Genomic DNA, 134,982 nt, shown 5'->3' on the forward strand with positions numbered 1-134,982 from the left:
ATCGTAGGGTTCGTCATCTGTATCTCGTAGCCATTTGTTGTGTATGAATAAAGAGTCTGACCAGATACTGCGGGCTCAAAGCAAAGTATGTCCTTAGTCTTTTATTACAGGTCTCCAGAGTGCCTCTCCAGCCTGTGAGGCCTCCTGAAGTACAGGTGCTCCCAAGGGATTGTGGGATCTCTTGGGACACTCGGGGATGAGCCCTCTGGTGGTTACACAAGGTATTTACAGGTTTACAGATCTAACACCCATCATGACCTGTTCTACATCTTTTTAGCTCTCTCTCCCTTTCTCACCATCTTGCTTTCCCCGTCTCTCACTCATTCCCCTCTCTCACTCTCTCCCGTCTCCCTCGCCTCACCCTCTCACCTTCCCCCCTCTCCTTCTCTCTCCTACCCACTCTCTCCACCCTCTCTCCCCTTCTCTCTCTCCCCTCCCCCTTTCTCTCCCCATCCCCCTGTCTCTCTTTCCCCTTCCTCTCTCTCTTTCACTTCCCCCTCTCTTTCCCCTTCCCTCTCGCTCTCACTCCTTCCACTCTCTCTTTTCCCTTCCCCTCTCTTTCCTACTCCTTTCCCTGTTGTCGTTTGCAAATGCGGCTTAGCAGCTCAGGGGTTAAAGCACCAGACTTATAAACCATCGGTTGTAGGTTGAAATTTTACTGGGCCTCCTCAAAATTCACTGTCAATGAACAAGAGCTTTATTTTAAATATTAAAATATCCCATCAGACTCTCCCCCTCCCCCTCTGGCTCAATCTCCCCTTCCCCTCCCTCTCTTTTTCCTTCCTCTCTCTTTCCTGCTCCTTCCCCTGTATTTCCCAGAACAGCTGGCTCCATAGCTTAGGGGTTAGAGCACTGGTCTAATAAACCAGGGGTCGTGAGTTCAAGTCTCACTGGGGCCTACTCAAAATTAGCTCAGTATTTAAATTCACTGTTAGTTTACAAAAGTTATAAATATAAAACATCTCTGAGACGAACACTGAAAGAAAACTCTCCTTCTCCCTCTCTTCCTGCTTTCCCCATCACTGCACATTCTGCCTCTTTTTACGCTCTCTCGCTTTCCCCGTTTCTCTTTGTCACTCATTCCCCTCTCTCCCCTTCCCCACTCTCTCCCCTTCCCCACTCTCTCTCACCCATTCCCTTTCTCTCCTCTACCCAATTCCTCCTCTAACTACCCTTCCCCTCTCGCTCCTCTTCCCCCATCCCTCGCTCCTCTTCCCCCATCCCTCACTCTCTTCTCCCCTTCCCTCTCTCTCTCCCCTTCCCCCATCGCTCTTGCACCTTCCCCCTTCTCCCTCTCTCCTTCCCTGCTGTCTCCCCTTCCCCCATCTCTCTCCCCTTCCACTTTCGCTCACTCATTCCTCTCTCCCTTTTCATTTTCTCCACTTCCCTCTCTCTCTCACCTTCCCCCGTGGCCCTTGAATCTTCCCCCTTCTCCCTCTCCCCTTCCCTCACAATGTCTCTCCTTCCCCGCTGTCTCCCCTCCCCCCCTCTCTCTCCCCTTCCGCTTCCCCATTTCTCTCCCCTTCCCTCTCCCCCTCCCCTTCCCCCCTCTCTCTCTCCCTTTCCCACTCTTTCTCCCCTTCCACTGTCGTTCACTCCTTCCCCTCTCCCTTTTCATTTTCTCACCTACTCTCTCTCCCTTCCCCTGTCTCCACTCTTCTCGCCCCCTCCCTCCTCCCTTTATCTTCTTCCCTCGCTCTTGCTCTCCCCTTTCCCATCAGACTCTCCCCCTCCCCCTCTGGCCCATTCCCCCCTCTCAATCTCCCCTTCCCCTCTCTCTCTCCCCTTCCACCTCTCTCTCACTTCTTCCACTCACTCTTTTCCCTTCCCCTCTCTTTCCTGTTCCTTCCCCTGTTTTTCCCACCACAGGTGGCTCCATAGCTCAGGGGTTAGAGCACTGGTTTTGTAAACTACGGCTTGTGAGTTCAAATTTAACTGGGTCCTACTCAAAATTAGTTCAGTATTTAAATTCACCATCAATTAACAAGTGCTTTAATTATAAATATTAAACTGCTCTTAGACTGACCCTGGAACAGAAGACTCGCCTGTTCTCCTTTTGCCCCCTGAGCCGTCCTTTCCCCTTCTCCCTCTCTCCCTGCTTTACCCATCACGACACATTCTGCGTCTTTTTACTCTGTCTCGTTCTCTCGCTTTCCCTGTTTCTCTTTATCACTTATTCCCCTCTCTCTCCCCTTCCCCCTCTCTCACCCCTTCCCCACTCTCTCCCCTTCCCCTCCCTCTTTTTCCCCTTCCCCCTCTGTATCACATCTTCCTCTCTCTCATCCGTTCCCTCTCTCTTCTCTACACATTTCCTCCTCCCTCTCTCTCTCCTTCTCCTCCCTCTCTTTCCCCTTCCTCCGGTCTCTCTCTCCTTCCCCCTCTCTCTCCTCATCCTCTCTCTCTTTCCCGTTCCCCCTCTCTCTCTCACATCTTCCTCTCTCTCATCCGTTCCCTCTCTCTTCTCTACCCATTTCCTCCTCCCTCCCTCTCTTCTTCCCCCCCTCTCTTTCACCTTCCCCCTGTCTCCCCTTACCCCCTCTCTTTGCCCTTCCCCCGTCTCTCTCCCTTTCCCCCTTCTCACTCCCCTTCCCCCGTCTCTCTCCCCTTCCCCCCTCTCTCTCCCCTTCCCCATCTCTCAATCCCATTCCCCCCTTCTCCCTCTCCCCTTTCCTCGCTATCTCTCCTCTTCCCCCTCCCTCTCTCCGCTTCCCCCTCTCTCTCCCCTTCGCCTTCTCTATCCCCTTCCCCCTCTCTCTCCTCTTTGCCCCCCCTTCCCCTTCCCCTTCCCCCTCCCTCTCTCTGCTTCCCTCTCACATTCCACTTCCCCTCTCTCTCCCCTCCCCCCTCTCTCTCCCCTCCCCCCTCTCTCTCCCCTTACCCCCTCTCTCCGTCCACTGTTGGTCACTCAATGTTGGGTCTCTACAGACAAAAGTTTGTGAAGTATAGTTTCGTGGCCAATGCCAAGTACAAAGAAGTCCTTGAGCATGTGCTCCAAATGTCCTTCAAAATTTGCAATGTCCTGCAAGGCCCCTTAGCTCGGTGACATAGCTTGCCACTTCCTGGCCTTCAGACCTCTTGTACGTGTAGAACCGGTACCTCGCCATCAGAACACTTTCCTTCGGGTTCCCATGCTCCCGGACCAGTGTGCACAACTCATCGTACGATTTCTCTGTGGGTTTCGCTGGAGCAAGCAGGTTTTTCATGAGGCCATACGTTGGTGCCCTGCAAACGGTGAGGAGAATCGCCCTTCGTTTGGCAGCGTTCGTTTCTCCTTCCATCTCGTTGGCCACGAAGTATTGGTCGAGTCGCTCCACGAAGGTTTCCCAATCATCTCCCTCCGAAAATTTCTCCAGGATGCCCGCTGTTCTCTGCATCGTTGGGTTCGTCATCTGTATCTCGTCGCCAGTTGTTGTGTATGAATAAAGAGTCTGAGCAGATACTGCGGGCTCAAAGCAAAGTGTGACCTTAGTCTTTTATTACAGCTTTCCAGAGTGCCTCTCAGCTTGTGAGGCCTCCTTAAGTACAGGTGCTCCCAAGGGATTGTGGGAGCCCTTGGGACTTCAGGGGATGAGCCCTCTGGTGGTTACACAAAGTATTTACAGATTTACATACATAAAACCCATCATGACCCGCTCTACATCTTTTTACCCCTCTCTCACTATCCCACTATCTCGCTTTCCCCGTCTCTCACTCATTCCCCTCTCTCCTTCCCTCACTCACTCCTTCCCCTCACTCTCTCCATCCCCTCCCTCTCTTTCCCGACCTCCCTCTCTTCCTCGCTGTCTCCCCTCACCCCTCTCTCTCTCTCCCCCTCCCCTCTCTCTCACTCCTCCCCCTTTCTCTTTCCCCTTGCCCCTCTCTCTCACACCTTCTGCTCCCTCTTTTCCCTTCCCCTCTCTTTCCTGCTCATTCCCGTGTTTCCCAGAGCAGGTGGCTCCATCGCTCAGGGGTTACAGCAGTGGGTCGTGAGTTCAAATCTCACTGGGGCCTAATGTTAGTATTTAAATACCCGTCTCTCATTTCTCCCACTCGTTTTCCTCCCTCCTATCTCGCTCTTTGCCCTTTACTTTCAGGTTATCCTCCTCTCTCTCCCCCCCCTCTCTCTCTCACTCTTTCCCCCTCTCTCCCCTTAACCTCTCTTTTCCTGTCCTCCCTCTCTCTCCCCTGCCGCTCTCTCTTCCAACCAGTCTCCCCATCCCCTTCCCCATCCCCCTCTCTCTCACTCCTTCCGCTCTCTCCCCTCCCCCTCTCTCCCACTCCTTCCACTCTCTCTCCCTCCCTTCCACACTCTCTCTCTCCATCCCCTTCCTCTCTTTCCCCACCTCCTTCTCTTCCTCGCTGTCTCACCTTCCGTCTCTCACTCCTTCCCCTCTCTCTTTCCCCTTGTCCCCCCTCTCTCACTCCTTCCCTTCTCTCTCCCCTTCGCCTCTCTCTCTCACTCCTTCCCCTCTCTCTCACTCCTTCCCCTCTCTCCCCTTTCCCTCTCTCTCTCACTCCTTCCCCTCTCTCTTTCCCCTTGTCCCCTCTCTCTCACTCCTTCCCCTCAATCTCCCCTTCCCCTCTCTCTCTCACTCCTTCCCCTCTCTCTCACTCCTTCCCCTCACTCTCCCCTTCCCCTCTCTCTCACTCCTTCCCCTCTCTCTTTCCTCTTGTCCCCTTTCTCTCCCCTTTCGCTCTCTCTCCCACTCCTTCCATTCTCTCTCCCTCCCTTCCACACTCTCTCTCTCCATCCCCTTCCTCTCTTTCCCCACCTCCTTCTTTTCCTCGCTGTCTGCCCTTCCGTCTCTCTCACTCCTTCCCCTGCTCTCCTTCCGCTCTCTCTCCCGTTCCTCTCTCTCACTCCTTCCCCTCTCTCACTCCTTCCCCTCTCTCTCACTCCTTCCCCTCTCTCTTTCCTCTTGTCCCCTCTCTCTCACTCCTTCCCCTCTCTCTCGCCTTCCTCTCTCTCTCTCACCCCTTCCCCCTCTCTCACCTTCCCCCTCTCTCTCCGTCCACTGTCGCTCACTCCTTCCCCTCTCTCCACTCTTCTCACCCCCCCTCCCTCCTCCCTTTCTCTCCTTTCCCCACTCTCTCTCCCCATTCCCATCAGACTCTCCACTCTACTTCCAGCCCATCCCCCCTCTCTCCCCTTCTCCTCTCCCCTTCCCCCCTCTCCCTTCCCCCTCTCTCCCATCCCACTCTCTCTCACTCCTTCGCCACTCTCTCCCCCTCGCTCCCTCTTTCCCCTCCACGCCTCTCTATCTCCCCTTCCCCTCTTTCTTTCTCCCTCTCTCCAGGGATTGTGGGTTCAAATCTCACTGGGGCCTACTCAAAATTAGTTCAGTATTTAAATTCACCGTCAATTAACAAGGGGTTTAATTATAAATATTAAACAGCTCTGAGACTGACCCTGGAACAACAGGCTCCCCTCACACCCTTCCCCCTCTCCTCTTCTCGTCTCTCTTGCACTCTCTCTCCCCTTCCAAATCTCTCTCTCCCTTCCCCATCACGACCCGTTCTACATCTTTTTACCCCTCTCTCCCTTTCCCACTATCTCGCTTGCCCCGTCTCTCACTCATTCCCCTCTCCCCCATCCTCCTCCCTCACCACACCCTCTTTCTAATTCCCCCTCTCTTCCCTCACTCTCTATCCTTCCCCCTCTCTCTCCCTTCCCCTCACACTCCCCTTCCCCTCTCTCTACCCGGCTCCCTCTCTCTCCCCTTCCCTCTCTCACTCTCTCCGTCTTCCCCTCATTCCCCTCTCCCCGCCTTCTCCCTCCCTCCCCTCTCTCTTCCCTTCCCCACTCTCTCCCCTTCCCCTGCCTCTTGCTCCCCTTTCCCCCTCTCACTCACTCCTTCCACTCTCTCCCTTTCCCCTTTTCCCTCCCTCCTGTCTTTCTCTTTTCCCTTACCTTTCAGGTTTTCCCCCTCTCTCTCCCCTCCCCCTCTCTCTCACTCACTCCTTCCGCCTCTCTCCCCTGAACCTCTCTCTCCCCTTCCCCTCTCTCTTTCTCCCAGTCGCGCCTTCCTCCCTTCTCTCCCACTCCTTCCCTACCCTTCTCTCTCCCACCCTTCCACACACTCTCTCTCTCTCCATCCCCTCCCTCTCTTTCCCCACCTCACTCTCTTCCTCGCTGTCTCCCCTTCCCTCTCTCTCACTCTCTCCCCTTCCCCTCTCTGCCCTCCCCCTCTCTCTCTCACTCCTTCCCCCTCTCTCCTCTTAACCTCTCTCTCCTTTTCCCCTCTCTATTCTTCCCATCTCCCCTTCCTCCCCTCTCTCTCACTCCTTCCCATCTCACTCCGCACCCAATCTCTCCCCTCCCCCTCTCTCCCACTCCTTCCCCCCTCTCCCCCCACCCTTCCACATTCTCTCTCCCCTCCCTCTCTTTCCCCACATCCCTCTCTTCCTCGCTGTCTCCCTTCCCCTCCCTCTCTCTCCCCTTCCCCCTCACTCTCACTCCTTCCACTCTCTCTTTTACCTTCCCCTCTCTTTCCTGCTCCTTCCCCTGTCTTTCCGAAAACAGGTGGCTCCATAGCTCAGGGGTTGTGAGTTCAAATCTCACTGGGGCCTACTCAAAATTAGCTCAATATTTAAATTCACTGTCAATTAACAAGAGCTTTAATTATAAATATTAAACAGCTCCGAGACCGACCCTGGAACAACATCCCTCCCCTCTCCTCTTCTCATCTCTGTTACACTTTCTCTCCATCCAAATCTCTCTCCGCCTTTCCCCATTCTACATCTTTTTAGCCCTCTCTCCCTTTCTCGCTTTCCCTGTCTCTCACTCATTCCCCTCTCCCCCTTCCCGCTCCCTCCCCTTCCCCTCTCTTTTCCCCTTCCCCTCTCACTCCAGCCTTCCCGCTCGCACCTTCCCCCTCTCTTTTCCTCTCTCCTCTCTCTCACTCCTTCCCCTCTTGCTCACCTTCCCCTCCCTCTCTCTCCCATTCTCCTCTTTCTTCCTCCCTGTCTCACCTTCCCTCTCTCACTCCATCCAATCTCTCTCCCCACCCCCTCTCTCTCTCCCCTCCCACTCTCTCCCCCTCCCCACTCTCTCTCCTTCCTCACTCTCTCCCATTCCCCTCCCACTCTTTCCCCTTCCCCCTCGCTCACACATCTTCCTCTGTCTCACCTTTTCCCTCTCTCTCCTCTACCCATTTTCTTCTCTCCCTCTCTCCTTCCCCTATCTCAACCCTTCCCCCTGTCTCTCTCCCCTGGAGTATTGTGTACAGTTTTGGTCTCCAAATCTGAAGAAGGACATTCTTGCTATTGAGGGAGTGCAGCGAAGGTTCACCAGACTGATTCCCGGGATGGCAGGACTGACCTATCAAGAAAGACTGGATCAACTGGGCTTGTATTCACTGGAGTTCAGAAGAATGAGAGGAGATCTCATAGAAATGTTTAAAATTCTCATGGGACTGGACATGTTAGATGCAGGAAGAATGATCCCAATGTTAGGGAAGTCCAGAACTAGGGGTCACAGTCGAAGGATAAGGGGTAAGCCATTTAGGACCGAGATGAGGAGAAACTTCTTCACCCAGAGAGTGGTGAACCTGTGGAATTCTCTACCACAGAAAGTTGTTGAGGCCAATTCACTAAATATATTCAAAAAGGAGTTAGATGTAGTCCTTACTACTAGGGGGATTGAGGTGTATGGAGAGAAAGCAGGAATGGGGTCCTGAAGTTGTATGTTCAGCCATGAACTCATTGAATGGTGGTGCAGGCTAGAAGGGCCGAATGGCCTACTCCTGCACCTATTTTCTATGTTTCTATGTTTCTATGTTTCCCTCACTCTCTCTCCCCTTCCTCCTGTCTCTCTTCCCTTCGCTCACACTCTCTCCCCTCACCCTGTCTCTCTCCCCTTCCCTCGGTATCTCTCTCCTTCCGTTTCTCTCTCCCCTTCCCCTTCCTCACTCCTTCTATCTCTCTCTCTCCCCTTCCCCCTCTCTCTCTCTCTCCCTTTCCACTGTCGCACACGCCTTCCCCTCTCCATTTTAATTTTCTCCCCCATTCTCTCCCTCTCCTCCCCTCGACTCGTCCCCCTCCCACCTCCCTTTCTCTCCTTCCCTCGCTCTCGCTCTCCCCTTTACCATCAGGCTCTCCCCTTCCCCCTCTGGCCCATTCCCCCTCTCTCCCCTTCTCCCTCTCTACCCACTTTCCCCTTCTCCCTCTCTACCCACTTTCCCCGCTATCCCTGCTCTCTCGAACTCCTTCCACTCTCTCTTTTCCCTTCCCCTCTCTTTCCTGCTCCTTCCCCTGTCTTTCCCCGAGCAGGTGGCTCCATAGCTCAGGAGGTGGAACACTGGTCTCGTAAACCAGGGGTCGTGAGTCCAAGTCTCACTGGGGCCTACTCAAAATTAGCTCAGTATTTAAATTCACTGTTAGTTCACAAAAGTTATAAATATAAAACAGCTCTGAGACCGACCCTGAAAGAAAACTCCTTCTCCCTCTCTTCCTGCTTTCCCCATCACTGCACATTCTGCCTCTTTTTACGCTCGCTCGCTTTCCCCGTTTATCTTTATCACTCATTCCCCTCTCTCCCCTTCCCCACTCTCTCCCCTTCCCCACTCTCTCTCACCCATTCCCTTTCTCTCCTCGACCCAATTCCTCCTCTCTCTCCCCTTCCCCTCGCTCTCTCCTTCCCCTCTCTCTCCTTCCCACCGTCTCCCCTTCCCCTCTCCCTCCTATTCCCCCATCCCTCACTCTCTTCTCCCCTTCCCTCTTTCTCTCTTCTTCCCCCGTCGCTCTCGCACCTTCCCCCTTCTCCCTCTTCCCTTCCCTCGTTATCTCTCTCCTTCCCCGCTGTCTCCCCTTCCCCCCCTCTCTCTCCCTTTCCCTCTCTTTCTCCCCTTCCACTGTCGCTCACTCCTTCCCCTCTCCCTTTTCATTTTCTCCCCCACTCTCTCTCCCTTCCACTGTCTCCACTCTTCCTGCCTCCTCCCTCCTCCCTTTATCTTCTTCCCTCGCTCTCGCTCTCCCCTTTCCCATCAGACTCTCCCCCTCCCCCTCTGGCCCATTCCCCTCTCTCAATCTCCCCTTCCCCTCTCTCTCTCCCCTTCCCCCTCTCTCTCACTCCTTCCACTCACTCTTTTTCCTTCCCCTCTCTTTCCTGTTCCTTCCCCTATTTGCTTTTTTACAGGTGGCTCCATAGCTCAGGGGTTAGAGCACTGGTCTTATAAACCAGGGGTTGTGAATTCAAATCTCCCTGCAGCCCACTCAAAATTAGTTCAGTATTTAAGTTCACCATCAATTAACAAAGACTTCAATTATAAATATTAAACAGCTCTGAGTCCGACCCTGGAACAGAATATTTTCCTGTTCTCATTTTGCCATCCTTTCCCCTTCTCCCTCTCTCCTTGCTTTACCCATCACTACACATTCTGCCTCTTTTTACTCTTACCCGCTCTCTTACTTTCCCCATTTCTCTTTATCACTCATTCCCCTCTCTCTTCTCTTCCCCACTCTCTCTATCTGCTTCCCTCTCTCTCCCCTTTCCCCCCTTCCCCTTCCACCTCCCTCTCCTTCCCCCTCTCTCTCCCCTTGACCCCCCTTCCCCTTCCCCCTCCCTCTCTCTGCTTCCCTCTCTCTCTCCCCTCCCCCCTCCCCCTCTCTCTCCCCTTACCCCCTCTCTCCGTCCACTGTTGGTCACTCCTTCCCCTCTCCCTTTTCATTTTCTCCGCCACTCTCTCTCCTCCCCTGTCTCTCTCCCTCACTCCCTCCCTCCTCCCTTTCTCTCCTTCCCTCGCTCTCGCTCTCCCCATTCCCATCAGACTCCCCCCCTCCCCTTCTGGCCCATTCCCCACTCTCTCCCTTTCTCCCTCTCTCCCCACTTTCCCCGCTATCCCCGCTCTCTCGAACTCCTTTCACTCTCTCTTTTCCCTTCCCCTCTCTTTCCTGCTCCTTCCCCTGTCTTTTCCAAAGCAGGTGGCTCCATAGCTCAGGGGTTAGAGCAGTGGCCTTGTAAACCAGGGGTCGTGGACTCAAATCTCACTGGGGCCTTCACAAACTTAGCTCAGTATTTAAATTTATGTCAGTTAACTAGGGCTTTAATTACAAATATTGAACAGCTCCGAGATTGACCCGAAATCAAAAGGCTTTCCTGTTCTTGTCTCTCTCCCCTATCGTCCCCTTTCCCCATCACTACACATTCTGCCTCTTTTTACTCGTTCCCGCACTCTCGTTTTCCCCGCTACTTTTCTCACTCATTCCACTCTCTCCCCTTCCCCACTCTCTCCCCTTCCCCCTCTCTCACACATCATCCTCTATTTACTGTTCCCTCTCTCTCCTCTACCCATTTTCTCCCCCCTCTCTCTCTCTCTCCTTCCCCCTCTCTTTCCTTCCCCCCTCGCTCCCTTTCCCTCTCTACTTTCATTCTCTCCCCACTCCTTCCCCTCACTCTCCTTCCTCGTCTATCTTACTTCTCTCCCCAACCCCTCTGTCCACTAACCACTCCTTCCCCCTCTCTCCCCTTCCCCTCTCTCTTCTCCCCTGTCTCCTTTTCCCCCTTCCTCTCTCACTCCTTCCCCACTCTCTCCCCTTCCCCTCTCTCTCTCCCCTTCCCGCTCTCTCTCACTCCTTCCACTCTCTCTTTTCCCTTCTCCACTCTGTGCTGCTCCTTCCCCTGTTCTTCCTGAAGCAAGTGGCTCCATAACTCAGGGGTTAGAGCACTGGTCTAGTAAACCAGGGGGCGTGAGTTAAAATCTCAGAGAGCCCTACTCAAAATGAGCTCAGTATTTAAATTCACCGTCAATTAACAAAGGCTATAAATACAAAACAGCTCTGAGACCAACCCTGAAAGAAAAGTCTATCCTGTTCTCCTTTCGTCACTTTCCCCATCACTACACATTCTGCCTCTTTCCTGCTCTCTCGCTTTCCCCGTTTCTCTTTATCACTCATTCCCCTCTCTCTCCCCTTCCCCCTCTCTCTCACCCATTCCCTCTCTATCCTCTTCCCCATCCCTCACTCTCTTCTCCCCTTCCCCCTCGCTGTCGCACCTTCCTCCTTCTCCCTCTCCCCTTCCCCCTCTCTCTCCCCTCCCCTTTCCACTCCCTCTCTCTCCCCTTCTCTCTCCCCTTCCTCCTCCCTCTCTCCCCTTCCCTTTCTCTCTCCCCTTCCCCCCTTCTCCCTCTCTCCTCTCTCCCTTCCCCCTCTCTCCCATTCACCGCATTCTCACTCCTTCGCCACTTTCGCCCCCTCCCTCCCTCTCTTTCCCCTCCCCGCCTCTCTCACTCCCCTTCCCCTCTCTCTTCCTCCCTGTCCCCAGGGGTCGAGAGTTCAAATTTCACTGGGGCCTACTCAAAATTAGTTCAGTATTTAAATTCACTGTCAATTAACAAGGGCTTTAATTATAAATATTAAACAGCTCTGAGACTGACCCTGGAACAACAGGCTCCCCTCACACCCTTCCCCCTCTCCTCTTCTCGTCTCTCTTACACTCTCTCTCCCCTTCCAAATCTCTCTCTCCCTTCCCCCTCACGACCCGTTCTACATCTTTTTACCCCTCTCTCCCTTTCCCGCTATCTCGCTTTCCCCGTCTCTCACTCATTCTCCTCTGCCTCTTCCCCTTCCCTCGCCTCACCCTCTGTCCTTCCACCTCTCTCCCCTCACTCTCTATCCTTCCCCCTCTCTCTCCCTTCCCCTCACACTCCCGTTCCCCCCTCCCCCCATCTCTCCCATTCACTGCTCTCTCACGCCTTCACCCACTCTCTCCCCTCCTCCCTCTCACTCACTCCTTCCCCTCTCTCTCCCCACCCTTCCACACTCTCTCTCCATCCAATCCCTTTCTTTCCCCACCTCCCTCTCTTGCTCGCTGTCTCCCCTTCCCTCTCTCTCACTCCTTCGCCTCTCTCTCTCCCCTTTCCCCTCTCTCACTCCTACTACTCTCTCTTTTTATAGCTCAGGGGTTAGAGCACTGGTCTTGTAAACCAGGGGTCGTGAGTTCAAATCTCACTGGGGCCTACTCAAAATTAGTTTAGTATTTAAATATGCATCTCTCATTTCTGGCACTCTCTTTTGCCTCTGCCTTTTCACTTTCGCTCTCACTTTTCCCTTTCCTTTCAGACTCTCCGCTTCTCTCTCTCTCTCTCCCCTTCCCGTCTTTTTCCCTCTCCTTGCCCCCCTCCCCATCTCCCTCCTCTCTCTCCCCCCATCATAAAAGGTTTATAAAACAACATCACTTTGTTCACAGTACTTGTCGCAGATCTTGTGTGCTGAGAGATTTGCTTAGTATTGTCACTGGTGGCAATAAACACCTGGGCTATCGTTATGGCCTTACTCAAGGTTGGGGTCTCTACAATCAAAAGTTTGCAAAGTATAGTTTCGTGGCCAATGCCAAGCACAAAGAAGTCCTTGAGCATGTGCTCCAAATGTCCTTCAAAATTTGCAATGTCCTGCAAGGCCCCTTAGCTCGGTGACATAACTTGCCACTTCCTGGCCTTCAGACCTCTTGTACGTGTAGAACCGATACCTCGCCATCAGAACACTTTCCTTCGGGTTCCGATGCTCCCGGACCAGTGTGCACAACTCATCGTACGATTTCTCTGTGGGTTTCGCTGGAGCAAGCAGGTTTTTCATGAGGCCATACGTTGGTGCCCTGCAAACGGTGAGGAGAATCGCCCTTCGTTTGGCAGCGTTCGTTTCTCCTTCCATCTCGTTGGCCACGAAGTATTGGTCGAGTCGCTCCACGAAGGTTTCACAATCATCTCCCTCCGAAAATTTCTCCAGGATGCCCACTGTTCTCTGCATCGTTGGGTTCGTCATCTGTATCTCGTCGCCAGTTGTGGTTTATGAATAAAGAGTCTGACCAGATACTGCGGGCTCAAAGCAAAGTGTGACCTTAGTCTTTTATTACAGGTCTCCAGAGTGACTCTCCAGCCTGTGAGGCCTCCTTAAGTACAGGTGCTCCCAAGGGATTGTGGGAGCCCTTGGGACTTCAGGGGATGAGGCCTCTGGTGGTTACATAAGGTATTTACAGATTTACATATATAACACCCATCATGACCCGCTCTGCATCTTTTTACCCCTCTCTCCCTTTCCCACTATCTCGCTTTCCCCGTCTCTCACTCATTCCCCTCTCTCACTCTCTCCCGTCTCCTTCGCCTCACCCTCTCACCTTCCCCCCTCTCCCTCTCTCTCCTACCCACTCTCTCCACCCTCTCTCCCCTTCTCTCTCTCCGCTCCCCCTTTCTCTCCCCATCCCCCTGTCTCTCTTTCCCCTTCCTCTCTCTCTCTCACTCCTTCCCCCTCTCTTTCCCCTTCCCCCTCTCGCTTTCACTCCTTCCACTCACTCTTTTCCCTTCCCCTCTCTTTCCTACTCCTTTCCCTGTTGTCATCTGCAAATGCGGCTTAGTAGCTCAGGGGTTAGAACAGTAGACTTATAAACCATTGGTTGTATGTTCAAAAGTTACTGAGGCCTACTCAAAATTCACCGTCAATTAACAAGAGCTTTAATTCTAAATATTAAACAGCTCCCAGACTGACCATGCAATAACATCGACTCTCTCTCTCTCTCTTCCTCCATGTCTCCCCTTCCACTGTTGTTCAGTCCTTATTCTCTCCACTCTTCTCGCCCTTTCTCTCCTTCCCTCGCTCTTGCTCTCTCCTTTCCCATTCAACCCTTCCCCTCCCTCTCTTTTCCTTTCCTGCTCCTTCACCTGTATTTCCCACAGCAGGTGGCTCCATAGCTCAGGGGTTAGAGCACTTGTCGAGTAAAACAGGGGTCGTGAGTCCAAGTCTCACTGAGGCCTTCTCAAAATTAGCTCAGTATTTAAATTCACTGTTAGTTCACAAAAGTTATAAATATAAAACAGCTCTGAGACCGACCCTGAAAGAAAACTCTCCTTCTCCCTCTCTTCCTGCTTTCCCCATCACTACACATTCTGCCTCTTTTTACACTCTCTCGCTTTCCCCGTTTCTCTTTATCACTCATTCCCCTCTCTCCCCTTCCCCACTCTCTCCCCTTCCCCACACTCTCTCACCCATTCCCTTTCTCTCCTCTACCCAATTCCTCCTCTCTCTCCCCTTCCCCTCTCTCTCCCCTTCCCCACTCTCTCTCACCCATTCCCTTTCTCTCTTCTACCCAATTCCTCCTCTCTCTCCCCTTCCCCTCTCTCTCTCTCCTTCCCCCTCTCTCCCCTTCCGCTCTCGCTCCTCTTCCCCCATCCCTCACTCTCTTCTCCCCTTCCCTCTCTCTCTCTCCTTCCCCCGTCGCTCTCGTACCTTCCCCCTTCTCTCTCCCCTTCCCACTCTCTCTCTCCTTCCCTCTCTCCCTCCTCTTCCCCCCCACTCTCTCTCTCCCTTCCCCTGTCTTCACTCTTCTCGCCTTCTCCCTCCTCCCTTTATCTTCTTCCCTCGCACTCACTCTCCCCTTTCCCATCAGACTGTCCCCCCTCCCCCTCTGGCCCATTCCCCCCTCTCAATCTCCCCTTCCCCTCTCTCTCCCCTTCCCCCTCTCTCTCACTCCTTCCACTCTCTCTTCTCCCTTCCCCTCTCTTTCCTGCTCCTTCCCCTGTATTTTCCAAAACAGGTGGCTCCATAGCTCAGGGGTTAGAGCACTGGTCTAGTAAACCAGGGGTCGTGAGTTCAAATCTCACTGGGGCCTACTCAAAGTTAGCTCAGTATTTAAATTAGAAATATTAAACAGCTCTGAGACCAACCCTAGAACAGAAGACTCTCCTGTTCTCTTCTCCCTCTGTCACTGCACATTTTTACTCTTTCCCGCTCACTCGCTTTCCCCGTTTCTCTTTATCACTCATTCCGCTCTCTCTCCCTTTCCCCCTCTCTCTTCCCTTCCCCTCTCTCTTTCCCATTTCCCCCCTCTCTCACATCTTCCACTCTCTCATCCATTCCCTCTCTCTTCTCTACTCATTTCCTCCTCCCTCTCCGTCTCCTTCCCCTTCCTCTCGATCCCTCTCTCCCTCCCCCCGTCTCCTTCCCCTCCCTCTCTCTCCTCTTCCCCCTCTCTCTCTCCCCTTCCCCCTCTCTCTCCCCTTCTCCCTCTCTCTCCGTCCACTGTCACTCACTCCTTCCCCTGTCTCCCTTTTCATTTTCTCCCCCACACTCTCCCTCCCCTCCCCTGTCTCCACTTTTTACGCCCACTCCCTCCTCCCTTTCTCTCCTTCCCTCGCACTCGCTCTCCCCCATTCCCATCAGACTCTCCCCCTCCCCCTCTGGCCCATTCCCCCTCTCTTCCTTTCTCCCTCCCCACTCTCTACCCACTCTCTCCCCCCTCTCTCATCTTCCCACTCTCTCCCCTTCCCAACTGTATCTCCCGTCTTCCCCCTCTCTCCCTTCCCCCCTCTCTCCCCTTCCCCCTCTCTCCACCTCCCCTCCCCGCCTCTCTCTCTCCCCTTCCCCTCTCTCTTTCTCCCTATCTTCAGGGGTCGTGAGTTCAAATCTCACTGGGGCCTACTCAAAATTAGCTCAGTATTTAAATTCACTATCAGTTAACAAGGGCTTTAATTATAAATATTAAACAGCTCCGAGACCGACATTGGAACTACAGACTCCCCTCACATCCTTCCCCCTCTCCTCTTCTCGTCTCTCTTACACTCTCTCTCCACTTCCAAATATCTCTCTCCCTTCCCCATCACGACCCGTTTTACATCTTTTTACCCCCTCTCACTTTCCCGCTATCTCGCTTTCCTCGTCTCTCACTCATTCCCCCTCTGCCTCTTCCCCTTCCCTTGCCTCACCCTCTCTCCTTCCCTCTCTCTCTTCCCTTCCCCTCTCTTGCTCTCCCCTTCCCTCTCTACTTTTATTCTCTCCCCACTCCTTCCCCTCTCTCTCCTTCCTCGTGTATCTTACTTCTCTCCCCAACCCCTCTGTCCACTAACCACTCCTCCTCTCTCCTCGTCCTTCACTCACTCCATCCACTCTCTCCCTCCCTTCCACACACTCTCTCCCCTTCCCCCCTCTTTCCTTTCCCCCTCTGTCTCTCCCCTTCCCCTCTCTCTTCCTCCCTGTCTCCCCTTCCCCCTCTCTCTCCCCTTCCACTCTCTCTTTTCCCTTCCCCTCTCTTTCCTGCTCCTTCCCCTGTCTTGCCCAAAGTAGGTGACTCTGTAGGTCAGGGGTTAGAGCACTGGTTTAGTTAAACCTGGGGTTGTGTCTTCAGCTTTCAGAGGGGCCTCCTCAAAATTTACTCAGTATTTAAATTCACTGTCAATTAACAAGGGCTTTGATTATAAATAATAAACAGCACCAAGACCGACCCGAGAAGAAAAGGTTTCCTATTCTTGTCTCTCTCTCCTTTCCCTTTCTCCCTGCTTTCCCCATCACGACACATTCTGCCTCTTTTTACTCGTTCCTGCTCTCTCGCTTTCCTCGTCTCTGTTCATCACTCATTCCCCTCTCTCTCCCCTTCACCCTCTCTCCCACTCCTTCCACTCTCTCTTTACCCTTTCCCTCTCTTTCCTGCTCCTGCCCCTGTTTTTCCCAGAGTAGGTGGCTTCATAGCTCAGGGGTTCGATCACTGGTTTGGTGAAACCAAAGATCGTGAGTTCAAATCTCACTAAGGCCTAATTTAGTATTTAAATTCCTGTCTCTCTTTATCCCCTTTCCTTTCAGGTTCTCCCCCTCTCTCTGCCCTCCCCCTCCTCTCTCTCACCCCTTCCCCTATCTCCCCAAAACATCTCTTTCCCCTTCCTCTCTCTCCCTCCTCTCACTCTCCTTTCCCTTTCCTTTCAGATTCTTCCCTTCTCCCTCTCTTTCCCTTCCCCATCTCTCGCCCCTCCCCTCCCTCTCTTTCCCCTTCCCCCTTCTCTTCCCTCTTTCCTACTCCTTCCCTTCTCTCTCCCCACCTTCTACATTCTCCCCACCTCTCTCTCTCCCCTTCCCCTCCCTGTCTCCCCTTCCCTCTCTCTCTCACTCCTTCACCACTCTTTCCCGTTCCTCCCCCTCTCTCTCCCCTTCCCTCTCTCACTCCTTCCACTCTCGTTCTCCCCTTCTCCTCTCTCTGCCTCCCCTGTCTTCCTTAAAGCAGGTGGCTCCATAGCTCAGGGGTTAGCGCACTGGTCTTGTAAACCAGTGGTCGTGAGTTCAAATCTCACTGGGGCCTACTCAAAAATGATTTAAATATGCATCTCTCATTTCTGGCACTCACTTTTCCATTGCCTTTCAGACTCCCCACTTCTCACTCCCCTTCCCTTCTCTTGCCCTCCCCCCCCGCCACTCCACTCTCTCACCCCCCATCATAAAAGGTTTATAAAACAACATCACTTTGTTCACAGTACTTGTAGAGCAGCACTTGTGTGCTGAGAGATTTGCTTAGTATTGTCACTGGTGGCAATAAACGCCTGGGCTATCGCTATGGCCTTACTCAAGGTTGGGGTCTCTACAGTCAAAAGTTTGCGAAGTACAGTTTCGTGGCCAATGCCAAGTGCAAAGAAGTCCTTGAGCATGTGCTCCAAATGTCCTTCAAAATTTGCAATGTCCTGCAAGGCCCCTTAGCTCGGTGACATAGCTTGTCACTTCCTGGCCTTCAGACCTCTTGTACGTGTAGAACCGATACCTCGCCATCAGAACACTTTCCTTCGGGTTCCGATGCTCAGAGGTTAGAGCACTGGCCTTGTAAACCAGGCGTCGTGGGTTCAAATCTCACTGGGGCCTACTCAAAATTTGCTCAGTATTTCAATTAACAAGGGATTTAATAATAAATATTAACCAGATCTGAGACTGATCCTGGAACAAAAGGCTCCTGACCCTCCATTTCCCTCTCTCCTTACTTTCCCCATCACTACACATTCTGCCTCTTTTTACTCGTTCCCCCTCTCTCTCTCCCTCCCCTTCCACTGTCACTCACTACTTCCCCTCTCCCTTTTGATTTTCTCCCCCACTCTCTCCCTCCCCTCCCCTGTCTCCACTCTTCTCGCCCCCCTCCCACCTCCCACCTCCCTTTCTCTCCTGCTCTTCCCTTTCCCATCAGACACTTCCCCTCCCCCTCTGGCCCATTCCCCCCTCTCTCCCCTTCTCTCTCTCCCCTTCTCCACACTATCCCCTTCTCCCCTCTATCCACTCTCTCCCCTCTATCCACTCTCTCCCCTTCTCCCCTCTATCCACTCGCTCCCCTCTATCCACTCGCTCCCCTCTATCCACTCGCTCCCCTTCTCCCTCTGTCCCCTTCCCCTCCCTCTCTTTCTGCTCCCCATCTCTCTCACTCCTTCCGCTCTCTCTCCCCCTCTTCTACATTCTCTCTCTCCATCCCTTCCTCTCTTTCTCCACCTCCTTCTCTTCCTCGCTGTCTCCACTTTCCCCCCTCTCACTCCTTCCACTCTCTCTCTTTCCCCTCCCTCTCTCTCCCCTTCCCCTCTCTCTCTCACTCCTTCCCCCTCTCTCCCCTTCACCTCTCTTTCCCCTTCCTCCCTCTCACTCCTCCTCACTCTCTCCCCACTCTCTTCTCTCTCTCATTTCCCTTTCCTTTCAGATTTTTCCCTTCTCCCTCTCTCTCCCCTTCCCCTCTCTGTACCTTCCCCATCTCTCTCCCTTTCCCCTCCCTCTATTTCCCCCTTCCCTCGCATTCTTTGCTCACTTCTTCCACTCTCTCTCCTTCCTCCTCCATCTTCCCTCTCTATCCCATTCCCCTCTCTCTATCCCCTTCCCCTCTCTCTCTCCCCTTCCCCTCTCGCTCCCCCTTACTGCTCTCCCCCTCCCCCTCTCTTTACCTCACTCCTCTCTCTCAATCCTTCCCCTTCTACTCCCCTTCCCCTCGCTCTCTCTCCTTCCCCTCTCTCTCACTCCTTCCACTCTCTCTTTTCCCTTCCCCTCTCTTTCCTGCTCCTTCCCCTATCTTCCCCAGAGCAGGTGGCTCCATAGCTCAGGGGTTAGAGCACTGGTCTAGTAAAGCAGGGGCAGAGAGTTCAAACCTCACTGGGGCCTAATTTAGTATTTAAATACCCAACTCTCACTTTCTCTCTTTTCCCATTCCTTTCAGGTTCTCCCCCTCTCTCCCCTGAACATCTCTTTCCCCGTCTTCACTGCTCTCCACTCTTTCTCACTCCTTCCCCCTCTCTTTCCCCGTCCCTCTCTCTTTCTCCTAATCTACCCTTCCCAATCACTCTCTTCCGTTCTTCTCCCTCTCCCTCCGCTTCCCCCCTCTCTCGCTCTCCACTTCTCCACTCTCTTCCTCCCTGTCTCCCTTCCACTCGCTTTCCTGCTCCTTGCACTGTCTTCTCTAGAGAAGGTGGCTCCATAGCTCAGGGGTTAGAGCACTGGTCTTGTAAACCAGGGGTTGTGAGTTTAAATCTCACTGGGGCCTACTCAAAATTAGTTTCGTATTTAAATATGCATCTCTCTCTTCTGCCTCTGCATTTTTACTTTCAGACTCCCCCCTTCTCCCTCTCTTTCTCTCTCCCCTTTCCCTCTTTTTCCCTCTCAATGTCCTCCCTCCCCACCCTGCTCCACTCTCTCTCCCCCCATCATAAAAGGTTTATAAAATAACATCACTTTGTTCACAGTACTTGTCGCAGATCTTGTGTGCTGAGAGATTTGCTTAGTATTGTCACTGGTGGCAATGAACGCTTGGGCTATCGCTATGGCCTTACTCAAGGTTGGGGTCTCTACAGTCAAAAGTTTGCAAAGTACAGTTTCGTGGCCAATGCCAAGTACAAAGAAGTCCTTGAGCATGTGCTCCAAATGTCCTTCAAAACTTGCAATGTCCTGCAAGGCCCCTTAGCTCGGTGACATAGCTTGTCACTTCCTGACCTTCAGACCTCTTGTACGTGTAGAACCGATACCTCGCCATCAGAACACTTTCCTTCGGGTTCCGATGCTCCCGGACCAGTGTGCACAACTCATCGTACGATTTCTCTGTGGGTTTCGCTGGAGCAAGCAGGGTTTTCATGAGGTCATACGTTGGTGCCCTGCAAACGGTGAGGAGAATCTCCCTTCGTTTGGCAGCGTTCGTTTCTCCTTCCATCTCGTTGGCCACGAAGTATTGGTCGAGTCGCTCCACGAAGGTTTCCCAATCATCTCCCTCCGAAAATTTCTCCAGGATGCCCGCTGTTCTCTGCATCGTTGGGTTCGTCATCTGTATCTCGTCGCCAGTTGTTGTGTATGAATAAAGAGTCTGACCAGATACTGCGGCTCAAAGCAAAGTGTGACCTTAGTCTTTTATTACAGGTCTCCAGAGTGCCTCTCCAGCCTGTGAGGCCTCCTTAAGTACAGGTGCTCCCAAGGGATTGTGGGATCCCTTGGGACTCCAGGGGATGAGCCCTCTGGTGGTTACACAAGGTATTTACAGATTTACATATATAAAACCCATCATGACCCGCTCCACATCTTTTTACCCCTCTCTCCCTTTCCCACCATCTTGCTTTCCCCGTCTCTCACTCATTCCCCTCTCTCACTCTCTCCTGTCTCCCTCGCCTCACCCTCTCACCTTCCCCCTCTCCCTCTCTCCCCTACCCACTCTCTCCACCCTCTCTCCCCTTCTCTCTCTACCCTCCCCCTTTCTCTCCCCATCCCCCTGTCTCTCTTTCCCCTTCCTCTCTCTCTCTCCTTCTACCTCTGTTTCCCCTTCCCTCTCTCTCTCACTCCTTCCACTCTCTCTTTTCCCTTCCCCTCCCTTTCCTGCTCCTTCCCCTAGCTGCTCCAGAGCAGGTGGCTTCATAGCTCAGGGGTTAAAGCACTTGTTTAGTAAACCAGGGGTTGTGAGTTCAAATCTCACTGGGGCCTACGCAATATTTAAATTCACCGCCAATTAACAAAAGATTTAATTATAAATATTAAACAGCTCCGAGACCGACCCGGGAACAACAGGCTCTGCTGTTCTCCTTTTGCCCCTTTCCCTATCACTATACATTCTTACTCTTTCCCGCTCTCTCGCTTTCCCTGCTACTTTTCTCACTCTCCCCTTCCCCCTCTCCCTCCCCTTCCACTGTCGCTCATGCATTCTCCTCTCCCTTTTCATTTTCTCCCCCACTCTCTCCCTCCCCTCCCCTGTTTCCACTCTTCTCGGCCCCCTTGTGGGATCCCTTGGGACTCCAGGGGATGAGTCCTCTGCTGGTTACACAAAGTGTTTACAGGTTTACATATATAAAACCCATCATGACCCGTTCGACATCTTTTTACCCCTCTCTCCCTTTCCCACCATCTTGCTTTCCCCGTCTCTCACTCATTACCCTCTCTCACTCTCTCCCGTCTCCTTCGCCTCACCCTCTCACCTTCCCCCCTCTCCCTCTCCCACTCTCTCCACCCTCTCTCCCCTTCTCTCTCTCCCCTCCCCCTTTCTCTCCCCATCTCCCTGTCTCTCTTTCCCCTTCCCCTCTCTCTTCCTCCCTGTCCCCAGGGGTCGTGAGTTCAAATCTCACTGGGGCCTACTCAAAATTAGCTCAGTGTTTAAATTCACTGTCAATTAACAAGGGCTTTAATTATAAATATTAAACAGCTCTGAGACTGATCCTGGAACAACAGGCTCTCTTGCACTCTCTCTCCCCTTTGCCCCCTTACCCGTTCAAAAGGCTCTCCTGTTCTCTTTTCCCCTTCTCCCTCTCTCCCAGCTTTCCCCATCACTGCACATTCTGCCTCTTTTTGCTCTCTCGCTTTCTCTGTTTCTCTTTATCACTCATTCCCCTCTCTCCCCCCTTCCCCACTCTCTCCCCTTCCCCACTCTCTCCCTTTCCCCTCCCTCTCTTTCCCTTACCCCCTCCCTCTCTCATCTTCCTCTCTCTCACCTGTTCCCTCTCTCTCCTCTACCCATTTCCTCCTCTCTCTCTCTCCTTCCCCTCGCCCCTCACTCTCTCTCCTTCCCCCCTCACTCACTCACTCTCTCCCCTTCCCTCCTTCTTCCTCTCCCCTTCCTTCACTATCTCTCCCTTTCCCCTTCTCTCTCCGCTTCCCCCTCTCTCTCTCCCCTTCCCCACTCTCTCTCTCTCTGCCTCCCCCTCTCTCCCTTTCCCCTTCTCTCTCCCCTAACCCCCCTCTCTCTCTCACTCTCCCCTTCCCTCTCCCCTTCCCTCTCTCTCTTTCCCCTTCCACTGTCGCTCATTCCTTCCACTCTCCATTTTCATTTTCTCTCCCTCTCTCTCCCTCCCCTCCCCTGTCTCCACTCTTCTCGCCCCTCTCCCTCCTCCCTTTCTCTCCTTCCCTCGCTCTCGCTCTCCACTTTCCCATCAGACTCTCCCCCTCCCCCTCTGACCCATTCCCCCCTCTAACTCTTTCTCCCTCCCTCCCCACTCTCTCCCCACTCTACCCCTCTCTCTCCTCCTCCCCCACTCTCTCTCCCCTTCTCTCCTCTCTCACCTTCCCGCCTCTCTCCTCTTCCCCCTCTCTCCCCTTCCCCCCTCTCTCCTCTTTCCCCTCTCTCCCCTTCCCCCTTTCTCCCCTTCCCCCTCTCTCACCTTCCCCCCCTCTCTCCCCTTCCCCCCCTCTCCCCTTCCCGCTCTTAAACACTCGTTACCCTCTCTCTCACCCCAACCCCTCTCTCCCTTCCCCCTCTCTCCCATTCACCGCGCTCTCACACCTTCACCCACTCTCTCCCCTTCCCCCTCGCTCTCTCTCTCTCCGACCCCTCTCTGTCCTCTTCCCCTCTCTCTCACTTCTTCCACTCTCTCTTTTCCCTTCCCCTCTCTTTCCTGCTCCTTCCCCTGCCTTTCCCAGCACAGGTGGCTCCATAGCTCTGGGGTTAGAGCACTGGTCTTGTAAACCAGGGGTTGTGAGTTCAAATCTCACTGGGGCCTTCTCAAAACTAGCTCAGTATTTAAGTTTATGTCAATTAACAAGGGCTTTAATTATAAATATTAAACAGCTCCAAGACCAGACCTGGAACACAAGGCTCTCCTGTTCTCCTTTCGCCCCCTGACCCCTACCATCCCCATCACTGCACATTCTGTCTCTTTTTACGCTCTCTCGCTTTCCCCATTTCTCTTTATCACTCATTCCCCCTCTCCACTCTCTCTCCCCTTCCCCCTCTCTCTCTCTCCCAATCCCCTTTCTCTCTACTACCTCTCTCTCTCCCAATTCCCTGTCTCTCTCCTTCCCCCTCGCTCCCCTTCCCCCTCTCTCACCCCTTCCACTGTCGCTCACTCCTTCCCCTCTCCCTTTTCATTTTCTCCCTCACTCTCTCTCTCCCCTCCGCTCTCTCCACTCTTCTCGCCCTCCTCCCTCCTCACTTTCTCTCCTTCCCTCGCACTTGCTCTCCTCTTTCCCATCAGAATCTCCCCCATCCCCCTCTGGCCCATTCCCCCCTCTCGCTCTTTCTCCCTCCCTCCCCTCTCTCCCCTTCCCCCCTCTCTCCCCTTCCCGCTCTTGAACACTCGTTATCCTCTCTCTCACTCCTACCACTCTCTCCCTTCCCCTTCTCTCCCATTCACCGCTCTCTCACGCTTTACCCACTCTCTCCCCATCCCCTCCCTCCCTCTCTTTCCCCTCTCCGCCCCTCTCTCCCCTTCCCCCTCTCTCTTCCTCCCTGTCTCCAGGGGTTGTGAGTTCAAATCTCACTGGGGCCTAATTTAGTATTTAAATACCTGTCACTCATTCCTCCCACTCTTTTCCCTCCCATCTCTTTCTTTTCCCTTTCCTTTCAGGTTCTCCGTCTCTCTCCCTTTCTCCTCTCTGCCCTCCTCATCTCTCTCTCACTCCTTCCGCTCTCCCTTTTCATTTTCTCCCCCACTCTCTCCCTCCCCTCCCCTGTCTCCACTCTTCTCGCCCCCTCCCAACTCCCTTTCTCTCTTTCCCTCGCTCTCAAACTCCCCTTTCCCATCAGACTCTCCCCCTCCCGCTCTGGCCTATTCTCCCCCTCTCTCCCTTTCTCCCCACTCTCTCCCCTCCCCCTCTCTCTCACTCCTTCGCCACTGACTCCCCTTCCCCCTCTCTCTCACTCCTTCCCCACTGTCTTCCCTTCCCCCTCTCTCTCACTCCTTCCACTCTCTCTTTTCCCTTCCCCCTCTCTTTCCTGCTCCTTCCCCCTCTCTTTCCTGCTCTTTCCCCTGTCTTTCCCAATGTAGGTGGCCCCATACCTCAGGGGTTAGAGCGCTGGTCTTATAAACCATTAAGCCAAAGGTCGTGAGTTCAAATTTCAGGAGAACCTCTGCAAAATTAGCCCAGTGTTTCAATTAACAAAAGTTGAATGATAAATATAACAGCTCCGAGACTGACTCTGGAACAACAGGCTCCCTTCCCCATCACGACCTGTTCTGCATCTTTTTCCCACTATCTCGCTTTCCCCGTCTCTCACTCATTTCCCTCTCTCACACTCTCCCCTCACCCTCTCTTCATCCCCCCTCCCTCTCTCCCCTACCCTCCTCCCTCTCTCCCCTACCCTCTCGCTCCACTTCCCCTCTCTCTCTCCCCTTCCGCTCTCGACTTACCCACTCTTTCTCACTCCTTCCCCCTCTCTCCCCTTAACTTCTCTTTCCCCTCCCTCTCTCTCTCTCCCCTTCCCCTCCCTCTCTGTCCCCTTCCCCCTCTCTCTCATTCCTTCCACTCTCTCTTTTCCTTTCCCCTGTTTTTCCCAGAGCAGGTGGCTCCATAGCTCAAGGGTTAGAGCACTGGTCTTGTAAACCAGGGGTCGTGAGTTCAAATCTCACTGGGGCCTACTCAAAATTTGTTTAGTATTTAAATATAGGTCTCTCATTCTTCCCCCTCTCCCGCCGACTGATTCTTGAACACTTTTCAGATTCTCCCCTTCCCCTCTCTCTCACTTTCACCTTCCCCATCTCTCTCTTACCACTCGTTCGTTCGCCTCTCTCTCTCCCCTTCTCCTATCTCTTTCACTCCCTCCCCCCATTCTGCACTTTTCCTCCCTCTCTTTCCTCTCTTTCCCACTCCCCCTTCCCACTATCTCGCTTTCCCCGTCTCTCACTCATTTCCCTCTCACACGCCTGCCACTCTCTCACTCCTTCCCCCTCTCTCCCCTTAACCATTCTTTCACCTCTCTGCTGCTCTCTCTTTCCATCACATTACAACCCGTTCTACATCGTTTTACCCCCACTCACTCCCATTCCTCTTTCACTCTTTCCTCTTCCCACCCCTTCCACTCTCTCTTTTCCCTTCCCTTCTCTTTCCTGCTCCTTCCCCTGTCTTTCCCAGAGCATGTGGCTCCATAGCCCAGTTTTGGTCTCCTAATCTGAGGAAGGACATTCTTGCTATTGAGGGAGTGCAGCGAAGGTTCACCAGACTGATTCCCGGGATGGCAGGACTGACATATGAGGAGTGACTGGATCGACTGGGCCTGTATTCACTGGAATTTAGAAGAATGAGAGGGGATCTCATAGAAACGTATAAAATTCTGATTGGACAGGACAGGTTAGATGCAGGAAGAATGTTCCCAATGTTGGGAAAGTCCAGAACCAGGGGACACAGTCTAAGGATAAGGGGTAAGCCATTTAGGACCGAGATGAGGAGAAACTTCTTCACTCAGAGAGTTGTTAACCTGTGGAATTCTCTACCGCAGAGCGTTGTTGATGCCAGTTCATTGGATATATTCAAGAGGGAGTTAGATGTGGCCCTTTAGGCTAAAGAGATCAAGGGGTATGGCGAGAAAGCAGGAAAGGGGTACTGAGGTGAATGATCAGCCATGATATTGAATGGTGGTGCAGGCTCGAAGGGCCGAATGGCCTACTCCTGCACCTATTTTCTATGTTTCTATGTTTCAGGGGTTAGAGCATTGGTCTTGTAAACCAGGAGTCGTGAGTTTAAATCTCACTGGGGCCTCATCAAAATTAGCTCAGAATTTAAATTCACCGTCAATTAACAAGGGCTTTAATTATAAATATTAATCAGCTCCGAGACTGACCCTGGAACAACAGGCTCCCGTCACACCCTTCCCATTCTCCTCTTCTCTCTTACACACTCTCTCCCCTTCCAGATCTCTCTCTGCCTTCCCCATTGTTATGTATATAAACCTGTAAATACCATGTCTAACCAGCAGAGGGCTCATCCCCTGGAGTCTCAATCCCTTGGGAGCACCTGTATGTAAGGAGACCTCACAGGCTGGAGAGGCATTCTGAGATCTGTAATAAAGGACGAGTCACACCTTACTTTGAGCTTGCAGTATCTATTCAAGTCATAACACCTCTCTCTCCCTTCCCCCTCTCTCTCCTCTTCCCCCTCTCTCTCCTCTTCCCCCTCTCTCTCCCCTTCCCTCCTCTCTCTCCCTCCCTTCCACTCTCTTCCTCCATGTCTCCCATTCCCCTCTCTCTCTCCCCTTCCCCTCTCTCTCTCACTCCTTCCAATCTCTCTCCCCTTCCCTCTCTCTCTCTCCCCTTCCCCTCCCTCACTCCTTCCCCCTCTCCCCTTCCCTCTCTCTCTCTCCCCATCCCCCTCTCTCTCCCCTTCTCCTCTCTCTCACTCCTTCCACTCTCTCTTTTCCCTTTCCCTCTCTTTCCTGCTCCTTCCCCTGGCTTTTCCAGGGTAGGTGGCTCCATAGCTCAGGGGTTAGAGCACTGGTTTAGTAAACCAGGAGTCGTGGGTTCAAATCTCACTGGGGCCTACTCAAAATTAGCTTAGTATTTAAATTCACTGTCAATTAACAAGGGCTTTGTTTCTAAATATTAAACAGCCCCGAGAACAACAGGCTCCTCTCTCTCCCTTCCCCATCACGACCTGTTCTACACCTTTTTACTCTCTCCCGTTCCCCTCTCTCCCCTCCCTCCTCTCTCTCTCTTCTCCCTTTTTTTTCAGATTCTCCTTCTCTCTCCCCTTCCCCGCTCGGTCTCACTCTTTCACCCTCTCTTTCCCCTTCCCCTCTCTCTCCTCTCTCCCCTTCCCTCTCTACTTTCATTCTCTCCCCACCCCTTCCCCACTCTCTCCTTCCTCCTCTATCTTCCCTCTCTCTCCCCTCCCCCTCTCTCCGCTACCCACTCTCTCCCCTCCCCCTCTCTCCCTCCTGCCACCTCTCCCTTTTCATTCTCCCTCTCCCCTTCCCCTATCTTCTCTCTCCTCTCTCTCTCACTTTTCCATTTCTTTTCAGATTCTCCCCATTCTCCCTTCTCTCCCCTTCCTTTCTCTCTGCCCTGTCTCCTTCCTCTCTCGCTTTCCCATCTCTCTCCCCTTCCCTCTCTCACTCTTTCCCTCTTGTGTGCTGTAAGATTCTGTGAATGTTCAGGGATGAATCACCAAGAATGATTATTCAGGCCCCACCTCCTTGTTAACAATAGTAAGATGCAAACAGGGGCTGGTGTTACAGGTGGCTCCATAGCTCAGGGGTTGTGAGTTCAAATCTCACTGGGGCCTACTCAAAATTAGTTCAGTGTTTAAATTCACTGTCCATCATTCTTTGCCTCTGTCTCTCTCTCTTCTCCCTTTCCTTTCAGGTTGTTCCCCTCTCTCTCTATAGAAAACTTTTGCAGGAGTAGGCCTTTCTAGCCTGCACCACCATTCAATGAGTTCATGGCTGAACATGCAACTTCAGTATCCCATTCCTGCTTTCTCGCCATACCCCTTGATCCCCCTCGTAGTAAGGACTACATCTAACTCCTTTTTGAATATATTTAATGAATTGGCCTCAACAACTTTCTGTGGTAGAGAATTCCACAGGTTCACCACTCTCTGGGTGAAGAAGTTCCTCCTCATCTCAGTCCTAAATGGCTTACCCCTTATCCTTAGACTGTGACCCCTGGTTCTGGACTTCCCCAACATCGGGAACATTCTTCCTGCATCTAACATGTCTAAACCCGTCAGAATGTTATATGTTTCTCATTCGTCTGAACTCCAGTGAATACAAGCCCAGTCGATCCAATCTTTCTTGATATGTCAGTCCCACCATCCCGGGAATCAGTCTGGTGAACCTTCGCTGCACTCCCTCAATAACAAGAATGTCCTTCCTCAAGTTAGGAGACCAAAACTGTCCACAATACTCCAGGTGTGGCCTCACCAAGGCCCTGTACAACTGTAGTAACACCTCCCTGCCCCTGTACTCAAATCCCATTGCGATCTTACTCCTTCTCTCTCTTTCCCCTTAACCTCTCTTTCCCCACCCCACTCTCTCTCTCCTCTGCTCCCTCTCTCTTCCTCTCTGTCTCCTCTTCCCCCACTCTCTCATTCCTTCGCCACTTTCTCCCCTTCCCCTCCCTCCCGCTCTTTCCCACTCTTTCCCCTCTCTCTCTCTTTCCTGCTCCTTCCCCTATTCTCAGCCGAGTTGCTGGCTCCATAGCTCAGGGGTTAGAGCACTGGTCTAATAAACCAAGGGTCGTGGGTTCAAATCTCACTGGTTCCTGTTTAAAGTTAACTTAGTATTTAAATTCATCTTTTATCTTTCTTTGCCTCTGTTCCTTCACCGTCAGTTAACAAAGCATTTAATTATAAATGTTAAAACTGACTGAGGACCAATCGGCTTTCATTGGACTTTTGACTCTCCCCTACCAAATCTCTCTCTGCCCTCCCACTCATGACCCTTTCTGAGTCTTTTTATCCCTCTCTCCCTTTCCCACTATCTCACTTTCCTCCTTCCCCCTCAATCCCCTCACTCTCTCCCCTCCCCTTTCCTGCTCTCTCTCCCCTTCCCCCTCTCTCTCCCTTTCACCCCTCTCTCTCCCTTTCACCCCTCTCTCCCCTTCCCCTCACTATCTCTTCCCTTCCTCTCTCTCTCCCGTTCCCCGATCTCTATCCCTTTCCCTCTGTCCTTCTCCCCTTCCCTCTGTCTCTCTCCCCTTCCGCCTCTCTCTCTCCTTCCCCCGTCTCTCTCCCCTTCCCACCTCTCTCTCCCCTTCCCCCTCTCTCTCTCCTTCACCGTCTCTCTCCCCTTTCCCCTCTCTCTCCCCTTACCCCACTCTCTCCCCTAACCCCACTCTCTCCCCTTACCCCCTCTCTCTCCCCTTCCCCCTCTCTCTCTCTCCTTCCCCTGTCTCTCTCCTTCCCCCATCTCTGTCCCCTTTCCCCCTCTCTCTCCCCTTACCCCTCTCTCTCCCCTTACCCCTCTCTCTCCCCTTACCCCACTCTCTCCCCTTACCCCACTCTCTCCCATTCCCCCCTCTCTCTCCCCTTACCCCTCTCTCCCCATCCCCCCCTCTCTCTCCCCTTACCCCTCTTTCTCCCCTTACCCCACTCTCTCCCCTTACCCCCTCTCTCCCCCCTTCCAACCCTCTCTCTCTCCTTCCCCCCTTCTCCCTCACCCCTTCCCTCGCTATCTCTCCCAATCACCCTTCTCTCCCCTTCGCTCTCTCTCCCCACTCTATCCCCACTCCCTCCTCTTCCCCCACTTCCCCTCTCTCGACCCTTCACTTCCCTCTCTCTCCCATTCCCCTCTCTCTTCCTTCCTGTCTCACCTTCCCACTCTCACTCCTTCCACTCTCTCTCTCTCCCCTTCCCCCTCTCTCTCTCCCCTTTCACTGTCGCTCACTCCTTCCCCTCTCCCTTTTCATTTTCTCCCCCACTTTCTCCCTCCCCTCCCCTGTCTCCACTTCTCGCCCCTCTACCTCCTCCCTTTTTCTCCTTCCCCCGCTCTCGTTCTCCTTTCCCATCAGACTCTCCCCCTCCCCATCTGGCCCATTCCCCACTCTCTCCCCTTCCCCCTCTCTCTCACTCCTTCCCCTCTCTCTTTTCCCTCCCCCTCTCTTTACTGCTCCTTCCCCTGTCTTTCCCAAAGTAGGTGGCTCCATAAGTTTGCTGACGATACAAAGATGGGAGGAAAAGCAATGTGTGAGGAGGACACAGAAAATCTGCAAAAGGACATAGACAGGCTAAGTGAGTGGGCAAGAATTTGGCAGATGGGGTATAATGTTGGAAAGTGTGAGGTCATGCACTTTGGCAGAAAAAAATCAAGGTGCAAGTTATTATTTAAATGGAGAAAGATTGCAAAGTGCCGCAGTACAGCGGGACCTGGGGGTATTGTGCATGAAACACAAAAGGTTAGTATGCAGGGACAGCAAGTGATCAGGAAGGCCAATGGTATCTTGGTCTTTATTGCAAAGGGGATGGAGTACAAAAGCAGGGAAGTCTTGCTACAGTTATATAGGGTATTGGTGAGGCCACACCCGGAATACAGCGTGCAGTTTTGGTTTCCATATTTACGAAAGGATATACTTGCTTTGGAGGCAGTTCAGAGAAGGTTCACTTGGTTGATTCTGGAGATGAGGGGGTTGACTTATGAGGAAAGGTTGAGGAGGTTGGGCCTCTACTCATTGGAATTCAGAAGAATGAGAGGTGATCTTCTCGAAACGTTTTAGGTTCTGAGGGGGCTTGACAAGGTGGATGCAGAGAGGATGTTTCCACTGATGGGGGAGACTAGAACTAGGGGGCATGGTCTTGGAATAAGGGGCCGCCCATTTAAAACTGAGATGAGGAGGAATTTCTTCTCTCAGAGGGTTGTAAATCTGTGGAATTCTCTGCGTCAGAGAGCTGTGGAAGCTGGAACACTGAATAAATTTAAGACAGAAATAGACAGTTTCTTAACCGATAAGGGGATAAGGGGAGCGGGCAGGGAAGTGGAGCTGAGTCCATGATCGGATCAGCCATGATCGTATTAAATGGCAGAGCAGGCTCGAGGGGCCGAATGGCCTACTTCTGCTCCTATTTCTTATGTCCTTATCCCCTCCCTCTCTTTCCCCTCCCGCCTCTCTCTCACTCCTTCCCTCTCTTTCTCCGCTCTCCCTGTTTTCTCCTCCCAGTCTCCCCTTCTCCCCTCTCTCTCTCACTCCTTCCCCCTCTCTCCCACACCTTCCCTCTCTCTCCTCCCGTTTCACACTCTCAATCTCCATTCCCTCCCTCTCTTTCCCCACGCCCCTTTCTCTTTCCCCTCTCCCTCTCCCTCTCCCCTACCTCTCTCACTTCCTCCCTGTCTCCACTTCCCCCTCTCTCTCACTCACTCCTTCCCCACTGTCTTCCCTTCCCCCACTCTCTCGCTCCTTCCACTCTCTCTTTTCCCTTTCCTGCTCCTTCCGCTGTTTTTCCTAAAGTAGGTGGCCCCATAGCTCAGGTGTTAGAGCACTGGTCATTAAAACCAGCAGTCGTGGGTTCAAATCTCACTGTGGCCTACTCAACCTCACTTTAGTATTTAAATACCAGTCTCTCCCTCCTCCCTATTCTTTCTGACTTTTCAGATTCTCCCCTGACCCCTCCCTCTCTTTCCTGCTCCTTCCTCTGTCTTTCCCAGAGCAGGTGGCTCCATAGCTCAGTTTTGGTCTCCTCATTCTTGCTCTTGAGGGAGTGCAGCGAAGGTTCACCAGACTGATTCCCGGGATGGCAGGACTGACATATGAGGAGAGACTGGATCGACTGGGCCTGTATTCACTGGAGTTTAGAAGAATGAGAGGGGATCTCATAGAAAAGTATAAAATTCTGACGGGATTGGACCGGTTAGATGCAGGAAGAATGTTCCCGATGTTGGGGAAGTCCAGAACCAGGGGTCACAGTCTAAGGATAAGTGGTAAGCCATTTCGGACCGAGATGTGGAGAAACTTCTTCACTCAGAGAATTGGTAACCTATGGAAATCCCTACCGCAGAGCGTTGTTGATGCCAGTTCATTGGATATATTCAAGGGGGAGTTAGATATGGCCCTTACGGCTAAAGGGGTATGGAGAGAAAGCAGGAAAGGGGAACTGAGGTGAATGACCAGCCATGATCATATTGAATGGTGGTGCAGGCTCGAAGGACCGAATGGCCGACTCCTGCACCTATTTTCTATGTTTCTATGTTTCTATGTTTCAGGGATTGGAGCACTGGTCTTGTAAACCAGGAGTCGTGAGTTTAAATCTCACTGGGGCCTACTCAAAATTAGCTCAGTATTTAAATTCACCGTCAATTAACAAGGGGTTTAATTATAAATATTAAACAGTTCCGAGACTGACCCTGGAACAACAGGCTCCCCTCACACCCTTCCCCCTCTCCTCTTCTCGTCTCTCTTACACTCTCTCTCCCCTTCCAGATCTCTCTCTGCCTTCCCCATTGTTATGTATATAAACCTGTAAATAACATGTCTAACCAGCAGAGGGCACATCCCCTGGAGTCTCAATCCCTTGGGAGCACCTGTCTATAAGGAGGCCTCACAGGCCGGAGAGGCATTCTGAGATCTGTAATAAAGGACGACAGTCACACCTTACTTTGAGCTTGCAGTATCCATTCAAGTCATAACACCTCTCTCTCGCTTCCCTTCCCTCCTCTCTCTCCCATTCCCCCTCTCTCGTCTCTTTCCCCACCCCCCCCCATTCTCTCCCCTTCCCCCTCTGTCTCCCCTTCCCCCTCTCTCTTCCCTTCCCCCTCTCTCTCCCCCCCACCACTCTTTCCCCTTCCCCCTCTCTCTTCCCTTCCCCCCCTCTCTCCCTCCCTTCCACTCTCTTCCTCAATGTCTCCCATTCCCCCCTCTCTTCCCTTCCTCACTCTCTCCCCTTCCCCCTCTCTCTCACTCCTTCCACACTCTCTTTCCCTTCTCCTCTCTTTCATGCTCCTTACCGTGTCTTTCCCATCACTCTGGCGCTAGCCGACCCCCACCAGGAGTTGTGAATTCAAGTCTACTGGGCCTACTCAGGTAGCACTGTCTTGTCAACAGTATTCAAATACAAAATTAGCTCAGTATTTAATTTCACTGTCAATTAACAAGGTCTTTAATTATAAATATTAAACAGCGCTGAGACCGACCCTGGAACAACAGGCTCTCGTCTCTCTCTCCCTTCCCCATCACGCCGTGTTCTACATCTTTTGACCCCTTTCCCGCTATCTCGCTTTCCCCGTCTCTCACTCATTCACCTCTCTCACCTTCTCCGGTTCCCCTCTCTCCCCTCCCTCCTCTCTCTCTCTCTTCTCCCTTTCTTTTCGGATTCTCCCCATTCTCCCCCTCTCTCCACTTCCTTTCTCTCTCCCCTGTCTCCTCCCTCTCTCGCCTTCACATCTCTCTCTCCTTCCTCTCTCTCTCTCCCATTACCCTCTGTCTCCCCTTCCCCCTCTCTCTCACTCCTTCCACCCTCTCTTTTCCCTTCCCCTCTCTTGCCTGCTCCTTCCCCTGTTTTTCTCAGAGAAGGTGGCTTCATAACTCAGGGGTTAGAGCACTGGTCTCGTAAACCAGGGGTCGTGCGTTCAAATCTCACTATGGCCTACTCAAAATTAGTTCAGTATTTAAATTCACTGTCAATTAACAAGGGCTTTAATTATAAATATTATACAACGATGAGACTGACCCTGAAATAACAGGCTCCCCTCTCCTCTTCTCGTCTCTCTTGCACTCTCTCTTCCCTTCCAAATCTCTCTCTCCCTTCCCTTCTACATCGTTTTACCCCTCTCTCCCTTTCCCACTATCTCGCTTTCCCCGTCTCTCACTCATTCCCCACTCTCACCTTCTCCCTCTCCCCTCCCTCCTCTCTCTCTTCTCCCTTTCTTTTCAGATTCTCCCTCTCTCTCCTCTTCCCCGCTCGGTCTCACTCCTTCACCCTCTCTTTCCCCTTCCCCTCTCTCTCCGTCCCCTGTCCCATTCTCCCCTTCCCCTCTCCCTCCTCTCTCCCTACCCCCTCTCTCTCTCCACCCCCTCTCTCTCCCCCCACCACTCTCTCCCCTTCCCCCTCTCTCTTCCCTTCCCCCTCTCTACTCCCTTCCCTCTCTCTCTTCCCTTCCCTCCTCTCCCTCCCTCACTTCCACTCTCCTGCTCCATGTCTACCCTTCCCCCTCTCTCTTCCCTCCCCCTCTCTCCCCTACCTACTCTCTCCCCTGCCCCCTCTCCCTTTTGACTCGCCCTCTCCCCTTCCCCTATCTTCCCTCCCCTCTCTCCTCTCTCTCACTTTTCCCTTTCTTTTCAGATTCTCCCCATTCTCACTCTCTCTCCCCTTCCTTTCTCTCTCCCCTGTCTCCTCCCTCTCTCGCCTTCCCATCTCTCTCCCCTTTCTCTCTCTCACTCTTTCCTCTCTCTTTCCCCTTCCCCCTCTCTCTCACTCCTTCCACTTTCTCTTTTCCCTTCCTCTCTCTTTCCTGCTCCTTCCCCTGTATTTCCCAAAACAGGTGGCTCCATAGCTCAGGGGTTAGAGCACTGGTCTAGTAAACCAGGGGTTGTGGGTTGAAATCTCACTGGGGCCTACTCAAAGTTAGCTCAGTATTTAAATTTGCTGTTCGTTAACAAGGTGTTTAATTAGAAATATTAAACAGCTCTGAGACCGACCCTGTAACAACAGGCTCATTTCCCTTACACTCACTCTCCCCTTCCAAATCTCTCCCTCCCTTCCCCATTCTACATCTTTTTCTCCCTATCCCTCGATCTCATTTTCCCCATCTCTCACTCATTCCCCTCTCTCCCCTTCCCCCTCCCTCACCCTACCCTCTTTCCTTCCCCCTCACTCTCTATCCTTCTCCCTCGCTCTTCTCTCACTCCTTCCTCTCCTTCCACTCACTCTCCCCATCCGTTCCCTCTTTCCCTTCCCTGTCTCTGTCTCCCCTTCTCTCTCTCTCCTGCCTCTCTCTCTCTCTCCTTCCCTCTCTCACTCCTTTCCCTCTCTCCCTTCCTTCCACTCTCTCTCCCCTTCCACTCTCTCTCTCCCCAGCTCCTTCCCCTGTCTTTCCCAGAGCAGGTGCCCTCCTGTCTCTCTCTCCTTTCCCTTTCCTTTGAGATTCTCCCCTCCTCTCTCTTCTTCCCCTCCCTCTCTTTCCCTTTCCCTCTTTCTTCCCTCTTTCCTACTCCTTCCCCTCTCTCCCCCTTCTACAATCTCCCCGCCTCTCTCTCTCCCCTTCCTCTCCCTGTCTCCCCTTCCCCCTCTCTCTCACTCATTTCCCCCCTCTCTCCCTTTCCTCCTCTCTCTCACTCCTTCCCCCCTCTCTCCTCTTCTCCTTTCTCTCCCTTTCCCGCTCTCTCTCACTCCTTCCCCCCTCTCTCCCCTTCTTCTTTCTCTCCCTTTCCCGCTCTCTCTCACTCGTTCCCCCCTCTCTCCCCTTCTCCTTTCTCTCCCTTTCCACCTCTCTCACTCCTTCCCATCTATCTCCCCTTCCGCTCTCTCCCCTTCCCCTCTCTTTCGCACTCCTTCCCCCTCTCTTCCCTTAACCTCTCTTTCCCCTTCCCTCGCTCTCTCCCCTGCCCTTCTCTCTTTCTCCCAGTCTCCACTTCCCTCTCTCTCACTCCTTCTCCTCTCTCCCCTTCCCCTCCCTCTCTTTCCTCTTTCCCTCTCTCTCGCTCCTTGCCCTTTCTCTTTCCCCTTCCCCCTCTCTTTCCTGCTTCTTGCCCTATGTTTCCTAAAGCAGGTGGCTCCATATCTCAGAGGTTAGAGCACTGGTCTAGTAAACCAGAGGTTATGAGTTCAAATCTCACTGGGGCCTACTTCAAGTTAGTTTTGTATTTAAATATGTGACTCTCTTTTCTTCCGCCTCTGCCTTTTCACTTTCCATCTCCTCTCTCTCACTTTTCCCTTTCCTTTCAGATTCTCCCCTTCTCTCTCTCCCCTTCTCCCTTTCTCTCTCTCACTCTCCCCTTCAGCTCTCTTTCTCTCTCGGCCCCCCGCCCCCCCCCTTCCACTCTCTCTCTCCCCATCAGAAAAGGTTACTGCACGAGATAAAAGTTCACGGGGTTGGGGGTAATATATTTGCATGGATAGAGGGTTGGCTAATTAACAGAAAACAGAGAGTCGGGATAAATGGTTCAATCTCCGGTTGGCAAACAGTATCTAGTGGTGTGCCGCAGGGATCAGTGCTGGGACCCCAACTATTTACAATCTATATTAACGACTTGGAAGAAGGGACTGAGTGTAACGTAGACAAGTTTGCTGACGATACAAAGATGGGAGGAAAAGCAATGTGTGAGGAGGACACAAAAAATCTGCAAAAGGACATAGACAGGCTAAGTGAGTGGGCAAAAATTTGGCAGATGGAGTACAATGTTGGAAAGTGTAAGGTCATGCACTTTGGCAGAAAAAAATCAAAGAGCAAGTTATTATTTAAATGGAGAAAGATTGCAAAGTGCTGCAGTACAGCGGGACCTGGGGGTTACGTGTGCATGAAACACAAAAGGTTAGTATGGAGGTACAGCAAGTGATCAGGAAGGCCAATGGTATCTTGGCCTTTATTGCAAAGGGGATGGAGTATAAAAGCAGGGAAGTCTTGCTACAGTTATACAGGGTATTGGTGAGGCCACACCTGGAATACTGCGTGCAGTTTTGATTTCCGTATTTACGAAAGGGTACACTTGCTTTGGAGGCAGTTCAGAGAAGGTTCACTTGGTTGATTCCGGGGATGAGGGGGTTGACTTATGAGGAAAGGTTGAGGAGGTTGGGCCTCTACTCATTGGAATTCAGAAGAATGAGAGGTGATCTTATGGAAACGTATAAGATTCTGAGGGGGCTCGACAAGGTGGATGCAGAGAGGATGTTTCCACTGATGGGGGAGACTAGAACTAGGGGGCATGGTCTTAGAATAAGGGGCCGCCCATTTAAAACTGAGATGAGGAGAAATTTCATCTCTCAGAGGGTTGTAAATCTGTGGAATTCGCTGCCTCAGAGAGTTGTGGAAGCTGGGACATTGAATATATTTAAGACAGAAATAGAGAGTTTCTTAACCGATAAGGAGATAAGGGGGCGAGCAGGGAAGTGGAGCTGAGTCCATGATCGGATCAGCCATGATCGTATTAAATGGCGGAGCAGGCTCGAGGGGCCGTATGGCCTACTCCTGCTCCTATTTCTTATGTTCTTATCCCCTCCCACCTATCTCTCACTTCTTCCCTCTCTCTCTCTCTCCTGTCCCTCTTTCTTCCTCCCTCTCTCCCCTTCCCCCTCTCTCTCCCCTTCCCCCTCTTTTTCTCTCCTTCCTTTCTCTCCCCTTTTCCTCTCTCTCCGTTCTCCCTCTCTCCTACTCTTTTGCCTTTCTCTGCCCATTCCCCCTCTCTCTTTCCCCTCAGCCCTCCCTCTCTTTCCCCTCAGCCCTCTCTCTCTTTCCCCTCCTTGGGGCCTACTCAAAATTAGCTCAGTATTTAAATTCACTGTCAATTAACAAGCGGTTTAATTATAAATATTAAACAGCTCTGTGACCGACCCTGGAACACAAGTCTCTCCTGTTCTCCTTTCGCCCCATTTTCCCTCTCTTCCTGCTTTCCACATTCTGCCTCTTTTTACGCTCTCTCTCTTTCCTCGTTTCTCTTTATCACTCATTCCCCTCTCCCCTTCCCCAAACTCTGCCGTTCCCCTCCCTCTCTTTCCCCTTCCCCCTCTCTTACACATCTTCCTCTCTCTCATCCGTTCCCTCTCTCTCCTCCACCCCATTTCCTCCTCTATCTCTCTCGCCTTTCTGCTCTCTCTCCCCTTCCCCCTCTCTCTCCCTTTCACCCCTCTCTCTCCCTTTCACCCCTCTCTCCCCTTCCCCTCACTATCTCTTCCCTTCCTCTCTCTCTCCCGTTCCCCGATCTCTATCCCCTTCCCTCTGTCCCTCTCCCCTTCCCTCTGTCTCTCTCCCCTTCCCCCTTCTCTCTCTCCTTCACCCGTCTCTCTCCCCTTCCCCCCTCTCTCTCCCCTTCCCCCTCTCTCTCTCCTTCCCCCGTCTCTGTCCCCTTCCCCCCTCTCTCTCCTCTTCCCCCTCTCTCTCCTTCCCCTGTCTCTCTCCCCTTCCACCTCTCTCTCCCCTTACCCCTCTCTCTCCCCATCCCACCTCTCTCTCCCCTTCACCCCTCTCTCTCCCCTTCCCCCTTTCTCTCCTTCCCCGTCTCTCTCCCCTTCCCCCTCTCTCTCCCCTTCCCCCTCTCTCTCCTTCCCCCGTCTCTCTCCCCTTCCCCCTCTCTCTCCCCTTACCCCCTCTCAATCCCCTTCCCCTCTCTCTCTCCTTCCCCCGTCTCTCTCCCCTTCCCCCCTCTCTCTCCCCTTACCCCTCTCTCTCCCCTTACCCCACTCTCTCCCCTTACCCCCTCTCTTCCCCCTTCCAACCCTCTCTCTCTCCTTCCCCCCTTCTCCCTCTACCCTTCCCTCGCTATCTCTCCCAATCACCCTTCTCTCCCCTTCGCTCTCTCTCCCCACTCTATCCCCACTCCCTCCTCTTCCCCCCCTCCCCTTCCCCTCTCTCTGCCCTTCACCTCCCTCTCTCTCCCATTCCCCTCTCTCTTCCTTCCTGTCTCACCTTCCCACTCTCACTCCTTCCACTCTCTCTCTCTCCCCTTCCCCCTCTCTCTCTCCCCTTTCACTGTCGCTCACTCCTTCCCCTCTCCCTTTTCATTTTCTCCCCCACTCTCTCCCTCCCCTCCCCTGTCTCCACTCTTCTCGCCCTTCTCCCTCCTCCCTTTCTCTCCTTCCCTCGCTCTCGTTCTCCTTTCCCATCAGACTCTCCCCCTCCCCCTCTAGCCCATTCCCCACTCTCTCCCCTTCCCCCTCTCTCTCACTCCTTCCCCTCTCTCTTTTCCCGCCCCCTCTCTTTCCTGCTCCTTCCCCTGACTTTCCCAAAGTAGGTGGCTCCATAAGTTTGCTGACGATACAAAGATGGGAGGAAAAACAATGTGTGAGGAGGACACAAAAAATCTGCAAAAGGACATAGACAGGCTAAATGAGTGGGCAAAAATTTGGCAGATGGAGTACAATATTGGAAAGTGTGAGGTCATGCACTTTGGCAGAAAAAAATCAAGGTGCATGTTATTATTTAAATGGAGAAAGATTGCAAAGTGCTGCAGTACAGGGGGACCTGGGGGTTACTTGTACATGAAACACAAAAGGTTAGTATGCAGGTACAGCAAGTGATCAGGAAGGCCAATGGTATCTTGGCCTTTATTGCAAAGGGGATGGAGTATAAAAGCAGGGAAGTCTTGCTAGAGTTATACAGGGTATTGGTGAGGCCACACCTGGAGTACTGCGTGCAGTTTTGGTTTCCATATTTATGAAAGGGTATACTTGCTTTGGAGGCAGTTCAGAGAAGGTTCACTCGGTTGATTCCGGAGATGAGGGGGTTGACTTATGAGGAAAGGTTGAGTAGATTGAGCCTCTACTCATTGGATCTCTATCCCCTTCCCTCTGTCTCTCTCCCCTTCCCCCGTCTCTCTCTCTCTCCTTCCCCCGTCTCTCTCCCCTTCCCCCCTCTCTCTCCCCTTCCCCCTCTCTCTCTCCTTCCCCCGTCTCTGTCCCCTTCCCCCCTCTCTCTCCCCTTACCCCTCTCTCTCCCCTTACCCCTCTCTCTCCCCTTCCCCTCTCTCTTTCCCCTTCCCCCTCTCTCTCTCCCCTTACCTCTCTCTCTCTCCTTCCCCTCTCTCTTTCCCCTTCCCCCTCTCTCTCTCCCCTTACCCCTCTCTCTCCCCTTCCCCTCTCTCTTTCCCCTTTCCCCTCTCTCTCTCCCCTTACCCCTCTCTCTCTCCTTCCCCTCTCTCTTTCCCTTTCCCCCTCTCTCTCACTCCTTCCCCCTCTCTCTCACTCCTTCCACGCTCTCTTTTCCCTTCCCCTCTCTTTCCTGCTCCTTCCCCTGTTTTACCAGAGCAGGTGACTCCATAGCTCAAGGGTTCGAGCACTGGTCTTGTAAACCAGGGTTGTGAGTTCAAATCTCAGTGGAACCTTCTCAAAATTAGTTTAGTATTTAAATACCAGTCTCTCCCTCCTTCTATTCTTTCCCACGATTCAGATTCTCCCCCGACCCCTCCCTCTCACTTTCCCTTTCTCCTCACCTCTCACTCGTTTGTTTGCATCTCTCTCTCCCCTTCTCCGATCTATTTCGCTCCTTCCCCCATCTCTCTCTCTCCCCGCCCCTTCCACACTTTCTCCCTTTCTCTCACTCCCACTTCCCATTTCTCTCACATGCCTCCTTCTTCCTCTTTCCCCTCTCTGCTGCTCTCTCTTTCCATCGCATTACGTTCTCCATCTTTTTACCCCACTCCCTCTCTTTCCCCTTCCCCTCTCTCTCTCCCCCCTTCCCCTACCTCTCTCTCTCCTCCCCTCTCTCTCTCCCATTCCACTCTCTCTTTTCCCTTCCCCTCTCTTTCCTGCTCCTTCCCCTGTCTTTCCCAAAGCAGGTGGCTCCATAGCTCAGTTTTGGTCTCCGATACTGAGGAAGGACATTCTTGCTATAGAGGGAGTGCAGCGAAGGTTCACCAGACTGATTCCCGGGATGGCAGGACTGACATATGAGGAGAGACTGGATCGACTGGGCCTGTATTCACTGGAGTTTAGAAGAATGAGAGGGGATCTCATAGAAACATATAAAATTCTGACGGGACAGGACAGGTAAGATGCAGGAAGAATGTTCCTGATGTTGGGGAAGTCTAGAACCAGGGGACACAGTCTAAGGATAAGGGGTAAGCAATTTAGGACTGAGAGGAGGAGAAACTTCATCACCCAGAGAGTTGTTAACCTGTGGAATTCTCTACCGCAGAGAGTTGTTGATGCCAGTTCATTGGATATATTCAAGAGGGAGTTAGATGTGGCCCTTACGGCGAAAGAGATCAAGGGGTATGGCGAGAAAGCAGGAAAGGGGTACTGAGGTGAATGATCAGCCATGATATTGAATGGTGGTGCAGGCTCGAAGGGCCGAATGGCCTACTCCTGCACCTATTTTCTATGTTTCTATGTTTCAGGGGTTAGAGAACTGGTCTTGTAAATCGGGAGTCGTGAGTTTAAATCTCACTGGGGCCTAATCAAAATTAGCTCAGAATTTAAATTCCCTGTCAATTAACAAGGGCTTTAATTATAAATATTAAACAGCTCTGAGACCGACCCTGGAATAACAGGCTCCCCTCACACCCTTCCCCCTCTCCTCTTCTCTCTTACACTATCTCCCTTTCCAGATCTCTCTCTCCCTTCCCCATTGTTATGTATATAAACCTGTAAATACCATGTCTAACCAGCAGAGGGCTCATCCCCTGGAGTCTCAATCCCTTGGGAGCACCTGTATATAAGGAGACCTCACAGGCTGGAGAGGCATTCTGAGATCTGTAATAAAGGACTAGTCACACCTTACTTTGAGCTTGCAGTATCTATTCAAATCATAACATCTCTCTCTCTTCCCCCTCTCTCTTCCCTTCCCTCCTCTCTCTCCCTCCCTTCCACTCTCTTCCTCCATGTCTCCCATTCCCCTCTCTCTCACTCCTTCCACTCTCTCTCCCCTTCCCTCTCTCTCTCCCCTTCCCCTTTCTCTCACTCCTTCCACTCTCTCTCCCCTTCCCCCTCTCTCTCCACTTCCCCTCTCTCTCTCTCACTCCTTCCAATCTCTCTCCCCTTCCCTCTCTCTCTCTCCACTTCCCCTCTCTCTCTCTCACTCCTTCCACTCTCTCTTCCCTTCCCCTCTCTCTCACTCCTTCCAATCACTCTCCCCTTCCCTCTCTCTCTCTCCCCATCCCCCTCTCTCCCCTTTCCCCTCTCTCCCTTTCCCCTCTCTCTCACTCCTTCCACTCTCTCTCCCCTTCCCTCTCTCTCTCCCCTTCCCCTCTCTCTCACTCCTACCACTCTCTCTCCCCTTCCCTCTCTCTCTCCCCTTCCCATCTCTCTCACTCCTTCCCCTCTCTCTCTCTTTCTCACTCCTTCCAATCTCTCTCCCCTTCCCTCTCTCTCTCTCCCTTCCCCTCTCTCTCTCTCACTCCTTCCAATCTCTCTCCCCTTCCCTCTCTCTCTCTCCCCTTCCCCCTCACTCCTTCCCCCTCTCCCCTTCCCTCTCTCTCTCCCCATCCCCCTCTCTCCCCCTCTCCCTCACACCTTCCACTCTCTCTTCCCTTCCCCTCTCTCTCACTCCTTCCAATGACTCTCTCCTTCCCTCTCTCTCTCTCTCCCCATCCCCCTCTCTCCCCTTCCCCCTCTCTCCCTTTCCCCTCTCTCTCACTCCTTCCACTCTCTCTCCCCTTCCCTCTCTCTCTCCCCTTACCCTCTCTCTCACTCCTACCACTCTCTCTCCCCTTCTCTCTCTCTCTCCCCTTCCCCCACTCTCCCCTTCCCCTCTCCCTCACTCCTTCCACTCTCTCTTCCCTTCCCCTCTCTCTCACTCATTCCAATCACTCTCCCCTTCCCTCTCTCTCTCTCCCCATCCCCCTCTCTCCCCTTCCCCCTCTCTCCCTTTCCCCTCTCTCTCACTCCTTCCACTCTCTCTCCCCTTCCCTCTCTCTCTCTCCCCTTCACCCTCTCTCCCCTTCCCCCCCTCCCTCACTCCTTCCCCCTCTACCCTTCCCTCTCTCTCTCTCCCCATCCCCCTCTCTCCCCTTCCCCCTCTCTCCCTTTCCCCTCTCTCTCACTCCTTCCACTCTCTCTTCCCTTCCCCTCTCTTTCCTGCACCTTCCCGTATCTTTGCGAGTTTATTTGGCTCCATTGCTCAGGGGTTCGAGTATTGGGTATTGTAAACCAGGGGTTGTGAGTTCAAATCTTACTGGGGCCTGTTTAAAATTATCTCAGTATTTAAATTCACTGTCAATTAACAAGGGGTTTAATTATAAATATTAAACAGCCCCGAGACCGACCCTGGAATAAAAGGCTCTTCTTGTCTCTCTTACACTCTCGCTCCCCTTCCAAATATCTCTCGCCCTTCCCCATCACGACCAGTTCTACATCTTTTTCCATCTCTCACTCATTCCCCTCTCTCACACTCTCTCCCCTCCCTCCTCTCTCTCTCTTCTCCCTCCTCTCTCTCTCTTCTCCCTTTCTTTTCAGATTCTTCCTCTCTCTCCCCTTCCCCGCTCGGTCTCACTCCTTCACCCTCTCTTTCCCCTTCCCCTCTCTCTCCTTCCCCTGTCTCATTCTCTCCTTCCCCTCTCTCCTCTCTCCCCTTCTCTCTCTACAGTTGGTTCCATAGCTCAGGGGTTAGAGCACTGGTCTCTGAAACCAGGAATTATGGGTTCAAATCTCACAGGGCATACTCAAAATTAGCTCAGCATTTAAATTTGCTGTTAGTTAACAAGGGGTTTAATTATAAATATGAAACAGCTCTGTGACTGACTCTGGATCAACAGGCTAATTTCTCTTGCACTCACTCTCCCCTTCCAAATCTATCTCTCCCTTCCCCATTCTACATCTTTTTCTCCCCGTCTCTCATTCATTCCCCTCTCTCCCCTTCCCCCTCCCTCACCCCACCCTCTTTCCTTCTCCCTCGCTCTTCTCTCACTCCTTCCTCTCCTTCCACTCACTCTCCCCATCCACTCCCTCTCTTTCCCTTCCCTGCCTCTGTCTCCCCTTCTCTCTCTCTCCTGCCTCTCTCTCTCCTTCCCTCTCTCACCCCTTTCCCTCTCTCCCTCTCTTCCACTCTCTCTCTCCCCAGCTCCTTCCCCTGTCTTTCCCAGAGCAGGTGCCCTCCTGTCTGTCTCTCCTTTCCCTTTCCTTTGAGATTCTCCCCTTCTCTCTCTTCTTCCCCTCCCTCTCTTTCTCTTTCCCTCTCTCTTCCCTCTTTCCTACTCCTTCCCCTCTCTCCCTCCTTCTACATTCTCCCCGCCTCTCTCTCTCCCCTTCCTCTCCCTGTCTCCCCTTCCCCCTCTCTCTCACTCCTTCCCCCTCTCTCCCCTTCCCCCTCTCTCACTCCTTCCCCGCTCTCTCCCCTTCTCCTTTCTCTCCCTTTAACCCTCTTTCACTCCTTCCCATCTCTCTTCCCTTCTGCTCTCTCCCCTTCCCCTCTCTTTCGTGCTCCTTACCCTATCGTTTTTAAAACAGGTAGCTCCATAGCTTAGGGGTTAGAGCACTGGTCTAGCAAACCAGGGGTTGTGGGTTCAAATCTCTCTTGGAGCTATTTAAAATTAGCCCAGTATTTCAATTTACAATGGTTGAATTATAAATATTACAGCTGTGAGACTGACTCTGGAACAACCAGTCTCCCTTCCCCATCATGACCTGGTCTGTATCTTTTTCCCACTATCTCGCTTTCCCCATCTCTCACTCATTGCCCTCTCTCACCCTCTCTTCATCCCCCTCTGCCTCTCTCCCCTACCCCTTTCTTCACGTTCCCCCTCTCTCTCCCCTTCCACTCTCGACTTTCTCACTCCTTCCCCCTCTCTCCTCTTAACTTCTCTTTCCCCTCTCTCTCTCTCCCCTTCCCCCTCTCTCTCACTCCTTCCACTCTCTCTCCCCTTTCCCTCTCTCTCTCTCTTCCCTTCCCCTCCCTCTCTCTCCCCCTCTTTCTCACTCCTTCCACTCTCTTTTCCCTTCCCCTGTCTGTGATAGAGCAGGTGGCTCCATAGCTCAGAGGTTAGAGCACTGGTTTTATAGACCAGGGGGTCGTGAGTTCAATTCTCACTGGGGCCTACTCAAAATTAACTCGGTGTTTCAATTAACAAGGGGTTTAATTATAAATATTCAACAGCTCCGAGACCAACCCTGGGACAACAGGCTCCCCTCACACCCTTCCCCTTCTCATCTCTCTTGCACTCTCTCTCCCCTTCCAGATCTCTCTCTGCCTTCCCCATTATTATGTATATAAACCTGTAAATACCATGTCTAACCAGCAGATGGCACATCCCCTGGAGTCTCAATCCCTTGGGAGCACCTGTATATAAGGAGGCCTCACAGGCCGGAGAGGCATTCTGAGATCTGTAATAAAGGACTCCGGTCACACCTTACTTTGAGCTTGCAGTATCTATTCAAGTCATAACTCCACTCTCTTTTCTCTTTCCTGCTCCTTCCCCTGTTTCTCCCAAGGCTGGTGGCTCCATAGCTCGGTAGTTAGAGCACTGGTCGTGAGTTCAAATCTCACTGGGGCCTACTCTAAATTAGCTCAGTATTTAAATTCACCATCTCTGCCTTCTCCCTCCTTCCTCCACATTCTCTCTCACTTTTCCCTTTCATTTCAGATTGTCCCCTTCCACTCTCACCCCTCTCTCTTCCTCCCTGTTTCCCCTTCCCCCTCGCTCTCACTTCTCCTCTGTCCCACTCCTTCCCCCTCTCTTTCCCCTTCCACACTCTCTCTACCCTGGAACAACAGGCTCCCCTCACACCCTTCCAAATCTCTCTCTCTCTTTTCCATCACGACCCTGTAAAGTCCTGTCCCCTCAGTACAGATTCACACGAGGCATGTAGTGAAGTCAAGCTCACTCTGGATCTGCACCTTTATTTCACAGCTCTGGAATGCTGCACTTGCCTGAGACCTGCCCTTATATACCTGTCTCTTGCAAGTGTACCCCTGGTGGTAAGGTATGCTGGTGGTTACAGGTCATATCATATTACAGTCATGTATAGCATGTTGGGATACAGTTATATATAATAATGTAAGATACATGACATCACCCTCCCCCAAGGTCTTATTGTCTTTATAGGTTCAGTCTCTCAGGTGGTCTTCGTTCTCGCGTGGAGCGTCTGAGTTGTGGTTCAGTTGTTTGCCTTGGTGTCTGTTTTTCTTTGGGTGTGGTTGCTGGTATCTCGCCTGGGCTGTCTGTTTCGATTGGTGTGATTGTTGTTGACTCGCCTGGGCTGTCTGTCTGTCCCCACAGATTCGTACGGATCCATCAGGCTTCATGACTGGGACAATGGGACATGCCCAGTCGCGAAATTCCACAGGTGAGATAATGCCTTCCTGCAGAATCCTGTCCAGTTCGTGTTCAATCTTTTCCCTCTTCACATCGGGTACAGCTCTGGCCTTGTGATGGACCGGTCTAGCATCCTGTGTGATATAGATTTTGACTTTGGCCCCTTTGAAAGTGCCCACACCTGGCTGAAAGAGATGTTCAAATCACTTTATAACTGTTGAGCAGGAGGTCCGTTCCTCTAATGACATGGCATGGACATCATCCCATTTCCAGTTTAGTTTTGCCAGCCAGCTTCTCCCCAGCAGTGCTGGGGGGTCTCCAGGGACAATCCACAGGGGAAGTCGGTTCACTGTCCCTTTGTGTGTGACAGAGAGCATGGCGCTGCCGAGGACTGGTACGATTTCTTTGGTATAGGTCCTTAGTTTGGTGTCGACCCTTGTGAGTTTTGGTCTGTCTCTTTTATGCGGCCACAGCTGTTTAAATTGTTGAGCCCCCATGAGAGATTGACTCGCTCTCGTATCCAGCTCCATGTTGACAGATATCCCGTTGAGCAGGACCCTCATCATTATAGGAGGCGTCCTGTTGTAGGAGCAGCGGCCATTGATCGTGTTGACCCGCTGTACATCGGTGTCCCGGGTACTGTCTCCACCATCTTCTGATCCGCTTTCCGACCCTTCTGATTCGTATTCTAGCCGAGCTGCCGATTTTTTGCACATGCGTACCAAATGCCCTGTATATTCACAATTTCTGCAAACAGCCTGCTGAAATCAACATCCCCTTGATGAGTGCCCACCCCCACACCTCCAGCACTGACCTGTTCCATTGTTCAAAGTGTTCCCAAAGAATGAGCTGCGTCTGGCTGATCTCTCTTGAGCTTCTCTCAGTTTGTAGTTGATTGCTCGCATTGTGGGTTGATGAGGTGTGAACGGCCGTTCCTGTGGCCCTTGATGGCTTCTGCCTGCTGTCGAGAGCCTGTTCTCCCGGTTTTGTCTGTGTGTGGTGGTAGCAGTTTGTTTAGTGCTGTGAACTTCTTGTTCCGATATTTCGTTAGTTGTCGTACCTGCATTGTAAATCGACCTCGTTTCTTCTTCCCCTACCAAGAATGTCTGTGCAACCAGTGCTGCTGCCTCTAAGGTCAGGTTCTTGGTCTCTATGAGCTTTCGGAATATGCCTGCGTGGCCTATTCCTTCAATGAAAAAGTCTCTCAGCATTTCTCTCCTCAGTTCATCGGAGAACTCACATAAACTAGCCAACCTCCGAAGTTCCGCCACGAAGTCGGGTATGCTCTGGCCCACACAGCGTCTGTAGTTGTAGAACCTGTGTCTGGCCATGTGTGGGCTGCTCGCTGGCTTCAGGTGGTCTCTTACCAGTGGGCTCAATTCTTCAAACGACTTGCTTGCTGGTTTCTCGGGTGCCAACAGATCCTTCATTAAAGCGTATGTTTTCGAGCCACAGCTCGTCAAGAGATGGGCTCTTCTCTTGTCTGCCTTATCGTCGCCCAACCAGTCTTTGGTTACAAAGCTTTGCTGGAGCCTTTCTATAAAGTCCTCCCAATTGTCTCCCGCATTGTACTGTTCATCTGATCCGTTGTTCGCCATTCTGTGGATTCTGTAATCCCGTAACTTGTCGCCACTGTAAAGTCCTGTCCCCTCAGTACAGATTCACACGAGGCATGTAGTGAAGTCAAGCTCACTCTGGACCTGCACCTTTTTTTCACAGCTCTGGAATGCTGCACTTGCCTGAGACCTGTCCTTATATACCTGTCTCTTGTAAGTGCACCCCTGGTGGTAAGGTATGCTGGTGGTTACAGGTCATATCTTATTACAGTCATGTATAGCATGTTGGGATACAGTTATATATAATAATGTAAGACACATGACAGACCCGTTCTACATCTTTTTACCCCTCTCTCCCTTTCTCGCAATCTCGCTTTCCCGTCACAGACTCATTCCCCTCTCTCCCCTTCCCCTCCCTCTCACTACTTCCTCTCCCCTTCCCCTTCCCCTCTCCACTTCCCCTCTCTCTTCCTCCCTGTCTCCCCTTCCCCTTCTCTCTAACTCCTTCCCCACTCTCTCCCCTTCCCCTCCCTCTCCCTCCCTTCCACACTCTTTCTCCCCTTCCTCCCCTCTCTTTCCTCTCCCCCTCTCTCCTTTCCCTTCCTCTCTCACTTCCTCCCTGACTCCCCTTCCCCCTCTCTCTCACTCCTTCCCCACTGTCTCCCCTTCCCCCTCTCTCTCACTCCTTCCCCACTGTCTCCCCTTCCGCCTCTCTCTCACTCCTTCCCCACTCTTTCTTTTCCCTTTCCTGCTCTTTCCCCTATCTTTCCCAAGGCAGGTGGGCCCATAGCTCAGGGGTTAGAGCGCTGGTTTTATAAACCATTAAATCAAAGGTTGTGAGTTCAAATCTCACTGTGGAGCTATTTAGAATTAGCCCAGTATTTTAATTAACAAGGGTTGAATTATAAATATTACAGCTTCGAGACCGACTCTGGAACAACAGGCTCCATTCCAAATCTCTCTCTCACTTCCCCATCATGACCTGTTCTGTATCATTTCCCCGTCTCTCTCTCACCCTCTCTTCATTCCCCTACCCCTTCTCTCTCCCCTTCTGCTCTCGACTTACCCACTCTTTCTCACTCCTCCCCCCTCTCTCCCCTCAACCTTTCTGTCCCCTTCCCCCTCTCTCTCACTCCTTCCCCTCTCTCTTTCCCCTTCCCCCCCCCCTCTCACTCCTTCCCCTCTCTCTTTCCCCTTCCCCCCCCCCCCTCTCACTCCTCCCCCCTCTCTCTCCCATTCCTGTCTCTCACTCCTTCCACTCTCTCTTTTCCCTTCCCCTCTCTTTCCTGCTCCTTCCCCTGCCTTTCCCAGAACATGTGGCTCCATATCTCAGGGGTTAAAGCACTGGTCTAGTAAACCAGGGGTCATGGGTTCAAATCTCATTGGGGCCTACTGTTAATTAGCTCAGTATCAAAATTTGCGTTAGTTAACAAGGTGTTTAATTATAAATATTAAACAGCTCTGAGACCAACCCTGGAACAACAGGTTCTTTTCTCTCACACTCTCTTTCTCTCCCTTTCCCATTTTACATCTTTTTCTCCCTCTCTCTCGATCTCATTTTCCCCGTCTCTCACTCATTCCCCTCTCTCCCCTTCCCCCTCCCTCACCCCACCCTCTTTCCTTCCCCCTCACTCTCTATCTTTCTCCCTCGCTTTTCTCTCACTCCTTCCTCTCCTTCCACTCACTCTCCCCATCCGCTCCCTCTTTCCCTTCCCTGCCTCTGTCTCCCCTTCGCTCTCTCTCCTGCCTTTCTCTCTCTCTCCTTCCCTCTCTCACTCCGTCCCCCTCTCTCCCCTTCCTCCTCTCTCTCACTCCATCCCCCCTGTCTCCCCTTCCCCCTCTCTCTCACTCCTTCCCCCTCTCTCCCCTTCCCCCTCTCTCTCACTCCTTCCCATCTCTCTCCCCTTCCCCTCTCCTTCACACTCCTTCCCCCTCTCTTCCCTTAACCTCTCTTTCCCCTTCCCTCTCTCTCTCCCCGCCCCTCTCTTTCTCCCAGTCTCCACTTCCCTCTCTCTCTCTCCCCTTCCCCTTTCTCCACTTTCCCTCTCTCTCTCCCCTTCTACTCTTGACTTACCCACTCTTTCTCACTCTTTCCCTCTTTCCCCTGTCGAAATCTCGACCTCAGAAAAGAATGACTCCGACACTTACAGCTCCGATGGAAGTTTCCCTTTTAATTTACTTGCTCGCAAGGGGTAGGTTTCACTCAGTCAAGGGCTAAATGAAACCTCCGCAATGGTACAGCTTCACAAGATATTTATACAGTAAAACCCAAGTTCTGGCCTCTCCCTGTGTATTGCTCTGTCTCACAGTCAGTGAATACAGATAAAGAGTTAATTACTATATCCTGGTCCTGAAATGGTGTCAAGATATTTCCTTTTGTCAGGGTTATCAGAAAGCCAAACGACCATTACTCCATGAGTCATAGGTAATGGGCTATCACCTGTCTTGTATTGTATCAGGATTATCCAATTTCCTGGTCAGTTTACCTGTTGCTTCAAATGGATGAGGTAAAGGAAAGAGATAATGGCTAGAAGATAAGGGTGGGGTGACATGGAACTCCTGTAGTGTAGACAATAGGAGAGCACCATGGGGGGTTACTTGTCTCCGCATGACTTGTCTCCTAGCTGTCTGGTAACCATCAGCCATCGAACAGCAGGTTTAGCTGTTCATAATAAGCTGGCTATCAAAAATGCAGAAAGTTCTGGAAGGGCCAGGACTCCATTTTAATCAAAAGGCACACAAATACCGTATGGTATCAGCTTAGATAAAAATACATTTCCACACCCCTTAACCTCTCTCTCTCTCTCTCCCCTTCCCCTCCCTCTCTCTCCCCTTCCCCCTCTCTCTCACTCCTTCCACTCTCTCTTTTCCCTACACCTGTCTTTCTAAAAACAGGTGGCTCCATAGCTCAGGGGTTAGAGCACTGGTCTTGTAAACCAGGGGTCGTGAGTTCAAATCTCACTGTGGCTTACTCAAAATTAGTCCACTTTTTAAATACCAGTCTCTCCCTCCTCCCTATTCTTTCCCACTTTTCAGATTCTCCCCCGACCCCTCCCTCTCACTTTCCCTTTCCCCTCACCTCTCACTTGCATGTTTGCCTCTCTCTCTCCCGTTCTCCTATCTATTTCACTCCTTCCCCTCTCTCTCTCCCCGCCCCTTCCATCCTTTCTCTCACTCCCACTTCCCATTTCTCTCACACGCCTGCCTCTCTCTCACTCCTTCTCCCTCTTTCCCCTCTCTGCTGCTCTCTCTTTCCATCGCATTACGTTCCACATCTTTTTACCCCATTCCCCTCCCTTGCTTTCCCCTTCCCTTCTCTCTCTCCCCTTCCCCTTTCTCTCTCTCCTTCCCTCTCTCTCACTCCTTCCACTCTCTCTTTTCCCTTCCCCTCTCTTTCCTGCTCCTTCCCCTGTCTTTCCCAAAGCAGGTGGCTCCATAGGTCAGTTTTGGTCTCCTAATCTGAGGAAGGACATTCTTGCTATTGAGGGAGTGCAGCGAAGGTTCACCAGACTGATTCCCGGGATGGCAGGGCTGACACATGAGGAGAGACTGGATCAACTGGGCTTATATTCATTGGAGTTCAGAAGAATGAGAGGGAATCTCATAGAAACGAAGGAAATTCTGACGGGACGGGACAGGTTAGATGCAGGAAGAATGTTCCCGATGTTGGGAAAGTACAGAACCAGGGGACACAGTCTAAAGATAAGGGTTCAGCCATTTAGGACTGAGATGAGGAGAAACTTCTTCACTCAGAGAATTGTGAACCTGTGGAATTCTCTACCACAGAAAGTTGTTGAGGCCAGTTCTTTGGATATATTCAAAAGGGAGTTAGATATGGCCCTTACGGCTAAAGGGATCAAGGGGTACTGAGGGAATGATCAGCCATGATCATATTGAATGGCCGAATGGCCTACTCTTGCATCTATTTTCTATGTTTCTATGTTTCTATGTTTCAGGGGTTCGAGCACTGGTCTTGTAAACCAGGGGTTGTGAGTTCAAATCTTACTGGGGCCTACTTAAAATTAGCTCAGTATTTAAATTCACCGTCAATTAACAAGGACTTTAATTATAAATATTAAACAGCTCCAGGACTGACCCTGAAACAACAGACTCCCTTCCCCATATCTCTTACACTCTCTCTCCTTTGCCCCCTAACCCGTTCAAAAGGCTCTCCTGTTCTCTTTTCCTCTTTTCCCCTTCTCCCTCTCTTTCTGCGTTCCCCATCACTACACATTCTGCCTCTTTTTAATCTTTCCCGCTCTCTCGCTTTCCCCGTTTCTCTTTATCACTCATTCCCCTCTCTCTCCCCCTCCCCGCTCTCTCCCCTTCCCCACTCTCTCCCCTTCCCCTCCCCTTCCCCACTCTCTCCCGTTCCCCTCTCTCTCCCGTTCCCCACTCTCTCCCCTTCACCTCTCTCTCCCGTTCCCCTCTCTCTCCCCTTCCCCTCTCTCTCCCCTTCCCCTCTCTCTCCCCTTCCCCACTCTCTCCCTTTCCCCACTCTCTCCCGTTCCCCTCTCTCTACCCTTCCCCTCTCTCTCCTCTTCCCCTCTCTCTCCCGTTCCCCAGTCTCTCCCCTTCCCCTCTCTCTCCCCTTCCCCCCTCTCTCCCCTTCCCCACTCTCTCCCCTTCCCCACTCTCTCCCGTTTTCCTCCCTCTCTTTCCCTTTCCCCTCTCTTTCACATCTTCCTCTCTCTCACCCATTCCCTCTCTCTCCTCGACCCATTTTCTCCCCCCCTCTCTCCTTCCCCTCCCCCGGCTCCACTCTTCTCGCCCCTCTCCCTCCTCCGTTTCTCTCCTTCCCTCGCTCTTGCTCTCCCCTTTCCCATAAGACTCTCCCCCTCCCCTCTGACCCATTCCCCCCTCTAACTCTTTCTCTCTCCCTCCCCACTCTCCCCCTTTCTCTCCTCCTCCCCCACTCTCTCTCCCCATCCCCTCTCTCCTCTTCCCCTCTCTCCCCTCCCCCCATCTCTCCCCTTTCCCCGTCTCTCCCCTTCCCCCCCTCTCCCCTTCCCGCTCTAAAACACTCGTTACCCTCTCTCTCACCCCAACCCCTCTCTCCCTTCCACCTCTCTCCCATTCACCGCGCTCTCACACCTTCACCCACTCTCTCCCCTTCCCCCTCTCTCTCCTCTTCCCTTCTCTCTCACTCCTTCCACGCTCTCTTTTCCCTTCCTCTCTCTTTCCTGCTCCTCCCCCTGCATTTCCCAGAGCAGGTGGCTCCATAGCTCAGGGGTTAGAGCACTGGTCTTGTAAACCAGGGGTCGTGAGTTCAAATCTCACTGGGGCCTTCTCAAAACTAGCTCAGTATTTAAATTTAAGTTTGTGTCAATTAACAAGGTGTTTAATTATAAATATTAAACAGCTCCAAGACCAGACCTGGAACAAAAGTCTCTCCTGTTCTCCTGACCCGTCCTTTCCCTTTCTCCCTCTCTCCCTGGTTTCCCCATCACGACATATTCTGTCTCTTTTTACTCTTTCCCGCTTTGGAGACCGATCCTGGAACAACAGGCACCCCTCTCCTCTTCTCATCTCTTTTACACTCTCTCTCCCCTTCCAAATCTCTCTCTCCCTTCCCCATCACGACCCGTGCTACATCTTTTTACCCCTCTCTGCCTTTCCCACTGTCTCGCTTTCCCTGTCTCCCACTCATTCGCCTCTTCATCCTTCCCCCTCCCTCGCCTCACCCTCTCCCCTTCCCCCTCTCTCTCCTTCCGTCTCTCACAATCCTTCCTCTCTCTCTCTCCTTTCCCTCTCTCCATCCCTTCCCCCCTCTCTCCCCTTCCCCTCCCTGTCTCCCCTTCCCCCTCTCTCTTACTCCTTCCCCTCTCTCCCCTTCCCCTTCCTGTCTCTCTGCTTCCCCTCTCTCATTCCCCTTCTGCTCTCTCCCCTTCCCCACTCTTTCTCACTCCTTCCCCCTCTCTTCCCTTAACCACTCTTTCCGCTCTCTCTTTCCATCGCATTACGACCGTTCTACATCTTTTTATCCCATCCCCTCTCTCTCCCCTTCCCCTCTCTCTCCCGTTCCCCTCTCTCTCCTTCCCCACTCTCTCCCGTTCCCCTCTCTCTCCCCTTCTCCGATCTCTCCCCTTCCCCACTCTCTCCCCTTCCCCTCTCTCTCCCATTCCCCACCCTCTATCTAACTCCTTTCCCTTCCCTCTCATTCCCCTTGCCCCTCTCTCTCTCCCCTTCCACTCTCTCTTTTCCCTTCCACTCTCTTTTCCTTTCCCTGTCTTTCCCAGAGCAGGTGTCTCCATAGCTCAGTTTTGGTCTCCTAATCTAAGGAAGGACATTCTTGCAATTGAGGGAGTGCAGTGAAGGTTCACCAGACTGATTCCTGGCATGGCTGGACTGACATATGAGGAGAGACTGGATCAACTGGGCCTTTATTCACTGGAATTTAGAAGGATGAGAGGGGATCTCATAGAAACAAAGGAAATTCTGACGGGACTGGACAGGTTAGATGCAGGAAAAATGTTCCCGATGTTGGGGAAGTCCAGAACCAGGGGACACAGTCTAACGATAAGGGGTAGGCCATTTAGGACCGAGATGAGGAGAAACTTCTTCACTCAGAGAGTTGTTAACCTGTGGAATTCCCTGCCGCAGAGAGTTGTTGATGCCAGTTCATTGGGTATATTCAAGAGGGAGTTAGATATGGCCCTTACGGTTAAAGGGATCTCGGCGTATGGAGAGAAAGCAGGAAAGGGGTACTGAGGTGAATGATCAGCCATGATCTTATTGAATGAGGGTGCAGGATCGAAGGGCCGAATGGCCGACTCCTGCATCTATTTTCTCTTTTTGTATGTTTCAGGGATTGGAGCACTGGTAATGTAAACCAGGAGTCGTGAGTTTAAATCTCACTGGGGCCTACTCAAAATGAGCTCAGTATTTAAATTCACCGTCAATTAACAAGGGGTTTAATTATAAACATTAAACAGCACCGAGACTGACCCTGAAACAACAGGCTCCCCTCACACCCTTCCCCCTCTTCTCTTCTTGTCTCTTTTACACTCTCTCTCCCTTCTCCATCACGACCCGTTCTACATCTTTTTACACCTCTCTCCCTTTCCCGCTATCTCATTTTCCCCATCTCTCACTCATTCCCCTCTCTCACCCTCTCCCCTTCCCCTCTCTCCCCTCCCTCCTCTCTCTCTCTCTCTTCTCCCTTTCTTTTCAGATTCTCCCTCTCTTTCCCCTTCCCCTCTCTCTCCTTCCCCTCTCTCTCTCTCTTCTCCCTTTCTTTTCAGATTCTCCCCCTCTCTCCCCTTCCTCGCTCAGTCTCACTCCTTCACCCTCTCTTTCCCCTTCCTCCTCTCTCCTTCCTCCTCTCTCCCCTTCCCTCTCTACTTTCATTCTCTCACTCCTTCCCTCCCTCTCTCTCCTTCCCCTCTCTCTCTCTCTTCTACCTTTCTTTTCAGATTCTCCCTCTCTCTCCCCTTCCCCGCTCGGTCTCACTCCTTCACCTTCTCTTTCCCCGTCCCCTCTCTCTCCTTCCCCTGTCTCATTCTCTCCTTCCCCTCTCTCCCCTTCCCCTCTCTACTTTCATTCTCTCCCCACCCCTTCCCCTCTCTCTCTTTCCTCCTATATCTTCCCTCTCTCTCCCCTCCCTCTCTCGCCCCTACCCACTCTCTCCTCTGCCTTTTCACTCGCCCTCTCCCCTTCTCCTATCTTCCCTCCCCTCTCTCCTCTCTCTCACTTTCCCCTTTCTTTTCAGATTCTCCCCATTCTCCCTCTCTCTCCCCTTCCTTTCTATCTCCCCTGTCTCCTCCCTCTCTCGCCTTCCCATCTTTCTCCCCTTCCCCTCTCTCTTTCCCCTTCCCCCTCTCTCTCACTCCTTCCACTCTCTCTTTTCCCTTCCCCTCATATTCCTGCTCCTTCCCCTGTCCTTTTCAGTGCAGGTGGCTCCATAGCTCAGGGGTTAGAGCACTGGTCTAGTAAACCAGGGGTCGTGGGTTCAAATCTCACTGGAGCCTGTTCAAAATTAGCTCAGTATTTAAATTTGCTGTTAGTTAATAAGTTCTTTAATGATAAATATTAAACAGCTCTGTGACCGATCCTGGATCAACAGGCTCATTTCTCTTCCACTGACTCTTCCCTTCCAAATCTCTCTCTCCCTTCCCCATTCTACATCTTTTTCTCCCTCTCTCTCTATCTCATTTTCCCCATCTCTCACTCATTCCCCTCTCTCCCCTTCCCCCTCCCTCACCACACCCTCTTTCCTTCCCCCTCACTCTCGATCCTTCTCCCTCGCTCTTCTCTCACTCCTTCCCCTCCTTCCATTCACTCTCCCCATCCGTTCCCTCTCTTTCCCTTCCGTGCCTCTTCTCCCCTTCTCTCTCTCTCCTGCCTCTCTCTCTCTCTCCTTCCCTCTCTCGCCCCTTCCACTCTCTCTCTCCTTCCCTCTCTCACTCCTTTCCTTCTCTCTCTCCCCAGATCCTTCCCCTGTCTTTCCCAGAGCAGGTGCCCTCCTGTCTTTCTCTCCTTTCCCTTTCCTTAGAGATTCTCCCCTTCTCCCTCTTCTTCCCCTCCCTCTCTTTCCCCTTCCCCTCTCTCTTCCCTCTTTCCTATTTCCTACTCCTTCCCCTCTCTCCGCCTTTCTACATTCTCCCCGCCTCTCTCTCTCCCCTTCCTCTCCCTATCTCCCTTTCCTCCTCTCTCTCACTCCTTCCCCCCTCTCTCCCCTTCCCCCTCTCTCTCACTCCTTCCCCACTCTCTCCCCTTCTCCTTTCTCTCCCTTTACCCCTCTTTCACTCCTTCCCATCTATCTCCCCTTCCGCTCTCTCCCCTTCCCCTCTCTTTCGCAATCCTTCCCCCTCTCTTGCCTTAACCTCTCTTTCCCCTTCCCTCGCTCTCTCCCCTGCCCCTCTCTTTTTCTCCCAGTCTCCACTTCTCTTTCTCTCACTCCTTCCCCTCTCTCCCCTTCCCCTCTCTCTCTTTCCCCTTCTCCCTCTCTCTCCACTTCCCCTCTCTCTCACTCCTTCCACTCTCTCTTTTCCCTTCCTCTTTTTTTCCTGCTCCTTCCCCTGTCTTTTGTGAAGCAGGTGGCTCCATAGCTCAGGGGTTAGAGCACTGCTCTTGTAAACCAGCGGTCGTGGGTTCAAATTTCACTGGGGCCTTCTCAAAATCAGTTTTGTATTTAAATATGTGACTCCCATTTCTCCCGCCTCTGCCTTTTCACTTTCCATCTCCTCTCTCTCATTTTTTCCTTTCCTTTCTGATTCTCCCCTTCTCTCTCTCTACCCTTCTCCCTTTCTCTCTCTCACTCTCCCGTTCAGCTCTCTTTCTCTCTCGGCCCCCCGCGCCCCCCCTTCCACTCTCTCTCTCCCCATCATAAAAGGTTACTGCACGAGATAAAAGTTCACGGGGTCACAAAAACACCCGTCAACCATTACCTTTTGCTTCCTGAATCTGAGACAATTTTGGCTCCAACTTGCCACTTTGCCCTGGATCCCATGGGATTTTGCTTTCGTGACCAGTTTGCCATGTGGGACCTTATCGAAAACTTTGCTAAACTCCATATACACTACATCATACACACTGCCCTCATCAACCCTCCTGGTTACCTCCTCGAAAAATTCAATCATGAGTTAGACAGGAACTTCCTTCAACAAATCCGTGCTGACTGTCCCTGATTAACCCGTGTCTTTCTAAATGTAGATTTATCCTGTCCTTCAGGAATTTTTCCAATAATTTTCCCACCACGGAGGTTAGGCTGACTGGTCTGTCATTACTCGGTCTATCCCTTTCTCCCTTCTTAAACAAAGGTACCACCTTCGCAGTCCTCCAGTCCTCTGGTACCACACTTGAAGCCAGAGAGGATTGGAAAATGATGGTCAGAGCCTCTGCTATTTCCTCTTTTGCTTCACTCAACAGCCTGGGATACATTTCATCCGGGCCTGAGACTTATCCACTTTCAAAGCTGCTAAACCCCGGGGGAAGGGCGGGTAGCAGGGAGGAGGGGTAGAGCGGGGGTGGAGCGGGGAGGGCAGGGGTGGGGGGTGGGGCGGAGTGGGAATAATCTCTTTCACACAGCCGACACAGACACGATGGGCCGAATGGCCCTCCTTCTGTGCTGTAAGATTCTGTCAATGTTCAGGGATGAATCACCGAGAATGATTACTCAGGCCCCACCTCCTTGTTAACAATAGTAAGATGCAAACAAGAGCTGGTGTTATGGGTGGCTCCATAGCTCAGGGGTTAGAGCACTGGTCTTGTAAATCAGGGGTCGTGAGTTTAAATCTTACTGGGACCTGCTCAAAATGAACTTCATATTCAAGTTTGCTGTCAATAAACAAGGTTTTTAATTATAAATGTTTAATATCTCTGGGACTGACTGAGGAACAACAGGCCTTCCTCGTACCCTTTCGTCTCTCTCTGCCCTCCCCATCATGAGTCTTTTTACCCCTCTCTCCCTTTCCAACTATCTCGCTTTCCCTGTTTCTCACTCTGCTTCCCCCTCTCTTCTCCCTTCCCCCTCTCATCTCATCTCCCTTCCCCCTCTCTCCCCTCACTCTCTCCCCTTCCCTTTCTCCTCCCCCTCGCTCTCTCTCCCCTTCCCACTCTTACACACTCGCTACCCTCTATATCTCACTCCTACACCCCTCTCTCACTCCTTCCACACTCTCTCCCCTTCCCCCATTCTTTCTCCCCTTCCTCCCCTCTTTCCTTCCCGCTTTCTCTCCCCTTCCCTCTCTCACTCGTTCCCCTCTCTCTCCCCTCCCTTCTCTCTATTCCCTTCTCACTCCACTGCCTCCTCCCTCTCCCTCTCTTTTCAATTCCATCTGACCCCTTCCCCCTTTCTCCCCTTCGCTCTCTCCCCTTCCCTCTCTCCGTTTCCCCCGCGAGAGACAGAGAGAAAGTGAGAGATAGTAAGAGAGACACAAAGGCAGAACATGTGATAGAGTGAGAGTGAGAGACAGAGAGGCAGAGAGATTGGGACAGAGTGTGACTGAGTTGCCTTGGGATGTTTTACTACGTGAAAGACCCGATATATCGATGTTGAGAAGCCAATATTGAAGAGACGGAGGCAGGAGTCTGAGGGATGAGACACAATCTGAGGGTTTCACTGACCCCTCCTCATTCTTCAAACACAATTACTTTAAATCTGTGCCCCCTGGTTATTGACCCCTCTGTGAAGGGGAAATAGGTCCTTCCTATCCACTCTATCCAGGCCCCTCATAATTTTAAATCTCCGCTCATGCTCCTCTGTTCCAAGGAAAACAACCCCCAGCCGATCCAATCTTTCCTCATGGCTAAAGTTTTCCAGTCCTGGCAACATCCTGGTAAATCTCCTCTGCACCCTCTCCAGTGCAATCACATCCTTCCTTTAATGTGGTGACCAGAACTGCACGCAGTACTCCAGCTGTGGCCTAACCAGTGTTGTGTACAGTTCAAGCATAACCTCCCTGCTCTTGTATTCTATGCCTCGACTAATAAAGGCAAGTATTCCGTATGCCTTCTTAATCACCTTATCCACCTGGCCTGCTACCTTCAGGGATCTGTGGACCTGCACTCCAAGATCCCTCTGTTCCTCCACACTTCTCAGTGTCCTACCATTTAATGTGTATTCCCTTGCCTTGTTAGCCCTCCCCAAATGCATGACCTCACACCTCTCTGGATTAAATTCCATTTACCACTGTTCTGCCCACCTGACCAGTTCATCGATATCTTCCTGCAGTCCACAGCTTTCTTCTTCATTATCAGCCCCACGGCATATTTTTGTATCATCTGCAAACTTCTTAATCATACCCCCTATATTCAAGTCTAGATCATTGATGTATACCACAAAAAGCAAGGGACCCAGTACTGAGCCCTGCGGAACCCCACCAGGAGTTTTTCCAATAATTTGCCCACCACGGAGGTTAGGCTGACTGGTCTGTCATTACTCGGTCTATCCCTTTCTCCCTTCTTAAACAAAGGTACCACCTTCGCAGTCCTCCAGTCCTCTGGTACCACACTTGAAGCCAGAGAGGATTGGAAAATGATGGTCAGAGCTTCTGCTATTTCCTCCTTTGCTTCGCTCAACTGCCTGGGATACATTTCATCCAGGCCTGGAGACTTATCCACTTTCAGAGCTACTAAACCCCGGGGGAAGGGGTAGCAGGGAGGAGGGGTAGAGCGGGGGTGGAGCGGGGAGGGCAGGGATGGGGGCTGGGGCGGAGTGGGAATAATCTCTTTCACACAGCCGACACAGACACGATGGGCCGAATGGCCCTCCTTGTGTGCTGTAAGATTCTGTGAATGTTCAGGGATGTTCACTTTCACTCCCTCTCTCCCCTTCCCCTTTCTTCACTTTCCCTCTCTCTCTCCCCTTCCACTCTCGACTCACCCACTCTTTCTCACTCCTTCCCTCTCTCCCCTTAACCTCTCTTTCCCCTCCACCACTCTCTCCCCTGATCCCGCACTCTCTCCCCTTCCCCCTCTCTCTCACTTCTTCCACTCTCTCTTTTCCCTTCCCCTGTATTTCCCAAAACAGGTTGCTGCAGAGCTCAGGTGTTGGAGCACTGGTCTTTCAAACGAGGGATCGTGAGTTCAAATCTCACTGGGGTCTATTCAAAATTTGTTTAGTATTTAAATACCAGTCATTCTTTCCCACTTTTCAGATTCTCCCCCTGCCCCTCTCTTTCCCTTTCCCCTCACCTCTCACTTGCTTCTTTGCCTCTCTCTCTCCCCTTTTCCGATCAATTTCACTCCTTCTCCCTCTCTCCACTTAATCACATTTTCCCCTCTCTGCTGCTCTCTCTTTCCATCGCATTGCAACCCCTTCTACATCTTTTTACCCACTCTCTCATCCCTTCCCCTCCCTCTCTTTCCCCTTCCACTCTCTCTTTTCCCTTCCCCTCTCTTTCCTGCTCCTTCCCCTGTCTTTCTCAGAGCAGGTGGCTCCATAGCTCAGTTTTGGTCTCCTAATCTGAGGAAGGACATTCTTGCTATTGAGGGAGTGCAGCGAAGGTTCACCAGACTGATTCCCTGGATGGCAGGACTGACATATGAGGAGAGACTGGATCGACTGGGCCTGTATTCACTGGAGTTTAGAAGAATGAGAGGGGGTCTCATTGAAACGTATAAAATTCTGATGGGACAGGACAGGTTAGATGCAGGAAGAATGTTCCCAATGTTGGGGAAGTCCAGAACCAGGGGACACAGTCTAAGGATAAGGGGTAAGCCATTTAGGACCGAGATGAGGAGAAACTTCTTCACTCAGAGAGTTGTTAACCTCTCCTTTTCCTCTTTTCCCCTTCTCCTACTTTCCCCATCACTCCACATTCTACCTCTTTTTAATCTTTCCCGCTCTCTCGCTTTCCCCGTTTCTCTTTATCACTCATTCCCCTCTCTCTCCCCCTCCCCGCTCTCTCCCCTTCCCCACTCTCTCCCGTTCCCCTCTCTCTCCCCTTCCCCACTCTCTCCCGTTCCCCTCTCTCTCCCCTTCCCCACTCTCTCCCCTTCCCCGCTCTCTCCCCTTCCCCGCTCTCTCCCCCTCCCCGCTCTCTCCCCTTCCCCACTCTCTCCCCTTCCCCTCCCCTTCCCCACTCTCTCCCGTTCCCCTCTCTCTCCCCTTCCCCACTCTCTCCTGTTCCCCTCTCTCTCCCCTTCCCCGCTCTCTCCCCTTCCCCACTCTCTCCCCTTCCCCACTCTCTCCCGTTTTCCTCCCTCTCTTTCCCTTTCCCCTCTCTTTCACATCTTCCTCTCTCTCTCACCCATTCCCTCTCACTCCTCGACCCATTTTCTCCCCCCCTCTCTCCTTCCCCTCCCCTGGCTCCACTCTTCTCGCCCCTCTCCCTCCTTCATTTCTCTCCTTCCCTCGCTCTTGCTCTCCCCTTTCCCATCAGACTCTCCCCCTCCCCTCTGACCCATTCCCCCCTCTAACTCTTTCTCTCTCCCTCCCCACTCTCTCCCCTTCCCCGCTCTCTCCCCTTCCCCACTCTCTCCCCCTCCCCGCTCTCTCCCCTTCCCCATTCTCTCCCCTTCCCCTCCCCTTCCCCTCCCCTTCCCCACTCTCTCCCGTTCCCCTCTCTCTCCCCTTCCCCACTCTCTCCCGTTCCCCTCTCTCTCCCCTTCCCCACTCTCTCCCCTTCCCCGCTCTCTCCCCTTCCCCGCTCTCTCCCCTTCCCCACTCTCTCCCCTTCCCCTCCCCTTCCCCACTCTCTCCCGTTCCCCTCTCTCTCCCCTTCCCCACTCTCTCCTGTTCCCCTCTCTCTCCCCTTCCCCGCTCTCTCCCCTTCCCCACTCTCTCCCCTTCCCCACTCTCTCCCGTTTTCCTCCCTCTCTTTCCCTTTCCCCTCTCTTTCACATCTTCCTCTCTCTCACCCATTCCCTCTCACTCCTCGACCCATTTTCTCCCCCCCTCTCTCCTTCCCCTCCCCTGGCTCCACTCTTCTCGCCCCTCTCCCTCCTTCATTTCTCTCCTTCCCTCGCTCTTGCTCTCCCCTTTCCCATCAGACTCTCCCCCTCCCCTCTGACCCATTCCCCCCTCTAACTCTTTCTCTCTCCCTCCCCACTCTCTCCCCTTCCCCGCTCTCTCCCCTTCCCCACTCTCTCCCCCTCCCCGCTCTCTCCCCTTCCCCATTCTCTCCCCTTCCCCTCCCCTTCCCCACTCTCTCCCGTTCCCCTCTCTCTCCCCTTCCCCACTCTCTCCTGTTCCCCTCTCTCTCCCTTTTCCCGCTCTCTCCCCTTCCCCACTCTCTCCCCTTCCCCACTCTCTCCCGTTTTCCTCCCTCTCTTTCCCTTTCCCCTCTCTTTCACATCTTCCTCTCTCTCACCCATTCCCTCTCTCTCCTCGACCCATTTTCTCCCCCCCTCTCTCCTTCCCCTCCCCTGGCTCCACTCTTCTCGCCCCTCTCCCTCCTTCGTTTCTCTCCTTCCCTCGCTCTTGCTCTCCCCTTTCCCATCAGACTCTCCCCCTCCCCTCTGACCCATTCCACCCTCTAACTCTTTCTCTCTCCCTCCCCACTCTCTCCCCATTCTCCCCCTTTCTCTCCTCCTCCCCCACTCTCTCTCCCCTTCCCCTCTCTCCTCTTCCCCCTCTCTCCCCCCCCCTCTCTCTCCCCTTCCCCCGTCTCTCCCCTTCCCCCCCTCTCCCCTTCCCGCTCTTAAACACTCGTTACCCTCTCTCTCACCTCAACCCCTCTCTCCCTTCCCCCTCTCTCCCATTCACCGCACTCTCACACCTTCACCCACTCTCTCCCCTTCCCCCTCTCTCTCCTCTTCCCCTCTCTCTCACTCCTTCCACGCTCTCTTTTCCCTTCCTCTCTCTTTCCTGCTCCTTCCCCTGCATTTCCCAAAACAGGTGGCTCCATAGCTCAGGGGTTAGAGCACTGGTCTTGTAAACCAGGGGTCGTGATTTCAAATCTCATTGGGGCCTTCTCAAAACTAGCTCAGTATTTAAATTTAAGTTTACGTCAATTAACAAGGTGTTTAATTATAAATATTAAACAGCTCCAAGACCAGACCTGGAACAAAAGTCTCTCCTGTTCTCCTTACCCATCCTTTCCCTTTCTCCCTCTCTCCCTGGTTTCGCCATCACTACATATTCTGTCTCTTTTTACTCTTTCCCGCTTTGGAGACCGACCCTGGAACAACAGGCACCCCTCTCCTCTTCTCATCTCTTTTACACTCTCTCTCCCCTTCCAAATCTCTCTCTCCCTTCCCCATCACGACCCGTGCTACATCTTTTTACCCCTCTCTGCCTTTCCCACTGTCTCGCTTTCCTCGTCTCCCACTTATTCGCCTCTTCATCCTTCCCCCTCCCTCGCCTCACCCTCTCCCCTTCCCCCTCTCTCTCTCCTTCCGTCTCTCACAATCCTTCCTCTCTCTCTCTCCTTTCCCTCTCTCCATCCGTTCCCCCCTCTCTCCCCTTCCCCTCCCTGTCTCCCCTTCCCCCTCTCTCTTACTCCTTCCCCTCTCTCCCCTTCCCCTTCCCGTCTCTCTGCTTCCCCTCTCTCATTCCCCTTCTGCTCTCTCCCCTTCTCCACTCTTTCTCACTCCTTCCCCCTCTCTTCCTTTAACCACTCTTTCCGCTCTCTCTTTCCATCGCATTACGACCGTTCTACATCTTTTTACCCCATCCCCTCTCTCTCCCCTTCCCCTCTCTCTCCCGTTCCCCTCTCTCTCCCCTTCCCCACTCTCTCCCGTTCCCCTCTCTCTCCCCTTCCCCACTCTCTCCCGTTCCCCTCTCTCTCCCCTTCCCCGATCTCTCCCCTTCCCCACTCTCTCCCCTTCCCCTCTCTCTCCCATTCCCCACCCTCTCTCTAACTTCTTTCCCTTCCCTCTCATTCCCCTTGCCCCTCTCCCCTTCCACTCTCTCTTTTCCCTTCCACTCTCTTTCCTGCTCCTTTCCCTGTCTTTCCCAGAGCAGGTGTCTCCATAGCTCAGTTTTGGTCTCCTAATCTAAGGAAGGACATTCTTGCAATTGAGGGAGTGCAGTGAAGGTTCACCAGACTGATTCCTGGCATGGCTGGACTGACATATGAGGAGAGACTGGATCAACTGGGCCTTTATTCACTGGAATTTAGAAGGATGAGAGGGGATCTCATAGAAACAAAGGAAATTCTGACGGGACTGGACAGGTTAGATGCAGGAAAAATATTCCCGATGTTGGGGAAGTCCAGAACCAGGGGACACAGTCTAACGATAAGGGGTAGGCCATTTAGGACCGAGATGAGGAGAAACTTCTTCACTCAGAGAGTTGTTCACCTGTGGAATTCCCTGCCGCAGAGAGTTGTTGATGCCAGTTCATTGGGTATATTCAAGAGGGAGTTAGATATGGCCCTTACGGTTAAAGGGATCTAGGCGTATGGAGAGAAAGCAGGAAAGGGGTACTGAGGTGAATGATCAGCCATGATCTTATTGAATGAGGGTGCAGGATCGAAGGGCCGAATGGCCGACTCCTGCACCTATTTTCTCTGTTTGTATGTTTCAGGGATTGGAGCACTGGTCTTGTAAACCAGGAGTCATGAGTTTAAATCTCACTGGGGCCTACTCAAAATTAGCTCAGTATTTAAATTCACCGTCAATTAACAAGGGGTTTAATTATAAACATTAAACAGCTCCGAGACTGACCCTGGAACAACAGGCTCCCCTCGCACCCTTCCCCCTCTTCTCTTCTTGTCTCTTTTACACTCTCTCTCCCTTCTCCATCACGACCCGTTCTACATCTTTTTACACCTCACTCCCTTTCCCGCTATCCCGTTTTCCCCGTCTCTCACTCATTCCCCTCTCTCACCCTCTCCCCTTCCCCTCTCTCCCCTCCCTCCTCTCTCTCTCTCTCTTCTCCCTTTCTTTTCAGATTCTCCCTCTCTTTCCCCTTCCCCTCTCTCTCCTTCCTCCTCTCTCCCCTTCCCTCTCTACTTTCATTCTCTCACTCCTTCCCCTCTCTCTCCTTCCCCTCTCTCTCTCTTCTCCCTTTCTGTTCAGATTCTCCCCCTCTCTCCCCTTCCTCGCTCAGTCTCACTCCTTCACCCTCTCTTTCCCCTTCCTCCTCTCTCCTTCCTCCTCTCTCCCCTTTCCTCTCTACTTTCATTCTCTCACTCCTTCCCCTCTCTCTCCTTCCCCTCTCTCTCTCTCTTCTCCCTTTCTTTTCAGATTCTCCCTCTCTCTCCCCTTCCCCGCTCGGTCTCACTCCTACACCTTCTCTTTCCCCGTCCCCTCTCTCTCCTTCCCCTGTCTCATTCTCTCCTTCCCCTCTCTCCCCTTCCCCTCTCTACTTTCATTCTCTCCCCACCCCTTCCCCTCTCTCTCCTTCCTCCTATATCTTCCCTCTCTCTCCCCTCCCTCTCTCGCCCCTACCCACTCTCTCCTCTGCCTTTTCACTCGCCCTCTCCCCTTCCCCTATCTTCCCTCCCCTCTCTCCTCTCTCTCACTTTCCCCTTTCTTTTCAGATTCTCCCCATTATCCCTCTCTCTCCCCTTCCTTTCTATCTCCCCTGTCTCCTCCCTCTCTCGCCTTCCCATCTCTCTCCCCTTCCCCTCTCTCTTTCCCCTTCCCCCTCTCTCTCACTCCTTCCACTCTCTCTTTTCCCTTCCCCTCACTTTCCGGCTCCTTCCCCTGTCGTTCTCAGTGCAGGTGGCTCCATAGCTCAGGGGTTAGAGCACTGGTCTAGTAAACCAGGGGTTGTGGGTTCAAATCTCACTGGGGCCTGCTCAAAATTAGCTCAGTATTTAAATTTGCTGTTAGTTAATAAGTTCTTTAATTATAAATATTAAACAGCTCTGTGACCGATCCTGGATCAACAGGCTCATTGCTCTTGCACTGACTCTTCCCTTCCAAATCTCTCTCTCCCTTCCCCATTCTACATCTTTTTCTCCCTCTCTCTCTATCTCATTTTCCCCATCTCTCAGTCATTCCCCTCTCTCCCCTTCCCCCTCCCTCACCACACCCTTTTTCCTTCCCCCTCACTCTCGATCCTTCCCCCTCTCTTCCCTTAACCTCTCTTTCCCCTTCCCTCGCTCTCTCCCCTGCCCCTGTCTTTTTCTCCCAGTCTCCACTTCTCTTTCTCTCACTCCTTCCCCTCTCTCCCCTTCCCTTCTCTCTCTTTCCCCTTCTCCCTCTCTCTCCACTTCCCCTCTCTCTCACTCCTTCCACTCTCTCTTTTCCCTTCCTCTCTCTTTCCTGCTCCTTCCCGTGTTTTTTCCAAAGCAGGTGGCTCCATAGCTCAGGGGTTAGAGCACTGGTTTTGTAAACCAGGGGTCGTGGGTTCAAATCTTACTTTGGTCTTTCTCAAAATTAGTTTTGTATTTAAATATGTGACTGCCATTTCTCCCGCCTCTGCCTTTTCACTTTCCATCTCCTCTCTCTCATTTTTTCCTTTCCTTTCTGATTCTCCCCTTCTCTCTCTCTACCCTTCTCCCTTTCTCTCTCTCACTCTCCCGTTCAGCCCTCTTTCTCTCTCGGCACTCCGCCCCCCCCTTCCACTCTCTCTCTCCCCATCATAAAAGGTTACTGCACGAGATAAATGTTCACGGGGTCACAAAAACATCCGTCAACCATTACCCTTTGCTTCCTGACTCTGAGACAATTTTGGCTCCAACTTGCAACTTTGCCCTGGATCCCATGGGCTTTTACTTTCGTGACCAGTCTGCCATGTGGGACCTTATCGAAAGCTTTGCTAAACTCCATATACACTACATCATACACACTGCCCTCATCAACCCTCCTGGTTACCTCCTCGAAAAATTCAATCGTTAGTCAGACAGGAACTTCCCTCAACAAATCCGTGCTGACTGTCCCTGATTAACCCGTGTCTTTCTAAATGTAGATTTATCCTGTCCTTCAGGAATTTTTCCAATAGTTTTCCCACCACGGAGGTTGGGCTGACTGGTCTGTCATTACTCGGTCTATCCCTTTCTCCCTTCTTAAACAAAGGTACCACCTTCGCAGTCCTCCAGTCCTCTGGTACCACACTTGAAGCCAGAGAGGATTGGAAAATGGTGGTCAGAGCCTCTGCAATTTCCTCTTTTGCTTCACTCAACAGCCTGGGATACATTTCATCCGGGCCTGAGACTTATCCACTTTCAAAGCTGCTAAACCCCGGGGGAAGGGTGGGTAGCAGGGAGGAGGGGTAGAGCGGGGGTGGAGCTGGGAGGGCAGGGGTGGGTGGTGGGGTGGAGTGGGAATAATCTCTTTCACACAGCCGACACAGACACGATGGGCCGAATGGCCCTCCTTGTGTGCTGTAAGATTCTGTGAATGTTCAGGGATGAATCACCGAGAATGATTATTCGGGCCCCATCTCCTTGTTAACAATAGTAAGATGTAAACAGGAGCTGGCGTTACAGGTGGCTCCATAGCTCAAGGGTTAGAGCACTGGTCTTGTAAACCAGGGGTCGTGGTACAAATCTCACTGGGACTTGCTCAAAATGAATTTAATATTTAAGTTTGCTGTCAATTAACAAGCTTTTTAATTAAAAATGTTTAATATCTCAGAGACTGACTGAGGAACAGCAGGCATTCCTCGTACCCTTTCGTCTCTCTCTGCCCTCCCCATCATGAGTCTTTTTACCCCTCTCTCCCTTTCCAACTATCTCGTTTTCCCCGTTTCTCACTCTGCTTCCCCCTCTCTTCTCCCTTCCCCCTCTCTTCTCCCTTCCCCCTCTCATCTCCCTTCCCCCTCTCTCCCCTCACTCTCTCCCCTTCCCTTTCTCCTCCCCCTCGCTCTCTCTCCCCTTCCCACTCTTACGCACTCGTTACCCTCTATATCTCACTCCAACACCCCTCTCTCACTCCTTCCAATTCTCTCCCCTTTCCCCACTCTTTCTCCCCTTCCTCCCCTCTTTCCTTCCCGCTTTCTCTCCCCTTCCCTCTCTCACTCGTTCCCCTCTCTCTCCCCTCCCTTCTCTCTATTCCCTTCTTACTCCACTGCCTCCTCCCTCTCCCTCTCTTTTCAATTCCATCTGACCCCTTCCCCCTCTCTCCCCTTCGCTCTCTCCCCTTCCCTCTCTCCGTTTCCCCCGCGAGAGACAGAGAGAAAGTGAGAGATAGTAAGAGAGACACAAAGGCAGAACATGTGATAGAGTGAGAGTGAGAGACAGAGAGACAGAGAGGCAGAGAGATTGGGACAGAGTGTGACTGAGTTGCCTTGGGATGTTTTACTACGTGAAAGACCCGATATATCGATGTTGAGAAGCCAATATTGAAGAGACGGAGGCAGGAGTCTGAGGGATGAGACACAATCTGAGGGTTTCACTGACCCCTCCTCATTCTTCAAACACAATTACTTTAAATCTGTGCCCCTGGTTATTGACCACTCTGCTAAGGGGAAATAGGTCCTTCCTATCCACTCTATCCAGGCGCCTCATAATTTTATACACCTCAATTAAATCTCCCCTCAGCCTCCTCTGTTCCAAGGTAAACAACCCACAGCCGATCCAATCTTTCCTCATGGCTAAAGTTTTCCAGTCCTGGCAACATCCTGGTAAATCTCCTCTGCACCCTCTCCAGTGCAATCACATCCTTCCTTTAATGTGGTGACCAGAACTGCACACAGTACTCCAGCTGTGGCCTAACCAGTGTTGTGTACAGTTCAAGCATAACCTCCCTGCTCTTGTATTCTATGCCTGGACTAATAAAGGCAAGTATTCCGTATGCCTTCTTAATCAACTTATCCACCTGGCCTGCTACCTTCAGGGATCTGTGGACCTGCACTCCAAGGTCCCTCTGTTCCTCTACACTTCTCAGTGTCCGACCATTTAATGTGTATTCCCTTGCCTTGTTAGCCCTCCCCAAATGCATTACCTCACACCTCTCTGGATTAAATTCCATTTGCCACTGTTCTGCCCACCTGACCAGTTCATCGATATCTTCCTGCAGTCCACAGCTTTCTTCTTCATTATCAACCCCACGGCATATTTTTGTATCATCTGCAAACTTCTTAATCATACCCCCTATATTCAAGTCTAGATCATTGATGTATACCACAAAAAGCAAGGGACCCAGTACTGAGCCCTGCGGAACCCCACTGGAAACATCCTTCCAGTTACAAAAACATCCATCAACCATTACCCTTTGCTTCCTGACTCTGACAATTTTGGCTCCAACTTGCCACTTTGCCCTGGATCCCATGGGCTTTTACTTTTGTGACCAGTCTGCCATGTGGGACCTTATCGAAAGCTTTGCTAAACTCCATATACACTGCATCGTACACACTTCCCTCATCAACCCTCCTGGTTACCTCCTCGAAAAATTCAATCGTTAGTCAGACAGGAACTTCCCTCAACAAATCCGTGCTGACTGTCCCTGATTAACCCGTGTCTTTCTAAATGTAGATTTATCCTGTCCTTCAGGAGTTTTTCCAATAATTTGCCAACCACGGAGGTTGGGCTGTCTGGTCTGTCATTACTCGGTCTATCCCATTCTCCCTTCTTAAACAAAGGTACCACCTTCGCAGTCCTCCAGTCCTCTGGTACCACACTTGAAGCCAGAGAGGATTGGAAAATGATGGTCAGAGCTTCTGCTATTTCCTCCTTTGCTTCGCTCAACAGCCTGGGATACATTTCATCCAGGCCTGGAGACTTATCCACTTTCAGAGCTACTAAACCCCGGGGGAAGGGCGGGGGGCGGGGGAGGGTAGCAGGGAGGAGGGGTAGAGCGGCGGTGGTGCGGGGAGGGCAGGGATGGGGGGTGGGGCGGAGTGGGAATAATCTCTTTCACACAGCCGACACAGACACGATGGGCCGAATGGCCCTCCTTGTGTGCTGTAAGATTCTGTGAATGTTCAGGGATGTTCACTTTCACTCCCTCTCTCCCCTTCCCCTTTCTCCACTTTCCCTCTCTCTCTCCCCTTCCACTCTCGACTCACCCACTCTTTCTCACTCCTTCCCTCTCTCCCCTTAACCTCTCTTTCCCCTCCACCTCTCTCTCCCCTTATCCCGCACTCTCTCCCCTTCCCCATCTCTCTCACTTCTTCCACTCTCTCTTTTCCCTTCCCCTGTCTTTCCCAAAACAGGTTGCTGCAGAGCTCAGGTGTTGGAGCACTGGTCTTTTAAACGAGGGGTCGTGAGTTCAAATCTCACTGGGGTCTATTCAAAATTTGTTTAGTATTTAAATACCAGTCATTCTTTCCCACTTTTCAGATTCTCCCCCTGCCCCTCTCTTTCCCTTTCCCCTCACCTCTCACTTGCTTGTTTGCCTCTCTATCTCCCCTTCTCCTATCAATTTCACTCCTTCTCCCTCTCTCCACTTAATCACATTTTCCCCTCTCTGCTGCTCTCTCTTTCCATCGCATTGCAACCCCTTCTACATCTTTTTACCCACTCTCTCATCCCTTCCCCTCCCTCTCTTTCCCCTTCCACTCTCTCTTTTCCCTTCCCCTCTCTTTCCTGCTCCTTCCCCTGTCTTTCTCAGAGCAGGTGGCTCCATAGCTCAGTTTTGGTCTCCTAATCTGAGGAAGGATATTCTTGCTATTGAGGGAGTGCAGCGAAGGTTCATCAGACTGATTCCCTGGATGGCAGGACTGACATATGAGGAGAGACTGGATCGACTGGGCCTGTATTCACTGGAGTTTAGAAGAATGAGAGGGGGTCTCATTGAAACGTATAAAATTCTGATGGGACAGGACAGGTTAGATGCAGGAAGAATGTTCCCAATGTTGGGGAAGTCCAGAACCAGGGGACACAGTCTAAGGATAAGGGGTAAGCCATTTAGGACCGAGATGAGGAGAAACTTCTTCACTCAGAGAGTTGTTAACCTCTCCTTTTCCTCTTTTCCCCTTCTCCTGCTTTCCCCATCACTCCACATTCTACCTCTTTTTAACCTTTCCCGCTCTCTCGCTTTCCCCATTTCTCTTTATCACTCATTCCCCTCTCTCTCCCCCTCCCCGCTCTCTCCCCTTCCCCACTCTCTCCCCTTCCCCGCTCTCTCCCCTTCCCCGCTCTCTCCCCTTCCCCACTCTCTCCCCCTCCCCACTCTCTCCCCTTCCCCACTCTCTCCCCTTCCCCTCCCCTTCCCCACTCTCTCCCGTTCCCCTCTCTCTCCCCTTCCCCACTCTCTCCCCTTCACCGCTCTCTCCCCTTCCCCACTCTCTCCCCCTCCCCGCTCTCTCCCCTTCCCCACTCTCTCCCCTTCCCCTCCCCTTCCCCACTCTCTCCCGTTCCCCTCTCTCTCCCCTTCCCCACTCTCTCCTGTTCCCCTCTCTCTCCCCTTCCCCGCTCTCTCCCCTTCCCCACTCTCTCCCCTTCCCCACTCTCTCCCGTTTTCCTCCCTCTCTTTCCCTTTCCCCTCTCTTTCACATCTTCCTCTCTCTCACCCATTCCCTCTCTCTCCTCGACCAATTTTCTCCCCCCCTCTCTCCTTCCCCTCCCCTGGCTCCACTCTTCTCGCCCCTCTCCCTCCTTCGTTTCTCTCCTTCCCTCGCTCTTGCTCTCCCCTTTCCCATCAGACTCTCCCCCTCCCCTCTGACCCATTCCCCACTCTAACTCTTTCTCTCTCCCTCCCCACTCTCTCCCCACTCTCCACCTTTCTCTCCTCCTCCTCCACTCTCTCTCCCTTTCCCCTCTCTCCTCTTGCCCCTCTCTCCCCTTCCCCCCTCTCTCCCCTTCCCCCGTCTATCCCCTTCCCCCCTCTCCCCTTCCCGCTCTTAAACACTCGTTACCCTCACTCTCACCCCAACCCCTCTCTCCCTTCCCCCTCTCTCCCATTCACCGCGTCTCACACCTTCACCCACTCTCTCCCCTTCCCCCTCTCTCTCTCACTCCTACCCCTCTCTTTCCTCTTCCCCTCTCTCTCACTCCTTCCACTCTCTCTTTTCCCTTCCTCTCTCTTTCCTGCTCCTTCCCCTGCATTTCCCAGAGCAGGTGGCTCCATAGCTCAGGGGTTAGAGCACTGGTCTTATAACATAGAAACATAGAAACATAGAAAATAGGTGCAGGAGTAGGCCATTCGGCCCTTCTAGCCTGCACCGCCATTCAATGAGTTCATGGCTGAACATTCAACTTCAGTACCCCATTCCTGCTTTCTCGCCATACCCCTTGATCCCCCTAGCAGTAAGGACCTCATCTAACTCCTTTTTGAATATATTTAGTGAATTGGCCTCAACAACTTTCTGTGGTAGAGAATTCCACAGGTTCACCACTCTCTGGGTGAAGAAGTTCCTCCGCATCTCAGTCCTAAATGGCTTACCCCTTATCCTTAGACTGTGACCCCTGGTTCTGGACTTCCCCAACATTGGGAACATTCTTCCTGCATCTAACCTGTCTAACCCCGTCAGAATTTTATATGTTTCTATGAGGTCCCCTCTCATTCTTCTGAACTCCAGTGAATACAAGCCCAGTTGATCCAGTCTTTCTTGATAGGTCAGTCCCGCCATCCCGGGAATCAGTCTGGTGAACCTTCGCTGCACTCCCTCAATAGCAAGAATGTCCTTCCTCAGGTTAGGAGACCAAAACTGTACACAATACTCCAGGTGTGGCCTCACCAATGCCCTGTACAACTGTAGCAACACCTCCCTGCCCCTGTACTCAAATCCCCTTGCTATGAAGGCCAACATGCCATTTGCTTTCTTAACCGCCTGCTGCACCTGCATGCCAACCTTCAATGACTGATGTACCATGACACCCAGGTCTCTTTGCACCTCCCCTTTTCCTAATCTGTCACCATTCAGATAATAGTCTGTCTCTCTGTTTTTACCACCAAAGTGGATAACCTCACATTTATCCACATTATACTTCATCTGCCATGCATTTGCCCACTCACCTAACCTATCCAAGTCGCTCTGCAGCCTCACAGCATCCTCCTCGCAGCTCACACTGCCACCCAACTTAGTGTCATCCGCAAATTTGGAGATACTACATTTAATCCCCTCATCTAAATCATTAATGTACAGTGTAAACAGCTGGGGCCCCAGCACAGAACCTTGCGGTACCCCACTAGTCACTGCCTGCCATTCCGAAAAGTACCCATTTACTCCTACTCTTTGCTTCCTGTCTGACAACCAGTTCTCAATCCATGTCAGTACACTACCCCCAATCCCATGTGCTCTAACTTTGCACATCAATCTCTTGTGTGGGACCTTGTCGAACGCCTTCTGAAAGTCCAAATATACCACATCAACTGGTTCTCCCTTATCCACTCTACTGGAAACATCCTCAAAAAATTCCAGAAGATTTGTCAAGCATGATTTCCCTTTCACAAATCCATGCTGACTTGGACCTATCATGTCACCTCTTTCCAAATGCACTGCTATGACATCCTTAATAATTGATTCCATCATTTTACCCACTACCGATGTCAGGCTGACCGGTCTATAATTCCCTGTTTTCTCTCTCCCTCCTTTTTTAAAAAGTGGGGTTACATTGGCTACCCTCCACTCCATAGGAACTGATCCAGAGTCAATGGAATGTTGGAAAATGACTGTCAACGCATCCACTATTTCCAAGGCCACCTCCTTAAGTACTCTGGGATGCAGTCCATCAGGCCCTGGGGATTTATCGGCCTTCAATCCCATCAATTTCCCCAACACAATTTCCCGGCTAATAAGGATTTCCCTCAGTTCCTCCTCCTTACTAGACCCCCCGACCCCTTTTATAACCGGAAGGTTGTTCGTGTCCTCCTTCGTGAATACCGAACCAAAGTACTTGTTCAATTGGTCCGCCATTTCTTTGTTCCCCGTTATGACTTCCCCTGATTCTGACTGCAGGGGACCTACATTTGTCTTTACTAACCTTTTTCTCTTTACATATCTATAGACACTTTTGCAATCCGTCTTAATGTTCCCTGCAAGCTTCTTCTCATACTCCATTTTCCCTGCCCTAATCAAACCCTTTGTCCTCCTCTGCTGAGTTCTAAATTTCTCCCAGTCCCCAGGTTCGCTGCTATTTCTGGCCAATTTGTATGCCACTTCCTTGGCTTTAATACTATCCCTGATTTCCCTTGATAGCCACGGTTGAGCCACCTTCCCTTTTTTATTTCTATGCCAGACAGGAATGTACAATTGTTGTAGTTCATCCATGCGGTCTCTAAATGTCTGCCATTGCCCATCCACAGTCAACCCCTTAAGTATCATTCGCCAATCCATCTCAGCCAATTCACGCCTCATACCTTCAAAGTTAGCCTTCTTTAAGTTCTGGACCATGGTCTCTGAATTAACTGTTTCATTCTCCATCCTAATGCAGAATTCCACCATATTATGGTCACTCTTCCCCAAGGGGCCTCGCACAACGAGATTGCTAATTAATCCTTTCTCATTACATAACACCCAGTCTAAGATGGCCTCCCCCCTAGTTGGTTCCTCGACATATTGGTCTAAAAAACCATCCCTTATGCACTCCAGAAAATCCTCCTCCACCGTATTGCTTCCAGTTTGGTTAGCCCAATCTATGTGCATATTAAAGTCACCCATTATAACTGCTGCACCTTTATTGCATGCACCCCTAATTTCCTGTTTGATGCCCTCCCCAACATGACTACTACTGTTTGGAGGTCTGTACACAACTCCCACTAACGTTTTTTGCCCTTTGGTGTTCTGCAGCTCTACCCATATAGATTCCACATCATCCAAGCTAATGTCCTTCCTAACTATTGCCTTAATCTCCTCCTTAACCAGCAATGCTACCCCACCTCCTTTTCCTTTTATTCTATCCTTCCTGAATGTTGAAACCAGGTGTCGTGAGTTCAAATCTCACTGGGGCCTTCTCAAAACTAGCTCAGTATTTAAATTTAAGTTTACGTCAATTAACAAGGTGTTTAATTATAAATATTAAACAGCTCCAAGACCAGACCTGGAACAAAAGTCTCTCATGTTCTCCTTACCCGTCCTTTCCCTTTCTCCCTCTCTCCCTGGTTTCCCCATCACTACACATTCTGTCTCTTTTTACTCTTTCCCGCTTTGGAGACCGACCCTTGAACAACAGGCGCCCCTCTCCTCTTCTTATCTCTTTTACACTCTCTCTCCCCTTCCAAATCTCTCTCTCCCTTCCCCATCACGACCCGTGCTGCATCTTTTTACCCCTCTCTGCCTTTCCCACTGTCTCGCTTTCCCCGTCTCCCACTCATTCGCCTCTTCATCCTTCCCCCTCCCTCGCCTCACCCTCTCCCCTTCCCCCTCTCTCTCCTTCCGTCTCTCACAATCCTTCCTCTCTCTCTCTCCTTTCCCTCTCTCCATCCCTTCCCCCCTCTCTCCCCTTCCCCTCCCTGTCTCCCCTTCCCCCTCTCTCTTACTCCTTCCCCTCTCTCCCCTTCCCCTTCCCGTCTCTCTGCTTCCCCTGTCTCATTCCCCTTCTGCTCTCTCCCCTTCCCCACTCTTTCTCACTCCTTCCCCCTCTCTTCCCTTAACCACTCTTTCCGCTCTCTCTTTCCATCGCATTACGACCGTTCTACATCTTTTTGCCCCATCCCCTCTTTCTCCCCTTCCCCTCTCTCTCCCGTTCCCCTCTCTCTCCCCTTCCCCACTCTCTCCCGTTCCCCTCTCTCTCCCCTTCCCCGATCTCTCCCCTTCCCCACTCTCTCCCCTTCCCCTCTCTCTCCCATTCCCCACCCTCTCTCTAACTCCTTTCCCTTCCCTCTCATTCCCCTTGCCTCTCTCTCTCCCCTTCCACTCTCTCTTTTCCCTTCCACTCTCTTTTCCTTTCCCTGTCTTTCCCAGAGCAGGTGTCTCCATAGCTCAGTTTTGGTCTCCTAATCTAAGGAAGGACATTCTTGCAATTGAGGGAGTGCAGTGAAGGTTCACCAGACTGATTCCTGGCATGGCTGGACTGACATATGAGGAGAGACTGGATCAACTGGGCCTTTATTCACTGGAATTTAGAAGGATGAGAGGGGATCTCATAGAAACGAAGGAAATTCTGACGGGACTGGACAGGTTAGATGCAGGAAAAATGTTCCCGATGTTGGGGAAGTCCAGAACCAGGGGACACAGTCTAACGATAAGGGGTAGGCCATTTAGGACCGAGATGAGGAGAAACTTCTTCACTCAGAGAATTGTTAACCTGTGGAATTCCCTGCCGCAGAGAGTTGTTGATGCCAGTTCATTGGGTATATTCAAGAGGGAGTTAGATATGGCCCTTACGGTTAAAGAGATCTAGGCGTATGGAGAGAAAGCAGGAAAGGGGTACTGAGGTGAATGATCAGCCATGATCTTATTGAATGAGGGTGCAGGATCGAAGGGCCGAATGGCCGACTCCTGTACCTATTTTCTCTGTTTGTATGTTTCAGGGATTGGAGCACTGGTAATGTAAACCAGGAGTCGTGAGTTTAAATCTCACTGGGGCCTACTCAAAATGAGCTCAGTATTTAAATTCACCGTCAATTAACAAGGGGTTTAATTATAACCATTAAACAGCACCGAGACTGACCCTGGAACAACAGGCTCCCCTCACACCCTTCCCCCTCTTCTCTTCTTGTCTCTTTTACACTCTCTCTCCCTTCTCCATCACGACCCGTTCTACATCTTTTTACACCTCTCTCCCTTTCCCGCTATCTCGTTTTCCCCGTCTCTCACTCATTCCCCTCTCTCACCCTCTCCCCTTCGCCTCTCTCCTCTCCCTCCTCTCTCTCTCTCTCTTCTCCCTTTCTTTTCAGATTCTCCCTCTCTTTCCCCTTCCCCTCTCTCTCCTTCCTCCTCTCTCCCCTTCCCTCTCTACTTTCATTCTCTCACTCCTTCCCCTCTCTCTCCTTCCCCTCTCTCTCTCACTTCTCCCTTTCTTTTCAGATTCTCCCCCTCTCTCCCCTTCCTCGCTCAGTCTCACTCCTTCACCCTCTCTTTCCCCTTCCTCCTCTCTCCTTCCTCCTCTCTCCCCTTCCCTCTCTACTTTCATTCTCTCACTCCTTCCCTCCCTCTCTCTCCTTCCCCTCTCTCTCTCTCTTCTCCCTTTCTTTTCAGATTCTCCCTCTCTCTCCCCTTCCCCGCTCGGTCTCACTCCTTCACCTTCTCTTTCCCCGTCCCCTCTCTCTCCTTCCCCTGTCTCATTCTCTCCTTCCCCTCTCTCCCCTTCCCCTCTCTACTTTCATTCTCTCCCCACCCCTTCCCCTCTCTCTCCTTCCTCCTATATCTTCCCTCTCTCTCCCCTCCCTCTCTCGCCCCTACCCACTCTCTCCTCTGCCTTTTCACTCGCCCTCTCCCCTTCTCCTATCTTCCCTCCCCTCTCTCCTCTCTCTCACTTTCCCCTTTCTTTTCAGATTCTCCCCATTCTCCCTCTCTCTCCCCTTCCTTTCTATCTCCCCTGTCTCCTCCCTCTCTCGCCTTCCCATCTTTCTCCCCTTCCCCTCTCTCTTTCCCCTTCCCCCTCTCTCTCACTCCTTCCACTCTCTCTTTGCCCTTCCCCTCATATTCCTGCTCCTTCCCCTGTCTTTTCTAGTGCAGGTGGCTCCATAGCTCAGGGGTTAGAGCACTGGTCTAGGAAACCAGGGGTCGTGAGTTCAAATCTCACTGGAGCCTGCTCAAAATTAGCTCAGTATTTAAATTTGCTGTTAGTTAATAAATTCTTCAATTATAAATATTAAACAGCTCTGTGACTGATCCTGGATCAACAGGCTCATTTCTCTTACACTGACTCTTCCCTTCCAAATCTCTCTCTCCCTTCCCATTCTACATCTTTTTCTCCCTCTCTCTCTATCTCATTTTCCCCATCTCTCACTCATTCCCCTCTCTCCCCTTCCCCCTCCCTCACCACACCCTCTTTCCATCCCCCTCACTCTCGATCCTTCTCCCTCGCTCTTCTCTCACTCCTTCCCCTCCTTCCATTCACTCTCCCCATCCGTTCCCTCTCTTTCCCTTCCCTGCCTCTTCTCCCCTTCTCTCTCTCTCCTGCCTCTCTCTCTCTCTCCTTCCCTCTCTCTCCCCTTCCACTCTCTCTCTCCTTCCCTCTCTCACTCCTTTCCTTCTCTCTCTCCCCAGATCCTTCCCCTGTCTTTCCCAGAGCAGGTGCCCTCCTGTCTTTCTCTCCTTCCCCTTTCCTTAGAGATTCTCCCCTTCTCCCTCTTCTTCCCCTCCCTCTCTTTCCCCTTCCCCTCTCTCTTCCCTCTTTCTTATTTCCTATTCCTTCCCCTCTCTCCGCCTTTCTACATTCTCCCCGCCTCTCTCTCTCCCCTTCCTCTCCCTATCTCCCTTTCCTCCTCTCTCTCACTCCTTCCCCCCTCTCTCCCCTTCCCCCTCTCTCTCACTCTTTCCCCCCTCTCTCCCCTTCTCCTTTCTCTCCCTTTACCCCTCTTTCACTCCTTCCCATCTATCTCCCCTTCCGCTCTCTCCCCTTCCCCTCTCTTTCGCAATCCTTCCCCCTCTCTTGCCTTAACCTCTCTTTCCCCTTCCCTCGCTCTCTCCCCTGCCCCTCTCTTTTTCTCCCAGTCTCCACTTCTCTTTCTCTCACTCCTTCCCCTCTCTCCCCTTCCCCTCTCTCTCTTTCCCCTTCTCCCTCTCTCTCCAGTTCCCCTCTCTCTCACTCCTTCCACTCTCTCTTTTCCCTTCCTCTTTCTTTCCTGCTCCTTCCCCTGTCTTTTCCAAAACAGGTGGCTCCATAGCTCAGGGGTTAGAGCACTGGTCTTGTAAACCAGCGGTCGTGGGTTCAAATCTCACTGGGGCCTTCTCAAAATTAGTTTTGTATTTAAATATGTGACTCCCATTTCTCCCGCCTCTGCCTTTTCACTTTCCATCTCCTCTCTCTCATTTTTTCCTTTCCTTTCTGATTCTCCCCTTCTCTCTCTCTACCCTTCTCCCTTTCTCTCTCTCACTCTCCCGTTCAGCTCTCTTTCTCTCTCGGCCCCCCGCGCCCCCCCTTCCACTCTCTCTCTCCCCATCATAAAAGGTTACTGCACGAGATAAAAGTTCACGGGGTCACAAAAACACCCGTCAACCATTACCCTTTGCTTCCTGAATCTGAGACAATTTTGGCTCCAACTTGCCACTTTGCTCTGGATCCCATGGGCTTTTACTTTCGTGACCAGTCTGCCATGTGGGACCTTATCGAAAACTTTGCTAAACTCCATATACACTACATCATACACACTGCCCTCCTCAACCCTCCTGGTTACCTCCTCGAAAAATTCAATCATGAGTCAGACAGGAACTTCCCTCAACAAATCCGTGCTGACTGTCCCTGATTAACCCGTGTCTTTCTAAATGTAGATTTATCCTGTCCTTCAGGAATTTTTCCAATAATTTTCCCACCACGGAGGTTAGGCTGACTGGTCTGTCATTACTCGGTCTATCCCTTTCTCCCTTCTTAAACAAAGGTACCACCTTCGCAGTCCTCCAGTCCTCTGGTACCACACTTGAAGCCAGAGAGGATTGTAAAATGATGGTCAGAGCCTCTGCTATTTCCTCTTTTGCTTCACTCAACAGCCTGGGATACATTTCATCCGGGCCTGAGACTTATCCACTTTCAAAGCTGCTAAACCCCGGGGGAAGGGCGGGTAGCAGGGAGGAGGGGTAGAGCGGGGGTGGAGCGGGGAGGGCAGGGGTGGGGGGTGGGGCGGAGTGGGAATAATCTCTTTCACACAGCCGACACAGACACGATGGGCCGAATGGCCCTCCTTGTGTGCTGTAAGATTCTGTGAATGTTCAGGGATGAATCACCGAGAATGATTATTCAGGCCCCACCTCCTTGTTAACAATAGTAAGATGTAAACAAGAGCTGGTGTTATGGGTGGCTCCATAGCTCAGGGGTTAGAGCACTGGTCTTGTAAACCAGGGGTCGTGAGTTTAAATCTTACTGGGACCTACTCAAAATGAACTTCATATTCAAGTTTGCTGTCAATAAACAAGGTTTTTAATTATAAATGTTTAATATCTCTGGGACTGACTGAGGAACAACAGGCCTTCCTCGTACACTTTCGTCTCTCTCTGCCCTCCCCATCATGAGTCTTTTTACCCCTCTCTCCCTTTCCAACTATCTCGCTTTCCCCGTTTCTCACTCTGCTTCCCCCTCTCTTCTCCCTTCCCCCTCTCATCTCCCTTCCCCCTCTCTCCCCTCACTCTCTCCCCTTCCCTTTCTCCTCCCCCTCGCTCTCTCTCCCCTTCCCACTCTTACTCACTCGCTACCCTCTATATCTCACTCCTACACCCCTCTCTCACTCCTTCCACACTCTCTCCCCTTCCCCCATTCTTTCTCCCCTTCCTCCCCTCTTTCCTTCCCGCTTTCTCTCCCCTTCCCTCTCTCACTCGTTCCCCTCTCACTCCCCTCCCTTCTCTCTATTCCCTTCTCACTCCACTGCCTCCTCCCTCTCCCTCTCTTTTCAATTCCATCTGACCCCTTCCCCCTCTCTCCCCTTCGCTCTCTCCCCTTCCCTCTCTCCGTTTCCCCCGCGAGAGACAGAGAGAAAGTGAGAGATAGTAAGAGAGACACAAAGGCAGAACATGTGATAGAGTGAGAGTGAGAGACAGAGAGACAGAGAGGCAGAGAGATTGGGACAGAGTGTGACTGAGTTGCCTTGGGATGTTTTACTACGTGAAAGACCCGATATATCGATGTTGAGAAGCGAATATTGAAGAGACGGAGGCAGGAGTCTGAGGGATGAGACACAATCTGAGGGTTTCACTGACCCCTCCTCATTCTTCAAACACAATTACTTTAAATCTGTGCCCCCTGGTTATTGACCCCTCTGCTAAGGGGAAATAGATCCTTCCTATCCACTCTATCCAGGCCCCTCATAATTTTAAATCTCCGCTCAGCCTCCTCTGTTCCAAGGAAAACAACCCCCAGCCGATCCAATCTTTCCTCATGGCTAAAGTTTTCCAGTCCTGGCAACATCCTGGTAAATCTCCTCTGCACCCTCTCCAGTGCAATCACATCCTTCCTGTAATGTGGTGACCAGAACTGCACGCAGTACTCCAGCTGTGGCCTAACCAGTGTTGTGTACAGTTCAAGCATAACCTCCCTGCTCTTGTATTCTATACCTCGACTAATAAAGGCAAGTATTCCGTATGCCTTCTTAATCACCTTATCCACCTGGCCTGCTACCTTCAGAGATCTGTGGACCTGCACTCCAAGGTCCCTCTGTTCCTTCACACTTCTCAGTGTCCTACCATTTAATGTGTATTCCCTTGCCTTGTTAGCCCTCCCCAAATGCATGACCTCACACCTCTCTGGATTAAATTCCATTTACCACTGTTCTGCCCACCTGACCAGTTCATCGATATCTTCCTGCAGTCCACAGCTTTCTTCTTCATTATCAACCACACCGCATATTTTTGTATCATCTGCAAACTTCTTAATCATACCCCCCTATATTCAAGTCGAGATCATTGATGTATACCACAAAAAGCAAGGGACCCAGTACTAAGCCCTGTGGAACCCCACTGGAAACATCCTTCCAGTTACAAAAACATCCATCAACCATTACCCTTTGCTTCCTGACTCTGACAATTTTGGCTCCAACTTGCCACTTTGCCCTGGATCCCAGGGGCTTTTATTTTTGTGACCAGTCTGCCATGTGGGACCTTATCGAAAGCTTTGCTAAACTCCACATACACTACATCATACACACTGCCCTCATCAACCCTCCTGGTTACCTCCTAGAAAAATTCAATCGTTAGTCAGACAGGAACTTCCCTCAACAAATCCGTGCTGACTGTCCCTGATTAACCCGTGTCTTTCTAAATGTAGATTTATCCTGTCCTTCAGGAGTTTTTCCAATAATTTGCCCACCACGGAGGTTAGGCTGACTGGTCTGTCATTACTCGGTCTATCCCTTTCTCCCTTCTTAAACAAAGGTACCACCTTCGCAGGCCTCCAGTCCTCTGGTACCACACTTGAAGCCAGAGAGGATTGAAAAATGATGGTCAGAGCTTCTGCTATTTCCTCCTTTGCTTCGCTGAACAGTCTGGGATACATTTCATCCAGGCCTGGAGAATTATCCACTTTCAGAGCTACTAAACCCCGGGGGAAGGGGTAGCAGGGAGGAGGGGTAGAGCGGGGGTGGAGCGGGGAGGGCAGGGATGGGGGGTGGGGCGGAGTGGGAATAATCTCTTTCACACAGCCGACACAGACACGATGGGCCGAATGGCCCTCCTTGTGTGCTGTAAGATTCAGTAAATGTTCAGGGATGTTCACTTTCACTCCCTCTCTCCCCTTCCCCTTTCTCCACTTTCCCTCTCTCTCTCCCCTTCCACTCTCGACTCACCCACTCTTTCTCACTCCTTCCCTCTCTCCCCTTAACCTCTCTTTCCGCTCCACCTCTCTCTCCCCTTATCCCGCACTCTCTCCCCTTCCCCCTCTCTCTCACTTCTTCCACTCTCTCTTTTCCCTTCCCCTGTATTTCCCAAAACAGGTTGCTGCAGAGCTCAGGTGTTGGAACACTGGTCTTTTAAACGAGGGATCGTGAGTTCAAATCTCACTGGGGTCTGTTCAAAATTTGTTTAGTATTTAAATACCAGTCATTCTTTCCCACTTTTCAGATTCTCCCCCTGCCCCTCTCTTTCCCTTTCCCCTCACCTCTCACTTGCTTGTTTGCCTCTCTCTCTCCCCTTCTCCTATCAATTTCACTCCTTCTCCCTCTCTCCACTTAATCACATTTTCCCCTCTCTGCTGCTCTCTCTTTCCATCGCATTGCAACCCCTTCTACATCTTTTTACCCACTCTCTCATCCCTTCCCCTCCCTCTCTTTCCCCTTCCACTCACTCTTTTCCCTTCCCCTCTCTTTCCTGCTCCTTCCCCTGTCTTTCTCAGAGCAGGTGGCTCCATAGCTCAGTTTTGGTCTCCTAATCTGAGGAAGGACATTCTTGCTATTGAGGGAGTGCAGCGAAGGTTCACCAGACTGATTCCCTGGATGGCAGGACTGACATATGAGGAGAGACTGGATCGACTGGGCCTGTATTCACTGGAGTTTAGAAGAATGAGAGGGGGTCTCATTGAAACGTATAAAATTCTGATGGGACAGGACAGGTTAGATGCAGGAAGAATGTTCCCAATGTTGGGGAAGTCCAGAACCAGGGGACACAGTCTAAGGATAAGGGGTAAGCCATTTAGGACCGAGATGAGGAGAAACTTCTTCACTCAGAGAGTTGTTAACCTCTCCTTTTCCTCTTTTCCCCTTCTCCTACTTTCCCCATCACTCCACATTCTACCTCTTTTTAATCTTTCCCGCTCTCTCGCTTTCCCCGTTTCTCTTTATCACTCATTCCCCTCTCTCTCCCCCTCCCCGCTCTCTCCCCTTCCCCACTCTCTCCCCTTCCCCTCCCCTTCTCCACTCTCTCCCGTTCCCCTCTCTATCCCCTTCCCCACTCTCTCCCGTTCCCCTCTCTCTCCCCTTCCCCACTCTCTCCCCTTCCCCGCTCTCTCCCCTTCCCCGCTCTCTCCCCCTCCCCGCTCTCTCCCCTTCCCCACTCTCTCCCCTTCCCCTCCCCTTCCCCACTCTCTCCCGTTCCCCTCTCTCTCCCCTTCCCCACTCTCTCCTGTTTCCCTCTCTCTCCCCTTCCCCGCTCTCTCCCCTTCCCCACTCTCTCCCCTTCCCCACTCTCTCCCGTTTTCCTCCCTCTCTTTCCCTTTCCCCTCTCTTTCACATCTTCCTCTCTCTCACCCATTCCCTCTCACTCCTCGACACATTTTCTCCCCCCCTCTCTCCTTCCCCTCCCCTGGCTCCACTCTTCTCGCCCCTCTCCCTCCTTCATTTCTCTCCTTCCCTCGCTCTTGCTCTCCCCTTTCCCATCAGACTCTCCCCCTCCCCTCTGACCCATTCCCCCCTCTAACTCTTTCTCTCTCCCTCCCCACTCTCTCCCCTTCCCCGCTCTCTCCCCTTCCCCACTCTCTCCCCCTCCCTGCTCTCTCCCCTTCCCCATTCTCTCCCCTTCCCCTCCCCTTCCCCACTCTCTCCCGTTCCCCTCTCTCTCCCCTTCCCCACTCTCTCCTGTTCCCCTCTCTCTCCCTTTCCCCGCTCTCTCCCCTTCCCCACTCTCTCCCCTTCCCCACTCTCTCCCGTTTTCCTCCCTCTCTTTCCCTTTCCCCTCTCTTTCACATCTTCCTCTCTCTCACCCAATCCCTCTCTCTCCTCGACCCATTTTCTCCCCCCCTCTCTCCTTCCCCTCCCCTGGCTCCACTCTTCTCGCCCCTCTCCCTCCTTCGTTTCTCTCCTTCCCTCGCTCTTGCTCTCCCCTTTCCCATCAGACTCTCCCCCTCCCCTCTGACCCATTCCACCCTCTAACACTTTCTCTCTCCCTCCCCACTCTCTCCCCACTCTCCCCCTTTCTCTCCTCCTCCCCCACTCTCTCTCCCCTTCCCCTCTCTCCTCTTCCCCCTCTCTCCCCTCCCCCTCTCTCTCCCCTTCCCCCGTCTCTCCCCTTCCCCCCCTCTCCCCTTCCCGCTCTTAAACACTCGTTACCCTCTCTCTCACCTCAACCCCTCTCTCCCTTCCCCCTCTCTCCCATTCACCGCACTCTCACACCTTCACCCACTCTCTCCCCTTCCCCCTCTCTCTCCTCTTCCCCTCTCTCTCACTCCTTCCACGCTCTCTTTTCCCTTCCTCTCTCTTTCCTGCTCCTTCCCCTGCATTTCCCAGAACAGGTGGCTCCATAGCTCAGGGGTTTGAGCACTGGTCTTGTAAACCAGGGGTCGTGAGTTCAAATCTCACTGGGAATTTCTCAAAACTAGCTCAGTATTTAAATTTAAGTTTACGTCAATTAACAAGGTGTTTAATTATAAATATTAAACAGCTCCAAGACCAGACCTGGAACAAAAGTCTCTCCTGTTCTCCTTTCCCTTTCTCCCTCTCTCCCTGGTTTCCCCATCACTACACATTCTGTCTCTTTTTACTCTTTCCCGCTTTGGAGACCGACCCTGGAACAACAGGCGCCCCTCTCCTCTTCTCATCTCTTTTACACTCTCTCTCCCCTTCCAAATCTCTCTCTCCCTTCCCCATCACGACCCGTGCTACATCTTTTTACCCCTCTCTGCCTTTCCCACTGTCTCGCTTTCCCCGTCTCCCACTCATTCGCCTCTTCATCCTTCCCCCTCCCTCGCCTCACCCTCTCCCCTTCCCCCTCTCTCTCCTTCCGTCTCTCACAATCCTTCCTCTCTCTCCTTTCCCTCTCTCCATCCCTTCCCCCCTCTCTCCCCTTCTCCTCCCTGTCTCCCCTTCCCCCTCTCTCTTACTCCTTCCCCTCTCTCCCCTTCCCCTTCCCGTCTCTCTGCTTCCCCTCTCTCATTCCCCTTCTGCTCTCTCCCCTTCCCCACTCTTTCTCACTCCTTCCCCCTCTCTTCCCTTAACCACTCTTTCCGCTCTCTCTTTCCATCGCATTACGACCGTTCTACATCTTTTTACCCCATCCCCTCTCTCTCCCCTTCCCCTCTCTCTCCCGTTCCCCTCTCTCTCCTTCCCCACTCTCTCCCATTCCCCTCTCTCTCCCCTTCCCCTCTCTCTCCCCTTCCCCTCTCTCTCCCGTTCCCCTCTCTCTACCCTTCCCCACTCTCTCCCGTTCCCCTCTCTCTCCCCTTCCCCGATCTCTCCCCTTCCCCACTCTCTCCCCTTCCCCTCTCTCTCCCATTCCCCACCCTCTCTCTAACTCCTTTCCCTTCCCTCTCATTCCCCTTGACCCTCTCTCTCTCCCCTTCCACTCTGTCTTTTCCCTTCCACTCTCTTTTCCTTTCCCTGTCTTTCCCAGAGCAGGTGTCTCCATAGCTCAGTTTTGGTCTCCTAATCTAAGGAAGGACATTCTTGCAATTGAGGGAGTGCAGTGAAGGTTCACCAGACTGATTCCTGGCATGGCTGGACTGACATATGAGGAGAGACTGGATCAACTGGGCCTTTATTCACTGGAATTTAGAAGGATGAGAGGGGATCTCATAGAAACAAAGGAAATTCTGACGGGACTGGACAGGTTAGATGCAGGAAAAATGTTCCCGATGTTGGGGAAGTCCAGAACCGGGGACACAGTCTAACGATAAGGGGTAGGCCATTTAGGACCGAGATGAGGAGAAACTTCTTCACTCAGAGAGTTGTTAACCTGTGGAATTCCCTGCCGCAGAGAGTTGTTGATGCCAGTTCATTGGGTATATTCAAGAGGGAGTTAGATATGGCCCTTACGGTTAAAGGGATCTCGGCGTATGGAGAGAAAGCAGGAAAGGGGTACTGAGGTGAATGATCAGCCATGATCTTATTGAATGAGGGTGCAGGATCGAAGGGCCGAATGGCCGACTCCTGCACCTATTTTCTCTTTTTGTATGTTTCAGGGATTGGAGCACTGGTAATGTAAACCAGGAGTCGTGAGTTTAAATCTCACTGGGGCCGACTCAAAATGAGTTCAGTATTTAAATTCACCGTCAATTAACAAGAGACTGACCCTGGAACAACTGGCTCCCCTCACACCCTTCCCCCTCTTCTCTTCTTGTCTCTTTTACACTCTCTCTCCCTTCTCCATCACGACCCGTTCTACATCTTTTTGCACCTCTCTCCCTTTCCCGATATCTCGTTTTCCCCGTCTCTCACTCATTCCCCTCTCTCACCCTCTCCCCTTCCCCTCTCTCCCCTCCCTCCTCTCTCTCTCTCTCTTCTCCCTTTCTTTTCAGATTCTCCCTCTCTTTCCCCTTCCCCTCTCTCTCCTTCCTCCTCTCTCCCCTTCCCTCTCTACTTTCATTCTCTCACTCCTTCCCCTCTCTCTCCTTCCCCTCTCTCTCTCTCTTCTCCCTTTCTTTTCAGATTCTCCCCCTCTCTCCCCTTCCTCGCTCAGTCTCACTCCTTCACCCTCTCTTTCCCCTTCCTCCTCTCTCCTTCCTCCTCTCTCCCCTTCCCTCTCTACTTTCATTCTCTCACTCCTTCCCTCCCTCTCTCTCCTTCCCCTCTCTCTCTCTCTTCTCCCTTTCTTTTCAGATTCTCCCTCTCTCTCCCCTTCCCCGCTCGGTCTCACTCCTTCACCTTCTCTTTCCCCGTCCCCTCTCTCTCCTTCCCCTGTCTCATTCTCTCCTTCCCCTCTCTCCCCTTCCCCTCTCCACTTTCATTCTCTCCCCACCCCTTCCCCTCTCTCTCCTTCCTCCTATATCTTCCCTCTCTCTCCCCTCCCTCTCTCGCCCCTACCCACTCTCTCCTCTGCCTTTTCACTCGCCCTCTCCCCTTCTCCTATCTTCCCTCCCCTCTCTCCTCTCTCTCACTTTCCCCTTTCTTTTCAGATTCTCCCCATTCTCCCTCTCTCTCCCCTTCCTTTCTATCTACCCTGTCTCCTCCCTCTCTCGCCTTCCCATCTTTCTCCCCTTCCCCTCTCTCTTTCCCCTTCCCCCTCTCTCTCACTCCTTCCACTCTCTCTTTTCCCTTTCCCTCATATTCCTGCTCCTTCCCCTGTCTTTTCTAGTGCAGGTGGCTCCATAGCTCAGGGGTTAGAGCACTGGTCTAGTAAACCAGCAGTCGTGGGTTCAAATCTCACTGGAGCCTGTTCAAAATTAGCTCAGTATTTAAATTTGCTGTTAGTTAATAAGTTCTTCAATTATAAATATTAAACAGCTCTGTGACCGATCCTGGATCAACAGGCTCATTTCTCTTACACTGACTCTTCCCTTCCAAATCTCTTTCTCCCTTCCCCATTCTGCATCTTTTTCTCCCTCTCTCTCTATCTCATTTTCCCCATCTCTCACTCATTCCCCTCTCTCCCCTTCCCCCTCCCTCACCACACCCTCTTTCCTTCCCCCTCACTCTCGATCCTTCTCCCTCGCTCTTCTCTCACTCCTTCCCCTCCTTCCATTCACTCTCCCCATCCGTTCCCTCTCTTTCCCTTCCCTGCCTCTTCTCCCCTTCTCTCTCTCTCCTGCCTCTCTCTCTCTCTCCTTCCCTCTCTCTCCCCTTCCACTCTCTCTCTCCTTCCCTCTCTCACTCCTTTCCTTCTCTCTCTCCCCAGATCCTTCCCCTGTCTTTCCCAGAGCAGGTGCCCTCCTGTCTTTCTCTCCTATCCCTTTCCTTAGAGATTCTCCCCTTCTCCCTCTTCTTCCCCTCCCTCTCTTTCCCCTTCCCCTCTCTCTTCCCTCTTTCCTATTTCCTACTCCTTCCCCTCTCTCCGCCTTTCTACATTCTCCCCGCCTCTCTCTCTCCCCTTCCTCTCCCTATCTCCCTTTCCTCCTCTCTCTCACTCCTTCCCCCCTCTTTCCCCATCCCCCTCTCTCTCACTCCTTCCCCCCTCTCTCCCCTTCTCCTTTCTCTCCCTTTACCCCTCTTTCACTCCTTCCCATCTATCTCCCCTTCCGCTCTCTCCCCTTCCCCTCTCTTTCGCAATCCTTCCCCCTCTCTTGCCTTAACCTCTCTTTCCCCTTCCCTCGCTCTCTCCCCTGCCCCTCTCTTTTTCTCCCAGTCTCCACTTCTCTTTCTCTCACTCCTTCCCCTCTCTCCCCTTCCCCTCTCTCTCTTTCCCCTCTCTCTCCACTTCCCCTCTCTCTCACTCCTTCCACTCTCTCTTTTCCCTTCCTCTTTCTTTCCTGCTCCTTCCCCCGTCTTTTCCAAAGCAGGTGGCTCCATAGCTCAGGGGTTAGAGCACTGGTCTTGTAAACCAGTGGTCGTGGGTTCAAATCTCACTGGGGCCTTCTCAAAATTAGTTTTGTATTTAAATATGTGACTCCCATTTCTCCCGCCTCTGCCTTTTCACTTTCCATCTCCTCTCTCTCATTTTTTCCTTTCCTTTCTGATTCTCCCCTTCTCTCTCTCTACCCTTCTCCCTTTCTCTCTCTCACTCTCCAATTCAGCTCTCTTTCTCTCTCGGCCCCCCGCGCCCCCCCTTCCACTCTCTCTCTCCCCATCATAAAAGGTTACTGCACGAGATAAAAGTTCACGGGGTCACAAAAACACCCGTCAACCATTACCCTTTGCTTCCTGAATCTGAGACAATTTTGGCTCCAACTTGCCACTTTGCCCTGGATCCCATGGGCTTTTACTTTCGTGACCAGTCTGCCATGTGGGACCTTATCGAAAACTTTGCTAAACTCCATATACACTACATCATACACACTGCCCTCATCAACCCTCCTGGTTACCTCCTCGAAAAATTCAATCGTTAGTCAGACAGGAACTTCCCTCAACAAATCCGTGCTGACTGTCCCTGATTAACCCGTGTCTTTCTAAATGTAGATTTATCCTGTCCTTCAGGAATTTTTCCAATAATTTTCCCACCACGGAGGTTAGGCTGACTGGTCTGTCATTACTCGGTCTATCCCTTTCTCCCTTCTTAAACAAAGGTTCCACCTTCGCAGTCCTCCAGTCCTCTGGTACCACACTTGAAGCCAGAGAGGATTGGAAAATGATGGTCAGAGCCTCTGCTATTTCCTCTTTTGCTTCACTCAACAGCCTGGGATACATTTCATCCAGGCCTGAGACTTATCCACTTTCAAAGCTGCTAAACCCCGGGGGAAGGGCGGGTAGCAGGGAGGAGGGGTAGAGCGGGGGTGGAGCGGGGAGGGCAGGGGTGGGGGTGGGGTGGAGTGGGAATAATCTCTTTCACACAGCCGACACAGACACAATGGGCCGAATGGCCCTCCTTGTGTGCTGTAAGATTCTGTGAATGTTCAGGGATGAATCACCGAGAATGATTATTCAGGCCCCACCTCCTTGTTAACAATAGTAAGATGCAAACAGGGGCTGGTGTTATAGGTGGCTCCATAGCTCAGGGGTTAGAGCACTGGTCTTGTAAACCAGGGGTCGTGAGTTTAAATCTTACTGGGACCTACTCAAAATGAACTTCATATTCAAGTTTGCTGTCAGTTAACAAGGTTTTTAATTATAAATGTTTAATATCTCTGAGACTGACTGAGGAACAACAGGCCTTCCTCGTACCCTTTCGTCTCTCTCTGCCCTCCCCATCATGAGTCTTTTTACCCCTCTCTCCCTTTCCAACTATCTCGTTTTCCCCGTTTCTCACTCTGCTTCCCCCTCTCTTCTCCCTTCCCCCTCTCTCTCCTCACTCTCTCCCCTTCCCTTTCTCCTCCCCCTCGCTCTCTCTCCCCTTCCCACTCTTACACACTCGTTACCCTCTGTATCTCGCTCCTGCACCTCTCTCTCACTCCTTCCCCCTCTCTCCCCTTTCCCCACTCTTTCTCCCCTTCCTCACGTCTTTCCTTCCCCCTTTCTCTCCCCTTCTCTCTCTGGATGTTTAACATCTCTGAGACTGACCCTGGAACAACAGGCTCCCCGCACACCCTTCCCCCTCTCCTCTTCTCTTCTCTCTTACACACTCTCTCCCCTTCCAGATCTCTCTCTGCTTTCCCCATTGTTATGTATATAAACCTGTAAATACCATGTCTAACCACCAGAGGGCACATCCCCTGGAGTCTCAATCCTTTGGGAGCACCTGGACAAAGGAGGCCTCACAGGCCGGAGAGGCATTCTGAGATCGGTAATAAAGGGCTACAGTCACACCTTACTTTAAGCTTGCAGTATCTATTCAAGTTATAACACCCCTCTCTCTTCCCTTCCCCCTCTCTCTTCCCTTCCCCCTCTCTCTTCCCTTCCCCCTCTCTCCCCTTCTCCTTTCTCTCCCTTTACCCCTCTTTCACTCCTTCCCATCTCTTCCCTTCCATTCTCTCCCCTTCCCCTCTCTTTCGTACTCCTTCCCCCTCTCTTCCCTTAACCTCTCTTTCTCCTTCCCTCGCTCTCTCCCCTGCCCCTCTCTCTTTCTCCCAGTCTCCACTTCCCTCTCTCTCACTCCTTCCCCTCTCTCCCCTTCCCCTCCCTCTCTCTCCCCTTCCCCTCCCTCTCTCTCTCTATCCTTCTCCCTCGCTCTTCTCTCACTCCTTCCTCTCCTTTCACTCACTCTCCCCATCCGCGCTCTCTTTCCCTTCCCCTGTCTTTTCAAGCACAGGTGGCTCCATAGCTCAAGGGTTAGAGCACTGGTCTAATAAACCAGGGGTAGTGAGTTTAAATCTCACTGGGGCCGACTCAAAGTTAGTTTAGTATTTAAATACCAGTCTGTCCCTCTTCCCACTTTTCAGATTCAACCCCTGCACCTCTCTCTTTCTCTCCGTCCCCCTACCAAACTTTCTCTCTGTCCGTTCCGTCCCTCTCTTTCCTGCTCCTTCCCCTGTCTTTACCAACACACATGGCTCCATATCTCAGGGGTGATAGCGCTGGTCTTGTAAACCAGGAGTTGTGAGTTCAAATCTCACTGGGGCCTATTTAAAATTACTTCAGTATTTAAATTCACCGTCAATTAACAAGGGGTTTAATTATAAATATTAAACATCCCCGAGACTGACCCTGGAACAAAAGGCTCCCTTCACACCCTTCCCCATCTTCTCTTGCACTCTCTCTCCCTTCCCCATCATGACCCGTTCTACATCTTTTTCTCCCTCTCTCTCGATCTCATTTTCCCCGTCTCTCACTCATTCCCCTCTCTCCCCTTCCCCCTCCCTCACCCCACCCTCTTTCCTTCCCCCTCACTCTCTATCTTTCTCCCTCGCTTTTCTCTCACTCCTTCCTCTCCTTCCACTCACTCTCCCCATCCGCTCCCTCTTTCCCTTCCCTGCCTCTGTCTCCCTTTCGCTCTCTCTCCTGCCTTTCTCTCTCTCTCCTTCCCTCTCTCACTCCTTTCCCTCTCTCCCTCCCTTCCACGCTCCCTCTCTCTCCCCAGCTCCTTCCCCTGTCTTTCCCAGAGCAGATGCCCTCCTGTCTCCCTCTCCTTTCCCTTTCCTTTGAGATTCTCCGCTTCTCTCTCTTCTTCCTCTCCCTCTCTTTCCCTTTCCCTCTCTCTTCCCTCTTTCCTACTCCTTCCTCTCTCTTCCCCCTTCTACATTCTCCCTGCCTCTCTCTCTCCCCTTCCTCTCCCTGTCTCCCCCTCCCTCTCTCTCTCACTCCGTCCCCCTCTCTCCCCTTCCCCCTCTCTCTCACTCCGTCCCCCCTGTCTCCCCTTCCCCCTCTCTCTCACTCCTTCCCCCTCTCTCCCCTCCCCTCTCTCTCACTCCTTCCCATCTCTCTCCCCTTCCCCTCTCCTTCACACTCCTTCCCCCTCTCTTCCCTTAACCTCTCTTTCCCCTTCCCTCTCTCTCTCCCCGCCCCTCTCTTTCTCCCAGTCTCCACTTCCCTCTCTCTCTCTCCCCTTCCCCTTTCTCCACTTTCCCTCTCTCTCTCCCCGTCCACTCTTGACTTACCCACTCTTTCTCACTCCTTCCCTCTCTCCCCTTAACCTCTCTTTCTCTCTCCCCTTCCCCTCCCTCTCTCTCCCCTTCCCCCTCTCTCTCACTCCTTCCACTCTCTCTTTTCCCTTCCCCTGTCTTTCTAAAAACAGGTGGCTTCATAGCTCAGGTGTTAGAGCACTGGTCTTGTAAACCAGGGGTCGTGAGTTCAAATCTCACTGGGGCCTACTGAAAATTAGTCCACTTTTTAAATACCAGTCTCTCCCTCCTCCCTATTCTTTCCCACTTTTCAGATTCTCCCCTACCCCTCCCTCTCACTTTCCCTTTCCCCTCACCTCTCACTTGCATGTTTGCCTCTCTCTCTCCCGTTCTCCTATCTATTTCACTCCTTCCCCTCTCTCTCTCCCCACCCTTTCTCCCTTTCTCTCATTCCCACTTCCCATTTCTCTCACACGTCTGCCTCTCTCTCACTCCTTCTCCCTCTTTCCCCTCTCTGCTGCTCTCTCTTTCCATCGCATTACGTTCCACATTTTTTTACCCCATTCCCCTCCCTCGCTTTCCCCTTCCCTTCTCTCTCTCCCCTTCCCCTTCCTCTCTCTCCCCTTCCCTCTCTCTCACTCCTTCCACTCTCTCTTTTCCCTTCCCCTCTCTTTCCTGTTCCTTCTCCTGTCTTTTTTTAAACAGGTGGCTCCATAACTCAGGGGTTAGAGCACTGGTCTTGTAAACCAGGGGTCGTGAGTTCAAACCTCACTGGGGCCTACTCGACGTTAGCTCAGTATTTAATTCACTGTCAATTAATAAGGGCTTTAATTATAAATTTTAAACAGCTCTGAGACCGAACCAGGAACAAAATTAGTGTTGTGTTTAAATTCACTGTCCATCATCCTTTTTCTCTGTCTCTCTCTCTTCTCCCTTTCAGATTGTTCCCCTATCTCTCTCTCGATAGAAAATAGGTGCAGGAGTTGGCCCTTTGAGCCAACTCTCTCCTTCTCCTTCCTCATTCAATGAGTTCATAGCTGAACATGCAACTTCAGTACCCCATTCCTGCTTTCTCACTATACACCTCGATCCCCCAAGTAGTAAGGACTTCATCTAACTCCTTTTTGAATATACTTAGTGAATTGGCCTCAACAACTTTCTGTGCTCGAGAATTCCACAGGTTCACCACTCTCTGGGTGAAGAAGTTTCTCCTCATCTCGGCCCTAAATGGCTTACCCCTTATCCTTAGACTGTGTCCCCTGGTTCTGGACTTCCCCAACATCGGGAACATTCTTCCTGCATCAAACCCGTCAGAATGTTATATGTTTCTCATTCTTCTGAACTCCAATGAATAAAGGCCCAGTCGATCCAGTCTTTCTTGATATGTCAGTCCCGCCATCCCGGGAATCAGTCTGGTGAACCTTCGCTGCACTCCCTCAATAGCAAGAACGTCCTTCCTCAAGTTAGGAGACCAAAACTGTCCACAATACTCCAGGTGTGGCCTCACCAAGGCCCTGTACAACTGTAGTAACACCTCCCTGCCCCTGTACTCAAATTGCCTCGCTATCTTACTCCTTCCCCCTCTTTCCCCTTAATCTCTCTTTCCCCACCCCACTCTCTCTCTCCCCTGCTCCCTCTCTCTTCCTCCCCTTCCCCCACTCTTTCATTCCTTCCCCACTCTCTCCCCTTCCCCTCCCTCCCGCTCTTTCCCACTCCTTCCCCTCTCTCTCTCGTTGTTGCTCCTTCCTCTGTCCTCATCCAAGCAGCTGGCTCCATAACTCAGGGGTTAGAGCACTGGTCTAGTAAACGAGGAGTCGTGGGTTCAAATCTCACTGGGTCCTACTAAAAATTAACTCAGTATTTAAATTCATCTTTCTTTGCCTCTGTTCCTTCTTCCTGTCTCTCTCTCTCTCTTTTCCCTTTCCTTTCAGATTGTCTCTCTCTCTCACTTTCTCACTCCTTCCCCCCTTTCCCCCTTCTCTCTCTCCTTTCCCCCTCCCAGTTTCCCCTTTCCCCTCTCTCTCATTTCTTCCCCTTGCTCTCCCTCTTTCCCCTTCCCCTCCCTATCTGACTCCTTCCCTTCTCTCCCCCCTTCTACTCTCTCTCTCCCCGTCCCTTCCCTCTCTTTCCTCTCCCCACTCTCTTTCTCCCCTTCCCCCACTCTCTCACTCCTTCCCCATTCTCTAGCCCCCCCCCCCACACTCTCTCTCCCCGTCCCCTAACCCCCTCTTTTCCCTCCTGTCTCTCTCTCTCTCCTTCCCATCTTTCACCCCTTCCCCTCCTCTCTCTTTCCCCTTTCTCCTCTCTCTCACCCCTTCCCCTCCTCTCTCTTTCCCCTTCCCCCTCTCTCTCACTCTTTCCACTCTCTCTTTTCCCTTCCCCTCCCTTTCCTGCTCCTTCCCCTGATTAACCTGTGTCTTTCTTAATGTAGATTTATCCTGTCCTTCAGGATTCTGTCAATGTTCAGGGATGAATCACCGAGAATGATTATTCGGGCCCCACCTCCTTGTTAACAATAGTAAGATGCAAACAGGAGCTGGTGTAACAGGTGGCTCCATAGCTCAGGGGTTAGAGCACTGGTCTTGTAAACCAGGTCAGTTCAAATCTCACTGAGACCAACTCCAAATGTACTTAATATTTAAGTTTGCTGTCAGTTAACAAGGTTTTTAATTATAAATGTTTAATATCTCTGAGACTGACTGAGGAACAACAAGCCTTCCTCGTACCCTTTTGTCTCTCTCTGCCCTCCCCATCATGAGAATTTTTACCCCTCTCTCCTTTTCCAACTATCTCGCTTTCCCCGTTTCTCACTCTGCTTCCCCCTCTCTTCTCCCTTCCCCCTCTCATCTCCCTTCCCCTCTCTCCCCTCACTCTCTCCCCATCCCTTTCTCCTCCCCCTCACTCTCTCTCCCCTTCCCACTCTTACACACTCGTTACCCTCTATATCTCACTCCTACACCCCTCTCTCACTCCTTCCACACTCTCTCCCCTTTCCCCATTCTTTCTCCCCTTCCTCCCCTCTTTCCTTCCCGCTTTCTCTCCCCTTCCCTCTCTCACTCATTCCCCTCTCTCTCCCCTCCCTTCTCTCTATTCCCTTCTCACTCCACTGCCTCCTCCCTCTCCCTGTCTTTTCAATTCCATCTGACCCCTTCCCCCTCTCTCCCCTTCGCTCTCTCCCCTTCCCTCTCTCCCTTTCCCCCGCGAGAGACAGAGAGAAAGTGAGAGATAGTAAGAGAGACACAAAGGCAGAACATGTGATAGAGTGAGAGTGAGAGACAGAGAGACAGAGAGGCAGAGAGATTGGGACAGATTGTGACTGAGTTGCCTTGGAATGTTTTACTACGTGAAAGACCCGATATATCGATGTTGAGAAGCGAATATTGAAGAGACGGAGGCAGGAGTCTGGGGGATGAGACACAATCTGAGGGTTTCACTGACCCCTCCTCATTCTTCAAACACAATTACTTTAAATCTGTGCCCCCTGGTTATTGACCCCTCTGCGAAGGGGAAATAGGTCCTTCCTATCCACTCTATCCAGGCCTCTCATAATTTTATACACCTCAATTAAATCTCCCCTCAGGCTCCTCTGCTCCAAGGAAAACAACCCCAGCCTATCCAATCTTTCCTCATAGCTAAAGTTTTCCAGTCCTGGCAACATCCTGGTAAATCTCCTCTGCACCCTCTCCAGTGCAATCACATCCTTCCTGTAATGTGGTGACCAGAACTGCACGCAGTACTCCAGCTGTGGCCTAACCAGTGTTGTATACAGTTCGAGCATAACCTCCCTGCTCTTGTATTCTATGCCTCGACTAATAAAGGCAAGTATTCCGTATGCTGTCTTAACCACCTTATCCACCTGGCCTGCTACCTTCAGGGATCTGTGGACCTGCACTCCAAGGTCTCTCTGTTCCTCTACACTTCTCAGTGTCCTACCATTTAATGTGTATTCCCTTGCCTTGTAAGACCTCCCCAAATGCATGACCTCACACCTCTCTGGATTAAATTCCATTTGCCACTGTTCTGCCCACCTGACCAGTTCATCGATATCTTCCTGCAGTCCACAGCTTTCTTCTTCATTATCAACCCCACGGCATATTTCTGTATCATCTGCAAACTTCTTAATCATACCCCCTATATTCAAGTCTAGATCATTGATGTATACCACAAAAAGCAAGGGACCCAGCACTGAGCCCTGTGGAACCCCACTGGAAACATCCTTCCAGTCACAAAAACACCCATCAACCATTACCCTTTGCTTCCTGTCTCTGAGACAATTTTGGCTCCAACTTGCCACTTTGCCCTGGATCCCATGGGCTTTTACTTTTGTGACCAGTCTGCCATGTGGGACCTTATCGAAAGCTTTGCTAAACTCCACATACACTACATCATACACACTGCCCTCATCAACCCTCCTGGTTACCTTCTCGAAAAATTCAATCGTTAGTCAGACAGGAACTTCCCTTAACAAATCCGTGCTGACTGTCCCTGATTAACCCGTGTCTTTCTAAATGTAGATTTATCCTGTCCTTCAGGAATTTTTCCAATAATTTTCCCACCACGGAGGTTAGGCTGACTGGTCTGTCATTACTCGGTCTATCCCTTTCTCCCTTCTTAAACAAAGGCACCACCTTCGCAGTCCTCCAGTCCTCTGGTACCACACTTGAAGCCAGAGAGGATTGGAAAATGATGGTCAGAGCCTCTGCTATTTCCTCTTTTGCTTCACTCAACTGCCTGGGATACATTTCATCCGGGCCTGAGACTTATCCACTTTCAAAGCTGCTAAACCCCGGGGGGTGGCGGGTAGCAGGGAGGAGGGGTAGAGCGGGGGTGGAGCGGGGAGGGCAGGGGTGGGGGGTGGGGCGGAGTGGGAATAATCTCTTTCACACAGCCGACACCGACACGATGGGCCGAATGGCCCTCCTTGTGTGCTGTAAGATTCTGTGAATGTTCAGGGATGAATCACCGAGAATGATTATTCGGGCCCCATCTCCTTGTTAACAATAGTAAGATGCAAACAGGCGCTGGTGTTACAGGTGGCTCCATAGCTCAGGGGTTAAAGCACTGGTCTTGTAAACCAGCGGTCGTGAGTTCAAATCTCACTGGGACTGAGTCAGAATGAACTTAATATTTAAGTTTGCTGTCAGTTAACAAGGTTTTTAATTCTAAATGTTTAATATCTCTGAGACTGACTGAGGAACAACAGGCCTTCCTCGTACCCTTTCGTCTCTCTCTGCCCTCCCCATCATGAGTCTTTTTACCCCTCTCTCCCTTTCCAACTATCTCGTTTTCCCTGTTTCTCACTCTGCTTCCCCCTCTCTTCTCCCTTCCCCCTCTCTTCTCCCTTCCCCCTCTCTCCCCTCACTCTCTCCCCTTCCCTTTCTCCTCCCCCTCGCTCTCTCTCCCCTTCCCACTCTTACACACTCGTTACCCTCTATATCTCGCTCCTGCACCTCTCTCTCACTCCTTCCCCCTCTCTCCCCTTTCCCCACTCTTTCTCCCCTTCCTCACCTCTTTCCTTCCCCCTTTCTCTCCCCTTCTCTCTCTGGATGTTTAACATCTCTGAGACCGACCCTGGAACAACAGGCTCCCCTCACACCCTTCCCCCTCTCCTCTTCTCTTCTCTCTTACACACTCTCTCCCCTTCCAGATCTCTCTCTGCCTTCTCCATTGTTATGCATATAAACCTGTAAATACCATGTCTAACCACCAGAGGGCACATCCCCTGGAGTCTCAATCCCTTGGGAGCACCTGTATATAAGGAGACCTCACAGGCCGGAGAGGCATTCTGAGATCTGTAATAAAGGGCTACAGTCACACCTTACTTTAAGCTTGCAATGTCTATTCAAGTCATAACACCTCTCTCTTCCCTTTCCCCTCTCTCTTCCCTTCCCCCCTCTCTCCCCTTCTCCTTTCTCTCCCCTTCTCCTTTCTCTCCCTTTACCCCTCTTTCACTCCTTCCCATCTCTTCCCTTCCGCTCTCTCCCCTTCCCCTCTCTTTCGTACTCCTTCCCCCTCTCTTCCCTTAACCTCTCTTTCTCCTTCCCTCGCTCTCTCTCCTGCCCCTCTCTCTTTCTCCCAGTCTCCACTTCCCTCTCTCTCACTCCTTCCCCTCTCTCCCCTTCCCCTCCCTCTCTCTCCCCTTCCCCTCCCTCTCTCTCCCCTTCCCCTCCCTCTCTCTCCCTTTCCCCCTCTCTCTCACTCCTTTCACTATCTTTTCCCTTCCCCTCTCTTTCCTGCTCCTTCCCCTGTCTTTCTCAAAGCAGGTAGCTCCAAAGCTCACGGGTTAGAGCACTGGTCTAATAAATCATTTAACCAAATGTTGTGAGTTCAAATCTCATGAGGAGCTATTTAAAATTAGCCCAGTATTTCAATTACCAAGTGTTAAATTATAAATATTACAGCTCCAAGACCGACTCTGGAACAACAGGCTCCCTTCCCCATCACGACCTGTTCTGCATCTTTTTACTCCTCTCTCCCTTCTCTCCCTTTCCCACTATCTCGCTTTCCCCGTCTCTCACTCATTGCCCTCTCTCACACTCTCCCCACTTTCCCTCTCTCGCTCCCCTTCCGCTCTCGAATTACCCACTCCTTCCCTCTCTCACCCCTTAACTTCTCTTGCCCCTCCCTCTCTCTCTCTCTCCCCCTCCCCTCCCTCTCTCTCCCCCGCTTTCTCACTCCTTCCACTCTCTTTTCCCTTCCCCTGTCTTTTCCAGAGCAGGTGGCTCCGTCGCTCAGGGCTTAGAGCACTGGTCTTGAAAACCAAAGGTCATGGGTTCAAATCTCACGGGAGCCAACTCAAAATTAGCTTAGTATTTAAATATCTTTCTTTCCCACTTTTTAGATTCTCCCCCTCCCCCTCTCTCTCACTTTCCCTTTCCCCTCACCTCTCACTCGTTTGTTCGCCTCTCTCTCTCCCTTTCACTCCTTCCCCTCTGCCCCCCCTTCCAAACTTTCTCTGTACCGTTCCCACTTCTCTCTCCCCTTCCCCTTTCTCTCACTCCCCCTTCCCATTTCTCTCACATGCCTGCCTCTCTCTCACTCCTTCTCCCTCTCTCCCCTTAACCACTCTTTCCGTTCTCTCTTTCGAGACTAACCCTGGAACAACAGGCTCCCCTCACACTCTTCCCCCTCTCCTCTTCTCTTCTCTCTTACACTCTCTCTCCCCTTCTCGATCTCTCTCGCCCTTCCCCATCACGACCAGTTCCACATCTTTTAACCCCTCTCTCACTTTCCCGCTATCTCGCTTTCCCCGTCTCTCCCTCATTCCCCTCTCTCACCCTCTCCCCTTCCCCTCTCTCCCCTCGCTCCTCTCTCTCTTTCTTCTCCCTTTCTTTTCAGATTCTCCCTCTCTCTTCCCTTCCTCGCTCGGTCTCACTCCTTCACCCTCTCTTTCCTCTTCCCGTCTCATTCTCTCCTTCCCCTCTCTCTCCTTCCCCTGTCTCATTCTCCCCTTCCCCTCTCTCTCCTCTGTCCCCTTCCCTTTCTACAGGTGGCTCCATAGCTCAGGGGTTAGAGCACTCGTCTAGTAAACCAGGGGCCGTGAGTTCCAATTTTACTGGGGCCTAGTCAAAATTAGCTCAGTATTTAAATTTGCTGTTCGTTAACAAGGTATTTAATTATAAATGTTAAAGAGCTCTGTGACTGACCCTGGACCAACAGGCTCATTTCTCCAACACTCACTCTTCCCTTCCAAATCTATCTCTTCCTTCCCCATTCTACATCTTTTTCTCCCTCTCTCTCGATCTCATTTTCGCCGTCTCTCACTCATTCCCCTCACCCCACCCTCTTTCCTTCCCCCTCACTCTCTATCCTTCTCCCTCGCTCTTCTCTCACTCCTTCCTCTCCTTCCACTCACTCTCCCCATCCACTCCCTCTCTTTCCCTTCCCTGCCTCTGTCTCCCCTTCTCTCTCTCTCCTGCCTCTCTCTCTCTCTCCTTCCCTCTCTCACTCTTTTCCCTCTCTCCCTCCCTTACCCTCTCTCTCTCCCCAGCTCCTTCCCCTGTCTTTCCCAGAGCAGGTGCCCTCCTGTCTGTCTCTCCTTTCCCTTTCCTTTGAGATTCTCCCCTTCTCTCTCTTCTTCCCCTCCCTCTCTTTCCTTTTCTCTCTCTCTTCCCTCTTTACCACTCCTTCCCCTCTCTCCCCCCTTCTACATTCTCCCCGCCTCTCTCTCTCCCCTTCCTCTCCCTGTCTCCCACTCCTTCACCCACTCTCTCCCCTTCTCCTCTCTCTCCTTCCCCTCTCTCCCCTCATTCTCTCCCCACCCCTTACGCTCTCTCTCCATCCTCCTCTATCTTCCCTCTCTCTCCCCTTCCCCTTCCCCTCCCTCTCCCTCCCTTCCACACTCTCTCTCCCCTTCTTCCCCTCTCTTTCCTCTCCCCCTCTCTCTTTTCCCTTCCTCTCTCACTTCCTCCCTGACTCCCCTTCCCCATCTCTCTCACTCCTTCCCCACTGTGTCCCCTTCCCCCTCTCTCTCATTCCTTCCCCACTGTCTCCCCTTCCCCCTTCTCACTCCTTCCACTCTTTCTTTTCCCTTTCCTGCTCTTTACCCTGTCTTTCTCAAGGCAGGTGGCCCCATAGCTCAGGGGTTAGAGTGCTGGTTTTTATAATCCATTAAACCAAAGGTTGTGAGTTCAAATCTCACTATGGAGCTATTTAACCTTAACCCAGTATTTCAATTAACAAGGGTTGAATTATAAATATTACAGCTCTGAGACAGACTCTGGAACAACAGGCTTCCCTTCCAAATCTCTCTCTCTCACTTCCCCATCATGATCTCTTCATCCCCCTTCCGTTCTTGACATCCCCACTCCTTCCCTCTCTCTCTCCTTCTCCTTCCACTCTCTCTTTTCCCTTCCCCTGTCTTTCCAAAAACAGGAGGCTCCATAGCTCAGGGGTTAAAGCACTGGTCTCATAAACCAGGAGCAGTGAGCTCAAATCTCGCTGGGGCCTACTCAAAATTTGTTTAGTATTTAAATATAGGTCTCTCATTCTTCCCCCTCTCCCTCCTACCGATTCTTTAACACTTTTCAGATTCTCACCCTACCCCTCACTCTCACTTTCACCTTCCCCATTTCTCTCTTACCCCTCACCTCTCACTCGTTCGTTCGCCTCTCTCTCTCCCCTTCTCCTATCTCTTTCACTCCTTCCCGACTTTCCCTCCCCATTCCACACTTTCTCTCTCTCTGTTCCCTCCCTCTCTTTCCTCTCTTTCCCCTTCCCCTTTCCCTCACTCCCCCTTCCCTTTATCTCACATGCCTGCCTCTCTCCCCTCAACCATTCTTTCACCTCTCTGCTGCTCTCTCTTTCCATCACATTACGACCCGTTCTACATCTTTTTACCCCACTCTCTCATCCCTTCCCCACTCTCTCCCATTTCCCTCCGTCTCTTTCCGCTTCCCCTCTCTCTCACTCCTTCCTCTTCCCTCTCTCTCCCCTCCCCTCTCTCTCTCCCCTTCCACTCTCTCTTTTCCCTTCCCTTCTCTTTCCTGCTCCTTCCCCTGTCTTTCCCAGAGCAGGTGGCTCCAGAGCTCAGTTTTGGTCTCCTAATCTGAGGAAGGACGTTCTTGCTATTGAGGGAGTGCAGCGAAGGTTCACCAGACTGATTCCCGGGATGGCAGGACTGACATATGAGGAGAGACTGGATCAACTGGGCCTGTATTCACTGGAGTTTAGAAGAATGAGAGGGGATCTCATAAAAACATATAAAATTCTGACGGGACTGGACAGGTTAGATGCAGGAAGAATGTTCCTGATGTTGGGGAAGTCCAGAACCAGTGGACACAGTCTAACGATAAGGGGTAAGCCATTTAGGAACGAGATGAGGAGAAACTTCTTCACCCAGAGAGTGGTGAACCTGTGGAATTCCCTGCCGCAGAGAGTTGTTGATGCCAGTTCATTGGATATATTCAAGAGGGAGTTAGATATGGCCCTTATGGCGAAAGGGATCAAGGGGTATGGAGAGAAAGCAGGAAAGGGGTACTGAGGTGAATGATCAGCCATGATCTTATTGAATGGTGGTGCAGGCTCAAAGGGCCGAATGGCCTCCTCCTGCACCTATTTTCTATGTTTCTATGTTTCTATGTTTCAGGTATTGGAGCACTGATCTTGTAAACCAGGGGTCGTGAGTTTAAATCTCACTGGGGCCTACTCAAAATTAGCTCAGTATTTAAATTTGCTGTTAGTTAACAAGGTGTTTAATTATAAATATTAAACAGCTCTGTGACCAACCCTGGAACAACAGGCTCATTTCTCTTACACTCACTCTCCCCTTCCAAATCTCTCTCTCCCTTCCCCATTCTACATCTTTTTCTCTCTCTCTCTCTATCTCATTTTGCTCGTCTCTCACTCATTCCCCTCTCTCCCCTTCCCCCTCCCTCACCCCACCCTCTTTCCTTCCCCCTACTCTCTATCCTTCTCCCTCGCTCTTCTCTCACTCCTTCCTCTCCTTCCACTCACTCTCCCCATCCGCGCTCTCTTTCCCTTCCCCTGTCTTTCCAAACACATGTGGCTCCATAGCTTAAGGGTTAGAGCACTGGTCTAATAAACCAGGGGTAGTGAGTTTAAATCTCACTGGGGCCTACTTAAAGTTAGTTTAGTATTTAAATACCAGTCTGTACATTCTTCCTATCCTTTCCCACTTTTCAGATTCAACCCCTGCACCTCTCTCTCACTTTCCCTTTCCCCTCCAACACTCTCACTCGTTTGTTCGCCTCTCTCTTTCTCTCTGTCCGTTCAGTCCCTCTCTTTCCCCACCCCCCCTTTTCTTTCCACTCTCTCTTTTCCCTTCCCCTCTCTTTCCTGCTCCTTCCCCTGTCTTTACCAACACACGTGGCTCCATATCTCAGGGGTTAGAGCACTGGTCTTGTCAACCAGGAGTCGTGAGTTCAAATCTCACTGGGGCCTATTTAAAATGAGCTCAGTATTTAAATTCACCGTCAATTAACAAGGGGTTTAATTATAAATATTAAACAGCCCCGAGACCGACCCTGGAACAAAAGGCTCCCTTCACACCCTTCCCCATCTTCTCTTGCACTCTCTCTCCCTTCCCCATCATGACCCGTTCTACATCTTTTTACCCCTATCTCGCTTTCCCCGTCTCTCACTCATTCCCCTCTCTCACCCTCTCCCGTTCCCCTCTCCCCCCTCCCTCCCGTCTCTCTCTCTTCTCCCTTTCTTTTCAGATTCTCCCTCTCTCTCCCCTTCCCCGCTCGGTCTCACTCCTTCACCCACTCTCTCCCCTTCTTCTCTCTCTCCTTCCCTCTCTACTTTCATTCTCTCACCCCTTCCCCTCTCTCTCCATCCTCCTCTATCTTCCCTCTCTCTCCCCTCCCCCTTTCTCCCCTACCCACTCTCTCCCCTGTCCCCTCTGCCTTTTCACTCTCCCTCTTCCCTTCCCCTATCTTCCCTCCCCTCTCTCCTCTCTCTCACTTTTCCCTTTCTTTTCAGATTCTCCCCATTCTCCCTCGCTCTCCCCTTCCTTTCTCTCTCCCCTGTCTCCTCCCTCTCTCGCTCTCCCATCTCTCTCCCCTCCCTCTCTCTCCCCTTCCCCTCTCTCTTTCCCCTTCCCCCCCCCCTCTCACTCCTTCCCCCTCTCTCTCACTCCTTCCCTCTCTCTCCCATTCCTCTCTCTCACTCCTTCCACTCTCTATTTTCCCTTCCCCTCTCTTTCCTGCTCCTTCCCCTGTTTTTCCCAGAGCAGGTGGCTCCACAGCTCAGGGGTTGGAGCACTGGTCTAGTGAACCAGGGGTCACGGGTTCAAATCTCACTGAGGCCTACTGTTAATTAGCTCAGTATCAAAATTTGCTGTTAGTTAACAAGGTGTTTAATTATCAATATTAAACAGCTCTGAGACTGACCCTGGAACAACAGGCTCTTTTCTCTCACACTCTCTCTCTCTCCCTTTCCCATTCTACATCTTTTTCTCCCTCTCTCTCGATCTCATTTTCCCCGTCTCTCACTCATTCCCCTCTCTCCCCTTCCCCCTCCCTCACCCCACCCTCTTTCCTTCCCCCTCACTCTCTATCTTTCTCCCTCGCTTTTCTCTCACTCCTTCCTCTCCTTCCACACACTCTCCCCATCCACTCCCTCTCTTTCCATTCCCTGCCTCTGTCTCCCCTTCTCTCTCTCTCCTGCCTCTCTCTCTCTCTCCTTCCCTCTCTCTCCCCTTCCACTCTCTCTCTCCTTCCCTCTCTCACTCCTTTTCCTCTTTTCCCCTTCTCCCTCTCTCCCTGCTTTCCCCATCACTGCACATTCTGCCTCTTTTTAATCTTTCCCGCTCTCTCGCTTTCCCCGTTTCTCTTTATCACTCATTCCCCTCTCTCTCCCCCTCCCCGCTCTCTCCCCTTCCCCACTCTCTCCCCTTCCCCTCCCTTTCCCCACTCTCTCCCGTTCCCCTCTCTCTTCCCTTCCCCTCTCTCTCCCCTTCCCCTCTCTCTCCTCTTCCCCTCTCTTTCGCCTTCCCCTCTCTCTCCTCTTCCCCTCTTTCTCCTCTTCCCCTCTTCCCCACTCTCTCCCGTTCCCCTCTCTCTCTCATTCCCCACTCTCTCCCCTTCACCTCTCTCTCCCCTTCCCCACTCTCTCCCGTTCCCCTCTCTCTCCCCTTCCTCACTCTCTCCTCTTCCCCACTCTCTCCCCTTCCCCTCTCTCTCCTCTTCCCCTCTCTCTCCCCTTCCTCTCTCTCTCCTCTTCCCCTCTCTCTCCCCTTCCCCTCTCTCTCCCCTTCCCCACTCTCTCCCGTTCCCCTCTCTCTCCCGTTCCCCACTCTCTCCCCTTCACCTCTCTCTCTCCTTCCCCTCTCTCTCCCCTTCCCCTCTCTCTCCCCTTCCCCTCTCTCTCCCCTTCCCCACTCTCACCCCTTCCCCTCTCTCTCCCCTTCCCCTCTCTCCCCCTTCCCCTCTCTCTCCTCTTCCACTCTCTCTCCCATTCCCCGGTCTCTCCCCTTCCCCTCTCTCTCCCCTTCCCCTCTCTCTCCCCTTCCCCACTCTCTCCCCTTCCCCACTCTCTCCTGTTTTCCTCCCTCTCTTTCCCTTTCCCCTCTCTTTCACATCTTCCTCTCTCTCACCCATTCCCTCTCTCTCCTCGACCCATTTTCTCCCCCCCTCTCGCCTTCCCCTCCCCTGGCTCCACTCTTCTCGCCCCTCTCCCTCCTCCGTTTCTCTCCTTCCCTCGCTCTTGCTCTCCCATTTCACATCAGACTCTCCCTCTCCCCTCTGACCCATTCCCCCCTCTAACTCTTTCTCTCTCCCTCCCCACTCTCTCCCCACTCTCCCCCTTTCTCTCCTCCTCCCCCACTCTCTCTCCCCTACCCCTCTCTCCTCTTCCCCCTCTCTCCCCTCCCCCCTCTCTCCCCTTCCCCCGTCTCTCCCCTTCCCCCCCTCTCCCCTTCCCGCTCTTAAACACTCGTTCCCCTCTCTCTCACCCCAACCCCTCTCTCCCATTCACCGCACTCTCACACCTTCACCCACTCTCTCCCCTTCCCTCTCTCTCCTCTTCCCCTCTCTCTCACTCCTTCCACGCTCTCTTTTCCCTTCCTCTCTCTTTCCTGCTCCTTCCCCTGCATTTCCCAGAGTAGGTGACCCCATAGCTCAGGGGTTAGAGCACTGGTCTTGTAAACCAGGGGTCGTGAGTTCAAATCTCACTGGGGTCTTCTCAAAACTAGCTCAGTATTTAAATTTAAGTTTGCGTCAATTAACAAGGTGTTTAATTATAAATATTAAACAGCTCCAAGACCAGACCTGGAACAAAAGTCTCTCCTGTTCTCCTTACCCGTCCTTTCCCTTTCTCCCTCTCTCCCTGGTTTCCCCATCACGACATATTCTGTCTCTTTTTACTCTTTCCCGCTTTGGAGACCGACCCTGGAACAACAGGCACCCCTCTCCTCTTCTCATCTCTTTTACACTCTCTCTCCCCTTCCAAATCTCTCTCTCCCTTCCCCATCACGACCCGTGCTACATCTTTTTACCCCTCTCTGCCTTTCCCACTGTCTCGCTTTCCCCGTCTCCCACTCATTCGCCCTTCATCCTTCCCCCTCCCTCGCCTCACCCTCTCCCCTTCCCCCTCTCTCTCCTTCCGTCTCTCACAATCCTTCCTCTCTCTCCTTTCCCTCTCTCCATCCCTTCCCCCCTCTCTCCCCTTCCCCTCCCTGTCTCCCCTTCCCCCTCTCTCTTACTCCTTCCCCTCTCTCCCCTTCCCCTTCCCGTCTCTCTGCTTCCCCTCTCTCATTCCCCTTCTGCTCTCTCCCCTTCCCCACTCTTTCTCACTCCTTCCCCCTCTCTTCCCTTAACCACTCTTTCCGCTCTCTCTTTCCATCGCATTACGACCGTTCTACATCTTTTTACCCCATCCCCTCTCTCTCCCCTTCCCCTCTCTCTCCCGTTCCCCTCTCTCTCCCCTTCCCCACTCTCTCCCGTTCCCCTCTCTCTCCCCTTCCCCGATCTCTCCCCTTCCCCACTCTCTCCCCTTCCCCTCTCTCTCCCATTCCCCACCCTCTCTTTAACTCCTTTCCCTTCCCTCTCATTCCCCTTGCCCCTCTCTCTCTCCCCTTCCACTCTCTCTTTTCCCTTCCACTCTCTTTTCCTTTCCCTGTCTTTCCCAGAGCAGGTGTCTCCATAGCTCAGTTTTGGTCTCCTAATCTAAGGAAGGACGTTCTTGCAATTGAGGGAGTGCAGTGAAGGTTCACCAGACTGATTCCTGGCATGGCTGGACTGACATATGAGGAGAGACTGGATCAACTGGGCCTTTATTCACTGGAATTTAGAAGGATGAGAGGGGATCTCATAGAAACGAAGGAAATTCTGACGGGACTGGACAGGTTAGATGCAGGAAAAATGTTCCCGATGTTGGGGAAGTCCAGAACCAGGGGACACAGTCTAACAATAAGGGGTAGGCCATTTAGGACCGAGATGAGGAGAAACTTCTTCACTCAGAGAGTTGTTCACCTGTGGAATTCCCTGCCGCAGAGAGTTGTTGATGCCAGTTCATTGGGTATATTCAAGAGGGAGTTAGATATGGCCCTTACGGTTAAAGGGATCTAGGCGTATGGAGAGAAAGCAGGAAAGGGGTACTGAGGTGAATGATCAGCCATGATCTTATTGAATGAGGGTGCAGGATCGAAGGGCCGAATGGCCGACTCCTGTACCTATTTTCTCTTTTTGTATGTTTCAGGGATTGGATCACTGGTAATGTAAACCAGGAGTCGTGAGTTTAAATCTCACTGGGGCCTACTCAAAATGAGCTCAGTATTTAAATTCACCGTCAATTAACAAGGGGTTTAATTATAAATATTAAACATCTCTGAGACTGACCCTGGAACAACAGGCTCCCCTCACACCCTTCCCCCTCTTCTCTTCTTGTCTCTTTTACACTCTCTCTCCCTTCTCCATCACGACCCGTTCTACATCTTTTTATACCTTTCTCCCTTTCCCGCTATCTCGTTTTCCCCGTCTCTCACTCATTCCCCTCTCTCACCCTCTCCCCTTCCCCCCTCTCCCCTCCCTCCTCTCTCTCTCTCTCTCTTCTCCCTTTCTTTTCAGATTCTCCCTCTCTTTCCCCTTCCCCTCTCTCTCCATCCTCCTCTCTCCCCTTCCCTCTCTACTTTCATTCTCTCACTCCTTCCCCTCTCACTCCTTCCCCTCTCTCGCTCTCTTCTCCCTTTCTTTTCAGATTCTCCCCCTCTCTCCCCTTCCTCGCTCAGTCTTACTCCTTCACCCTCTCTTTCCACTTCCTCCTCTCTCCTTCCTCCTCTCTCCCCTTCCCTCTCTACTTTCATTCTCTCACTCCTTCCCTCCCTCTCTCTCCTTCCCCTCTCTCTCTCTCTTCTCCCTTTCTTTTCAGATTCTCCCTCTCTCTCCCCTTCCCCGCTCGGTCTCACTCCTTCACCTTCTCTTTCCCCGTCCCCTCTCTCTCCTTCCTCCTATATCTTCCCTCTCTCTCCCCTCCCTCTCTCGCCCCTACCCACTCTCTCCTCTGCCTTTTCACTCTCCCTCTCCCCTTCCCCGATCTTCCCTCCCCTCTCTCCTCTCTCTCACTTTCCCCTTTCTTTTCAGATTCTCCCCATTCTCCCTCTCTCTCCCCTTCCTTTCTATCTCCCCTGTCTCCTCACTCTCTCGCCTTCCCATCTCTCTCCCCTTCCCCTCTCTCTTTCCCCTTCCCCCTCTCTCTCACTCCTTCCACTCTCTCTTTTCCCTTCCCCTCACTTTCCTGCTCCTTCCCCTGTCTTTTCCGGTGCAGGTGGCTCCATAGCTCAGGGGTTAGAGCACTGGTCTAGTAAACCAGGGGTTGTGGGTTCAAATCTCACTGGGGCCTGCTCAAAATTAGCTCAGTATTTAAATTTGCTGTTAGTTAATAAGTTTTTTAATTATAAATATTAAACAGCTCTGTGACCGATCCTGGATCAACAGGCTCATTTCTCTTACACTGACTCTTCCCTTCCAAATCTCTCTCTCCCTTCCCCATTCTACATCTTTTTCTCCCTCTCTCTCTGTCTCATTTTCCCCATCTCTCACTCATTCCCCTCTCTCCCCTTCCCCCTCCCTCACCACACCCTCTTTCCTTCCCCCTCACTCTCTATCCTTCTCCCTCGCTCTTCTCTCACTCCTTCCTCTCCTTCCACTCACTCGCCCCATCCACTCCCTCTCTTTCCCTTCCCTGCCTCTTCTCCCCTTCTCTCTCTCTCTTGCCTCTCTCGCTCCTTCCCTCTCTCCCTCCCTTCCCCTCTCTCTCTCCCCAGCTCCTTCCCCTGTCTTTCCCAGAGGAGGTGCCCTCCTGTCTCTCTCTCCTTTCCCTTTCCTTTGAGATTCTCCCCTTCTCCCTCTTCTTCCCCGCCCTCTCTTTCCCCTTCCCATCTCTCTTCCCTCTTTCCTAATCCTTCCCCTCTCTCCGCCACTTCTAATTCTCCCCACCTCTCTCTCTCCCCTTCCTCTCCCTGTCTCCCTTTCCCCCTCTCTCTCACTCCTTCCCTCCTCTCTCCCCTTCCTTCCCCCCTCTCTCCTTCTCCTTTCTCTCCCTTTACCCCTCTTTCACTTCTTCCCATCTATCTCCCCTTCCGCCTTCTCCCCTTCCCCTCTCTTTCGCAATCCTTCCCCCTCTCTTCCCTTAACCTCTCTTTCCCCTTCCCTCGCTCTCTCCCCTGCCCCTCTCTCTTTCTCCCAGTCTCCACTTCTCTCTCTCTCCCCTTCCCCTCCCTCTCTCTCCCCTTCCCCTCTCTCTCACTCCTTCCACTCTCTCTTTTTCCTTCCCCTCTCTTTCCTGCTCCTTCCCCTGTTTTTCCCAGCACAGGTGGCTCCATAGTTCAGGGGTTAGAGCACTGGTCTAGTAAACCAGGGGTCGTGGGTTCAAATTTTATTTGGGCCTATTTAAAATTAGCTCAGTGTTTAAATTCACTGTCAATTAACAAGGGCTTTAAGTATAAATATTAAATAGCCCCAAGACCGACCCTGGAACAACAGGCTTCACTCTCTCTCCCTTTTTCCCCGCTCGGTCTCACTCCTTCACCATCACTTTCCCATTCCCCTGTCCCATTCTCCCGTTCCCCTCTCACTCCTTCCCTCCTCTCTTCCACTCTCTTCCTCCATGTCTCCCATTCCCGTCTCTCTCGCCCCTTCCCCTCTCTCTCACTCCTTCCAATCTCTCTCCCCTTCCCTCTCTCTCTCTCTCCCCTTCCCCCTTCCCCCCTCTCTCTCACTCCTTCCACTCTCTCTTTCCTGCTCCTTCCCATATTGTTACTTGGCTCCATAGCTCAGGGGTTAGAGCATTGGTGTTGTAAACTAGGGGTTGTGAGTTCAAATCTTACTGGGGCCTGTTTAAAATTAGCTCAGTATTTAAATTCACTGTCAATTAACAAGGGCTTTAATTATAAATATTAAACATCTCCGAGACGGACCCTGGAATAAAAGACTCTCTCTCCCCTTCCAAATCTCTCTTTGCCTTCCCCATCACGACCCGTTCTACATCTTTTTACCCCTCTCTCCCTTTCCCGCTATCTCACTTTCCCCGTCTCTCACTCATTCCCCCCTCTCAACCTCTCACCCTCTCCCTTTCTCCCTTTCTCCCCTCCCTCCTCTCTCTCTTCTCCCTTTATTTTCAGATTCTCCCTCTCTCTCCCCTTCCCCGCTCGGTCTCACTCCTTCACCCTCTCTTTCCCCTTCCCCTGTCTCTCCTTCCCCTCTCTCTCCTCTCTCCCCTTCCCTCTCTACTTTCATTCTCTCCCCACTCGTTCCCCTCTCTCTCCTTCCTCCTCTATCTTCCCTCTCTCCCCCTCCCCCTCTCTCCCCTACCCACTCGCTTCCCTGCCCCTTCTGCCTTTTCACTCTCCCTCTTCCCTTCCCCTATCTTCCATCCCCTCTCTCCTCTCTCTCTCTTTTCTCTTTCTTTTCAGATTCTCCCCATTCTCCCTCTCTCTCCCCTTCCTTTCTCTCTCCCCTGTCTCCTCCCTCTCTCGTCTTCCCATCTCTCTCCCCTCCCTCTCTCTCCCCTTCCCCCTCTCTCTCCCCTTCCCCCTCTCTCTCACTCCTTCCACCCTCTCTTTCCCTTCCCCTCTCTTTCCTGCTCCTTTCCCTGTCTTTCCCAGAGCAGGTGGCTCCATAGCTCAGGGGTCAGGGGTCGTGGGTTCAAATCTCATTGGGGCCTACTAAAAATTAGCTCAGTATTTAAATTTACTGTCAATGAACAACAGCTTTAATTATAAATATTTAACAGCTCTGTGACCGACCCTGGATCAACAGGCTCATTTCTCTTACACTCACTCTCCCTTTCCAAATTTCTCTCTCCCTTCCCCATTCTACATCTTTTTCTCCCTCTCTCTCTGTCTCATTTTCCCCGTCTCTCACTCATTCCCCTCTCTCCCCTTCCACCTCCCTCACCCCACCCTCTTTCCTTCCCCCTCGCTCTCTATCCTTCTCCCTCGCTTTTTTCTCTCTCCTTCCTCTCCTTCCCCTCACTCTCCCCATCCACTCCCTCTTTCCCTTCCCTGCCTCTGTCTCCCCTTCTCTCTCTCTCCTGCCTTTCTCTCTCTCTCCTTCCCTCTCTCACTCCTTTCCCTCTCTCCCTCCCTTCCCCTCTCTCTCTCCCCAGCTCCTTCCCCTGTCTTTCCCAGAGAAGGTGCCCTCCTGTCTCTCTCTCCTTTCCCTTTCCTTTGAGATTCTCCCCTTCTCTCTCTTCTTCCCCTCCCTCTCTTTTCCTTTCCCTTTCTCTTCCATTTTTCCTAATCCTTCCCCTCTCTCCCCCCTTCTACATTCTCCCCGCCTCTCTCTCTCCCCCTTCCCCTCCCTGTCTCCCCTTCCCCCTCTCTCTCACTCCTTCCCCCCTCTCTCTCACTCCTTCCCCCCTCTCTCCCCTTCTCCTTTCTCTCCCTTTACCCCTCTTTCTCACTCCTTCCCCCCCGTCTCCCCTTCTCCTTTCTCTCCCTTTACCCCTCTTTCACTCCTTCCCATCTCTCTTCCCTTCCGCGCTGTCCCCTTCCCCTCTCTTTCGCACTCCTTCCCCCTCTCTTCCATTAACCTCTCTTTCCCCTTCCCTCGCTCTCTCCCCTGCCTCTCTCTCTTTCTCCCAGTCTCCACTTCCCCCTCTCTCTCACTCCTTCCCCTCTCTCCCCTTCCCCTCCCTCTCTCTCCCCTTCCCCCTCTCTCTCACTCCTTCCACTCTCTCTTTTCCCTTCCTCTCTCTTTCCTGCTCCTTCCCCTGCCTTTCTCAGAGCAGTTGGCTCACTCGAAGCTATTTAAAATTAGCCCAGTATTTCAATTAACAAGGGTTGAATTATAAATATTACAGCTCCGAGACAGACTCTGGAACAACAGGCTCCCCTTCCAAATCTCTCTCACCCTTCCCCATCATGACCTGGTCTGCATCTTTTTTTACCCCTCTCTCCCTTTCCTGCTACCTTGCTTTCCCCGTCTCTCACTCTCCTTCCCCCCTCTTCCCGCTTCCAACTCTCTCCCCTCACTCTCTCGCCTTCCCTCTCTCTCACCTTCCACCCTCTCCCATTCCCTTTCTCCTCCCCCTCGCTCTCTCTCCCCTTCCCACTCTTACACACACGTTACCCTCTATATCTCACTCCTACGCCTCTCTCTCACTCCTTCCCCCTCTCTCCTCTTTCCCCACACTTTCTCCACTTCCTCTCCACTTTCCTTCCCCCTTTCCCTCCCCTTCCCTCTCCCTCACTCATTCCCCTCTCTCTCCCCTTCCCTTCTCTCTATTCCCTTCTCACTCCACTGCCTCCTCCCTCACCCTCGCTTTTTGTTTCCATCTGACCCCTTTCCCCTCTCTCCCCTTCCCTCTCTCCCTTTCCCCCTCTCTCCCCTTCCCTCTCTCCCTTTCCCCCTCTCTCCCCTTCCCTCTTTTCCTTTCCCCTCTCTCTCTTTCCCCCTCGCGAGACAGAGAGAAAGTGAGAGATAGTAAGAGAGACACAAAGAGAGAACATGTGATAGAGTGAGAGTGAGAGATGGAGAGACAGATACATTGAGAGAGAGAAAGTGAAAGATAGAGAGAGAGAGTGAGATTGAGAGACTGACATAGAGAGACAGAGAGACAGAGAGATTGAGGCAGAGTGTGACTGAGTTGCCTCGGGGTGTTTTACTACGTGAAAGACCTGATATATCGATGTTGAGAAGTGAATATTGAAGAGACGGAGGCAGGAGTCTGGGGGATGAGACACAATCTGAGCGTTTCACTGACCCCTCCTCATTCTTCAAACACACAGCACTAACTGGGGAATGACCCACAGCCCAGGGCAGGTGGTCCCATAGCTCAGGGGTTAGAGCAGTGGTCTAGTAAACCAGGGGTCGTGAGTTCAAATCTCACTGGCGCCTACTCAAAATTAGCTCTGTATTTAAATTCACTGTCAATTAACAAGAGATTTAATATATAAATATTAAACATCTCTGATACCGACCCGAGAACTCCAGGAAATTTCTTGCTCCCTTCACCAATCTTTCTCACGCTTTATTCCTCTCTCCGTCTCCCAGCTTCTCACTCTGTCTCTCCGCTTCTGCCTTTCCCCTCTCTCTGTCTCTTTCCCTCTCTCATTGCCTGTTGCTCTCTCTCTCTGCCCTCTATGTCACTGTCTCTCACCGTCTCTCCTTCTCCATCTCTGTGTCTCTCTTTGTCACAGCCCCTCGAGCCTGTTCCGCCATTCAATTAGATTAGGATACGACACTTCAAGTGCACATCCAGGTACTTTTTAAATGTGGTGAGGGTTTCTGCCTCTACCACCCTTTCAGGCCGTGAGTTCCAGACTCCCACCACCCTCTGGGTGAAGACATTTCCCCTCAAATCCCCTCTAAACCTCCCCCCAATTACTTTAAATCTATTTCCCCTGGTTATTGACCCCTCTGCTAAGGGAAATAGGTCCGTCCTATCCACTCTATCCAGGCCCCTCATAATTTTATACACCTCAATTAAATCTCCCCTCAGCCTCCTCTGTTCCCAGGAAAACAACCCCAGCCTATCCAATCTTTGCTCATGGCTAAAGTTTTCCAGTCCCGGCAACATCCTGGTAAATCTCCTCTGCACCCTCTCCAGTGCAATCACATCCTTCCTGTAATGTGGTGACCAGAACTGCACGCAGTACTCCAGCTGTGGCCTAACCAGTGTTGTATACAGTTCAAGCATAACCTCCCTGCTCTTGTATTCTGTGCCTCGATTAATAAAGGCAAGTATTCCGTATGCCTTTTTAACCACCTTATCCCCCTGGCCTGCTACCTTCAGGGATCTGTGGACCTGCACTCCAAGGTTCCCTCTGTTCCTCTACACTTCTCAGTGTCCTACCATTTAATGTGTATTCCCTTGCCTTGTTAGCCCTCCCCAAATGCATGACCTCACACCTCTCTGGATTAAATTCCATTTTCCACTGTTCTGCCCACCTGACCAGTTCATCGATATCTTCCTGCAGTCCACAGCTTTCTTCTTCATTATCAACCCCACGGCATATTTTTGTATCATCTGCAAACTTCTTAATCATCCCCCCTATATTCAAGTCTAGATCATTGATGTATACCACAAAAAGCAAGGGACCCAGTTCTGAGCCCTGCGGAACCCCACTGGAAACATCCTTCCAGTCACAAAAACATCCATCAACCAATACCCTTTGCTTCCTGACTCTGAGACAATTTTGGCTCCAACTTGACACTTTGCCCTGGATCCCATGGGCTTTTACTTTCGTGACCAGTCTGCCATGTGGGACCTTATCGAAAGCTTTGCTAAACTCCATATACACTACATCATACACACTGCCCTCATCAACCCTCCTGGTTACCTCCTCGAAAAATTCAATCGTTAGTCAGACAGGAACTTCCCTTAACAAATCCGTGCTGACTGCCCCTGATTAACCCGTGTCTTTCTAAATGTAGATTTATCCTGTCCTTCAAGAATTTTTCCAATAATTTTCCCACCACGGAGGTTAGGCTGACTGGTCTGTCATTACTCGGTTTATCCCTTTCTCCCTTCTTGAACAAAGGTACCACCTTCGCAGGCCTCCAGTCCTCTGGTACCATGCTTGAAGCCAGAGAGGATTGGAAAATGATGGTCAGAGCCTCTGCTATTTCCTCTTTTGCTTCACTCAACAGCCTGGGATACATTTCATCCGGGCCTGAGACTTATCCACTTTCAAAGCTGCTAAACCCCGGGGGAAGGGCGGGTATCAGGGAGGAGGGATAGAGCGGGGGTGGAGCGGGGAGGGCAGGGGTGGGGGGTGGGGCAGAGTGGGAATAATCTCTTTCACACAGCCGACACAGGCACGATGGGCCGAATGGCCCTCCTTGTGTGCTGTAAGATTCTGTGAATGTTCAGGGATGAATCACCGAGAATGATTATTCGGGCCCCACCTCCTTGTTAACAATAGTAAGATGCAAACAGGAGCTGGTGTTGCAGGTAAGTCCATAGCTCAGGGGTTAGAACACTGGTCTTGTAAACCAGAGGTCGTGAGTTCAAATCTTACGGGGACCTACTCAAAATGAACTTAACATTTAAGTTTGCTGTCAGTTAACAAGGTTTTTAATTACAAATGTTTAATATCTCTGAGACTGACTGAGGAACAGCAGGCCTTCCTCGTACCCTTTCGTCTCTCTCTGCCCTCCCCATCATGAGTCTTTTTACCCCTCTCTCCCTTTCCAACTATCTCGCTTTCCCCGTTTCTCACTCTGCTTCCCCCTCTCTTCTCCCTTCCCCCTCTCTCCCCTCACTTTCTCCCCTTCCCTTTCTCCTCCTCCTCGCTCTCTCTCCCCTTCCCACTCTTACACACTCGTTACCCCCTATATCTCGCTCCTGCACCTCTCTCTCACTCCTTCCCCCTCTCTCCCCTTTCCCCACTCTTTCTCCCCTTCCTCACCTCTTTCCCTCCCCCTTTCTCTCCCCTTCTCTCTCTGGATGTTTAACATCTCTGAGACCGACCCTGGAACAACAGGCTCCCCTCACACCCTTCCCCCTCTCCTCTTCTCGTCTCTCTTACACTCTCTCTCCCTTTTCCCCCGCTCGAACTCACTCCTTCACCCTCTCTTTCCCCTTCCCCTCTCTCTCCTTCCCCTGTCTCATTCTCCCTTCTCCTATCTCCCCTTCCCCTGTCTCATTCTCCCCTTCCCCTCTCTCTCCTCTCTTCCCTTCCCTCTCTACTTTCATTCTCTCACTCCTTCCCCTCTCTCTCCTTCCTCCTCTATCTTCCCTCTCTCTCCCCTACCCACACTCTCCCCTGCCCCCTCTGCCTTTTCACTCTCCTCTCCCCTTCCCCTATCTTCCCTCCCCTCTCTCCTCTCTCTCACTTTTCCCTTTCTTTTCAGATTCTCCCCATTCTCCCTCTCTCTCCCCTTCCTTTCTCTCTCCCCTGTCTCCTCCCTCTCTCACCTTCCCATCTCTCCCCCCTTCCTCTCTCTCACTCCTTCCCCCTCTCTGTCACTTCTGCACCCTCTCTCCCCTTCCCCTCCCCTCCCTCTCTCTCCCCTTCCCCTCCCTCTCTCTCCTCTTCCCCCTCTCTCTCACTCCTTCCACTCTATCTTTTCCCTTCCCCTTTCTTTCCTGTTCCTTTCCCTGTCTTTCCCAGAGCAGGTGGCTCCATAGTTCAGGGGTTAGAGCACTGGTCTAATAAACCAGGGGTCGTTGGTTCAAATCTCATTGGGGCCAACTCAAAGTTATTTAAATTTGCTGTTAGTTCACAAGGTCTTTAATTATGAATATTAAACAGCTCCAAGACTGGTCCTGGATAAACAGGCTAATTTCTCTTACACTCTCTCTCCCCTTCCAAATCTCTCTCACCCTTCCCCATTCTACATCTTTTTCTCACTCTCTCGCTATCTCCTTTTCCCCGTCTCTCACTCATTCCCCTCTCTCCCCTTCCTCCTCCCTCACCCCACCTTCTTTCCCTTCCCTCCCTCTGTCTCCCCTTCTCTCTCTCTCCTGCCTTTCTCTCTCTCCTTCCCTCTATCACTCCTTTCCCTCTCTCCCTCCCTTCCAATCTCTCTAACCCCAGCTCCTTCCCCTGTCTTTCCCAGAGCAGGTGCCCTCCTGTCTCTCTCTCCTTTCCCTTTCCTTTGAGATCCTCCCCTTCTCTCTTTTCTTCCCCTCCCTCTCTTTCCCCTTCCCCTCTCTCTTCCCTCTTTCCTACTCCTTCCCCTCTCTTCCACCTTCGACATTCTCCCCACCTCTCTCTCTCCCTGTCTCCCCTTCCCCCTCTCTCTCCTTCCACCCTCTCTCCCCTTCCCACTCTCTCTCACAACTTCCCCCTCTCTCCGCTTCCCCCTCTCTCTCACTCCTTCCCCCCTCTCTCCCCTTCCCCTTTCTTTCGCACTCCTTCCCCCTCTCTTCCCTTAACCTCTCTTTCCCCTTCCCTCGCTCTCTCCCCTGCCCCTCTCTTTCTCCCAGTCTCCACTTCCCTCTCTCTCTCACTCCTTCCCCTTTCTCCACTTTCCCTCCTTCTCTCCCCTTCCCCTTTCTCCACGTTCCCTCTCTCTTTCCCCTTCCACTCTCGACTTACCCACTCTTTCACACTCCTTCCCTCTCTCCCCTTAACTTCTCTTTCCCCTCCCTCTCTCTCTTTTCAACAACAGGTGGCTCCATAGCTCAGGGGTTAGAACACTGGTCTTATAAACCAGGGGTATGAGTTCAAATCTCACTGTGGACCTCCTCAAAATTAGTTTAGTATTTAAATGCCAGTCTCTCCCTCCTCCCTATTCTTTCCCACTTTTCAGATTCTCCCCCTTCCCCTCTCTCTCACTTTCCCTTTCCCCTCACCTCTCACTTGTTTGTTTGCCTCTCTCTCTCCCCTTCTACGATCTATTTCACTCCTTCCCCTCTCTCTCTCTCCCCGCCCTTTCCACACTTTCTCTCACTCCCCCTTCCCATTTCTCTCACTCCCCCTTCCCATTTCTCTCACACACCTGCTTCTCTCTCTCCCCTAACCACTCTTTCTCCTCTCTGCTGCTCTCTCTTTCCATCACATTACGACCCATTCTACATCTTTTTACCCCATTCCCCTCCCTCTCTTTCCTCTTCCCTCTCTCTCTCCCATTCTACTCTCTCTTTTCCCTTCCACTCTCTTTCCTGCTCCTTCCCATGTCTTTGCCAGTGCACTTGGCACCATAGCTCAGCGGTTAGAGCACTGGTCTAGTAAATCTCACTGGGGCCTATTTAAAATTAGCTCAGTAGTTAATTCACCGTTAATTAACAAGGGGTTTAATTATAAATATTAAACAGCTCCGAGACCAACTCTGGAACAACAGGCTCCCCTCACACCCTTCCCCCTCTCCTCTTCTCATCTCTCTTACACTCTCTCTCTCCCTTCCCCATCATGACCCATTCTACATCTTTTTACCCCTCTCTCCCTTTCCCACTATCTTGCTTTCCCCATCTCTCACTCATAGAAACATAGACATAGAAAATAGGTGCAGGAGTAGGCCATTCGGCCCTTCTAGCCTGCACCGACATTCAATTGAGTTCATGGCTGAACATGCAACTTCAGTACCCCATTCCTGCTTTCTCACCATACCCCTTGATTCCCCTAGTAGTAAGGACTTCATCTAACTCCTTTTTGAATATATTTAGTGAATTGGCCTCAACAACTTTCTGTGGTAGAGAATTCCACAGGTTCACCACTCTCTGGGTGAAGAAATTCCTCCTCATCTCGGTCCTAAATGGCTTCCCCCTTATCCTTAGACTGTGTCCCCTGGTTCTGGACTTCCCCAACATTGGGAACATAATTCCTGCATCTAACCTGTCTAACCCCGTCAGAATTTTAAACGTTTCTATGAGGTCCCCTCTCATTCTTTAGAACTCCAGTGAATACAAGCCCAGTTGATCCAGTCTTTCTTGATAGGTCAGTCCCGCCATCCCGGGAATCAGTCTGGTGAACCTTCGCTGCACTCCCTCAATAGCAAGAATGTCCTTCCTCAGGTTAGGAGACCAAAACTGTACACAATACTCCAGGTGTGGCCTCACCAAGGCCCTGTACAATTGTAGCAACACCTCCCTGCCCTTATACTCAAATCCCCTCGCTATGAAGGCCAACATGCCATTTGCTTTCTTAACCGCCTGCTGTACCTGCATGCCAACCTTCAATGACTGATGTACCATGACACCCAGGTCTCTTTGCACCTGCCCTTTTCCTAATCTGTCACCATTCAGATAATAGTCTGTCTCTCTGTTTTTACCACCAAAGTGGATAACCTCACATTTATCCACATTATACTTCATCTGCCATGCATTTGCCCACTCACCTAACCTATCCAAGTCGCTCTGCAGCCTCATAGCATCCTCCTCGCAGCTCACACTGCCACCCAACTTAGTGTCATCCTCAAATTTGGAGATACTACATTTAATCCCCTCGTCTAAATCATTAATGTACAGTGTAAACAGCTGGGGCCCCAGCACAGAACCTTGCGGTACCCCACCAGTCACTGCCTGCCATTCTGAAAAGTACCCATTTACTCCTACTCTTTGCTTCCTGTCTGACAACCAGTTCTCAATCCATGTCAGCACACTACCCCCAATCCCATGTGCTTTAACTTTGCACATTAATCTCTTGTGTGGGACCTTGTCGAAAGCCTTCTGGAAGTCCAAATATACCACATCAACTGGTTCTCCCTTGTCCACTCAACTGGAAACATCCTCAAAAAATTCCAGAAGATTTGTCAAGCATGATTTCCCTTTCACAAATCCATGCTGACTTGGACCTATCATATTACCTCTTTCCAAATGCACTGCGATGACATCCTTAATAATTGATTCCATCATTTTACCCACTACCGATGTCAGGCTGACCGGTCTGTAATTCCCTGTTTTCTCTCTCCCTCCTTTTTTAAAAAGTGGGGTTACATTGGCTACCCTCCACTCCATAGGAACTGATCCAGAGTCAATGGAATGTTGGAAAATGACTGTCAATGCATCCGCTATTTCCAAGGCCACCTCCTTATCATTCCCCTCTCTCTCCCCTTCCCCTCCCTCTCTTTCACCTTCCCCCTCTCTCACATCTTCCCCTCTCTCTCACCCGTTCCCTTTCTCTCCTCTACCCATTTCCTCCCCTCACTCTCCCCTTCCTCACTCTCTCCCCTTCCCCCTCACTCTCCACTTCCCCCCCTCTCTCCTCTTCCCCCCTTCCCCCCCTCTCTCCCCTTCCCCCTCTCTCCTCTTCCCCCCTCTCTCTCTCCCCCTCACTCTCCCCTTCCCCACTCTCTCCCCTTCCCCCTCACTCTCCCCTTCTCCCCCTCTCTCCTCTTCCCCCCTCTCTCTCTCCCCTTCCCCCTCTCTCTCCCATTCGACTCTCTCTTTTCCCTTCCCTTCTCTTTCCTGCTCCTTCCCCTGTCCTTCCCAAGGCAGGTAGCTCCATAGCTCAGGGGTTGGAGCGCTGGTCTTGTACACCTGGGGTCATGGGTTCAGATCTCACTGGGGCTTATTCAAAATTAGCTCAGTATTTAAATTTGCTGTTAATTAACACTGTGTTTAATTATAAATATTAAACAGCTCTGTGATTGATCCGAGATCAACAGGCTCATTTCTCTTACACTCTTTCCCTCCCTTCCACATTCTGCATCTTTTTCTCCCTCTCTCTCTATCACATTTTCCCCGTCTCTCACTCATTCCCCTCTCTCCCCTTCCCCCACCCTCTTTCCTTCCCCCTCACTCTCGATCCTTCTCCCTCGCTCTTCTCTCACTCCTTCCCCTCCTTCCACTCACTCTCCCCATCCGTTCCCTCTCTTTCCCTTCCCTGCCTCTGTCTCCCCTTCTCTCTCTCTCCTGCCTCTCTCTCTCCTTCCCTCTCTCTCCCCTTCCACTCCCTCTCTCACCCCTTTCCCTCTCTCCCTCTCTCTCTCCCCAGCTCCTTCCCCTGTATTTCCCAGAGGAGGTGCCTTCCTGTCTCTCTCTCCTTTCCCTTTCCTTTGAGATTCTCCCCTTCTCCCTCTTCTTCCCCGCCCTCTCTTTCCCCTTCCCCTCTCTCTTCCCTCTTTCCTACTCCTTCCCCTCTCTCCGCCACTTCTACATTCTCCCCGCCTCTCTCTCTCTCCCCTTCCTCTCCCTGTCTCCCTTTCCCCCTCTCTCTCACTCCTTCCCCCCTCTCTCCACTTCCTTCCCCCCTCTCTCCCCTTCTCCTTTCTCTCCCTTTACCCCTCTTTCACTCCTTCCCATCTATCTCCCCTTCCGCCTTCTCCCCTTCCCCTCTCTTTCGCAATCATTCCCCCTCTGTTCCCTTAACCTCTCTTTCCCCTTCCCTCGCTCTCTCCCCTGCCCCTCTCTCCCCTTCCCCTCCCTCTCTCTCCACTTCCCCTCTCTCTCACTCCTTCCACTCTCTCTTTTCCCTTCCCCTCTCTTTCCTGTTCTTTCCCCTGTCTTTCCCAGAGCAGGTGGCTCCATATTTCAGGGGTTAGAGTACTGGTCTTGTCAACCAAGAGTTGTGAGTTCAAATCTCACTGGGGCCTACTCAAAATTAGCTCAATATTTAAATTCACTGTCAATTAACAAGGGGCTTAATTATAAATATTAAACAGCTCTGAGACTGACCCTGCAACAACAGCTTCTCGTCTCTCTTACACTCTCTCTCCCTTCTTCCCCGCTCGAACTCACTCCTTCACCCTCTCTTTCCCCTTTCTCATTCTGTCCTTCCACTGTCTCATTCTTCCCTTCTCCTCTGTCTCATTCTCCCCTTCCCCTCTCTCTCCTCTCTCCCCTTCCCTCGCTACTTTCATTCTCTCACTCCTTCCCCTCTCTCTCCTTCCTCCTCTATCTTCCCTCTCTCTTCCCTCCCCCTCTCTCCCCTACCCACACTCTCCCCTGCCCCCTTTCCCTTTTCACTCTCCCTCTCCCCTTCCCCTATCTTCCCTCCCCTCTCTCCTCTCTCTCACTTTTCCCTTTCTTTTCAGATTTTCCCCATTCTCCCTCTCTCTCCCCTTCCTTTCTCTCTCCCCTGTCTCCTCCCTCTCTCGCCTTCCCATCTCTCCCCCCTTCCTCTCTCTCACTCCTTCCCTCTCTCTCCCCTTCCCCCTCTCTGTCACTTCTGCCCCCTCTCTCCCCTTCCCCTCCCCTCCCTCTCTCTCTCCCCTTCCCCTCCCTCTCTGCCCCCTTCCCCTCTCTCTCACTCCTTCCACTCTCTCTTTTCCCTTTCCCCTCTCTTTCCTGCTCCTTCCCCTGTTTTTCCCTGAGCAGGTGGCTCCATAGTTCAGGGGTTAGAGCACTGGTTTAGTAAACCACGGGCCGTGGGTTCAAATCTCATTTGGGCCTATTTAAAATTAGCTCAGTGTTTAAATTCACTGTCAATTAACAAGGGCTTTAAGTATAAATATTAAACAGCCCCAAGACCGACCCTGGAACAACAGGCTTCACTCTCTCTCCCTTTTTCCCCGCTCGGTCTCACTCCTTCACCCTCACTTTCCCCTTCCCCTGTCTCATTCTCCCGTTCCCCTCTCACTCTTTCCCTCCTCTCTTCCTCCATGTCTCCCATTCCCCTCTCTCTCTCCCCTTCCCTCTCTCTCTCCCCTTCCCCTCTCTCTCACTCCTTCCAATCTCTCTCCCCTTCCCCTCTCTCTCTCACTCCTCCCACTCTCTCGTTCCTGCTCCTTCCTGTATTGTTACTTGGCTCCATAGCTCAGGGGTTAGAGCATTGGTGTTGTAAACTAGGGATTGTGAGTTCAAATCTTACTGGGGCTTGTTTAAAATTAGCTCAGTATTTAAATTCACTGTCAATGAACAAGGGATTTAATTATAAATATGAAACATCCCCAAGACAGACCCTGGAATAAAAGACTCTCTCTTTCCCTTCCCCATCACGACCCGTTCTATATCTTTTATCCCCTCTCTCCCTTTCCCGCTATCTCGCCTTCCCCGTCTCTCACTCATTCCCCCCTCTCACCCTCTCACCCTCTCCCTCTCTCCCCTCACTCCTCTCTCTCTCTCTTTTCCCTTTCTTTTCAGATTCTCCCATTCTCCCTCTCTCTCCCCTTCCTTTCTCTCTCCCCTGTCTCCTCCCTCTCTCGTCTTCCCATCTCTCTCCCCTCCCTCTCTCTCCCCTTCCCTCTCTCTCTCACTCCTTCCACCCTCTCTTTCCCTTCCCCTCTCTTTTCTGCTCCTTTCCCTGTCTTTCCCAGACAGGTGGCTCCATCGCTCAGGGGTCAGGGGTCGTGGGTTCAAATCTCATTGGGGCCTACTAAAAATTAGCTCAGTATTTAAATTTACTGTCAATTAACAACAGCTTTAATTATAAATATTAAACAGCTCTGTGACCGACCATGGATCAACAGGCTCATTTCTCTTACACTCACGCTCCCTTTCCAAATCTCTCTCTCCCTTCCCCATTCTACATCTTTTTCTCCCTCTCTCTCTGTCTCATTTTCCCCGTCTCTCACTCATTCCCCTCTCTCCCCTTCCCCCTCCCTCACCCCACCCTCTTTCCTTCCCCCTCACTCTCTACCCTTCTCCCTCGCTTTTGTCTCACTCCTTCCTCTCCTTCCTCTCACTCTCCCCATCCGCTCCCTCTTTCCCTTCCCTGCCTCTGTCTCACCTTCTCTCTCTCTCCTGCCTTTCTCTCTCTCTCCTTCCCTCTCTCACTCACTCCTTTCCCTCTCTCCCTCCCTTCCCCTCTCTCTCTCCCCAGCTCCTTCCCCTGTCTTTCCCCGGGCAGGTGGCTCCATAGCTCAGGGGTTAGATCTCTGGTCTAGTAAACCAGGCGTCGTGGGTTCAAATCTCATTGGGGCCAACTCAAAATTAGCTCAGTATTTAAATTCACTGTCAATTAACTAGAGATTTAATATATAAATATTAAACATATCTGAGACTGACCCTAGAACAAGAGGAACTTTCTTGCCCCCTTCACCAATCTTTCTCATGCCTTATACCTCTCTCCGTCTCCCAGCTTCTCACTCTGTCTCTCCGCTTCTGCCTTTCCCCTCTCTCTGTCTCTCCCTCTCTCATTGCCTGTTGCTCTCTCTCTCTGCCCTCTACGTCACTGTCTCTCACCGTCTCTCCTTCTCCATCTCTGTGTCTCTCTTTGTCACAGCCCCTCGAGCCTGTTCCGCCATTCAATTAGATCAGGGCTGATCCATATTTTAACTCCATCTACCCACCTCGGTTCCGTAACCGTTAGTAACCTTGCCTAACCAAAATAATAGAATCAGAGAACATTATGAGACAGAAGGAGGCCATTCGGCCCATCGTGTCTGTGCCAGTCGGAAGAACAGTTACCCAGCCTAATCCCACCTTCCAGCTCTCGGTACGTAACCCAGGGGATTTGCAGGATCTTGCGGAGACATCGTTGGTGGTATTTCTCCAGCGACTTGAGCTGTCTGCTGTACATGGTCCATGTATCTGAGCCATACAGGAGGGCGGGTATCACTACAGCCCTGTAGACCATGAGCTCGGTGGTAGGTTTGAGGGCCTGGTCTTCAAACACTCTTTTCCTCAGGCTGCACTGGCGCACTGGAGGCGGTGTTGGATCTGGTGGTCAATGCCTGCCCTTGTTGATAAGAGACTCCCGAGGTTTCGGGAATGGTCCCCGGTGTCCAGGGCCGCCCCGTGGACCTTGCTGACTGGGGGGCAGTGCTGTGCGGTGAGGACAGGCTGCTGGAGGACCTTTGTCTTACGGATGTTTAGTGTAAGGCCCGAGCTCTCGGCCGCCTCGGTGAAGATGTTGACGATGACTTGGAGATCAGCCTCTGAATGTGAGCAGACGCAGGCATCGTCCACGTACTGTAGCTCGACGACAGAGGTTGGGGTGGTCTTGGACCTGGCCTGGAGACAGCGAAGGTCGAACAGGTTCCCACTGGTTCTGTAGTTTAGTTCCACTCCAGCGGGGAGCTTGTTGACTGTGAGGTGGAGCACGGCAGCGAGGAAGATTGAGAAGAGGGTTGGGGGCGATGACACAGCCCTGCTTGACCCCGGTCCGGACGTGGATTGGGGTCTGTGATGGATCCGTTGGGTCAGGATCGCGGCCTGCATGTCGTCGTGGAGCAGGCCGGAGGATGGTGATGAACTTTTGGGGGGCAGCCGAAACGGAGGAGGACGCTCCATAGACCCTCGCGGTTGACGGTGTCAAAGGCCTTTGTGAGGTCGAAGAAGGCCATGGACAAGGGTTGGTGCTAGTCCCTGTATTTCTCTTGTCCTCATCGACCCTCCTTGTTACCTCCTCAAACAACTCAATCAAGTTAGTCAGACACGGCCTTCCCTGAACAAATCCACACCGACCGACCTTGATTAATCTGTGTCTTTCTAAATGTAGGTTTATCCTGTCCCTCAGAATTGATCCCAGTAATAACTTTCACCGGGGAATGGGATAAATACTTGCCGGGCTGTGGGGAAAGTGCGGGGGGCGGGGAATAATCTCTCTCACAGAGCCGGCACAGACACGATGGGCCGAATGGCCCTCCTTGTGTGCTGTAAGATTCTGTCAATGTTCAGGGATGGATCACCGAGAATGATTATTCGGGCCCCACCTCCTTGTTAACAATAGTAAGATGTAAACAGGAGCTGGTGTTACAGGTGGCTCCATAGCTCAGGGGTTAGAGCACGGGTCTGGTAAACCAGGGGTCGTGAGTTCAAATTTTTTACTGGGGCCTATTCAAAATTAGCTCAGTATTTAAATTCACTGTCCATCACCCTTTGCCTCTGTCTCTCTGTTTCTTCTCCCTTTCCTTTCAGATTGTTCCCCTCTCTCTCTCTCTCTCTCTCTCTCTCTATTTCTCTCTCTCTCGAGGTGCAGGAATAGGCCATTCAGCCCTTTGAGCCTGCACTGCCATTCAATGAGTTCATGGCTGAACAGGCAACTTCAGAACCCCATTCCTGCTTTCTCGCCATACCCCTTGATCCCCCTAGTAGTAAGGACTACATCTAACTCCTTTTTGAATATATTTAGTGAATTGGCCTCAACAACTTTCTGTGGTCGAGAATTCCACAGGTTCACCACTCTCTGGGTGAAGAAGTTTCTCCTCATCTCGGTCCTAAATGGCTTACCCCTTATCCTTAGACTGTGACCCCTGGTTCTGGACTTCCCCAACATCGGGAACATTCTTCCTGCATCTCACCTGTCCAGTCCCGTCAGAATTTTAAACGTTTCTATGAGATCCCCTCTCATTCGTCTGAACTCCAGTGAATACAAGCCCAGTTGATCCAGTCTTTCTTGGTAGGTCAGTCCCACCATCCCGGGAATCAGTCTGGTGAACCTTCGCTGCACTCCCTCAATAGCAAGAACGTCCTTCCTCAGGTTAGGAGATCAAAACTGTCCACAATACTCCAGGTGTGGCCTCACCAAGGCCCTGTACAACTGTAGCAACACCTCCCTACCCCTGTACTCAAATCCCCTCGCTATCTTACTCCTTCTCCCTCTTTCCCCTTCACCTCTCTTTCCCCACCCCACTCTCTCTCTCCCCTGCTCCCTCTCTCTTCCTCTCTGTCTCCCCTTCTCCCACTCTCTCATTCCTTCCCCACTCTCTCCCCTTCCCCTCCCTCCCGCTCTTTCCCACTCCTTCCCCTCTCTCTCTCCTTCCTGCTTCTTTCCCTGTCTTCATCTATGCAGCTGGGTCCATAGCTCAGGGGTTAGAGCACTGATCTAGTAAACCAGGGGTTGTGGGTTCAAATCTCACTGGAACCTACTCAAAATTAGCTCAGTATTTAAATTCATCTTTCTTTGCCTCTGATCCTCCCTCCTGTGTCTCTCTCTTTCTTTTCCCTTTCCTTTCAGATTGTCTCTCTCTCTCTCCCTTTCTCACTCCTTCCCCCCTTTCGCCCCTTCTCTCTCTCCTTTCCTCCTCCCAGTCTCCCCTTTCCCCTCTCTCTCATTTCTCCCTCTTTCCCCTTCTCCTTCCCTTCTCTCCCCCCTTCTACTCTCTCTCTCCCCATCCCTTCCCTCTCTTTCCTCTCCCCATCCCTCTCTCTCATTCCTTCCCCCTCTATCCCACTCCTTCATCACACTCTCTCTCTCCATTTCGTCCCTCTCTTTCCCCAACCCACTCTCTTTCTCCCATTCCCCCACTCTCTCACTCCTTCCCCATTCTCTACCCCCCCTCCACACTCTCTCTCCCCATCCCCTAACCCCCTCTTTTCCCTCCCCGTCTCTCTCTCTCTCCTTCCCGTCTTTCACCCCTTCCCCTCTCTCTCCCTCCTGTCTTTCACCCCTTCCCCTCTCTCTCCCCTTCCTCTCCTCTCTCTTTCCCCTACCCCCTCTCTCTCACTCCTTCATATATTTCTTTTCCCTTCCCCTCTCTTTCCTGTTCCTTCCTCTCTTGTTTTCAAAGCAGGTGGCTCCATAGCTCAGGGGTTAGAGCACTTGTCTAATAAACCAGGGGTCGTTGGTTCAAGTCTCACTGGGGCCCACTCAAAATTAGCTCAATATTTAAATTGACTGTCCATCATTCTTTCTCTCTCTCTTTTCCCTTTCCTTTCAGATTGTCACCCTCTCTCTCTCTCTCCCCTTTATCACTCCGACCCTCTCTTTCCCCACCCCACTCTCTCTCCCCTGCCCCCACTCTCTCACTCTCCCCTCTCCCCTTCCCGGAGCAGCGAGAGATCCGGGCGGAGGAACGGCGAGAGATCGGGGGCGGAGGAGCGGCGAGAGATCGGGGCGGAGGAACGGCGAGAGATCGCGGCGGAGGAGCGGCGAGAGATCGGGGACGGAGGAACGGCGAGAGATCGCGGCGGAGGAGCGGCGAGAGATCGGGGCGGAGGAGCGGCGAGAGATCGGGACGGAGGAACGGCGAGAGATCGCGGGCGGAGGAGCGGCGAGAGATCGCGGCGGAGGAGCGGCGAGAGATCGGGGGCGGAGGAGCGGCGAGAGATCGGGACGGAGGAGCGGAGAGAGATCGGGGCGGAGGAGCGGCGAGAGATCGGGACGGAGGAGCGGAGAGAGATCGGGGCGGAGGAGCGAGAGATCGGGGAGGGAGGAGCGCGGAGAGGCGAGAGATCGGGGGCGGAGGAGCGGCGAGAGATCGGGGCGGCGAGAGATCGGGGTGGAGGAGCGAGAGATCGGGGCGGAGGAGCGAGAGATCGGGGCGGAGGAGCGGCGAATGAGAGTTCAGGGCCCAGGAGAGGCGAGGGCCCAGGGGCAGCACGGGCCCAGCCCACACTGTGCGATATGTGTCCGCGCACTGGGTCCGTGCAGCAGAGCTGGTCTCCAGTTGTCCTGGTTAACCCTTGCCACTGGACCCAGACCTCACTCTGTCAAGCCCGTGTGGTGGCTGGTGTACAACGGTCACCCCACGTTAAAACAATCCACCCACAGGCATCTTCCACCATTCAACTGGAGTTGAGGACTGGAACATCGGGTCCTTCATTGAAACATTTGTGAACTCATCCCTTTTGGTGTGGAAACAAGTCATCCTCGTTCGACGGAGCACCGATGATGTCACAATAAAAAGCTGCCAGGCGTATAACTGGCCAACTACCAGTCGACAGGTGCAGAGTTAAATGGAACAAGCTGATCGCCACCAAACAAGGACCAGAAAGCCGACAAAATCTGTTCTCTGTTCAGGTGAGTGTCCTTCCACAGGTTCAGTGAGCAGTGACATCGAACGCTGGTCCTGCTGGTCCTTATGTTGCCAACGTTCTGTTTTCCGTACGATCTCACAAACACGCACAGGTTTGTGAGATGGCTGGTAACTTCAGGAAACCCAGTCAGAGTGACCTGACTTTATTGTTGTAAACAGCACTGGCTGCAATGCCCCAGCAGTTCACTGGATGGGGCTCTATATATTACATTGGTATCACACACACTTTGCCTTTTACATAAGAAATAGGAACAGGAGTAGGCCATATGGCCCCTCGAGCCTGCTCCGCCATTTAATGCGATCATGGCTGATCCGATCATGGACTCAGCTCCACTTCCCTGCCCGCCCCCTTATTCCCTGATCGGTTAAGAAACTGTCTATTTCTGTCTTAAATATATTCAATGTCCCAGCTTCCACAGCTCTCTGAGGCAGCGAATTACACAGATTTACAACCCTCTGAGAGAAGAAATTCCTCCTCATCTCAGTTTTAAATGGGTGGCCCCTTATTCTAAGACCATGCCCCCTAGTTCTAGTCTCCCCCATCAGTGGAAACATCCTCTCTGCATCCACCTTGTCGAGCCCCCTCATAATCTGATACGTTTCGATAAGATCACCTCTCATTCTTCTGAATTCCAATGAGTAGAGGCCCAACCTCCTCAACCTTTCCTCATAAGTCAAACCCCTTCATCTCCGGAATCAACCGAGTAAACCTTCCCTGAACTGCCTCCAAAGCAAGTATAACCGGTTTTTATTCAAGCATGCTGGGGAAGGGTTCCGATGGACCTTCTCAGAACAGAGGTTTTCACAATTACAATTCTGCCGCTTTTTGAGGTGTGTGGGCCTCCTACAGAACCACCGATTGGTCGACTGCTCTCGGCGAAGTGACATCGATTTGTTGAACCTTTCCAGACTGGCTCTGATTGGTTCTTTCCCACCTGTCCATCTCCAATCACACGTCACCCTCCCGGAATGTGTCATTCAGTGGTGTCAACGTGGCTCGAGGGGCCATATGGCCTACTCCTGCTCCGATTTCTTATGTTCTTAAACCGAGGTTGAGTGTGAGTGATTCCGTGGTCGCTATACGGCCGGGGATCAATTCCTTATCTCAGGGAGTCCAGCTTGAGGAAGAGAAGACATTTGTGAGGGGATTTGAACCCGTGACCTGTGGGTTTACCAATCCGGTGATTATCACAAAGGACTGTGACACACACACACACACTTCCCATTGACTCTCCATTTTCAAAGCAGTTTTATTTGGGTTTTTTTTTTTAACTCCATCACAGTGTGTATTTACAAGTTATTTACGCTTCCCATTCTTGACGTCACGTTTTAACAAAAGTGCGCGCTTGCAGGGCGAGGTCTGTGTCAGCCCCTTCACACACCATCTCTCCCCTCATACCCTGCCAAACGTAGGGGGAGGGGTGGGGCACAGTCCGATCCCAATTGATTCACCTCGCTCCTTCCGCTCGCGCGCTGGGAGCTCGAACACTCCACATTTTGTCTTTTTAAAAGAAAACTCAGGTTCCTGCACCGTCACACCACAGCGATTAGACTTACTGCCACCCTGCCTTCTCCATTTGCCCCAAAGCTTTGGAAAGAACACAAGAATCAGGAGCAGGGGAGTCACCCCCATGGCCCCCTCGAGCCTGCACCGCCATTTAATACATGGCTGATCTTCGAGCTAGTCTCCTCTCTTCCCTCCTTATCCCTTGATTCCTCCAGAGTCCAAAAATCTATTGATAGCTGTCATAGAATCAAAGAATAATTGTGACACAGAATCAGGCCATTGGGCTGACCAAGAGCTACCCAGCCTAGTCCCACTTTCCAGCTCTCGGTCCGTAGCCCTGTAGGTTACGACACTTCAAGTGTACATCCAGGTACTTTTTAAATGTGGTGAGGGTTTCTGCCTCTACCACCCTTTCAGGCAGTGAGTTCCAGACCCCCACCACCCTCTGGGTGAAGACATTTCCCCTCAAATCCCCTCTAAACCTCCCCCAATTATTTTAAATCTGTGCCCCCTGGTTATTGACCCCTCTGCGAAGGGGAAATAGGTCCTTCCTATCCACTCTATCCAGGCGCCTCATAATTTTATACACCTCAATTAAATCTCCCCTCAGCCTCCTCTGTTCCCAGTAAAACAACCCCCAGCCTATCCAATCTTTGCTCATGGCTAAAGTTTTCCAGTCCCGGCAACATCCTGGTAAATCTCCTCTTCACCCTCTCCAGTGCAATCACATCCTTCCTGTAATGTGGTGACCAGAACTGCACGCAGTACTCCAGCTGTGGCCTGACCCTGTGTTGTATACAGTTCGAGCATAACCTCCCTGCTCTTGTATTCTATGCCTCGACTAGTAAAGTCAAGTATTCCGTATGCCTTCTTAACCACCTTATCCACCTGGCCTGCTACCTTCAGGGATCTGTGGACCTGCACTCCAAGGTCCCTCTATTCCTCTACACTTCTCAGTGTCCTACCATTTAATGTGTATTCCCTTGCCTTGTTAGCCCTCCCCAAATGCATGTCCTCATACCTCTCTGGATTAAACTCCATTTGCCACTGCTCTGCCCACCTGACTAGTCGATTGATATCTTCAGTTCCTTGAATAGAGTTGCCTCCAAATCTTTCCCCTTCAAACATTGATCCAATTCCCCCTTTTGAGTCTGTGCCCACCGATCGTTCAGGCAGCGCGTTCCTGATCACAACTCGCTGCGTAAAAAACATTTCTCCGCATCTCCCTCTCTGGATCTTTCACCAATTATCTTCTTTTCAAAATGTATTCATTCTGTATCTCCTGACATCCTTGTCCCAGAGCCCCAGTGTCTCCATGTCCCAGTGTCCCCGTGTCCCAGTGTCCCCGTGTCCCAGTGTCTCCGTGTCACTGTGTCCCCATGTCCCAATTTCTCCGTGTCCTAGTGTCTAGATGTCCCAGTGTCTCCGTGTCCCAGTGTCTCCATGTCCCAGTGTCTGTGTCCCAGTGTCTCCGTGTCCCAGTGTCTCCGTGTCCCAGTTTCCCCATGTCCCAATTTCTCCGTGTCCTAGTGTCCCAGTGTCTCCGTGTCCCAGTGTCTCTGTGCCCCAGTGTCTCCATGTCCCAATGTCCCGGTGTCCCTGTGTTCCCGTGGCTCCATGCCTCCGTGTCTCTGTGTCCCAGTGTCCCAGTGTCCCCGTGTCCCCGTGTCCCCGAGTCTCCGTGTCCCCGAGTCTCCGTGTCCCAGTGTCTCCATGTCTCCATGTCCCCGTGTCTCCGTGTCCCAGTTTCTCCGTGTACCAGTGTCTCCGTGTCCCAGTATCTCCGTGTCCCCGTGTCCCAGTGTCTCCGTGTCCCAGTGTCTCCGTGTCCCCGTGTCCTAGTGTCTCCGTGTCGAAGTGTCTCCGTGTCCCAGTGTCCCCGTGTCCCAGTGTCTCCATGTCTCCGTGTCTCCGTGTCCCAGTGTCTCCGTGTCCCAGTGTCTCCATGTCTCCGTGTCTCCGTGTCTCAGTATCTCCGTGTCCCAGTGTCTCCGTTTCCCAGTGTCTCCATGTCGGAGTGTCTCCGTGTCCCCGTGTCTCCGTGTCTCCGTGTCCCATTGTCTACGTGTCCCAGTGTCCCCGTGTCCCAGTGTCTCCGTGTCCCAGTGTCTCCATGTCCCCGTGTCCCAGTGTTTCCGTGTCCCATTGTCTACGTGTCCCAGTGTCTCCGTGTCTCAGTGTCTCCGTGTCCCAGTGTTTCCGTGTCCCAGTGTCTCTGTGTCCCAGTGTCTCCATGTCCGACTGTCTCCGTGTCCCAGTGTCCAAGTGTCCCCGTGTCTCCGTGTCCCAGTGTCTCCGTGTCTCCGTGTCCCAGTGTCCCAGTGTCTCCGTGTCCCAGTGACGCCGTGTCCCAGTTTCTCCATGTCCCCGTGTCTCCGTGTCACAGTGTCCCATTGTCTACGTGTCCCAGTGTCTCCGTGTCCCAGTGTCTCCGTGTCCCAGTGTCTCCGTGTCCCCGTGTCCCCGTGTCCCAGTGTTTCTGTGTCCCATTGTCGACGTGTCCCAGTGTCTCCGTGTCCCAGTGTCTCCGTGTCCCAGTGTCTCCGTGTCCCCGTGTCGCCGTGTCCCAGTGTTTCTGTGTCCCATTGTCGACGTGTCCCAGTGTCTCCGTGTCTCCGTGCCCCACTGTCTCCGTGTCCCAGTGTCCCAGTGTCTCCGTGTCCCATTGTCTACGTGTCCCAGTGTCCCCGTGTCCCAGTGTCTCCGTGTCCCAGTGTCTCCATGTCCCCGTGTCCCAGTGTTTCTGTGTCCCATTGTCTACGTGTCCCAGTGTCTCCGTGTCTCAGTGTCTCCGTCTCCCAGTGTTTCCGTGTCCCAGTGTCTCTGTGTCCCAGTGTCTCCATGTCCGACTGTCTCCGTGTCCCAGTGTCCAAGTGTCCCCGTGTCTCCGTGTCCCAGTGTCTCCGTGTCTCCGTGTCCCAGTGTCTCCGTGTCCCAGTGACGCCGTGTCCCAGTTTCTCCATGTCCCCGTGTCTCCGTGTCACAGTGTCCCATTGTCTACGTGTCCCAGTGTCCCCGTGTCCCCGTGTCCCACTGTCTTCGTGTCCCCGTGTCCCAGTGTCTCCGTGTCCAAGTGTCTCCGTGTCCCAGTGTCTCCGTGTCCCCGTGTCCCCGTGTCCCAGTGTTTCTGTGTCCCATTTTCGACGTGTCCCAGTGTCTCCGTGTCCCAGTGTCTCCGTGTCCCAGTGTCTCCGTGTCCCCGTGTCCCCGTGTCCCCGTGTCCCAGTGTTTCTGTGTCCCATTGTCGACGTGTCCCAGTGTCTCCGTGTCTCCGTGCCCCAGTGTCTCCGTGTCCCAGTGTCCCAGTGTCTCCGTGTCCCAGTGTCTCTGTGTCCCAGTGTCTCCGTGTCCCAGTGTCCCAGTGTCTCCGTGTCCCAGTGTCGCTGTGTCCCAGTGTCTCCGTGCCCCGGTGTCTCTTTGTCCCAGTGTCCCCATGTCCCAGTGTCTCCGTGTCCCAGTGTCTCCGTGTCCCAGTGTAGCCATGTTCCAGTGTCCCAGTGTCTCCGTGTCCCAGTGTCCCTGTGTCCACGTGTCCCAGTGTCTCCGTGTCCAAGTGTCTCCGTGTCCCAGTGTCCACGTGTCCCAGTGTCCCCGTGTCCCAATGTCTACGTGTCCCAGTGTCCCCGTGTCCCAGTGTCGCCGTGTCTCCGTGTCCCATTGTCACCGTATCCCAGTGTCCCAGTGTCTCCATGGCCCAGTGTCCCTGTGTCCCAGTGTCTCCATGTCTCCAGGTCCCGGTGTCCCAGTGTTTCCGTGTCCCAGTGCCTCCGTGTACCAGTGTCTCCGTGTCCCAGTGTCTCCGTGTCTCCATGTCCCAATGTCTACGTGTCTCAGTGTCTACGTGTCACAGTGTCTCCGTGTCCCAGTGTCTCCATGTCTCCGGGTCCCAGTGTCCCGGTGACTCCGTGTCCCAGTGCCTCCGTGTACCAGTGTCTCCGTGTACCAGTGTCCCTGTGTTCCCGTGTCTCCGTGTCCCAGTGTCCCCTTGTCTCTGTGTCCCACTGTCTCTGTGTCCCAGTGTCTCCGTATCCCCGTGTCCCAGTGTCTCTGTGTCCCAGTGTCCCAGTGATCCAGTGTCTTCGTGTCCCAGTGTCTCCTATCCTAGTGTCTCCGTGTCTCTGTGTCCCAGTGTCTCCGTGTCCCAGTGCCTCCGTGTCTCCGTGTCCCAGTATCTCCGTGTCCCAGTTTCTCCATGTCCCAGTGTCTCCGTGTCCCAGTGTCTCCGTGTCCCAGTGTCCTCGTTTCTCCGTGTCCTAGTGTCTCCGTGTCCCACTGTCTCTGTGTCCCAGTGTCTCCTTGTCTCCGTGTCCCCATGTCTCCATGTCCCAGTGTCCCCGTGTTTCTGTATCCCAGTGTCTCCGTGTCCAAGTGTCTCCGTGTCCCTGTGTCTCCATGTCTCCGTGTCCCAGTGTCCCCGTATTCCAGTGTCTCCATGTCCCAGTGTCTCTGTGTCTCCGTGTCCCAGTGACTCCATGTCCCAATGTCCCAGTCTCTCCGTGTCCCAGTGTCTCCGTGACCCAGTGTCTCCGTGTCCGAGTGTCTCCGTGTCCGAGTGTCTCAGTGTCCCAGTGTCCCCGTGTCTCCATGTCCCAGTGTCTCCCTGTCTCCATGTCCCAGTGTCTCCGTGTCTCCGTGTCCTAGTGTCCCCGTGTCCCAGTGTCCTCCTGTCCCATAGTCCCCGTGTCTCCGTGACCCAGTGTCTCCGTGTCCCAGTGTCCCCGTGCCCCAGTGTCCCCATGTCTCCGTGTCCCAGTGTCCCCGTGTTCCAGTGACTCCGTGTCCCAGTGTCTCTGTGTCCCAGTGTCTCTGTGTCTCCGTGTCCCCATGTCTCCATGTCTCAGTGTCCCCGTGTCTCTGTGTCCCAGTGTCTCCGTGTTCCAGTGTCTCCGTGTCCCTGTGTCTCCATGTCTCCGTGTCCCAGTGTCCCCGTGTTCCAGTGTCTCCATGTCCCAGTGTCTCAGTGTCCCTGTGTCTCCATGTCTCCGTGTCCCAGTGTCCCCGTGTTCCAGTGTCTCCATGTCCCAGTGTCTCTGTTTCTCCGTGTCCCAGTGTCTCCGTGTCCCAGTGTCTCCATGACCCAGTGTCTCCATGCCTCCGTGTCCCAGTGCCTCCGTGTCTCCGTGTCCCAGTGTCTCCGTGTCCCAGTGTCCCCATGTCTCCATGTCCCAGTGTCTCTGTGTCTTCATGTCCCAGTGTCTCCGTGTCCCCGTGTCCCAGTGTCCCCGTGTCCCAGTGTCTCCGTGTCTCCGTGACCCAGTGTCTCCGTGTCCCAGTGTCCCCGTGCCCCAGTGTCCCCATGTCTCCGTGTCCCCGTGTCCCAGTGACTCCGTGTCCCAGTGTCTCCGTGTCCCAGTGTCCTAGTGTCTCCATGACCCAGTGACTCCATGTCTCCATGTCCCAGTGTCCCCGTTTCCCCGTGACTCCGTGTCCCAGTGTCCCCGTGTATCCGTGTCCCAGTGTCTCCGTGTCCCAGTGTCTCCTTGTCCCCGTGTCCCAGTGTTTACGTGTCTCCATGTCCCAGTGTCTCCGTGTCCCAGTGTCCCTGTGTCTCCGTGTCCCTGTGTCTCCGTGTCTCCATGACCCAGTGTCTCCGTGCCTCCGTGTCCCAGTGTCTCCGTGTCTCCGTGTCACAGTGAATCCGTGTCCCAGTGTCCCCGTGTCCCCGTGTCCCAGTGTCTCCGTGTCCCAATGTCCTCGTGTCCCAGTGTCTCTGTGTCCCAGTGTCTCCGTGTCTCCGTGTCCCAGTGTCTCCGTGTCCCAGTGTCTCCCTGTCTCCATGGCCCAGTGTCTCCGTGTCTCCGTGTCCAGTGTCTATGGGTCCCAGTGTCTCCATGTCTCCATGTCCCAGTGTCTCCATGTATCCGTGTCCCAGTGTTGCCGTGTCCCAGTGTCCCCGTGTCCCCATGTCCCAGTGTCTCCGTGTCCCAGTGTCTCCCTGTCCCAGTGTCCCCGTGTCTCCGTGCCCCAGTGTCCCCGTGTCTCCGAGTCTCAGTGTCTCCGTTTCCCCATGTCCCAGTGTCCCAGTGTGTCCGTGTCTCCGTGTCCCCGTGTCCCCGTGTCACAGTGTCTCCGTGTCCCAGTGTCCCAGTGTCTTCTTGTCCCAGTGTCCCCATGTCCCAGTGACTCTGTGTCCCAGTGTCCCCGTGTCGCAGTGTCACAGTGTCTCCGTGTCCCTGTGTCCCCGTGTCCCAGTGTCCCAGTGTCTCCGTCTCTCCGTGTCTCCGTGTCCCAGTGTCTCCGTGTCTCCGTGTCCCAGTGTCTCTGTGTCCCAGTGTCCCCGTGACCCAGTGTCTTCGTGTCCCAGTGTCTCCTATCCCAGTGTCTCCGTGTCTCTGTGTCCAAGTGTCTCCGTGTCCCAGTATCTCCGTGTCCCAGTTTCTCCAT

At 52.2% G+C, this 134,982-nt stretch overlaps 37 non-coding genes across 37 annotated transcripts; all 37 read left to right on the forward strand.

Annotated features, from left to right (window-relative positions):
• The first annotated feature begins 826 nt into the window (after positions 1 to 826).
• trnai-aau (transfer RNA isoleucine (anticodon AAU)) lies at positions 827 to 899 on the forward strand. Its single transcript has one exon. It is a non-coding gene; the product is annotated as a tRNA-Ile (tRNA).
• A 13,603-nt stretch (positions 900 to 14,502) lies between these two features.
• Positions 14,503 to 14,575, forward strand: trnat-agu (transfer RNA threonine (anticodon AGU)). Its single transcript has one exon. It is a non-coding gene; the product is annotated as a tRNA-Thr (tRNA).
• Positions 14,576 to 16,956: 2,381 nt separating this feature from the next.
• Positions 16,957 to 17,029, forward strand: trnat-ugu (transfer RNA threonine (anticodon UGU)). The gene has a single exon. It is a non-coding gene; the product is annotated as a tRNA-Thr (tRNA).
• Positions 17,030 to 19,152: 2,123 nt separating this feature from the next.
• Positions 19,153 to 19,225, forward strand: trnat-ugu (transfer RNA threonine (anticodon UGU)). The gene has a single exon. It is a non-coding gene; the product is annotated as a tRNA-Thr (tRNA).
• Positions 19,226 to 20,570: 1,345 nt separating this feature from the next.
• trnat-agu (transfer RNA threonine (anticodon AGU)) lies at positions 20,571 to 20,643 on the forward strand. The gene has a single exon. It is a non-coding gene; the product is annotated as a tRNA-Thr (tRNA).
• Positions 20,644 to 22,573: 1,930 nt separating this feature from the next.
• trnat-ugu (transfer RNA threonine (anticodon UGU)) lies at positions 22,574 to 22,646 on the forward strand. The gene has a single exon. It is a non-coding gene; the product is annotated as a tRNA-Thr (tRNA).
• A 1,783-nt stretch (positions 22,647 to 24,429) lies between these two features.
• Positions 24,430 to 24,502, forward strand: trnat-ugu (transfer RNA threonine (anticodon UGU)). The gene has a single exon. It is a non-coding gene; the product is annotated as a tRNA-Thr (tRNA).
• A 1,823-nt stretch (positions 24,503 to 26,325) lies between these two features.
• On the forward strand, positions 26,326 to 26,398 carry trnat-agu (transfer RNA threonine (anticodon AGU)). Its single transcript has one exon. It is a non-coding gene; the product is annotated as a tRNA-Thr (tRNA).
• Positions 26,399 to 33,828: 7,430 nt separating this feature from the next.
• trnat-agu (transfer RNA threonine (anticodon AGU)) lies at positions 33,829 to 33,901 on the forward strand. Its single transcript has one exon. It is a non-coding gene; the product is annotated as a tRNA-Thr (tRNA).
• Positions 33,902 to 35,055: 1,154 nt separating this feature from the next.
• trnat-agu (transfer RNA threonine (anticodon AGU)) lies at positions 35,056 to 35,128 on the forward strand. The gene has a single exon. It is a non-coding gene; the product is annotated as a tRNA-Thr (tRNA).
• Positions 35,129 to 43,891: 8,763 nt separating this feature from the next.
• On the forward strand, positions 43,892 to 43,965 carry trnai-uau (transfer RNA isoleucine (anticodon UAU)). Its single transcript has one exon. It is a non-coding gene; the product is annotated as a tRNA-Ile (tRNA).
• A 4,091-nt stretch (positions 43,966 to 48,056) lies between these two features.
• On the forward strand, positions 48,057 to 48,129 carry trnat-agu (transfer RNA threonine (anticodon AGU)). The gene has a single exon. It is a non-coding gene; the product is annotated as a tRNA-Thr (tRNA).
• Positions 48,130 to 49,635: 1,506 nt separating this feature from the next.
• On the forward strand, positions 49,636 to 49,708 carry trnat-ugu (transfer RNA threonine (anticodon UGU)). Its single transcript has one exon. It is a non-coding gene; the product is annotated as a tRNA-Thr (tRNA).
• A 2,245-nt stretch (positions 49,709 to 51,953) lies between these two features.
• trnat-ugu (transfer RNA threonine (anticodon UGU)) lies at positions 51,954 to 52,026 on the forward strand. The gene has a single exon. It is a non-coding gene; the product is annotated as a tRNA-Thr (tRNA).
• A 2,609-nt stretch (positions 52,027 to 54,635) lies between these two features.
• trnat-agu (transfer RNA threonine (anticodon AGU)) lies at positions 54,636 to 54,708 on the forward strand. Its single transcript has one exon. It is a non-coding gene; the product is annotated as a tRNA-Thr (tRNA).
• A 1,070-nt stretch (positions 54,709 to 55,778) lies between these two features.
• trnat-ugu (transfer RNA threonine (anticodon UGU)) lies at positions 55,779 to 55,851 on the forward strand. Its single transcript has one exon. It is a non-coding gene; the product is annotated as a tRNA-Thr (tRNA).
• A 6,172-nt stretch (positions 55,852 to 62,023) lies between these two features.
• On the forward strand, positions 62,024 to 62,096 carry trnat-ugu (transfer RNA threonine (anticodon UGU)). The gene has a single exon. It is a non-coding gene; the product is annotated as a tRNA-Thr (tRNA).
• Positions 62,097 to 64,797: 2,701 nt separating this feature from the next.
• Positions 64,798 to 64,870, forward strand: trnat-agu (transfer RNA threonine (anticodon AGU)). The gene has a single exon. It is a non-coding gene; the product is annotated as a tRNA-Thr (tRNA).
• An 11,652-nt stretch (positions 64,871 to 76,522) lies between these two features.
• On the forward strand, positions 76,523 to 76,595 carry trnap-agg (transfer RNA proline (anticodon AGG)). Its single transcript has one exon. It is a non-coding gene; the product is annotated as a tRNA-Pro (tRNA).
• Positions 76,596 to 77,664: 1,069 nt separating this feature from the next.
• trnat-ugu (transfer RNA threonine (anticodon UGU)) lies at positions 77,665 to 77,737 on the forward strand. The gene has a single exon. It is a non-coding gene; the product is annotated as a tRNA-Thr (tRNA).
• Positions 77,738 to 78,800: 1,063 nt separating this feature from the next.
• trnat-ugu (transfer RNA threonine (anticodon UGU)) lies at positions 78,801 to 78,873 on the forward strand. Its single transcript has one exon. It is a non-coding gene; the product is annotated as a tRNA-Thr (tRNA).
• A 4,779-nt stretch (positions 78,874 to 83,652) lies between these two features.
• trnat-ugu (transfer RNA threonine (anticodon UGU)) lies at positions 83,653 to 83,724 on the forward strand. The gene has a single exon. It is a non-coding gene; the product is annotated as a tRNA-Thr (tRNA).
• A 2,709-nt stretch (positions 83,725 to 86,433) lies between these two features.
• On the forward strand, positions 86,434 to 86,506 carry trnat-agu (transfer RNA threonine (anticodon AGU)). Its single transcript has one exon. It is a non-coding gene; the product is annotated as a tRNA-Thr (tRNA).
• Positions 86,507 to 87,569: 1,063 nt separating this feature from the next.
• trnat-ugu (transfer RNA threonine (anticodon UGU)) lies at positions 87,570 to 87,642 on the forward strand. The gene has a single exon. It is a non-coding gene; the product is annotated as a tRNA-Thr (tRNA).
• A 1,062-nt stretch (positions 87,643 to 88,704) lies between these two features.
• trnat-ugu (transfer RNA threonine (anticodon UGU)) lies at positions 88,705 to 88,777 on the forward strand. Its single transcript has one exon. It is a non-coding gene; the product is annotated as a tRNA-Thr (tRNA).
• Positions 88,778 to 89,911: 1,134 nt separating this feature from the next.
• trnai-aau (transfer RNA isoleucine (anticodon AAU)) lies at positions 89,912 to 89,984 on the forward strand. The gene has a single exon. It is a non-coding gene; the product is annotated as a tRNA-Ile (tRNA).
• Positions 89,985 to 91,333: 1,349 nt separating this feature from the next.
• Positions 91,334 to 91,406, forward strand: trnat-ugu (transfer RNA threonine (anticodon UGU)). The gene has a single exon. It is a non-coding gene; the product is annotated as a tRNA-Thr (tRNA).
• Positions 91,407 to 91,865: 459 nt separating this feature from the next.
• trnat-ugu (transfer RNA threonine (anticodon UGU)) lies at positions 91,866 to 91,938 on the forward strand. The gene has a single exon. It is a non-coding gene; the product is annotated as a tRNA-Thr (tRNA).
• A 4,255-nt stretch (positions 91,939 to 96,193) lies between these two features.
• trnat-ugu (transfer RNA threonine (anticodon UGU)) lies at positions 96,194 to 96,266 on the forward strand. The gene has a single exon. It is a non-coding gene; the product is annotated as a tRNA-Thr (tRNA).
• Positions 96,267 to 101,663: 5,397 nt separating this feature from the next.
• trnai-aau (transfer RNA isoleucine (anticodon AAU)) lies at positions 101,664 to 101,736 on the forward strand. The gene has a single exon. It is a non-coding gene; the product is annotated as a tRNA-Ile (tRNA).
• Positions 101,737 to 101,987: 251 nt separating this feature from the next.
• On the forward strand, positions 101,988 to 102,060 carry trnat-ugu (transfer RNA threonine (anticodon UGU)). The gene has a single exon. It is a non-coding gene; the product is annotated as a tRNA-Thr (tRNA).
• Positions 102,061 to 104,730: 2,670 nt separating this feature from the next.
• trnat-ugu (transfer RNA threonine (anticodon UGU)) lies at positions 104,731 to 104,803 on the forward strand. Its single transcript has one exon. It is a non-coding gene; the product is annotated as a tRNA-Thr (tRNA).
• Positions 104,804 to 107,387: 2,584 nt separating this feature from the next.
• On the forward strand, positions 107,388 to 107,460 carry trnat-agu (transfer RNA threonine (anticodon AGU)). Its single transcript has one exon. It is a non-coding gene; the product is annotated as a tRNA-Thr (tRNA).
• A 4,426-nt stretch (positions 107,461 to 111,886) lies between these two features.
• trnat-agu (transfer RNA threonine (anticodon AGU)) lies at positions 111,887 to 111,959 on the forward strand. The gene has a single exon. It is a non-coding gene; the product is annotated as a tRNA-Thr (tRNA).
• Positions 111,960 to 115,187: 3,228 nt separating this feature from the next.
• Positions 115,188 to 115,260, forward strand: trnai-aau (transfer RNA isoleucine (anticodon AAU)). Its single transcript has one exon. It is a non-coding gene; the product is annotated as a tRNA-Ile (tRNA).
• Positions 115,261 to 122,241: 6,981 nt separating this feature from the next.
• trnat-agu (transfer RNA threonine (anticodon AGU)) lies at positions 122,242 to 122,314 on the forward strand. The gene has a single exon. It is a non-coding gene; the product is annotated as a tRNA-Thr (tRNA).
• A 2,813-nt stretch (positions 122,315 to 125,127) lies between these two features.
• trnat-agu (transfer RNA threonine (anticodon AGU)) lies at positions 125,128 to 125,200 on the forward strand. The gene has a single exon. It is a non-coding gene; the product is annotated as a tRNA-Thr (tRNA).
• The last annotated feature ends 9,782 nt before the right edge of the window (positions 125,201 to 134,982 follow it).

This window comes from Pristiophorus japonicus, unplaced genomic scaffold, assembly GCF_044704955.1.
Source record: "Pristiophorus japonicus isolate sPriJap1 unplaced genomic scaffold, sPriJap1.hap1 HAP1_SCAFFOLD_221, whole genome shotgun sequence".
Lineage (NCBI taxonomy): Eukaryota > Metazoa > Chordata > Chondrichthyes > Pristiophoridae > Pristiophorus > Pristiophorus japonicus.